This window comes from Ranitomeya variabilis, chromosome 2 (genome assembly GCF_051348905.1).
Source record: "Ranitomeya variabilis isolate aRanVar5 chromosome 2, aRanVar5.hap1, whole genome shotgun sequence".
In the NCBI taxonomy this organism is placed as follows: domain Eukaryota; kingdom Metazoa; phylum Chordata; class Amphibia; order Anura; family Dendrobatidae; genus Ranitomeya; species Ranitomeya variabilis.
In genome coordinates, this window is record NC_135233.1 from 824,942,914 (window position 1) to 825,087,092 (window position 144,179).

At 44.6% G+C, this 144,179-nt stretch overlaps 1 protein-coding gene across 5 annotated transcripts; it reads left to right on the plus strand.

Moving 5' to 3' along the window:
• The first annotated feature begins 11,102 nt into the window (after positions 1-11,102).
• Positions 11,103-109,934, plus strand: GCLC (glutamate-cysteine ligase catalytic subunit). 5 transcript variants are annotated; one of them, XM_077290027.1, is made up of 17 exons: positions 11,474-11,630; positions 20,385-20,491; positions 51,075-51,187; positions 66,679-66,861; positions 85,290-85,403; positions 85,569-85,627; positions 85,708-85,844; positions 86,047-86,121; positions 90,988-91,104; positions 91,200-91,338; positions 94,476-94,588; positions 94,756-94,848; positions 103,168-103,272; positions 105,085-105,166; positions 106,905-107,008; positions 107,112-107,232; positions 107,765-109,137. In XM_077290027.1, exons 3-17 carry the CDS (start codon positions 51,084-51,086, stop codon positions 107,965-107,967), a joined length of 1,749 nt encoding a protein of 582 aa, XP_077146142.1. In that variant the 5' UTR covers positions 11,474-11,630; positions 20,385-20,491; positions 51,075-51,083; the 3' UTR covers positions 107,968-109,137. The 5 variants fall into 5 exon arrangements, with proteins under 5 accessions (XP_077146140.1, XP_077146143.1, XP_077146142.1 ...); XM_077290025.1 differs by lacking the exon at positions 20,385-20,491 and having other exon boundaries at positions 11,103-11,491; positions 107,765-109,934; XM_077290028.1 differs by lacking the exon at positions 20,385-20,491 and having other exon boundaries at positions 11,106-11,491; positions 51,075-51,168.
• Positions 109,935-144,179: the final 34,245 nt, after the last annotated feature.

The following is a 144,179-nucleotide window of genomic DNA, read 5'->3' on the forward strand; positions in this document are numbered from 1 at the left end:
AAAACAAAGTTAAAATAAAAAACAACAGTATCCCATACCTTTCGTCATTCAGTCATGTCCCACGATGTAAATCCATCTGAAGGGGTTAATTTACAAGCAGGAGCTCTGCTAATGCAGCTGTGCTCCTGCCTGTAAACGTTGGGGAATGAATGGAAGCAGGGGAACGTAGTTACCTAGACTTGCGGTGCTGCGCCCCCTGCTTGCATAAACTCATATGAACTCGAGCGTGGGAATTTTTCTGAATCTTTTCTCCAGATGAAAAATTCTTCCAGATGTGCCTTTTCTGGGGTGGCTGGGGCAGATGTTTTTAGTCAGGGGGGGGTCCAATAACCATGGTATCTCTCTAGGCTATTAATATCTGCCCTCAGTCACTGGCTTTATCACTCTGGCGGAGAAAATTGCACGGGAGCCCACGCCAGTTTTTTTCCGCGATTAGCTGTTAAAATAAAGGGTTAAGAGTCCCCAAATTTTGCACACATACACTTCTAACATTAGTAGTCCGGAATATGTAATAAAATAAGGGATATGAAATGGTTTACTGTATGTAAACCATGTCTCATATCATGTCGGGTTTGGGAAGGAGATAGCAAAAGCCGGCAATTGAATTACCGGCTTTTCTGCTATCTAGCGCTATATGAACTATAAATATATGTATATATATATGTCTCACAGAGATAGAGATAATGTGTAGACATTCATTTTCTCTATTCTATTCTGTCAGTGTGACACTGCGCTGAATTGCCAGCTTTTCTATAGAACACCGGTGCGTATTTCTCGCAAGTCACACTGATGGTCCGTGTGCAATCCGATTTTTTTTCTCACCCCCATAGACTTTCATTGGCGATTCTCGGCCGAGATACGCTGACAATCGCAGCATGCTGCGATTTCACTCTGATCCTGAATACGGCTGAGAAAACAACGGATAATAGGAGCTGCCCCATAGCTTAACATTGGGCCGAGTGCTATGTGATTTTTTTATCGCATTGCACTCGGCTGTATTATGGTCTAGTGTGACTCCGGCCTTAAGAGGAGACTTTGTGCAGCAGGCCTTCATGGTAAAATAGCTGCTAGGAAACCACTGCTAAGGATAGGCAACAAGCAGAAGAGACTTGTTTGGGCTAAAGAACACAATGAATGGACATTAGACCAGTGGAAATCTGTGCTTTGGTCTGGAGTCCAAATTTGAGATCTTTGGTTCCAACCACCGTGTCTTTGTGCGACGCAGAAAAGGTGAATGGATGGATTCTACATGCCTGGTTCCCACCGTGAAGCATGAAGGAGGAGGTGTGATGGTGTGGGGGTGCTTTGCTGGTGACACTGTTGGGGATTTATTCAAAATTGAAGGCATACTGAACCAGCATGGCTACCACAGCATCTTGCAGTGGCATGCTATTCCATCCGGTTTGCGTTTAGTTGGACCATCATTTATTTGTCAACAGGACAATGACCCCAAAACACCTTCAGGCTTTGTAAGGGCTATTTGACCAAGAGGGAGAGTGATGGGGTGCTACGCCAGATGACCTGGCCTCCACAGTCACCAGACCTGAACCCAATCGAGATGGTTTGGGGTGAGCTGGACCGCAGAGTGAAGGGAAAAAGGCCAACAAGTGCTACGCATCTCTGGGAACTCCTTCAAGATTGTTGGAAGAACATTTCCGGTGACTACCTCTTGAAGCTCATCAAGAGAATGCCAAAAGTGTGCAAGAAAGAACTATATCTTGGTACCGTGTTAGCCAGTAGATAGAAAAATATTTAAAATTGAGAGTCCTCAGTGGTTGATACCTTTTAATGGCTAACTGAAAAGATGGTAACAAATTGCAAGCTTTCGAGACAACATACGTCTCTTCATCAGGCAAAGACTAATACAAATTCTGAAGAATCACATATTTATGCACAACATAGTATAGAAAAAAAAAAAAGAGGGGAAAAAAACCATGGCTAAGCCAGATGACATGAAGCAGAATTACCATGGGTGATAAACAGTTATGTCCATAAATATTGGGCCAATTCTTAGATAAGGATTGTTTTATTGTCCTGTGATTAGGGTCTCTGTTGTGATGACCCCACATGGTCTGATGGGCAAGTTCATTAGTTGATGTAAAAAGACATAAATCCATGTGACACATTCATTCCTGCAGTTAGAGTGTCAAAGGTCGTCATCAGTTTATATTCCCAGACTCTCCTGTCTTTCTGCGATTTGAAGTTACCTTTTAGTACAAGTAATTTCATGTCCATAATGTTATGATTTGGGAGACAGAAATGTATTGCCACAGGTATATCCATTCTTTTTTCTCTTATTGCATGGCGGTGAGAGTTCATCCTTGTTCTCAGTTTCTGCCCTGTCTCCCCCAGGTGTCTCCCTCAGAATGGTAATTCTGCTTCATGTCACCTGGCTTATCCATGGTTTTTTTTCCCTTTTTTTTTTTTTTTTCTATACTATGTTGTGCATAAATATGTGATTCTTCAGAATTTGTTTTAGTCTTTGCCTAATGAAGATACGTATGTTGTCTCGAAAGCTTGCAATTTGTTACCATCTTTTCAGTTAGCCATTAAAAGGTATTAACCACTGAGGACTCTCAATTCTAAAAGTGTGCAAAGCAGTCAACAAAGCAAAAGGTGGCTACTTTGAAGAACCTAGAATATAAGACATATTTTCAGTTGTTGCGTACTTTTTTGTTAAGTGTATAACTCCACATGTGTTAATTCATAGTTTTGATACCTTCAGTGTGAATTTACAATTTTCATAGTCATGAAAATACAGAAAAATCTTTAAATGAGGTGTGTCCAAACTTTTGCTCTGTACTGTATATTATATAGTAATTACAAATAGAGTGATCCATTTCAAGTGTTGATTTCTGTTAGTGTTGATGATTATGGCTTACAGCTAATGAAAACACAAAAGTCACTCAGTAAATTAGAATAAGTAACAAACACGTGCAAAGGCTTCCAAAGCATTTAAAAAGGTCCCTTAGTCTGTTTCAGTAGGCTCCACAATCATGGGGAAGACTTGACACACTCCACAAGGAGGGTAAGCCACAAAAGGTCATTGCTTAAGAAGCCGGCTGTTCACAGAGTGCTGTATCCAGGCATATTAATGGAAAATTGAGAGGAAGGAAAAGGTGTGGTACAAAAAGGTGCACAAGCAACCGGGATAACAGCAGCTTTGAAAGGATTTTTAAGAAAAGGCCATTAAAAAATGTGAGGGAGATTCACAAGGAGTGGACTGCTGCCGGAGTCATTTCTTCAAGAGCCACCACACACAGACGTATCCAGGACATGGGCTACAAAAGTCACATTCCTTGTTTAAAGCCACTCATGACCAATAGACAGCGCCAGAAGCATCTTACCTGGACCAAGGAGAAAATTAACTGGACAGTTGCGCATTGGTCCAAGGTGTTGTTTTCAGATGGAAGTAAATTTTGCATTTCATTTGGAAATCAAGGTCCCAGAGTCTGGAGGAAGAATGTAGAGGCACACAATCCAAGCTGCTTGAGGTCTAGTGTGAAGTTTCCACAATCAGTGATGGTTTGGGGAGCCATGTCATCTGCTGGTGTAAGTCCTCTGTGTTTCATCAAGACCATAGTGAGCACAGCCATCTACCAGGAAATTTTAGAGCATTTCATGCTTTCTACTGCTTACAAGTTTTTTGGAGATGGAAATTTCATTCTCCAGCAGGACTTGGCACCTGTCCACACTGCCAAAAGTACCAATACCTGGTTTAAAAACAACAGTATGACTGTGCTTAATTGTCCAACAAACTGACTTTATTCCATAAAGAATCTATGGGGTATTGTCAAGAGGAAGATGAGAGACACCAGACCCAAAAACGCAGACGAGCTGAAGGCTGCTATCAAAGCAACCTGGGCTTCCATAACACCTCAGCAGTACCACAGACTGATCGCCTCCATGCCATGACACATTGATGCAATAACTGATGCAAAAGGAGCCCCGACCAAGCATTGAGTGCATCTAATGAACATACATTTCAGTAGGCCAACATTTGGGATTTTAAAATCATTTTCCAAGCTGCTGTTACAAAGTATTCTAATGTACTGAGGAAATGACTTTTGGGTTTTCATTGGCTGTAAGCCACAATCATCAACATTAACACGAATAAACACTTGAAATAGATCACTGTTTGTAATGACTCCATAATAATATGAGTTTCACTTTTTGTATTGAAGAACTGAAATATATTAACTTTTTTTTATGATATTCTAATTTTGTGAGAAGCACCTGTATCTGCACTCGGCCCTGTTGCCTTCCGGCCATAATGCTAGGTGTCCTCTCCCAGGACCTATCTCCGATCAATCACTCTTTTTTCTGTTACTTCTCTCCTTCCTTTCACTAGGATCTCGCTATCCTCTCTGACGGTCTCCTCTCACGTTAGGGACACCCACGACAGGCGGCACTGCTTTCTACGCACACTGGGCACTATCCACTATCTCACTCTGTCCCTTCTCCATAGCCCCCCCACACTGGGCTAGTCCCAATCGCTAACTCTCACTACCGTTGTCAACGCACAGAACAATCCACATTAAACATTATATAATACTAGCTATTGAACCCGTTCTACGCCCGGGTGGCGAGCATTTATATTGGTATATGGTCTCCATCCTGGTATGTGCTGCTCCCATCTTGCTCTCCCATCCTGTCATGTGCTGCTCCATCCTGCGCCCCCATCCTGTCATGTGCTGCTCCACCGTGTCATGTGCTGCTCCATCCTGCATCCCCATCCTGTCATGTGCTGCTCCACCGTGTCATGTGCTGCTCCATCCTGCGCCCCATCCTGTCATGTGCTGCTCCACCGTGTCATGTGCTGCTCCATCCTGCATCCCCATCCTGTCATGTGCTCCCATCCTGCGCCCCCATCCTATCACGTGCTGCTCCATCCTGCGCCCCCATCATTGTGGGCGGCTGTGCGGAGTGCAGGCGGCTGTGCGGAGTGCGGGCGGCTGTGCTGAGTGCGGGCGGCTGTGCTGAGTGCGGGCGGCTGTGCTGAGTGCGGGCGGCTGTGCTGAGTGCGGGCGGCTGTGCTGAGTGCGGGCGGCTGTGCTGAGTGCGGGCGGCTGTGCGTGGCGCTGCTGGGTGCGGGCGGCTGTGGGTGGCTGTGCTGGGTGCAGCGGCTGTGTGTGGCTGTGGGCGGCGGCTGTGGGCGGCTGTGCTGGGTGCGGCGGCTGCGCTGGGTGCGGCGGCTGTGCGTGGCTGTGCTGGGTGCGGCGGCTGTGGGTGGCTGTGCGTGGCTGTGCTGGGTGCAGCGGCTGTGCGTGGCTCTAGGCGGCTGTGCGTGGCTGTGGGCGGCTGTGCGTGGCTGTGCTGGGTGCGGCGGCTGTGGACGGCTGTGCTGGGTGCGGCGGCTGTGCTGGGTGCGGCGGCTGTGCTGGGTGCGGCGGCTGTGGGTGGCTGTGTGTGGCTGTGCTGGGTGCAGCGGCTGTGCGTGGCTCTAGGCGGCTGTGGGCGGCTGTGCGTGGCTGTGCTGGGTGCGGCGGCTGTGGACGGCTGTGCTGGGTGCGGTGGCTGTGCTGGGTGCGGCGGCTGTGCTGGGTGCGGCGGCTGTGCTGGGTGCGGCGGCTGTGCGTGGCTGTAGGCGGCTGTGCGTGGCTGTGGGCGGCTGTGCTGGGTGCGGTGGCTGTGCTGAGTGCGGCGGCTGTGCTGAATGCGGGCGGCTGTATGTGGCGCGGCTGTGCTGGGTGCGGGCTGCTGTGGGTGGCTGTGCTGGGTGCGGCGGCTGTGGACGGCTGTGCTGGGTGCGGCGGCTGTGCTGGGTGCGGCGGCTGTGGACGGCTGTGCTGGGTGCGGTGGCTGTGCTGTGTGCGGCGGCTGTGTGTGGCTGTGCGTAGCTGTGGGCGGCTGTGCGTGGCTGTGCTGGGTGCGGTGGCTGTGCTGGGTGCGGCGGCTGTGCTGGGTGCGGCGGCTGTGCTGGGTGCGGCGGCTGTGCTGGGTGCGGTGGCTGTGGTGGGTGCGGCGGCTGTGGGTGGCTGTGCTGGGTGCGGCGGCTGTGGGCGGCTGTGCTGGGTGCGGCGGCTGTGCTGGGTGCGGCGGCTGTGCGTGGCTGTGCTGGGTGCGGTGGCTGTGGTGGGTGCGGCGGCTGTGGGTGGCTGTGCTGGGTGCGGCGGCTGTGTGTGGCTGTGGGCGGCTGTGCGTGGCTGTGCTGGGTGCGGCGGCTGTGCTGAGTGCGGCGGCTGTGCTGGGTGCAGCGGCTGTGCGTGGCTGTGCTGGGTGCGGCGGCTGTGCTGGGTGCGGCGGCTGTGCGTTGCTGTGGGCGGCTGTGCGTGGCTGTGGGCGGCTGTGCGTGGCTGTGCTGGGTGCGGTGGCTGTGCTGGGTGCGGCGGCTGTGCTGGGTGCGGCGGCTGTGCTGGGTGCGGCGGCTGCGCTGGGTGCGGCGGCTGTGCGTGGCTGTGCTGGGTGCGGCGGCTGTGGGTGGCTGTGCGTGGCTGTGCTGGGTGCAGCGGCTGTGCGTGGCTCTAGGCGGCTGTGCGTGGCTGTGGGCGGCTGTGCGTGGCTGTGCTGGGTGCGGCGGCTGTGGACGGCTGTGCTGGGTGCGGCGGCTGTGCTGGGTGCGGCGGCTGTGCTGGGTGCGGCGGCTGTGGGTGGCTGTGCTGGGTGCAGCGGCTGTGCGTGGCTCTAGGCGGCTGTGCGTGGCTGTGCTGGGTGCGGCGGCTGTGGACGGCTGTGCTGGGTGCGGTGGCTGTGCTGGGTGCAGCGGCTGTGCTGGGTGCGGCGGCTGTGCGTGGCTGTGGGCGGCTGTGCGTGGCTGTGGGCGGCTGTGCGTGGCTGTGCTGGGTGCGGTGGCTGTGCTGGGTGCGGCGGCTGTGCTGGGTGCGGCGGCTGTGCGTGGCTGTGCTGGGTGCGGCGGCTGCGCTGGGTGCGGCGGCTGTGCGTGGCTGTGCTGGGTGCGGCGGCTGTGGGTGGCTGTGCGTGGCTGTGCTGGGTGCAGCGGCTGTGCGTGGCTCTAGGCGGCTGTGCGTGGCTGTGGGCGGCTGTGCGTGGCTGTGCTGGGTGCGGCGGCTGTGCGTTGCTGTGGGCGGCTGTGCGTGGCTGTGCTGGGTGCGGTGGCTGTGCTGGGTGCGGCGGCTGTGCTGGGTGCGGCGGCTGTGCGTGGCTGTGCTGGGTGCGGCGGCTGCGCTGGGTGCGGCGGCTGTGCGTGGCTGTGCTGGGTGCGGCGGCTGTGGGTGGCTGTGTGTGGCTGTGCTGGGTGCAGCGGCTGTGCGTGGCTCTAGGCGGCTGTGCGTGGCTGTGGGCGGCTGTGCGTGGCTGTGCTGGGTGCGGCGGCTGTGGACGGCTGTGCTGGGTGCGGTGGCTGTGCTGGGTGCAGCGGCTGTGCTGGGTGCGGCGGCTGTGCTGGGTGCGGCGGCTGTGCTGGGTGCGGCGGCTGTGCGTGGCTGTAGGCGGCTGTGCGTGGCTGTGGGCGGCTGTGCTGGGTGCGGTGGCTGTGCTGAGTGCGGCGGCTGTGCTGAGTGCGGGCGGCTGTATGTGGCGCGGCTGTGCTGGGTGCGGGCTGCTGTGGGTGGCTGTGCTGGGTGCGGCGGCTGTGGACGGCTGTGCTGGGTGCGACGGCTGTGCTGGGTGCGGCGGCTGTGCTGGGTGCGGCGGCTGTGGACGGCTGTGCTGGGTGCGGTGGCTGTGCTGGGTGCGGCGGCTGTGGGCGGCTGTGCGTAGCTGTGGGCGGCTGTGCGTGGCTGTGCTGGGTGCGGTGGCTGTGCTGGGTGCAGCGGCTGTGCTGGGTGCGGCGGCTGTGCTGGGTGCAGCGGCTGTGCTGGGTGCGGCGGCTGTGCTGGGTGCGGCGGCTGTGCTGGGTGCGGTGGCTGTGGTGGGTGCGGCGGCTGTGGGTGGCTGTGCTGGGTGCGGCGGCTGTGGGCGGCTGTGTGTGGCTGTGCTGGGTGCGGCGGCTGTGCTGGGTGCGGCGGCTGTGCGTGGCTGTGCTGGGTGCGGTGGCTGTGGTGGGTGCGGCGGCTGTGGGTGGCTGTGCTGGGTGCGGCGGCTGTGTGTGGCTGTGGGCGGCTGTGCGTGGCTGTGCTGGGTGCGGCGGCTGTGCTGAGTGCGGCGGCTGTGCTGGGTGCAGCGGCTGTGCGTTACTGTGCTGGGTGCGGCGGCTGTGCTGGGTGCTGCGGCTGTGCGTTGCTGTGGGCGGCTGTGCGTGGCTGTGGGCGGCTGTGCGTGGCTGTACTGGGTGCGGTGGCTGTGCTGGGTGCGGCGGCTGTGCGTGGCTGTGCTGGGTGCGGCGGCTGTGCTGGGTGCGGCGGCTGTGCGTGGCTGTGGTGGGTGTGGACGTAAGTGGCGTAGGTAACAAATAGCTGTGGCATGAAGTGCCACAGCCTCATGGCACAGCAATTTGTTACTTGCGGAGGGTGAGTATACTTACCTGTCCCGTTCCACCGACGCCATTCCGGGCCATGAATATCCCCCTGCTCCCGGAATCGGCGCCTGCGCAGTCCGCGCTTTCCGGCGCCATTTTCTTGAAGACACATTGCAGTGTGTCTTCAAGAAAATGGCGCTGGAAAGCGCGGACTGCGCAGGCGCCTTTTCCGGCACCAGGAGGACAGATTTTCTGTGTCCTCCTGGTGCCGGAAAAGGTGCCTGCGCAGTCCGCGCTTTCTGGCGCCATCTTCTTGAAGACACACTGCAATGTGTCTTCAAGAAAATGGCGCCGGAAAGCGCGGACTGCGCAGGCGCCGATTCCGGGAGCAGGGGGATATTCATGGCCCGGAATGGCGTCGGTGGAACGGGACAGGTAAGTATACTCACCCTCCGCCTCCTGGCTCGTCCCTGTTTCTCTGTTGGAGATCGCGGTGTGCGTTCAGCGCTTACGCATACCGCGATCTCCTGGGAGCGTCGCTCTGTGGGGTCCAGACTGCGCCGGCGCTTGCGCAGTCTATAAAGGCTTCGGACAGAGTGACGCTCCCAGCGTTATATTATAGATTATTATAGTCCATCTCCCTACAGCGACAGTGTCGTGTCCATGCAGATAAGGCTACTTTCACACTAGTCCGTCAGTATGGGCTGTCGCAAACCGTCAGCCCGACAGATAGTGTGTTAATGTAGCTCAACGTGGGCAGCGGATACAGTTTTACAACGCATCCGCTGCCCATTGTGAGGTCCGGGGAGGAGAGGGCGGAGTTTCGGCAGCACTTCCGCAGTCGAAAATGGCAGACTCGCTGCACAAAAAGTTACATGGAACTTTTTTTGTGCCGACGGTCCGCTAAAACACGACGCATCCGTCAAATGATGGATGCGACGTGTGGCACTAATGAAAGTCTAAGGAGAAAAAATGCATCCTGCTGGCAACTTTGCAGGATGCTTTTTTTCTCCAAAACGACGCATTGCAACGTGCGTCGAACGACGCTAATGTGAAAGTAGCCTAAGGCTTCTTTCACACTAGCGTCGGGCTCGGTCCGTCGCAGTGCGTCGGGCTGAGGTCCCCGACGCTAGCGCTGTCTCCGCTGCACAACGGGGGCAGCGGATGCATTTTTCCAGCGCATCCGCTGCCCCATTGTGAGGTGCGGGGAAGTGTGGGGAGGTGGGGGCGGAGTTCCGGCCGCGCATGCGCGGTCGGAAAAAGCGGACCGTCGGGAGCAAAAAACGTTACATGTAACGTTTTTTTGGTCCCGACGGTCCGCCACAACACGGCGCAACTGTCGCACGACGGTTGCGACGTGTGGCAATGCGTCGCTGTTGTGACGCCCGGGAGACCGAGGTACCCAGCACCAGATCAATGAGGTCCGTCTCTTGAGGGCGATGTCACTAGTGGCTTGACCAGGTGCTGTGGCCTCAGGCGATGTACAGTATAAGGGATATCATGAAGGAACAGACACTTACTTGATCAGCAGCAGGTCCTCTCAGCTGTGATGACCCCGATCCTGGATTGATGGCTATTGTTCAAAATGAAAGACTGAGGCGCTGAAATGTTTAACCAGTTTACTTCAACAAAAAGGGATTTGTGACCAACACTGTCACCGGAGTCTGTATAAGAACTCTGAAATTACTTTGACCCTGTCAGGATTTCCACCTCTTATTATGCGCAGCTTCTGTATGGCCCTGCTGCTGTATGTGAACTGGCTGCCGGCCCAATCTGTCTCTTCTATGCTCTGGTTCGACGGACAACCCAAGTCCTTTTTTGTCGGCTTACCTCCTCTGGGAGTACCGCTGAACTCTGTGTCTGTTGCTGCGTCTTACCCTGGTGAAGCTGATATCACCTCACGTCCTTCCGGTTGCTGTATTATATATAATAAATATAGCCACGGATCCGGTATCCGTCTCTGCGCCTATTCTGGGTAGTGATTATTGCTACCCGGTTCTCACAATGTCCTTTTTCTCTACTCCTCTTTTCCTACTATGGGTTTTACGGGCCTATAATCCGTCATAGGGCTGTTAGGAGTTCAGTTATACAACCTCTCACTTTCAGCTCCTCAGCCCAACTGCCAGTCCTTTTCTCAGACCAGACTAGATCAAGGGGAGTCTCTGGAGCTCCCCCTTCTGGCCGGAGATGGTAGTGCAGTCTTGCTATTCTAGTATTTGTATTTGGTGTCAATAACTATTTTTGTGGCAAATACCCCTAGGGGCGCCACACTAATGTTAGTCAATGCTCAAAAAACGCATCCTGCAAGAACTTTTGCAGGATGCGTTTTTTTCGGCAAAACGACGCATTTGCGACGTATTGCAGTTAACGCTAGTGTGAAAGTCGCCTAAGCCACCACCTGTGGGGAGCAGTGGAGCGCTCAGGTGCGTGGCGGAGAGGACCGTTATACATCGTGCCTGTGGCGTCTCCTCGGCTGTGCGCAGTAGGCCGGTATGTGAGGACAGATCCCGGAGGGCCGACCCGGGGTCCCCATAGTGCAGAAGGGCCACTCTAGACAAGAAACAGTTTCACGCTGAGCCCGCGTTGTGGCGTGGACAACTCCGGTTCCTGGGGCGCCAGACTGGCTCTCCACTAGCCTCTGACTAGTAACCAATGACTCCTCTGCATGCACCTGACTGCCATGGCGAGAACTAGGCCCACAGAGGAGATGAACTGCACAGTCATCACACCCACAGCAGGACACAGCCGTGCGGCAGCGGCGGGGTTAACCTGCCCTCAGTAAAACTGCCAAGTCACGGCGGGGAGTGACGCAAGGTCCCGCCCACGTGACGCGGCGCTGCCGGAGAACTAGAGCCTCAGCCTGTGGCGCGCAGTCAGGCAGCGCGAGTCACGTGGTCTGTCAGCCGCCTCCTAATAACAAGACTGCGGTGGGAGGAGCGGCGTGACAGACCGGCGTGCGAGCGCGGGGAACACTTCGTTCACGGTGTCCGCTCTGCGCACGGTCTCCGGGGGTCTTTATTGTCGGCACGTACGGGAGCTGCAGGTATGGGGTTACTGTCTCACGGCTCCCCGCTCAGCTGGGAAGAAACCAAGAAGTACGCGGCTCACGTGCGGCAGCACGGCATCACCCAGTTCCTACACATCTACCATAAAGTGAAGGAGCGCCAGAAGGACGTGCTCAAGTGGGGCGACGAGGTGAGAGCTCCTGATAGGGCGCCCGTGGTCATGTGACTCGGTGTAGTAGTCATGGCTGCAGGAGAGCGGCGTGTGTGAGAATTCCGTGCTGTCACCAGTGTCCTCCGAGCGGCTGCCACAAGGCTCCTCCACGTGTGTGGTAGGTGTAACAGGGAGCCGTGTGCAGGCAGGAAGGAGGGGGCGACCGGGAGATGCACGGAGAATGCGCCTCTGAAAGTAGCAAAATAGCAAGTGATCACCTCTCTCCTCCCCCCCGTAATGTTATATCGCTCCGGAGCCTGTGTATAGCGTGACCGCGGCTGTACTAATAATAATAATAATAATCTTTATTTTTATATAGTGCTAACATATTACGCAGCGCTTTACAGTTTGCACACATTATCATCGCTGTCCCCAATGGGGCTCACAATCTAAATTCCCTATCAGTATGTCTTTGGAATGTGGGAGGAAACCGGAGTGCCCGGAGGAAACCCACGCAAACACGGAGAGAACATACAAACTCTTTGCAGATGTTGTCCAAGGTGGGATTAGAACCCAGGACTCCAGCGCTGCAAGGCTGCTGTGCTAACCACTGCGCCACCGTGCTGCTGTACTGATATAACGCTATCATATCCCCCCACTGTAATGTTATATCGCTCCGGAGCCTGCATATAGTGTGACCACGGCTGTACTGATATAACGTTATCATATCCCCCCACTGTAATGTTATATCGCTCCGGAGCCTGCATATAGTGTGACCACGGCTGTACCGATATAACGTTATCACCTCTCTCCTCCTTCCCCCCCCCCGTAATGTGTTATCGCTCCGGAGCCTGTGTATAGTGTGACTGCGGCTGTACCGATATAACGTTACCACCTCTCCCCCGTAATGTTATATCGCCCCAGAGCCTGCGTATAGTGTGACCACGGCTGTACCGATATAACGCTATCACCTCTTCTTCCCCCCCCCCCCCCGTAATGTTATATCACTCCAGAGCCTGCGTATAGTGTGACCACGGCTGTACCGGTATAACGCTATCACCTCTTCTCCCCCCCCCCGTAATGTTATATCGCTCCAGAGCCTGCGTATAGTGTGACCACGGCTGTACCGATATAACGCTATCACCTCTTCTCCCCCCCCCCCCCGTAATGTTATATCACTCCAGAGCCTGCGTATAGTGTGACCACGGCTGTACCGATATAACGCTATCACCTCTTCTCTCCCCCCCCCCGTAATGTTATATCGCTCCAGAGCCTGCGTATAGTGTGACCACGGCTGTACCGATATAACGCTGTCACCTCTTCTCTCCCCCCCCCGTAATGTTATATCGCTCCAGAGCCTGCGTATAGTGTGACCACGGCTGTACCGATATAACGCTATCACCTCTTCTCCCCCCCCGTAATGTTATATCGCTCCAGAGCCTGCGTATAGTGTGACCACGGCTGTACCGATATAACGCTATCACCTCTTCTCCCCCCCCCCCCCCCGTAATGTTATATCGCTCCAGAGCCTGCGTATAGTGTGACCACGGCTGTACCGATATAACGCTATCACCTCTTCTCTCCCCCCCGTAATGTTTTATCGCTCCGGAGCTGCATATAGTGTGAAAATATATACGGGCACACACCCCCCTACCCCTTTTGCAGGCAGGTGCCTGCGCTGCAGCATGATCACATATTTAATGTGTATGTAATTCATTTTTTTTCATGTTATCCTTAAATTCATCAAAAAATCAGTTTAAAAATGGCGCCTGCCGCACAGGTAGCTACTATTGCACATACGCCGGCGGCGCCATCTTGCTAGAGGGGAAAGAGTTTACTCCTCCATGATAGCCATCTTGGAGGAGTATTTATTTTTTTTCTTTAGCAAGAAGGCTCGGCCTGTTCCGTGGCAGCTATCGCATCACCGAAGGCTGCTACTGCGAAGGCGTAGGTGACCCCAGAGCACGGGCATATCATTAACTCAAAACTGAAAATAAAGATTACACAACCACAAGACGGATTTCATCACCAGGTATCATTGTAATCATTACAACGGCACCGACCTGACACTGTCTGTAGGTTACTGTGCACAATCCTGCTGACAGGTTCCCTTTAAACTTTTAATAAGCAGTAGATTGCTAAGGTCCTTAAGGCCCCGTCTCACATAGCGAGATCGCTAGCGAGATCGCTGCTGAGTCACAAGTTTTGTGACGCAACAGCGACCTCCATAGCGATCTCGCTATGTGTGACACGTACCAGCGATCAGGCCCCTGCTGTGAGATCGCTGGTCGTGTCAGAATGGCCTGGACCTTTTTTTGGTCGTTGAGGCCCCGCTGACATCGCTGAATCGGTGTGTGTGACACCGATCCAGCGATGTCTTCACTGGTAACCAGGGTAAACATCGGGTTACTAAGCGCAGGGCCGCGCTTAGTAACCCGATGTTTACCCTGGTTACCAGCGTAAATGTAAAAAAAAAACAAACAATACATACTCGCCTTCTGATGTCCGTCAGGTCCCTTGCCGTCTGCTTCCTGCTCTCACTGACTGCCGGCCGTACAGTGAGAAGTGAGAGCACAGCAGTGACGTCACCGCTGCGCTCTGCTCTCAGTGTACGGCGGCTCAGTCAGTCAGAGCAGGAAGCAGACGGCAAGGGACCTGGACACCGAAAGGCGAGTATGTACTGTTTGTTTTTTTTGGTAACCAGGGTAAACATCGGGTTACTAAGCGCGGCCCTGCACTTAGTAACCCGATGTTTACCCTGGTTACCCGGGTGCTGCAGGGGGACTTCGGCATCGTTGAAGACAGTTTCAACGATGCCGAACTCGTTCCCCTGATCGTTGGTCGCTGGGGAGAGCGGTCTGTGTGACAGCTCCCCAGCGACCACACAGCGACTTACCAACGATCACGGCCAGGTCATATCGCTGGTCGTGATCGTTGGTAAATCGCTAAGTGAGACGGGGCCTTTAGTCTTTCTTTTGTTTTTACAAGCACTACCTGACCATATCATTACCATTTAACCCCTTACTGACATCGGACGGGATAGTACGTCCGATGTCAGTATCCTGCGCCTTGAGGTGGGCTCTGGCCGTGAGCTCACCTCAAAGCCAGGACATGTCTGCTGTTTTGAACAGCTGACATGTGCCCGCAATATCCGTGGGCGGAATCGCGATCTGCCTGCGGCTATTAACTAGTTAAATGCCGTTGTCAATTTCTGACAGCAGCATCTAACAAGCGCATCGGGCCGGAAATGCGTGCACCAGTGACCCCCATCACATGATCGGGGGGGTCATCGGTGCATCGGCATGAAAACCAGAGGTCTCTTTGAGACCTCTATGGTTGTTGATGCCGGATTGCAGTGAGTGCCACCCTGTGGTCGGTGCTCACAGCAAGTCTGTAATTCTGTTACATAGAGACAATCTGACCATCGCCTCTATGTAGCAGAGCCGATCAAGTTGTGGCAGCTTCTAGCCTCCCATGGAGGCTATTGAAGCATGCCAAAAGTTTAAAAGTTTTTAACCCCTTTCTGCCATGCAACGTATTGTTCCATCTGTGACCTGGGACTTAATTCCCATGGACGGAATAGTAAGTCATAGGCCATTAGCCGTGCTCATGGGGGGATCGCGGCCAGGTGTCAGCGAATTCTCACAGCTAACACCCGCCACTAACTGCCAGGAGTAATAATAATAATAATTTTTATTTATATAGCGCCAACATATTCCGCAGCACTTTACAATTAAGCGGGGACATGTACAAACAATAAATTCAATACAGGTTAAGACAATTTAAACAGTGACATTAGGGGTGAGGTCCCTGCTCGCAAGCTTACAATCTACAAGGAAATGGGGGGACACAATAGGTGAAAAGTGCTTGTTATTTCAGGTCTGGCAATTATAATACATAGGGATTTTCATACAAAGCTGCATGATCTGGTCATCAGCCCGTGTGTTTAAGTGCAATAGTCAAGTATCAAGTGCAGTTATCATGAGCATGGTGGGTGTGGAGACAGATGAATAGTAGAGTGCAGATTCAGAGTAATATTTGGAAGGAGGGAACAGGGCAAAGTAAGTTTACTGAGTAGTTGGTGTGGTAGGCTTGTTTGAATAGATGGGTTTTTAAAGCTCGCTTGAATAGGTCGGGGCTAGGTATCAGTCTGATTGTCTGGGGAAGTGCATTCCAGAGAGCTGGCGCAGCACGAGAGAAGTCTTGGAGACGGAGGTGTGAGGTTCGGATTATGGGGGATGCTAGTCTTAGGTCGTTTGTAGAACGGAGGGTACGTGTAGGGCGATAGACAGAGATGAGAGGAGATATAAGGCGGTGCAGAACTGTGGAGAGCTTTGTGGGTGAGAGAGATGAGTTTATACTGGACCCTGTAGCGAATGGGTAGCCAGTGTAATGACTGGCACAAGATGGAGGCATCGGTGAAGCGGCTGGACAGAAATATGACTGGCTGCAGCATTCAAGATGGATTGGAGAGGAGAAAGTTTGGTAAGAGGGAGACCGATCAGAAGAAAGTTGCAGTAGTCCAGACGAGAATGAATAAGAGCGACAGTAAGAGTCTTAGCAGTTTCAACGGTGAGAAAAGGTCGGATTCTGGAGATGTTTTTAAGATGCAGGTGACAAGAGCGAGTGAGTGATCGGATGTAGGGAGTAAAGGAAAGTTCGGAGTCGAATATGACCCCAAGACAGCGGGCATGCTGCTTGGGAGTTATGGTTGAACCCTCCAGGGTAATTTCAATGTTTGGTAGAGTGAGGTTAGTAGAAGGGAGAAACACAAGAAGTTCCGTTTTGGAGAGCTTTAGTTTCAGGTAGAGGGAGGACATGATGTTAGAGACGGCAGACAGACAATCCTTGGTATTTTGAATTAGGGTAGGGGTGATGACAGGGGAAGAAGTGTATAATTGGGTGTCATCAGCATAGAGATGATACTGGAACCCAAATCTGCTGATTGTTTGTCCAATAGGGGCCGTGTAAAGAGAGAAGAGGAGGGGGCCTAGGACTGAGCCTTGCGGAACCCCGATAGTAAGGGGACGAGGAGAGGAAGAGGAGCTGGCAAAAGATACAGTGAAGGAGCGGTCAGATAGGTAGGAGGAGAACCAGGAGAGGGCTGTGTCCTTGAGGCCTATGGAGCGGAGCATAGTGAGAAGGAGCTGGTGATCCAGTGTCGAATGCGGCAGATAGATCCAGGAGAAACAGCAGAGAGCAATGACCTTTGGATTTAGCTGTTATTAGATCATTAGAGACTTTAGTGAGGGCAGTTTCAGTGGAGTGTAAAGAGCGGAAACCAGATAGTAAAGGGTCGAGAAGAGTTATCCGAGAGATAGCGGATTAGACGGGAGTGGACCAAGCGTTCCAGGAGTTTAGAGATGAAGGAAAGGTTAGAGACAGGTCTGTAGTTAGCAGTGCAGTTCTGGTCCAGGGATGGCTTTTTAAGTAAAGGGGTTATGATGGCATGTTTAAATGAGGAGGGAAAGATACCTGAAGAAAGAGAGAGGTTAAATATTTTAGTCAGGGGAGTGGTGACCACTGGTGAGAGAGACTGCAGGAGAGGTGAAGGAATGGGGTCACTGTTGCAGGTTGGAGGCCGAGCAGAAGCGAGGAGCTTGGAGACTTCTTCTGAAACAGGCTCGAAGATGTCTAGTGAGCTTGAGGTGCGGCAGGGAAGGGGATCCAGGCACTGAGGAGATTGCGCTGAGATATCCTGATGGATGAGGTTGATTTTTTCTAAGAAATAAGTGGCCAGAGCCTCACCGCTGAGGTTGGTGATGGGGGGCCTGCTCTTTAGGTTTCAGGAGGGAGTTTAAGGTTTCAAAAAGTCGTTTTGGGTTGTTGAATAGTGAGGTGATGAGGGTGGTGAAGTTGGATTGTTTGGCCAGATAAAGTGGTCACAGACCGCTCCTAGCAGTTTAATCCTCGGAACACTGCGATCAAACAAGATCAGTGTTCCGGTGGCATAGAGAAGCATCGTGCAGGGAGGGGGCTCCCTGCGTGCTTCCCTCAGAACTTCGTGATGTGATCGTGGTGTTCTATGGTTCTCCCTGCCTGCAGACACCTGGATCCAAGATGGCCATGGGGTCCTTCCAGATCCTGCAGGGAGATGAATTCTCAGTGCCTGCTGACAGGGCTGTGGAGTCGGTAAGCCACAGTTGCGACTCTGACTCCTGGATTTTATCAGGCTCCGACTCCTTCATAAATGTCCAATTCGTAACAATTTACTGTTGTAAAATATTAACATCGTGCTTGTTCAGTTTCTCACCATCATATAAGTAATCAGACCACTTAGAGCAAAAACTATATTTCTTAGAATACAATTAGAATATAGCAAATAACTTTTAAAAAATTTTCTAAACTCTTGTAAGTAAATATGCAATAAACACTGTTATGCAGTTAATAAGAAGAAATCTATAAATTTGTCCTCAGAAAAAGTATTGCCTCTGTCAGATCCTCCTTCATGGATGCCCTCAAATCTCATCTAATTATTTTGAGAGCAGAGAACAACCTCTCTACACTAACTTGGGTTGGTGGCAAAGCCGTAACCACTCGGGCAACATCTCTGACAATGTCAGGATACAGAGGAATCGTTTGTTGCACTGTTATTTTTGATCAACGGTCAAATTTCTCAATTTCTTTTAGTGCACATGAAAAATTCTGCTGAAATGTACTGGCTGTGTTCTTTGATGGGGATGACTGTTCTTCTATGCGGGAACGCTTTGCACGGTCCTTGTGATCCAAATATTTTTCGAAATTAAATTCTTCATCAGTTGATGAGGGTGAAGATGTGGCAGGACGACCAAATTCTTCTTGTTCCTCCTGACTGTTCTGCAACCTTTTCATCCTTACTGCTATTTAAAACAGAGCTTCTTTTCCTTTAGTTAGCTGTTGATCATCTAGAAGAATCCGATGCATTGGGTCTACATAAACAGCTGCCAAAAGAATGTTATTTTGTAATAGTAGCTCCTCTCTCCGTTTCATTGATGTAGCAATGCCACTTGCAATTAACCCTCCTCTTTGGGACAGGCGAAACATCAGTTTCTTCCACTCCTTTAAGAAAATACCTGGAGATAAGTCCTCTGCTTGTAATTTTTTAGTAACTGTAAATGGGTGCTCTAGCAATTTTTCCAGCTCAGTCACCTGATTCCACTGACTTTCATTTAGCGTCAGTTGAGGGTTAGCCATGTCTACAAGAAAGGTTTTCAGTTCAACCAAGCGCTGAATCATTAAGTAAGTACTGTCCCATCGTGTGGCTTGCTCAATAATTGCCCCTTTTCCAGCACGTCTCTTCAAAATTGAGTCAACTTTAGGGGTTCTGGCAACAGCCAATTTTCTCACCTTGCCAATCAGTGCAGCAGCATGTCCTTCTTGCAGACTGTCTCTTATAGCCAGCTGTGGCGTATGCACAACACAGCGCATGTGATGAATGAAAGAACGTATTGACACAGTTTCAACAAGATCATCTAAACTATCATGTTGCTGTTTGTCTGAAGCAACTTCAGTTTGCTCCTCGGTTACAATACTGTGTTCCTCTATTTCAAACATTTCTGTGTCTGTGGACCCAGAATGTTCTTCTAGCTGCTGGTCACCATCATTACTCTCATTCATTAGCTTAATAGTACTTATCACATTTGAAGCATTGTCAGTTACGACAGAAAGAACTTGCTCTTTTTTAAGTTCATAGTCTTGCAGAACCTTTTCCACCAAGACCTGGAGAAACTCACTGGTGTGATGAGCTTTGGTGTCTTTTACTGCCAATGTCTTGGTAACTATTTCATTTTTGTCACAAACAAATCGGACATTGATGGCAAAATAGTTCACTCTGTGACGTGTGCAGGCATCCATTTTAAGAAACAGAAAGCGTCCCTTGAGAGTTTTTTTAAGTTCTTCCTTTTGTTTAAAAGCTTCTTCGATTACTAATTTTCTAATACTCTCTCTCTCCAGAGAAACACCAAGCTTGCGGGCCATTTCCCCATTCAGACACACAAAAGCTGGTCGTGAAAATAATGAAATAGAGCTTGTTGTAAAGGATAGTATGCCTATGATCTGTTTTTTAAATGTATCTACTGTCATTGTCACAGTAACTTAGTCACTCACAAAATATCTTGCAACTGATGGCTGCAAAGTTCTCTGCTCCTTTGTTTGGCTGGAAGAGCTTGGGCACTGGTTCATTGGTTTGGATGCAGTCTTTCTCATTCACTGCTTTCAGTACTTCTGAATGAAAGCGCTGTAAATGTCTCTTTAGATTAGAAGCTCTGGTAGGAGCATTTTTATCTTTGCCTGAATATGCGCTGATCTTGGCTTCACAGCATTTGTTTTCGTCTGGATCATTTGTCATACACTGACAGACATAATGTTTTCTATCTTGAGTAATGGTGAAATGTTCAAATACAGCTGATTTAATGTGACGCTTCTTTGACATTCTCAGGTTTTTAATTCTGCATGCATTCACAATCCAAATGACAATTGCTTTTCCTAAAAACAATTGCACAAAATTATTGCCAGGTCGTACAACTGATATAGTGGGCAGTAATACTGTTATTCCTCATGTACTCAGTTAACTGATGCAAAGTTTGTTGAAAGGATAATACTACTTACAGTCTTCCTCTTCTGAGGAGCAGCTGTGAGATGCTTGGAAGATGCAGCCTAGTAAACATTTAGTCTAGAGGAGGAGCTTTACTACTAAAAATTTGCAACATTTTCAGTTTCATACATTGTAAGTAGGGGGGTTGGGGCAGAATGAAGTTAACCAAGTATAAGATTAGATAAGGGCTGTGAGTGGAGAACAGTGACACACAAGAAGTAAGAAATGTCTCTATCTCCAGCAGAACTGCTTATCACTTGTTCATAGTTTGATAGAACATATATATTTGAGTAACATTTATAAAATTCATATGAAAGTTCAATTATGAAATATTAATACATTTTTTTTTTTCTTTTAAAGCTGGAGTCGGTACATTTCTTCCAACTCCGGCTCCAACCAAAACTAACTCTGACTCCACGACTCTGACACCACAGCCCTGGTAATGACCTGGAGAATCATATTGGCAGGTCAGTTTTAGCATTTAGTGAACCTAGCAAAAAAGCCAAACAAAAAACAAGTGTGGGACTGCACTTTTTTTGCAATTTCACCGCGCTTGGAATTTTTTTCCCGTTTTCTAGTACACGACATGCTAAAACCAATGATGTCGTTCAAAAGTACAACTTGTTTCGCAAAAAATAAGCCCTCACATGGCCATAGTGACGGAAAAATAAAAAAGTTATGGCTCTGGGAAAGAGGGGAGAGAAAAAACGAACACGGAAAAACGGAAAATCCCAAGGTCATGAAGGGGTTAAGGGCATAAAAATTCAAAGTTGGAAAATTGCGAAATTTTCAAAATTTGCCAAATTTCCATTTTTTTTCACACATAAACGCAGGTAATATCAAAGATATTTTACCACTATCATGAAGCCCAATATGTCACGAGAAAACAATGTCAGAATCACCGGGATCCGTTGAAGCATTCCAGAGTTATAACCTCATAAAGGGACAGTTGTCAGAATTGTAAAAATTGGCCCTGTCATTAACGTGCAAACCACCCTTGGGGGGGGTAAAGGGGTTAAAAGGAGTCTGTCACTAGGTTTTTGCTCACCCATCTGAGAGCAGCATGCAGTAAGGACACACTGATTCCAGTGAGGTCACTTAGGCCTCTTTCACACTTCCTTCGTTTGGCCAACGTCGCAATGTGTCGTTTTGGAGAAAAAAACGCATCCTGCAAAGTTGCCCACAGGATGCGTATTTTTTTTCTCCATAGACTTGCATTAGCGACGCATTGCGTGCAACGGATGCGTCGTGTTTTTGAGGTCCGTCGTGACGAAAAAAACGTTCGCGGCCCGAACTCCGCATCTGCGTGCAGTCTGCAAAGCTTCTCCTATACTTTGCAATGTGAAATCATGGACAGCATACAATTTTATTTTTATTTTTTTATTTTTTTTACTGGAAACTAACTCTGATAGTACAAACTGACACTAATGAAAATTGGATGGAAAAACGCTATGTTTCATGTTTTTACGTACAATACAAATCACGGATGTCTCAATGATGTCTTGGCATACACACACACACACACACACACACACACACACACACACACACACACACACACACACACACACACACACACACACACACACACACACACACACACACACACACACACACTCTTATTTGCAGCAGATTTTTCCTGCCAAAAAGTTTGGAATAACGTGTATTTTATGTGGTACTGTAAGACATGTTTTTTGCGTTTTAAAAACCGCTGCAAACATCCATGTGATCAAACTGTTAAAGCTCATGCAAGTCTTGGCTCAAACTTACCAACCCAAGTCTATGGGTCCACAAAAAAAACAAACTGCCTGCACTTAGATGCCTTCTTTATGTCTGTTTTTTTTCTTTGATTAAAAGAAGCTGTAGAAACTTTTTTTTTTTTTTTCTCAATGGGCGCACAACCCTGCAGTTTGTCACTGTATAAGGCCTTTTTCACGCGTCCTGATAAACCGGTACCGGAGATGTCCATGTGTCACAGCCATGTGCTATCCGTGTGTACCATCCGTGTGTGATCTGTGTGCTGTCCGTGTGGATACATACCAGAGCTAAAGGTTTGTATGTGAAAATGAAGGGTTAATATGGTAATTAAATGGTTAAAGATGTCAAAGGTGTGATCTATTAGTGATTACGTATTTAAAGCGTGTCAAATATTTGTGTCAATGACATCTCAGCTTTGGCTTGTGTGCTAGTAGTCCTTTGGCATAACAAATATGTCAAGGTCTAGACACCTGGCTGTTAAAGAAACAATTTGTTTCCGAGTTCCCTATAATTTTAAAAATGCACACGGCATCCATGTGCAGTACGTGTTTACACGGACCAATTGACTTGCATGGGTCTGTGTGATCCGTGCAGCTGCAAGAAAACGGACATGTCGACGTGTGGGATACGGTCCATGAGAAAACAGAGATGTGCACAGACCCATTAATTTGAATGGGTCTACGTGGGTCAGTGTCTCTGATACGCATGAAAACTGTCACCACACGTACCAGAGATGCTGTTGTGTGAATCCAGTCTTTGAATGCCAACAAATTTCAGGACTGACAGAGGATTTCTAGACCCAAGCTAACATTCTTATCTATGCTTATGAGGCGGTTGGCTCAAGTCGTTGTGGTTGTGCCTGTATTTGCAATCCAGGGAGGGACCATATAATACAGATATCTAATTTGGCCTCAGTAAAATATGTATTATTAGGTCAGTGATAAGTTAAGCCTGGAAGGTGACAGGGTCTATTTAAGGGGGATGAGCCGTCTCTTGTGTCCAAAGGTAAGGTATGATAAACCAAAAGTAGCTGACACTGTAATCACTTAAAACTTTAATACCTTAGCTGGCCGGTCTTTAAAATCTGTCACCACGTTTGACCTATCTAAACTATTAATATGGTCATACAGGTTATAGAATACTGAAAAAAGTCCTCCCTCTAAGGCCAGGGTCACACTTGCATGTGCAATGTGAGAAACTCGCACGAGTCTCTCCCATCAATTCTTAATTTGCTTTCAAACCTATTAATTTAATACGATCATAAGTCTGAACATTTGGACAATAGTGACACATGATGGAGGTTCCTTGGAAGTTTGGAGCTGCATTTCAGCGAAATGGAGTTGGGTGATTGGTTATGGTTAGGGATGAGTGAATGGCATTTGATAACTCCTTTTTATCCAAATAGCTATAGCGCTTACTGAATAGCTGTTTCGTTAACAGATGCCTGGAACGCTCCTGTTAATCAGCTGTTCAGCGCCGCAGCTAAATACAGTACATCGCGGCTATGTGACAATCGCGACACATGCATGGATAGTCCAATAAACAACACGGCTGTGACACATGCAACTGTGGCGCCGAACAGCTGATTATCAGGAGCGCTCCAGGTATCCGGGTTACTGAAGCAGCTATTCGGTAAGCACTAACTTTTTATCCAAACAGCTATCCAAAGCTATTCGCTTATCCCTAGTTAGGATTAATGAAATAAAGGAAGATGCATAACCATCATGTCATACCATCAGTGTAGTGTCTGGCTCCTTATTCCGCAGTAGGACAGACTCCAAATATACAGCCAATGTTAAGGCTTTTTACACGTTTGTGGCCACTGCTTGACGCATCTTGACTGTATGCACCCAACAGTGGCCACCATCATGATGGATGCCAGGGTAATTATCCAATAGGGACCTGTCGAGGATAACTACTGGGGGTCACGCCAATCCCACCGCTGCCACCAGGTGTTAAGTGCGCAATTGACTGACGTCTGATGGCAGCGACAGCTTCCACTACTAGGCTGGCAATTCAAAAGCAATAAAAAAAGAATTTGGCTGATATGTCAAAAGTTAAAAAAAAAGTCTAAAGATGCTTTGGAAATGGTGAAGTGTTAAAAATTGATGTTGAGAAGACTGAGAGAAAACATGCAAATTAGGAATTAAGTTCAAAGTAAAGGTAACATCAACTGATCTTCGCTTGTACTCTTAGTGTGGATTCATTTATCTATAAACAGAGAGATGAAGGAATCTCAATGAATTAGTCTTCAGGTCCAGGAAATTATTGAACCACTCTCTATAATCTATGGAAATTCTTGGACAAAAGATGAAGACAACCTTTATTTTTCTTTAATCTTCACAAAGGGGAATATGGTGGACCCAGGTAACTATATAGGCCTGTGAGCGTGACTTCTATACTAGGAAAGATCTTTGAACAAATGATTAAACATGTATGTATATGAGAATGAAGTGATTAACCAGAGCCAGCATGGGTTTGTAATTAGTAAGTCATGGCAGATTAACAAATTTTCTTCTATGACAGAATCGCTGACTGGGTGGATCAGGGAAACGCAGTAGATAATATATATATCTTCAGCAAAGGTTTTGACAAAGTATATCATACCATCCTTATTAAAAAAAAAAAAAAATGACCAACTATGGAATGGACATGGCAACAGTTAGGTGGTTTCATAACTGGCTTGGTGATCATACCCAAAGAGTCTTCCTAAATGGCTGCACATCCAGTTGGAAGAATGTCTCGAGTGGGGTACCACAGGGCTCTGTTTTGGGCCCTGTGTTTGACATCTGGGTCATTTCATGTCAAGTGGACCAGTGGTCCCCACTCGACCTTCTCACGATTTTGCTGAAAATGTATAAGGATGTACATGCATGTTTGAAAAGAGGTTCTGTAAATTTTTAGGGCCAGATCTCAAATACATTGGGCACTGTTGACCTTTCACCGGAGGTTCCACCAAACCTGCGGCTTCAGCTAAGAGGATTTTGCAAACTTTGGCACATAGCCATTAGAGTTCTAAACTGGCTATGATGCTGAAATTTGGCATACTAGCTCAATGTTTGCTGCTAAACACGATAAAATTATTACCGGCTATGACAAAACAATATTTTGGCCGCAATTTTGTGTCAAAGTAGCTTGAAAAACGTGTCGCATAAAATTTATGCCAAACTTTGCCCATATATAACTCAAGACCAAAAAACAATAGTAACTCGTGCTTTGCCCTGTACACCAAACATCTACATGACTTTGCATTGCTGCAATATCACGGTCAAAGCATATGTATTTGTGGAAATATTCACACCCACATATGATGAAAAACTAAAAAAACCCTAAATCTTACCTATTTTTAGGTCAAATTTCTCAAAAAGGTACCCCTAAAATATATTAATTCTGATATCATTAGAAAGAGCACATTTTTCTCTACAAGGATCGTAGGTTTTTTTTTTTTTTTGGAGTCTCTCAGTTTAAGAAATGAAAAATGCCACTGAACATGGTGTTATTTATTAATGAAAAAAGTAGATACAGAATGGAAGTAATAAGGCTAAGCAACAGCACATGTGAAAGACTTGGGTATACTAATACATCACAGACTGAGTCAATAGTGTGATGCAGCAACAATAAAGGCAAACGCCAATTCTCGATTGCAGTAACAGAAGCATACAGTCTAGATCACATGAAGTAATTAATTATCCCCCTCTACACCTCTTTAGGCTATGTGCACACATTGCTCATTGGTGTGTGGATTTTTCCACACTGTTTTTGCAAAATCTGCAGGTAAACCGCACTGCGGATTTATTGTGGTTTTTGTGTGGACTCTACTTGCAGTTTTACTCTTGCGGATTCCTATTGAGGAGCAGGTGTAAACAGCTGCGGAATTCGCACAAGGAATTGACATGCTGCGGGGAAAAAATGCTGTATTTCTGCGCTTTTTTCCGCAGCATGTGCACTGTGGATTTTGTTTTCCATATGTTTACATGGTACTGTACAACGCATGGATAACATCTGCAGATCCGCATCGTCAAATCTGCTGCGGATCTGCAGAAAAATCCGCAACGTGTACTCATAGCCTTGGTCAGATCTCATCTGGAAGACTGTGCTCAGTTCTGGGCACCACATTTTTTAAGAAGATATGGAAAAACTGAGGCAAGTTCAAAGAAGAACGGCCACGATGGTGAGCAGACTGCAATGTATGTCCTGTGAAGAGCGGTTAGAGGATTTGGGCATGTTTAGCTTACAAAAAAGACATAGAGGAACTGTCTTCATATATCTCAAGGGCTGTTGTGCTGTAGAGGGATCAGTTTTGTGATTTGCACAAGGAAAGACTAGAAGCAGTGGGATGAAACACGAAGTGGGAGGAGACACAGATTAGTTATTAGAAAAAAAATTGACAGTGTGGGTGATCAATGGGTGAAACTCCCTGCCAGGAGAGGTGGTGAATTCTTCAATAGAAGTCTTCAAACTGAGGCGGGACAGACACTTGTGTGAGATGATTTGGTGAATCCTGCATTGAGCAAGGGGTTGGACATGATTACCCTTGGACGTCCCTTCCAACTTTTCCATTCTGATTCTATTGGCGAACTCGGTGAGCAGATGATGTATAACATCTCCAATTACAATTCATGCAATGTATAATTTTTTTTTGTGAAGCTGGCAGTGACCATTTGTGTGTCTTTTGTAGCGTTTCCCTTCGGGTCTTGGGGGACACTTGCTTTGCACGGGAATAGCGCATACAGGCACGATATCTCACACAAATTAAGTCCATTCCGGTTTATTAAAGCGTCAATAACCGCACCGTAAGTCAGGTTGTACATCACCAGCTTACACATAATCTGTTACTTTAACACGTGTGGCTTTACAAAGCATTCAATAGTCACGCCTTATCTTTTCAGTCACCAGGTGACTGCACAGCTCATTACAGTTCATTGTATGCATCAACGGAACATATTAACCACCAGCAGTCTGTTCCAATGGCAGATACAGCTCTGCCGTATATTACAGGTTTTTTTCCATACCAGGGGTTACCTCTCAGGAGCTCCGGCTCCACACACTGACTCCTGCCAGTGCTGGTTTACAGGGAAACTGCCTCACTGGGATCACCGTCCTTGTGAACAGGGCACCTCGGATAGTCCAGACCCACAGTAGGAACTGTAGCTTCCCCAACACAAACCGTCTCAGGCTCTGTAGATGCAGCCTTTCCATGTTCTTCCAGGAAGTCCAAACACAGGCACTTCCAACACACAGGCCATCAGTCCATGATCTTACCAGATGCTTGCAGGACTCCAGTCCATCCCAGGACACCTCGAGCATTCAGTCCATAGCCTCAGCAGTGCTTCCAGGGACTCCAGCCCACTTCAGGACAATCCAACACACAGGCTGTTTCAGGACTCACACTCTTCAGTGCTTCCAGGACTTCTCCATACCAGGAGACTCCAACACTGACCGTCCACTAGGTCCACGGTCTCAGTGCTTCCAGGACGTCTCCACTGCCAGGAGACTCCCAACACTGACCGTCTAGGTCGACGGTCTCTCAGTGCTTCCAAGACATCTCCATACCAGGAGACTCCAACACTGACCGTCCAGGACCTTGCACATGGACCAAACGGATCCATACACTCTAAACATGTGACCCACACCCTGGTCATATTATCTAGGTGTAACCACTCCCCTGGGTGGGAGTGTGGGTGTGTGTGGCTAGTTTGACCCTCCCATCTCTCATAACTAGCCCTGCCAGTCTCCCTTTAGCATTACACAATTACTTGTGGGACTACAGGTCCCAGCACACCAACCTAACTTCAGACTGACAGCGCAGAGTGTCTTCCTCTGCAACACACACACCGGCCATTTACACTCCTGCTGGACTTTCTCATCACATTTATGCCTCCAAGCGCATCTTGAACCACACAAACAGCGCCCCCTGGCTGTAACGTGGGTCACTGCACCACAGTCTTATACAGTTGTGTTAAGTGTTTGCCCGCTTCCTGATATCCTATTCTTTTGCATGTTTGTCACACTTAAATGTTTCACATCAAACTAATTTAAACATTAGACATAGATAACACAAGCACAAAATGCAGTTTTTAAATGAAGGTTTTTATTAAGGCTTCTTTCACACTTCTGTTCTTACAATCTGCACAGGATCCGTCAAAATGTTGAAAAGACGGATCCTGTGCAGATTGTAAAAAACAGGTGCACTGGGCCCGTCTTTCTGACGGACCCTTCGAGGCTATGTGCACCTGTTGTGTATGCGTCTTCGCAGCGGTTTTTGGCTACGAAAACGCATACACAACACAAACCTGGTTAAAAAATTGCAGTATTCTCACCTACCGGTGTCCCGCCACGGGACACCGGTATGTGAGAATACTGCAATTAACATGTTACTATTGATGCTGCATAGGCAGCATCAATAGTAAGAGAAAGCGAGAGAATTTCCCTGATGGGAAATTCTTCCACGCATGCTCAGCTCAGTTTGAAAAGACTGGACCCGTCGCTGGATTCCTGCTTTTCACAGCGATGCATCCTGCGCCCATAAGCTTCCATTGTAGCTAGTGACGGGCAGCGCAGGATGCGTCGCTGACCAATTTTCCGACGTTCAGAAAAAAATGTTCCTCTGAATGTTTTTTTTTCTGCCCGATGGACCGTTTTTTTACGCAGGATCCAGTGCACGACGGATGAAACAGATGGCCATCCGTCACAATCTGTCGCCAATACAAGTCTATGAAAAAATGTAGGATCCTGCAAATTTTTTTTCCCAGGATCCTGCATTCTCAAAAATCGACGAATTAAGACGGAAGTGTGAAAGGGGCCTAAGGGGGGTGGGGGGGAGGTGGGAATCCAAACCTGCAGGGCCCTCTGTGAAAAAGTTATTGCCACATCACCTCGCCCACTTTTAAAACCTAAATTAACTGTTGTTTATCTTGGATTTTAGAAGCTGAGTTCAAATTCCCTGGCCCACGAAGGCCTGATTACTGCCACACCTGTTCTCAATCAATAAAACTCTTAAATAGGACCTGCCTGACAAAGTGAAGTAGACCAAACGATCTGCAATAGCTAGACGTCATACGACTATACAAAGAAATTCTGGAACAAATGAGAAGCCAAGTAATTGAGATCCATCAGTCTGGACAGGTTATAAAGCCATTTCTAAAGCTTTGGGACCACAGTGAGAGCCATTATCTAGAGATGGTGAAAATGTGGCACAATGGTGAACCTTCGTAGGAGTGGCCGGTTGGCTGACCAATATTGCCCCAATATTCCCTTTTTGACAAGGCTAACGTGAAACGGCTCCTCGGCATACTTACATCCACATCATGGGTAAGCACTTTGACATGTAAGTGTACCACTTATTCAGACTTGCTTTTGTCATGATACTTGAAACTGATACTTGGAGGTAGATGGCCTGATGTCCAGCTTTATGTACATCATGGTAGCATAAGTCACGCCTAAGGTTCACTTCTCCTGAAATGCCTTCCATACTTAACTACATGGGGAAATAAAAATGTTTGAAGTTGGTACGCTCCCATTCATGTGATACCCATGCAGTTTCTGTGAATTTTTGTTACCCCAAGAGCACAGCAACGACTCATCCAAGAGTCCAAAAAAGACCTCACAACAACATCCAAAGAACTGCAGCCCTCAGTTAAGGTTGGTGTTCATGACTCCACCATAAAGAGACTGCAAAAATGGCTTGCATGGCAAAGTTGCAAGATAATCACTACTGAGTAATAACAACATAAAGTCTCATCTCAGTTTTGCCAGAAAACATCTTGATGATACCCAAGACTTTTGGGAAAATACTCTGGATTCACGAGCCAAAAATTGAACGTTTTGCAAGGTGTATGTTCCATTACATCTGGCATACAAGTAACATCATTTCAGAAAAGGAACATCATGCCAACTGTAAAATATGGAGATTGCATTGTGATTGTCTGGGGCTGTTTTGCTGCTTCAGTACCTGGAAGACTTGCTGTGGTAAATGGAACCATGATTTCCAGGACGTCCCTTTAGACAGTACCATAGAGGTCGTCGTCCTTCTCCTTACAGGATGCATGAGGAAGCCGTAGCTTACCGGATGGGCTCGGGGGGGGGGGGGATCGTGCGGCACAGCCAATCATTTCTCCCTGTCAAGAGGCCTGAGGCCGACACTCCGGTGGGGAGTCCCTCAGTCAGAGACCAGTTGAGCGGAGCTCCTGGGTTGAGCTGCTTCCTCCTGATGGGGGGGGCTCTCTGCTCCGTCAACCAGCCAGCAACGCGCTGCATCTTCCGGAAGACGCACAGTGTGCAGGTCCATTGCACTTCCAGTGAGGTCAGAAAGGCGCCGGGTTACGAAGTTAGAAGTGATGTGGAGACAGCTAATAAAACCATTACCTGGGTCTCGGTAGGCACTCTGCACGCATGGGGTCCCCATGGAGGGAGTGGGCAGAGTAGACCAGAACTGCATGGTAAGTGTGCTTTGCGCAGTCCCACCTTTGCAGCAGCCTGATTATCCCTTCTCTCTATACTAAATAGGATAAGGGAACCTCAGCTATGTCCCTCCCTACACCTAAGAGGTCTGGCAAGGCCTCTGTGAAGTCCAGGCGATGACCTATTATGCAATATAAAATTGCCGGAGACATGGCAGAGTGCTCTGTGAGGGCTGCACCACCAAAGTTGTGAGGGAAGAGCAACCGTCCCTGCTGTCTGAAATGAGGTCCCTACTTCGTGAAGAGGTCCAGGCCTATACAGGTCCTTCTCAAAAAATTAGCATATAGTGTTAAATTTCATTATTTACCATAATGTAATGATTACAATTAAACTTTCATATATTATAGATTCATTATCCACCAACTGAAATTTGTCAGGTCTTTTATTGTTTTAATACTGATGATTTTGGCATACAACTCCTGATAACCCAAAAAACCTGTCTCAATAAATTAGCATATCAAGAAAAGGTCCTCTAAACGACCTATTACCCTAATCTTCTGAATCAACTAATTAACTCTAAACACATGCAAAAGATACCTGAGGCTTTTAAAAACTCCCTGCCTGGTTCATTACTCAAAACCCCCATCATGGGTAAGACTAGCGACCTGACAGATGTCAAGAAGGCCATCATTGACACCCTCAAGCAAGAGGGTAAGACCCAGAAAGAAATTTCTCAACAAATAGGCTGTTCCCAGAGTGCTGTATCAAGGCACCTCAATGGTAAGTCTGTTGGAAGGAAACAATGTGGCAGAAAACGCTGTACAACGAGAAGAGGTGACCGGACCCTGAGGAAGATTGTGGAGAAGGACCGATTCCAGACCTTGGGGAACCTGAGGAAGCAGTGGACTGAGTCTGGTGTGGAAACATCCAGAGCCACCGTGCATTCCCCAGGTAAAGCCACTTTTGAACCATAAACAGCAGCAGAAGCGCCTGACCTGGGCTACAGAGAAGCAGCACTGGACTGTTGCTAAGTGGTCCCAAGTACTTTTTTCTGATGAAAGCAAATTTTGCATGTCATTCGGAAATCAAGGTGCCAGAGTCTGGAGGAAGACTGGGGAGAAGGAAATGCCAAAATGCCTGAAGTCCAGTGTCCAGTACCCACAGTCAGTGATGGTGTGGGGTGCCATGTCAGCTGCTGGTGTTGGTCCACTGTGTTTCATCAAGGGCAGGGTCAATGCAGCTAGCTATCAGGAGATTTTGGAGCACTTCATGCTTCCATCGGCTGAAATGCTTTATGGAGATGAAGATTTCATTTTTCAGCACAACCTGGCACCTGCTCACAGTGCCAAAACCACTGGTAAATGGTTTACTGACCATGGTATTACTGTGCTCAATTGGCCTGCCAACTCTCCTGACCTGAACCCCATAGAGAATCTGTGGGATATTGTGAAGAGAAAGTTGAGAGACGCCAGACCCAACACTCTGGATGAGCTTAAGGCCGCTATTGAAGCATCCTGGGCCTCCATAACATCTCAGCAGTGTCACAGGCTGATTGCCTCCATGCCACGCCGCATTGAAGCAGTCATTTCTGCCAAAGGATTCCCGACCAAGTATTGAGTGCATAACTGAACATTATTATTTGATGGTTTTTTTGTTTGTTATTAAAAAACACTTTTATTTGATTGGACGGGTGAAATATGCTAATTTATTGAGACAGGTTTTTTGGGTTATCAGGAGTTGTATGCCAAAATCATCAGTATTAAAACAATAAAAGACCTGACAAATTTCAGTTGGTGGATAATGAATCTATAATATATGAAAGTTTAATTGTAATCATTACATTATGGTAAATAATGAAAATTAACACTATATGCTAATTTTTTGAGAAGGACCTGTATATCTAGTCTCACCCTGCCTCAACCGCCCAATTCAGCTAAGAGACCTCGATGGGAGATGGAGCTAAGCTCGGATGAGGAGTCCCAGTTTCTGGGTTCAGACCAGGAAGAAAAGGGTGAATTAGTGATGGAAAATCCAGAACAGGGCAGAAGATATTTATTTGCCTCTGAGGATACAGATGACCTAGTCCAGGCAGTCAGGAATATGATGCAGGTGGAGGAAGTCCCAAAACCGCAGTCCATACAAGATGAGATGTTTGGGGGTCTCAGACCACTGAAAGCAATGGGTGTTTCCTGTGAATGATCCTATCCGGACTATGGTCCTGGAGGAATGGGAGGATGTGGAGAAACGCTTGGTGGTACGATTCTTTAAAAATTGTTTACCCTTTGATCCTGAGGACATTAAGATCTGGAAGGAGGTCCCCAAGATAGAAGTACTGGTGGCTAAAGTATATAGGAAGTCGTCTATACTCTTTGAAGACTTGTCTGAAGGACCGTATGGACAGAAAGGCAGATAATCTCCTGAAGCTGCCTTGGGGAAACATCCACAGCATTGATCAAGACTGATGTAGCCACCACTTCAGTTGCAAGGTCTATGTTTCTATGGATGGGGCAACTGGAGGAGCACTTGAATAGTAACTCCTAGGGAAGATATCATGGCCTCCCTCCCACTGATGAAATAGTCTACAGCCTTTTTGGTGGATACATTCGCCAAATCAGTAAGGTTCTCAGCTAGGAATAGCTCATTGCCTAACGTGGCAAGTAGGACCATCTGGCTGAAGACTCGGTCTGGGGACAACTCCTCTAAAAATAAATTATGCTCCATTCCCTTCTCAGGGTCAATGGTGTTGGGGCCGACCTTTAATAGTATTCTAACGCATCGGGTATTCTAGAATATGTATGTAGTTTATTTATGAAGATTTCAGCATAATGCAATGAATACACAGGATTCGGCAGTCCGGGCGCTACCAATTAGCGAAGCGTGGTTCAAATCCCGTGCCAGTTCGCGGCCGGACTGCGTTTGTCGCTGATTTGGTCGCGGCCGGCTGTGAACATCAGTGAATCCAGGGCGAGCTCCAGGTTTTTGATGGCCCCGGGCAAGAGTCTCACAGCCCACGCAGTATATAGCACAGCCCACGCAGTATATAGCACAGCCCACGCAGTATATAGCACAGCCCACGCAGTATATAGCACAGCTCACGCAGTATATAGCAATGTGGGCACCATATCCCTGTTAATAAAATAAAAAAAGTTAAATACTCACCTTCAGGTGGCCCCCTGGATCCAGGCCAGGACTTTAGCGATGCTCCGTTCCCAGTAATGCCTTGCGGCAACAACCCGTAATGATGTAGCGGGCTCGCGAGACCGCTCCGTCATCTGGGGTCATTGCCGCAATGCATTCTTGGGACCTGAGCGTCACGAGGAGCGGGAAAGGCTGCCGCGGATGCCGGAAGGTAAGAATATAATATTTATTTTTTTTATTATTTTTAACATGTTTTTACTATTGATGCTGCATAGGCAGTATCAATAGTAAAAAGTTGGTCACACAGGGTTAACTGACTGCTAAAACGCTATGTGGGCGCTGACTGAAGTATGGAGGGGACACTGACTGGAGGGGAGCAGAGGGGCCAATTCGCGGCCGGACTGTGCCTGTTGCTGATTGGTCGCGCCCAGCCGGCCTTGACCAATTAGCGACGCGGGATTTCCGCGACAGACAGACGGAAGTGAACCTTAGACATATCCTGCAAGGCTGCAGTGCTGGAGTCCTGGGTTCAAATCCCACCATGGAGTTTGTGTGTTCTCCCTGTGTTTGTGTGGGTTTCCTCCGGGTACTCCTGTTTCTTCCCACATTCCTAAGACCTACTGATAGAGAATTTAGATTGTCATCTCTGTCCCCGATGGGGCTCACAATGTGTGCAAACTGTAAAGCGCTGCAAAATGTTAGCGCTATATAAAAATAAAGATTATAAAGCTATCAGGCGAATTCCGCACTATAATAAATCTAAATCCTTTAAACTTCTATCTATCTATCTCTCCATATCCTCAGGTTTTTACCAAATTGGTGTCAGAGATTGTAGCCTTCTTAAGGAACAGGGGGATAATTATAGTGCCATATCTGGATGATTTCCTCCTGGTGGTGAGTTTGGTCAAGGGGCTCCGGTTTCACATGGAGAAGACCATATCCACATTGGGACACCTTGGATGGATCCTCAATCGGCAGAAGTCTGACTTGATGCCGGGAAACGGAAAGATTTTTCCTTTGAGTGCTGTTTGGATTTGAGACGCAGAGCATCATTCCTAACAGAAGGAAAACAGGAGACTGCGGGAAACAGAATCTGAGGCTTCCTGAGAAGTCTGGCTTCAATCAGGTAGACGATGAAGATTCTAGGTTTCCTGACAGCTTGCATTCCCTGTGTCCAGTGGGCTCCGTTCCACTCAAGAGCCTTGCAGAGGGAAATTCTGTCTGTCTGGGACCGGCGTGAGACATCGCTCGACAGAGGAATGTCCTCATTCCCTGCGGTGAGAAAATCACTACTGTGGTGGACTTGGCTGGAAAATCTGCAATTGGGCATTCCTTGGATCTCCTTATCTTGCGTAATAATCACTACGGATGCCAGCAAGGTGGGTTGGGGAGCGCACTCGGATGGAAGGATTCTTCAGGGCAGATGGCCATCAGAAATCCAGTCAAAGTCGTCCAACTCGGGGAGCTCTACCCTGTGTGGAAAGCTCTAATTCGAAATCAGTCGTACCTAAAGGGACCACACGTCAAAATCTTATCGGACAGTGTAACGACTGTCTTTCTTGCGACACCAATGGGGCCCCAGACACCGTGCTCTCCAGTATCTGGTGTTCAGGATCTTCTCCTGGGCAGAGAAGACTGTCCTTTTCGGTACATCCTTCTTTTTTTTTTTTTTTTTTTCTCATTGTGTGGCGATGAGAATTCATCCTTGTTCTCAGCTTTTGCCCTGTCTCCACTACATACAGACCCCCAGTTGGACATTTAGTACAAATAATTAGGTACACCACATTAGATGTGATGCAGCTGAAAGTACTTGGGATCTTGTAGTCCTGATGTGAATTGGGGATCTTTATCTTGTTCGTGGTCATTATAAATGGACAGGTTTTACACTTTTTTTTTTTTTTTTTTTTTTCTGGTTGCAAGGAAAGGTTCCTGCAGCCGTTTGAGAGGACTGGAAGCTTCTGACAATACTTCTTAGATTTGGGGGCTGCCTAAAACAGTAGTGAGGGGTCTGGAAAAATGGATTGTAAGCGGGCATCTTTTTGTAGTAAAGGTTGTCATTTCTGTGCAGCTCCCCCTTAGCACCTCCAGATTTGGATTGTAGGTGACTACTAGAGGCACGCGGTTATTTTCTTCTGTAGCTTTGTAATGTAGCAGGCGATTCCTTGATATTCTAGTTGCTCTTGTAATTTGGTTTTGAATTGTTCTTGGATGGTAGCCCTGATTCAAAAAGGTCTTTCTGAGGCGACCAAGGTGTTCATCTCTAACATGTACATGGAACATATACGATTGTATCTGATAGCTTGGCTGTAGACAATAGTTTTGTGTTTTGGATGGAAACTGTCCCATTTAAGGTATGTTGGACTGTCGATTGGCTTCTGATACAGGGATGTTTCTATTTCATTGTTCTGCAGCTTAATGATGGTGTCCAAAAAGTTAATTTCAGTGCAGCAGTAGTTGAGTATTAAGTTGATGGTGCGATGAAATTGATTAAACTGTTCATGGAACGTCTTTAGCTGTGACTCCGTCCAGATGCTTAAAATATCATTAATGTAGTGGTAGTAGGCCAGAGGCCTGATTGGACATGAGGACAAAAGTCGCTTTCAAGCTTGGATATGGAAAAATTTGCATACTGTGAGGCCATTTTACTTCCCATTGCTGTGCCAGTCTCTTGTAGATATATCTTGTTGTCAAATTTAAAAGTAACATTTTCACACATTGGTTGTCGGGGGCGCAGGCAATTTCAGGAAAATCAAGCTGGTCAAATGTAAATGTATTTAATGAGATGATGAACACAGAGGTATGTGTCTCACTGATATATTCAATTCAGCTTTATTGGCAGGACCAAATAAACATTAGTTTTGCCAAAGTGTGTGTACAGTAGGGACTGTAGGGATAATGGGTGGGGACGATGGATGGGGTACAGGGTGGGGGCTAAGGAAGTCCATGGCACATCATGGTCGTCTTTCTCGCAGTCTATGGCACGCGCTCACATACTGCGCTCTCTTCTTTCCCTAGCAGGATATGTTTTCTCTTCCTCCTTCATGGAGCTGAAATCCGGGAAGAGGTCGGAGAGTCTCCTGAAGTGAGTGTCCCTCACTGCTGAGTATTTGGGGCAGTGTAGCAGTAAGTGGGTCTCCTCTATAATCCTCATCTACAATATCTATCTATCACGAATATTTGAGCCCATTGATCCATTAAATGTCCATTTTGCAAGCCGGCGAGAGAATCTCGCCATACGGATGTAACACGGGTGCTTACATGCAAGAAAATCGCATCTTCGCACGGATGGCATACAGATCACTGTTCAGGGAACATTTCTGCAATTCTCGTCGGTGTAAAACGGACCGGTTTATTTATTTTTTAAATACGTTGTGTGTGATTCCAGCCTAAAGGAGATTCTCCCCCCCCCCCCCCCTTATCATTAAACAATGGTATTTTACTTACTGATCAGAAGGGGTCTGATTGTCAGGACCTTGCAAAAGAACAGGGTCAGCAGCATTTTTTTTTCTCTCCACAGCAGCACTGCCATCTATCTGCAGTATAGGGAAGTGCAACACAGCCCTATGTATGTGAACGGAGCAGCTCCCTGTACAGCAGTGCCACTTTGACAGTAAAAATGATGGAGAATTGACCCCATAACTGAGCATATTTACGCGATTTTATAATAAATGGCCCCATAGACGCTCCATATAGCATCGTGCCACATGTAATGCTGCTGCTGCAATAAATAAAGACATACTCGCCTCTCGTCGCTGCCTGCTGCTCCTCAACGTCCAGTCTCCGCACTGACTGTTCAGGCAGAGGGAGGCGCACACTCTCATATGTCATTGCGCCCTCTGACCTGCACAGTCACAGCAAGAAGACGGAGCGGTGCCCAGCGGATGGAACTCGGACAGGTGAATATGAAATACTCACCTGCTCCTGACGCTGTCCCTACCTGTCCCACGGTACTGCAGCTTCCTGTAATGAGCGGTCACTGGTACCGCTCATTACAGTAATGAATATGCGGCTCCGCCCCTGTGGGAGTGGAGTCCATATTCATTACTTTAATGAGCAGTACCATGTGACCGCTGAATAGAGGAAGAGCTGCAGCTCAGGAGACCATGGGACAACGTTAGGAGCGCCAGGTGCAGGTGAGTATGTGACAGTCCTCTCTCCCCCTCACCCGCCGACCCCCGCCGCTGGCCATGACTCTAGTATAAGCCGAGAGGGGCACTTTCAGCCCAAAAATTTGGGCTGAAAATCTCAGCTTATACGGTAGTCTTCTCCTTCCACCTTCTATAAAAATTATCAACTTGATTTTGTCTTCATTTGCTGATCTATCTTTTAGGAGAAAGGTGTTTACAAGCGGTGATCCCTCCCAAAGGTTCTTGTTCTGTATAAATCGCTCAGGTAGTACTGTCATGGTAGAAGGGGAAAAATCTTAGTTACTTTCCAGTAGCAGGATTTTACAGAGCTCATGACTTCACCCTTATATTCCCCCTTCCCCTTTTTTTCACTGGTTGGCGTGTACTATTCAATTGGGTGTATACTTAGAATTAATGGTGTCTGGTTTACAAATCACTGGAGATCCTCTTGTGCTCTGAAACCAACATATGCGGAGGAGAGTTACTGCATTCAATAGGTTTCCTGTCCTTGATGGGCAGATGGCCTCTCTCAGGTGGTGCTTTTATGGGCTTTGTAAAATAGTTACCGGTAAGTAACTTAAGATTTTTCCCAGCAAATCTCCCTGATGTAATTACATGGTTACTGCAGGGGGCCCATACTTCAATGGAGATGGATGTTGGCTCTCTAACTTCCTAGCTATTAGTTCTCTCTCTTTCCCCAGCTAGAATTTAGTTTCTCTCAGCCACAAATACTGTATGTTCAGTGTAATGGGGGGTGATGTGTCCCCTCTCTGTAGTTGTCTTATGAATTTTTACATTTTCCTCTGACGACCCATCATAAAGAAATGTATGTGTTTCTTTGCAGTGATCCACTAAGTCAGATGGTATACTGGGGCATACCTGCGAGGAGGAGGGTGGGGAAAAAAATGTCTTGCCCCATCCCCATCTGGTGAATTATAGTAAACATTAAAAAAGCTATCGGCGAGCACTGCCCCCCGAAACACCCCACCCCACCCCTGATCTCAACATCGAGTCTCTTTGGGATTTGATGAATAGACGGAAGGATTTGATCAAGCATACATCCACAGAAGATCTGTATATAAATCTTGTATATAAATCTTGTAGTTCTTCAAGATGTAATCTACTGAGCTGTAAAAATCTAGGACTAATGCATGCTTTTTTTTTTTTTTTTTTTTTTCTTCCCCTTCCATGTAACGTGCACGGACACCTGGTGCATGGTTTCTTTTGAGAGTACCCTAAAGCTTCTTTCCCACTTCTGTTTTTACAATCTGCACAGGATCCGTCAAAATGTTGAAAAGACGGATCCTGTGCAGATTGTAAAAAAAAAAACGTGTGCACTGGGCCCGTCTTTCTGACGGACCCGTCGAGGCTATGTGCACCTGTTGTGTATGCGTCTAAACAGCGGTTTTCCGCTGCGAAAACGCGTACACAACACAAACCAGGTTTAAAAAAAACAAACAAAAAAAACTGCAGTATTCTCACCTCCTGGCGTCCCGCCCAGCGATGCTCCCGGCAGCTAGCGTTCCTAGTAATACATTGCGAAATCTCGCGAGAAGTCGTGGTCTGTAGGTGAGAATACTGTGATTTTTATTTATTTATTTTTTTTAATATTATATCTTGTTACGATTGATGCTGCATAGGCAGCATCAATAGTAAAAAGAGAAAGAGAGTGAGAGAGAATTTCCCTGACGGGAAATTCTTCCACGCATGCTCAGTTTGAAAAGACGGGACCCGGCGCTGGATTCCTGCTTTTCAGTCAGCGACGCATCCTGCGCCCATAGGCTTCCACTGTAGCCAGTGACGGGCAGCGCAGGATGCGTCGCTGACCGATTTTTCCCGACGTGCAGAAGAAAACGTTCCTCTGAACGTTTTCTCTGCCCGATGGACCGTTTTTTATTTTATGCAGGATCCAGTGCACGACGGATGAAACGGATGGCCATCCGTCACAATCCGTCGCTAATACAAGTCTGAGAAAATGCAAATTTTTTTGCAGGATCCTGCATTTTCAAAAATCGACGGATTGTGATGGGAGCTGAAAGACGGAAGTGTGAAAGAGGCCTAACTTAACTTCTATGTGCAGATTTTCCCATAAAATTGAATTGCATACAGAAAATCCCCTGGTAGAAAGCAGATTTGCGTTTCATATGTTTCTGCTATGTAAACTAACAGCTCATGATTGTAGCAAAGTTTGGTCAAAGCCAAATACTTGGAAATGTAAAAAAAACCCAACCCCTTTATTTAACCCCTTTCTGCCATTAGACGTACTATTCCGTCCATGTGGGGTGGGCCCTACTTCCCAAGGACAGAATAGTACGTCCAGAGCGATCGGCCGCGTGTCAGCTGACTATCGCAGCTGACATCCGGCACTGTGCCAGAAGCGGTCACGGACTGCCCCCGGCACATTAACCCCCGGCACACTGCGATCAAACCTGATCGCAGTGTTCCGGCAGTATAGGGAAGCATCGCGCAGGGAGGGGGCTTCCTGCGTGCTTCCCTGAGACCCTCGGAGCAACTCGATGTGATCGCGTTGCTGCGAGGGTCTCTTTCCTCCTCCCTGCAGGCCCGGATCCAAAATGGCCACGGGGCTGCATCCGGGTCCTGCAGGGAGGTGGCCTCCCTGCTGTGCATGTCAGATCGCTGATCTGACAGTGCACAGCAAAGTGTCAGATCAGCGATCTGTCACTATACAGTGATGTCCCCCCTGGGACAAAGTAAAGTAAAATAAAAAAAAAAAAATAAATTGCGTGTGTGAAAGAAGAAAAAAAACCTAAATAAATAATAAAAAAATATTGTTCCAATAAATACATTTCTTTATCTAAAAAAACAAAACGATTAAAGTACACATTTAGTATTGCCGCGTCCGTAACGACCCGACCTATAAAACTATCCCACTAGTTAACCCCTTCAGTGAACAGTTAATGTAAAAAAAAAAAAAAGGCCAAAACCAAAGCTTTATTATCATACTGCCGAACAAAAAGTGGAATAACATGCGATCAAAAAGACAGATACAAATAACCATGGTACCGCTGAAAACATCATCTTGTCCCGCAAAATAAGAGCTGCCATACAGCATCATTAGCAAAAAAATAGGTTATAGTCCTCAGAATAAAGCGATGCAACAATAAACATTTTTTCTATAAAACCGTTTTTATCGTATAAAAGCGCCAAAACCTAAAAACATGATATAAATAAGGTATCGCTGTAATCGTACTGACCCGAAGAATAAAATTGCTTTATCCATTTTACAAAACGTGGAACCCCCCTCCCCAAAAAAGAAAAAAAAAATTCATGAATAGCTGGTTTTTGGTCATTTAGCCTCACAAAAATCTGAATAAAAAGCGATCAAAAAATGTCACGTGCCCAAAAATGTTACCAATGAAAACGTCAACTCGTCCCGCAAAAAACAAGACCTCACATGACTCTGTGGACCAAAATATGGAAAAATTATAGCGCTCAAAATGTGGTAACGCAAAAAAGGTTTTTTTTTGCAAAAAAAAGCATCTTTTAGTGTGACAGCTGCCAATCAAAAAAATCTCAAAAAAACCTTAGCACATTAATACCTCAATTAATTAACATAACACCAACACCACAAAAAGCATGGCATCACACCGCAAGGGGATTGTCCCTACCACTTTAACCGAGATAAGTACCCTGGTTTTCATTTTCTCCTGATGAACCTCTGCAGAGGGGAAACGCGTCGAGAAAGACATTGATCTCAACCTGGTACAGGCACTAATGAGATATGTGTCTTGGTAGATAAATTCGATCAGGTCAAATGTGACTAATACATGGCCAATTGGCTATATATATTGTGAGTTGCCATTTGTCCATGATACATTTGATTTGTTTTTTGGGGTGGTGGTTTTTTGGTTTTCTGTTGTCATATTTTTCTGGCCTATGTGTGTGAAGTTGTCTTCTTGCCACCTGAATTGTGTGCTCTGCAGCCATCTATGCGTGCACAAAATCATGATAAACATGTGGCATTGTATCGTGTGTGGATCCACAGGCATATACTATACACACTAGATGAAGATATCTCTACAGCTTCTCTATATAGGAGAATAGCTATATGTGCAGTGTATCCTCTCTGTTGCATTATCTAAACCCAAGAATTCTCTTTTGCACTACCCAAATCCAATAATTGTGAGGGCATAGAAAGAAATTATTCTGCAAAAAGAGCATTAGGCTATTTAGTATAATTGGTCTTAATCAAAGATATATCTAATCTGTTATACTAGTGATATTTACATAATCCAAGACACTCTGAATCATTATCTTTGCTGGCAGAACACAATATTTGCCTAGCTGACGTAGCCAAGAAGAAATTATCTCAGTACGCATACGACATTACGCACACACACACATCTTTCTTTCTCACCTGCCTATTCACCATCTTCCTCACCCCCTGCCACTACAGGGCCCAGTAGGGTTAGCAGGGTGAGCCATCGAGGAGCGGGGGCGCCACTGCGCAGGGTTAGGGTGCCAACCTCCGCAAGTAGGCAGGTTGAGATAGGCCAGTATAGGGATAGGCACCCCCCTGGTTGTTTTTCTTTTTGTGGTGTTGGTGTTATGTTAATTAATTGAGGTATTAATGTGCTAAGGTTTTATTGAGATTTAATAAAGATATAAAGTTTTAATAATAAGGGGGGACCTCTGTGAGACAAATAGTAACAATCCCTCTGCTTCAATTACGTATATACTACAATCAAAAAAATCTGCTAAAAAACCCGCTATAAATTTAAAAAATTTATTTCCATTTTCCCGTTAGGGCTAGGGTTAGGGCTACAGTTAGGGTTGGGGCTAGGGTTAGGGCTTCAGTTAGGGTTGGGGCTAAAGTTAAGGTTAGGGTTTGGATTACATTTACGGTTGGAATAGGGTTGGGATTAGGGGTGTGTCAGGGTTAGGGGTGTGGTTAGGGTTACCGTTGAGATTAGGGTTAGTGCTGTGTTTGGATTAGGGTTTCAATTATAATTGGGGATTTCCACTGTTTAAGCACATCAGGGGCTCTCCAAACGCGACATGGCGTCTGATCTCAATTCCAGCCAATTCTGCGTTGAAAAAGTAATACAGTGCTCCTTCCCTTCCGAGCTCTCCCGTGTGCCCAAACAGGGGTTTACACCAACATATGGGGGTATCAGTGTACTCAGGACACATTGGACAACAACTTTTGGGGTCCAATTTCTCCGGTTACCCTTGGGAAAATACAAAACTGGGGGCTAAAAAATAATTTTTGTGGGAAAAAAAAAAAGATTACAGTTTATAACGCAGAGCCGTGAAAATAGTGAAACATTTGGGGGTTCAAAGTTCTCTAGATAAGTTCCTTGGGGGGTCTAGTTTCCTATATGGGGTCACTTGTGGGGGTTTCTACTGTTTAGTTGTATTAGGGGCTCTGCAAATGCACCGTGACACCTGCAGACCAATCCATCTAAGTCTGCATTCCAAATGGCTCTCCTTCCCTTCCGAGCTCTTCCTTACGCCCAAACTGTGGTTCTCCCCACATATGGGGTATCAGCGTACTCAGGACAAATTGGACAACAACTTTTGGGTTTCAATTTCAACTGTTACCTTTGGAAAAATACAAAACTGGGGGCAAAAATTTTTTTTTTTGTGGACAAAAAAAAAGATTTTATTTTCACGGCTCTGCGTTATAAGCTGTAGTGAAACACTTGGGGGTTCAAAGTGCTCACCACACATCTTGATAAGTTCCTTAGGGGGTCTACTTTCCAAAATGGTGTCATTTGGGGGTTTCCATGTTTAGGCACATCAGGGGCTCTCCAAATACATGGCGTCCCATCTCAATTCCAGTCAATTTTGCATTGAAAAGTCAAATGGCGCTCCTCCCTTCCGGGCTCTCCCTTGCGCCCAAACAGTGGTTTACCCCCACATATGGGTATCGGCATACTCAGGACAAATTGTACAACAACTTTTGGGGTCCATTTTCTCCTGTTATCCTTGGTAAAATAAAACAAATTGGAGCTGAAGTAAATTTTTTGTGAAAAAAAAGTTAAATGTTCATTTTTATTTAAACATTCCAAAAATTCCTGTGAAACACCTGAAGGGTTAATAAACTTCTTGAATGTGGTTTTGAGCACCTTGAGGAGTGCAGTTTTTAGAATGGTGTCACACTTGGGTATTTTCTATCATATAGACCCCTAGAAATGACTTCAAATGAGATGTGGTTCCAAAAAAAAAAAAGGTGTTGTAAAAATGAGAAATTGCTGGTCAACTCTTAACCACCCTTATAACTCCCTAACAAAAAAAATGTTGGTTCCAAAATTGTGCTGATGTAAAGTAGACATGTGGGAAATGTTACTTATTAAGTATTTTGTGTGACATCTCTGTGATTTAATTGCATAAAAATTCAGTTGGAAAATTGCGAAATTTTCACCAAATTTCCGTGTTTTTTTTTTCACAAACGCAGGTAATATCAAAGAAATTTTACCACTATCATGAAGTACAATATGTCATGAGAAAACTGTGTCAGAATCACCGGGATCCGTTTGAGCATTCCAGAGTTATAACCTCATAAAGGGACAGTGGTCAGAATTGTAAAAATTCGCCCGGTCATTAATGTGCAAACCACCCTCGGGGGTAAAGGGGTTAAAACATGACACACGCTTTTAAAAATAAAAAACACTAATAGCCAAGTTTACCTAATAGGTAGAAATTACCTAATAGGTGCAGAAATTCCTGGAATATATATTTAAAAAAAAAAAAAAAAAAAAAATAGCAAAAGTTTATTGTGGGAACTTAGTCTGAAATTGGGGCAAATTCTAGATGTTGTTGGGGTCCGTGCACAGTTCTATGCATTTGTCAGTGTTGAACCGATGCAGGAGTTGCCTGCTATGACATGGACTATTCTAGAGTAATACTGCCCAGAACCGTGCGTGCAGCTGCTGTTGCCTTCATGGAACGCACGCTGACATTATATGCCTTTCTGGACCCGGCCTTGGGTGACTCGGAGCCTGTTGCAGATGGCGTATGGTTGCTTGCTTTCAAATTGAAAGTTGAAAAGCCAGTGACTGTTACGCTAGTTTTTTTTTTTTTTTGTGTGTGTACACTATAAGATGCTCTGGCACCAATGCGATTAATGGAACACTCTAGGGTACTGTCACACAGTGCAATTACGATCTCTACGACGGTACGATTCGTGACGTTCTAGCGATATCGTTACGATATCGCAGTGTCTGACACGCAGCAGCGATCAGGGACCCTGCTGAGAATCGTACGTCGTAGCAGATCGTTTGAAACTTTCTTTCGTCGTTGGATCTCCCGCTGTCATCGCTGGATCGTTGTGTGTGACAGCGATCCAGCGATGCGTTCGCTGGTAACCAGGGTAAACATCGGGTTACTAAGCGCAGGGCCGCGCTTAGTAACCCGATGTTTACCGTGGTTACCAGCGTAAAAGTAAAAAAAAAACAAACCGTACATACTCACCATCTGATGTCTGTCAGGTCCCTTGCAGTCTGCTTCCCGCTCTGACTGAGCGCCGGCCGGAAAGTGAGAGCAGATCACAGCGGTGACGTCACCGCTGCGCTCTGCTCTCACTGTACGGCTGCACTCAGTCAGAGTGGGAAGCAGACTGCAAGGGACCTGACGGACATCAGATGGTGAGTATGTACGGGTGTTTTTTTTTACTTTTACGCTGGTAACCACGGTAAACATCGGGTTACTAAGCGCGGCCCTGCGCTTAGTAACCCGATGTTTACCCTGGTTACCAGCGAACCTCGGCATCGCTCCAGCGCCGTGATTGCAAAGTGTGACCGCAGTCTACGACGCTGGAGCGATACTCATACGACGCTGCGACGTCACGGATCGTGCCGTCGTAGCGACGAAAATTGCACGGTGTGACGGTACCCATAGGATCCTAGGTTTTGTGGGAGGCATGTTTGTTTTTACCCCCACCGCTCTTCTCTGAAAGATCAGGATTCCTCTTTGACCATGTATCATGCTTTCTGAGTCTCGGTGGAATTTTCATTAAAAGGAGATTTTAGAAACTACTGGTGCTTTCTGGATTCCAGGCTTCCATTATATTGGCTCTTGGTATCTTGGACACAGTAGGTTTTAATTTTAATCCCTTCGGTATAAGACTTGTTTCCAGAGATTCATATTCGTACAAAAAACTTCAGTCTACAAGAAAAACTGTCCTTAACAAATTCCATGCACTTGGCTGCTTTCTGTATTTTTCTCTTCTTGGAATGTATTTGAGGAGAAACTAGTTTTTCTTATCAATATTGTAGCCATTGTGCAATACATGCCAACACTAGAAATTTATGGCCGTAAATGTAAGAAATTTGGAGATTTCCTTCTGTGACATAGAAACAGTTGCAAAAAACAATATCTAGCACCACCTTTCCCTGACCAGGACCTGGATTATGCTGCCAAGCTGGTCAGTACTGTTTTTTGTTTTTTTCCTTTAAACCACTAAAATATAATAAATCTTACGATCACCACAATCCTAGTGACCTTGAAGATAATTGCTGTAAAAATAGAACATGTTTTTTCTCTAACTTTTTATATGGTGAAATGAATGGTGCAGTGCCAACTACAACTTGTCCCACAAGAAAAACGAGCCAAATTATGACTGCGTTGATGGAAAAAATTCTAGAGAAGTTATGGCTCTTAAGGGGGTAAATAAAAAGAAAAAGAAAAAAAAGCCAGGTCATGAGGTGTGTGTATATGAACTTAGAAAAAAGGGGCGCATATGTGCTCTTTAGTTTCCACCAATATGTCTCTCCCCCTGATGGACTGTACTTGCGGGACAGATTTGGCGTGCACTAACTTACTGTGTCACTGTGCATGATTGTATTCGCTTACTTCCTCTGCAGTGCCTTTTTACTTTGGTGTAAAACAAGTATCACCTTGCAAAATTACGTAAAGCACTTGGCGTCATTCAATTGGCACTCACCTGCCAGAGCTTGTAACCAATTATAACCTGTATTGTAAAGCTCTAGATATGCCATGATACTGATGACTGCATATCTTAATACTCCTGCTGTGACTTACGACTAGAGATGAGCGAACATCGTCGGCTTCCTCATTATTCGGCAAGCTAAAGTGCTTAAAGAAGCTGCAGCGGGAACCCAGTTACCTGGAGTGCACCTGATAATCAGGTGTCCGGTGCTGCAGCTCCATGTGTTGTGGTTGTGTGACAGTCACAAAAAACAGGCCCTCCATGCATGTGTTGTGACTGTCACACAACCGCGACACATGGAGCTAGACACCAGAGCGCTTTAGGTGTCCGAGTTCCTGCTGCAGCTTCGTCAGTAAGCGCTATAGCTTGCCGAATAAGGAGGGAGCTGACAATATTTACTTGCCTCTATGACACTACAATGTCTTAAGGGCACATGAGGCTGGCTTTGGGTCAGGAGATCTGTGGCCAGTTCATACTCAGACCATGACTGTTGGATGTGTGAAATTTGGCCTTACTAAAGGCAATTCCTAGTGCTAGGGATTAAAGGGGTAGTCCACTAGTAGGACAACTCCTTCATGATCAAAATGTTTGGCCCCCATAAAAATAAAGCTATACTCTCCTCCTCCCGTGCCAGCACCTTTCCCACGGTGTCGGCACTCGCTGTCTCGGGCTCTTGTGCTGTAGTTGTGATAGCGGCACCCAGTCAGCGCTGCCGTCACTGTCTCCGCCTTCAGATAAGTCGAACATGAAGAGGAAGTCCTGCTGCAGCTGATCTTGGACTTCCTTTTCTTGCTTAATTCGACAGGAAGCGAGGAAAGTGACTCCAGCGCTGATTGGGTGCCGATGTCACAGCAACTGTAGAGGAGGCCTGGGAGAATGAGCGTCATCAGCATGGGAGGAAAATATCGCTTTATTATTTTATGGGGAGACAAGCTAGGGGTAGGAGTAGAAATTGTCCAAGTGTAGTTCAACTTCTTTTAAACCAATTCATTTAGCTGCAGAGAAGTCGATGCAGCAATAGCGTTTAACAAAACTACTTTTTCGGTATCATTTCTCACAGGGCTGGACAGTGTTGTTGGTATTGCATGTCAAGTCTTGTGGAAAGTTTATTTTAGAGTTAATCTAGGATTTTGATAGTGTCCAGTGTTCATTGTACAAGTCTATATAACTTTGAAATTACATCACGGTATGTTTCTTCTTCTGCCTTATGGTGGTTTGAGGCACATACATAAACTTTAGTGCTCCAAATCTTGTATTTTTTTTTTTTTGTTGTTGTTTTTTTTCATTGATTGAAAATGTTTTCTTTAACAGGAATCTGTCGCCAGGTTTTTGCCACCTAACTTGAGAGCAGCATAATGTAGGATCACAGAACCTGATTCCAGCTATGTTGTTTACTGGGCTGCTTGCTGTAGCTTTGATACAACCACTGTTTTATCAGCAGAAAATTATCACTAGAGTACTAGTAAACCTACTGCCAGGTAGTCCTCCATTTTCATGAACTTCTGGCTATGCAGTGTAAACAGCTGTCACTCAGTGGTGTGGTAATTATGAACAGAACTGGTAGATTAGCAGATAAAATGGTGATATATATTTATTTTTTTATTTATTTATTTTTTTTATCAAATGTTCCTTAAGCAGCCCAGCATGTGATACATCGTTGGAGTCCCTACATCATACTTCTCTCATGGGAGTAGCAAAAACCTGGTGGCAGATTCACTTGAAATCCTAAACCTGCTCTTTTTTTAAAGAAGTTATTAATCTGAAATAAGTTTGTGTCAAACTAATGAGAAAATCCATGTCTGTATCATGCCCAGACTTTTTTTTTTTTCTCCTTTTTAAACATTTTACTGGTCCTGCCTCAATGTACAGAAGTCAGAGCTGTGGTATCATAAACCCATTTCCCTTCTTTTTCTTGTAGCCAAATGCCTGATACTAGGAAATGAAGATTGTACACTGCAGAGTAAGGCTGTGTGCACACGTTGCTGATTTTTCGGGGGTTTTTCGCGATAAAAACGCTCTAAAACCGCAAAAAAACATACAATATGCATCCCATCATTTAGAATGAATTCCGCAATTTTTGTGCACATGATGCGTTTTTTTTCCACGAAAAAAACGCATCGCGGTAAACGCAGCATGTTCATTAATTTTGCGGCGGGGTATTTTTGCGGATTTCCCACTATAAGATGCATTGGGAAATGTCCAGAAAAAAACGTGGCAAAACGCATGCAGATTTCTTGCAGAAAATTTCAGGTTTTTCTCAGGAATTTTCTGCAAGAAATCCTGAATGTGTGCACATAGCCTAAAAGTATCAGTCTTCAAGACTGTCATGTATATACCGGAAAGATATATATCTTGGTACCGTGTTGGCCAGTAGATAGAAAAATGTTTAGAATTGAGAGTCCTCAGTGGTTGATACCTTTTAATGGCTAACTGAAAAGATGGTAACAAATTGCAAGCTTTCGAGACTACTCAGGCCTCTTCATCAGGCATAGACTAATACAAATTCTGAAGAATCACATACAGGTCCTTCTCAAAAAATTAGCATATAGTGTTAAATTTCATTATTTACCATAATGTAATGATTACAATTAAACTTTCATATATTATAGATTCATTATCCACCAACTGAAATTTGTCAGGTCTTTTATTGTTTTAATACTGATGATTTTGGCATACAACTCCTGATAACCCAAAAAACCTGTCTCAATAAATTAGCATATTTCACCCGTCCAATCAAATAAAAGTGTTTAATAACAAACAAAAAAACCATCAAATAATAATGTTCAGTTATGCACTCAATACTTGGTCGGGAATCCTTTGGCAGAAATGACTGCTTCAATGCGGCGTGGCATGGAGGCAATCAGCCTGTGACACTGCTGAGATGTTATGGAGGCCCAGGATGCTTCAATAGCGGCCTTAAGCTCATCCAGAGTGTTGGGTCTTGCGTCTCTCAACTTTCTCTTCACAATATCCCACAGATTCTCTATGGGGTTCAGGTCAGGAGAGTTGGCAGGCCAATTGAGCACAGTAATACCATGGTCAGTAAACCATTTACCAGTGGTTTTGGCACTGTGAGCAGGTGCCAGGTCGTGCTGAAAAATGAAATCTTCATCTCCATAAAGCATTTCAGCCGATGGAAGCATGAAGTGCTCCAAAATCTCCTGATAGCTAGCTGCATTGACCCTGCCCTTGATGAAACACAGTGGACCAACACCAGCAGCTGACATGGCACCCCACACCATCACTGACTGGGTACTTGACACTGGACTTCAGGCATTTTGGCATTTCCTTCTCCCCAGTCTTCCTCCAGACTCTGGCACCTTGATTTCCGAATGACATGCAAAATTTGCTTTCATCAGAAAAAAGTACTTGGGACCACTTAGCAACAGTCCAGTGCTGCTTCTCTGTAGCCCAGGTCAGGCGCTTCTGCCGCTGTTTATGGTTCAAAAGTGGCTTTACCTGGGGAATGCGGCACCTGTAGCCCATTTCCTGCACACGCCTGTGCACGGTGGCTCTGGATGTTTCCACACCAGACTCAGTCCACTGCTTCCTCAGGTTCCCCAAGGTCTGGAATCGGTCCTTCTCCACAATCTTCCTCAGGGTCCGGTCACCTCTTCTCGTTGTACAGTGTTTTCTGCCACATTGTTTCCTTCCAACAGACTTACCATTGAGGTGCCTTGATACAGCACTCTGGGAACAGCCTATTTGTTGAGAAATTTCTTTCTGGGTCTTACCCTCTTGCTTGAGGGTGTCAATGATGGCCTTCTTGACATCTGTCAGGTCGCTAGTCTTACCCATGATGGGGGTTTTGAGTAATGAACCAGGCAGGGAGTTTTTAAAAGCCTCAGGTATCTTTTGCATGTGTTTAGAGTTAATTAGTTGATTCAGTAGATTAGGGTAATAGGTCATTTAGAGAACCTTTTCTTGATATGCTATTTTATTGAGACAGGTTTTCTGGGTTATCAGGAGTTGTATGCCAAAATCATCAGTATTAAAACAATAAAAGACCTGACAAATTTCAGTTGGTGGATAATGAATCTATAATATATGAAAGTTTAATTGTAATCATTACATTATGGTAAATAATGAAATTTAACACTATATGCTAATTTTTTGAGAAGGACCTGTATATTTATGCACAACATAGCACAGAACAAAAAAAAATGCTTCATGCCACCTGTCTTATCCATGGTTTTTTTTTTTTTGTTCTGTGCTATGTTGTGCATAAATATGTGATTCTTCAGAATTTGTATTAGTCTTTGCCTGATGAAGAGACCTGTGTAGTCTCGAAAGCTTGCAATTTGTTACCATCTTTTCAGTTAGCCATTAAAAGGTATCAACCACTGAGGACTCTCAATTCTAAACATGTATATACTGTACATCTTGTGATGTAAAGGGTTAATCACATGAAATGTCTCTTTGCATACTCTATGGGGAGGGGAAATCATACACTCCTCAGCATCATAGTCTGTCAGTGCAGAAGAAATGAATTCCCTTTTAGGAGAATGTTGTACAAAAATGACCCTGTACTGATCCAGAGGAGCTGGTGAAAGCAGAGCTCACGGACTATGAAAGACTCGCTTCCATGGGACTTCTGTAGCTTTCAAAGTCTGAAAGTTTAAATGGGATTTATTGGTAAAACCTGAAGATGTATTATGTTCATGGTAAAATTCATATTTTCAAACACTTATTTCACAATTTTTTTTTCTTCAGGTGGAGTATATGTTGGTTGCCTTTGATCATGAAAATCGCAAGGTGCGATTAGTACTACAAGGAGAAGAAATGCTTGATACACTTCAAGGCAGAGGTGAAAAAATAAATCCAAAGTATGTTATCTTAGTTTTTTTTGTTTTTGTTTGTTTTGATTTCCTTTATGCTGTTCTGTTACTGCTTATATGCCTCATTTCTCCTGCAGATGGCAGCTGACGGATAATATTAGCTAGTGCCTACAGTGAGAAGAGCTACTCAATCTTTGTGGAAATAAAATGTTGGGCCAGATTTGGGGTGTTTCTCTACTTCAGAACTCCATAGTGATAGGTTTCCTTTCATTAAATGCTGACGTAATCCTTACCGTTGGTGTACTGCAGTCTATAGTTTGACTCTTAACCGTGTGGAAAAAGTGTCGTTTGAGAACTTTTAATTCAAATATACTAAAAAATAGTTTGATTATGGCATGAAATGATGAAAATGAAGTTGTATTTCGGACCACTGCATCAACACCTTCACGACCTTTGACGTGAAAGTTGTGTCCCTGCCTATGGTCTGTGAGCCCGCGTTCCCTTCCCCCCCCCCCCCCTGCACATAACTGATATAATAAGCCATCATGTACCTTTTAACAGCTGTGGGTGCAGTGGTGCTCCGCCTGCGATTGTTAACCTGTTAAATCCCACTGTATGTAGCTTATAGCGGCATTAAAAACTTGGGCAGGAGGGGGTGCATCATTACATTGACATGGTGCTGATGGGTTGTTTTGACAAAACATGTATATATGTATATGTGTGTGTGTATGTGTATATGTGTGTGTGTGTGTGTGTGTGCACGCACACACACACTTTTTTCTCTTTTTAAGGACTATGAAAATTGTAAATTCACACTGAAGGCATCAAAACTATGAATTAACACGTGGAATTATATACATAATTTCAATTGTTTCACACTTTTTTGTTAAGTCTTATATTCTAGGTTCTTCAAAGTAGCCACCTTTTGCTTTGATGACAGCTTTGCACACTCTTGGCATTCTCTTGATGAGCTTCAAGAGGTAGTCACCGGGAATGGTCTTCCAGCAATCTTGAAGGAGTTCCCAGAGATGCTTAGCACTTGTTGGCCCTTTTGCCTTCACTCTGCGGTCCAGCTCACCCCAAACCATCTCGATTGGGTTCAGGTCTGGTGACTGTGGAGGCCAGGTCATCTGGCATAGCACCCCATCACTCTCCTTCTTGGTCAAATAGCCCTTACACAGCCTGTTTGGGGTCATTGTCCTGTTAAAATATAAATGATGGTCCAACTAAACGCAAAATGGATGGAATAGCATGCCGCTGCAAAATGCTGTGGTAGCCATGCTGGTTCAGTATGCCTTCAATTTGAATAAATCCCCAACAGTGTCACCAGCAAAGCACCCCCACACCATCACACCTCCTCCTCCATGCTTCACGGTAGGAACGAGGCATGTAGAGTCCATCCGCTCACCTTTTCTGTGTCCCACAGACGGTGGTTGGAACCAAAGATCTCAAATTTGGACTCATCAGACCAAAGCACAGATTTCCTCTGGTCTAATGTCCATTCCTTGTGTTCTTTTAGCCCAAACAAGTCTCTTCTGCTTGTTGCCTGTCCTTAGCAGTGGTTTCCTAGCAGCTATTTTACCATGAAGTCCTGCTGCACAAAGTCTCCTCTTAACAGTTGTTTCTCTTACCCCATGACGGCACCACGGAGAGAGAGGGATCCGCCCTCAGGGACAGGAAACCTACAGGTGAAAAAGGCGGCACCTCTCTCCCACATCAGTTTGGTTTCCTGTCCCTGACGGGGAACCTGCAGCGTGGATGTCGTAGGATGCCGGGGGTCCATCGATTCGGTTATTGGCAGCGGGGGGCCCTGCTTCGGATACCGTGGCTAATCCTCCCCCGAAGAACACATTTCCTGGGTCGGCGGGCCCATGCGTGGCGGGGCAGAAGCAGTGAAGAAAGGCCAGTCTGCTTCTCCCCCATAAAAACATAGATACAGCCGGTAATAGGTGACGGCAGTCACCTGGTGTCTTACCGCCGGTTCTCCCGCTGGATAGCGTGCTCGTCCGAGGGTCCCTCTGTTGGCGCCGGTGGGCGCTTGGGATCCTGGGGCTGGAGCGGGCACTTCCTCCGGCGTGGTCTGCAGGCGTGCCGGGCAGTACTCCTTGTAGGGAAAGATGGCGGCGGCAGAATGCGCGCGGGCCAGGCGCGGAGCATTCTGGTACTCCCAGAATGCTCGGCACAGGGGTCACTTCCGGGGCGGCGCACAGCATCTCTGGGTAATAGCCCAGCGGTGCGCCGCCCCACTTATATATAAAAAAGGACAGAAAACTAATGGCCGGTGCTCAGAAGGGTCTCACTATGAGTGAGGTAGAGCAACCGGCAGAAGAAACTCTGCAGACCCCGCCGAAAAAGCGCCAGACCCAACAGCAGCAGCAGCACCATCACCAGCAGCGGCGTCAGCACGATGCTTCTTCCCAGCGTCGCAGTTCCGGATCTCAACGTAGCAGAGGCTCGGGCGGATCCAGCAGACCAGTAACGGTTCAAGCCAAGGAAGCTACTCCTACGCCAGAACCGGTATGCCCCTTAAATTAGGAGGGTAAGTGATCTTCGTGAATGCTCAGTTTCTAAAAGGGGTTTTATTGTATTTTTCTTAGGGGAAGAAATGTACAGCGAAAACCAGGCACAGAGTTTGCCCGATCTGCTCCGTAGAACTACCCACTACATGGGTAAAGAAACTCTGTGCCATATGCATAGAAAACACCATTTCCGAGGAGTCCCCAAGATTCGCATCCGATTTAAAACAATTAAATCACAGGTAGAGGATGCGTTAAAAAGTGCCAAAGGATTGAGAAAGAATCATAGATCTAAACATAGGTCCCCGGAGCCAAGTTCTAGTGAAGAAGATAGTGATATATCTGATTCAGATAGTTCGCTTTCCTCGCTATCATCCTCTTCTTCCTCGGAGGGGGGGGTCGCAATTGTTTTCCCATTGAAGAGACAGACGCTTTGGTAAAATCGGTAAGAAATACCATGGGGCTAGTGGAGACTAAATCCAAAAAAACCACACAAGACTTTGTTTAGCGTTTCCAATAAATGATAAAATACATGCCCTAATAAAAAAAGAGTGGAAAAGACCAGACAAAAAAGTCCTCTTAACCCCGAAAAGGAAATATCCTTTTGATGACCCAGCCTGTTCTTCCTGGAGTAAAGCACCAAAACTGGACGTCGCAATAGCAAAAGTATTTGAAGATATGGGGACCCTAAAGGACCCTATGGATAAGAAGGCTGAGGTACTTCTAAAAGGTGCTTGGGAAGCCGCGGGGGGGACTAAAACCGCCTATAGCCTCCACATGTACTGCCAGAGCATTAATGCTGTGGTTGGACCATCTACAGTCACAACTTAAGGATAGATCCCCGAGAGAATCAGTATTAGATTCAATCTCGATAATGAAAGGAGCAGCGGCGTTCCTAGCGGACGCATCTATAGACTCTGCAAGACTAGCGGCAAGAGCTGCTTCTTTTTCAAATGCAGCTAGAAGGGCTTTATGGCTCAAATGCTGGCCGGGGGACCTACAAAGTCCAAATTATGTTCCATACCCTGTGAGGGGGAATTTCTATTCAGCCCTACCTTAGATGATATCCTGGAGAAAGCGGGGGATAAGAAGAAAGCCTTCCCGGGGTTCCCTAACCAATTATATAAACTGTCCTTTCGGAACAGGAAATTCATGCGTAGAAGGCCTCCAAAAAATCAGAAAGAAGGATGGGACGATAAAAAAATTTAAGGGGAAATGCTACCTGTTCAACAAGCCTGACACCAAAAAGCAACCACAATGAAGGTGGTCCCCAGGTGGGAGGAAGACTGGCACACTTTCTTCCAGCCTGGGAAAAATATCAGGGAGCCTATGGATCCTAAATATAATAAAAACGGGGCTGCAACTAATTTTTCATACAAGGCCGTCTCGTCACTTTATCATAACACCTCAGAGGAAAGCAGAAGCCGAACAGCTCAGCCTTCAAAAGGAGGTACAAATGCTTCTAGCAAAGAATGTCCTACAGGAGGTCCCAAACCATGAGAGGCATGGGATTCTACTCTCCTCAGTTTCTTCGGATGAAACCGGATGAACTTACAGGACAATAATAAATTTAAAAAAATTGAATCAGTACCTAGTGACAGAGAGTTTCAAGATGGAAACAATAAAGACGTGTGAGAACGCTTCATCCGTCTTGTTTTATGACCGTCATCGATCTAAAGGACGCATACTACCATGTGCCCATACACCCAGACTACCAAAGATTTCTCAGAGTGGCGGTATTAGTACAGGGAGAGCTAAAGCACTACCAATACAGGGCCCTTCCCTTCGGTCTAGCCATAGCCCTGAGGGTATTTACGAAATTGATGGCAGAGGTCATGGCTCACATAAGGGAGCAAAACATACTAATAGTTCCTTATTTGGACGACCTCCTGGTAGTTGGCAAAACTCCCCTCCACTGCACTCAACAATTAAACAAAGTAATGACATCCCTAACAAATCTAGGGTGGATGCTAAACCTAACAAAATCAAGAATCATTCCAACTCAAGTACAACAATACTTGGGGTTAATAATAGACTCAAACCGGCAAGAATGCCATTTTCCAGGGGAAAAAGTTTCGAATATGGTCCAACTGATAGAACAACTCAGGAAATCTCCAGTAGTAACTCTACGCAAAGCAATGTCCATATTGGGATCAATTGCAGCCTGTCTACCAGCAGTCCAATGGGCCCAGAGTCACACCAGAGACCTCCAGTGGGAGATATTAGAAGCAGATTCTGTGTTAAAAGGGGCTTTGGAAAAGCACTTAAAAATCTCCTTGCAAACAATACATTCCCTAGCTTGGTGGGTGGATCCACACAACCTAACCAGGGGCGTTCCATGGGGTATGGCCAACATCTATAACCCTAACCACCGATGTGAGTCCTTGGGGTTGGGGGGGCTCATGTGGACAGCCAGGTGGCTCAAGGGCCATGGTCGGAAGAGGGAAAAACAGGGTTCTTCCAACATGAAAGAACTTCTAGCGGTAAAATATGCTCTCACCCACTTCCTACACTCCCTCCATTCCCATCACCTCAGGATATTATCGGACAACAAGTAGTGGCCTACTTGAATCACCAGGGGGGCACGAGATCTCGTACACTGATGGAAATAACATAATCCATCCTATTAGCAGAGGCCAATCTGTTATCACTGACAGCCCTTTACATCAAAGGGACGGAGAACCAAACAGCAGATTTTCTAAGCCGAACACAACTCAAATAGGGAGAGTGGAAGTTGAATCAGACAGTCTTCAACCACATAGTACAATTGTGGGGTCTTCCAGAAATAGATTTATTTGCGAACTACCAGAATCGGAAGACTCAGGCTTTTTGTTCAATAGACCCACGCGGGAACCCAGTAGCCCTAGACGCCTTTTTAATTCCATGGAACTTTCATCTAGCCTATGTTTTTCCCCCAATAGCACTGATTCCTTTAGTGTTGAAAGAAATCAGAGAGGACGGAGCGAGAGTCATCATGATAGCTCCTTTCTGGCCAAAGAGGGCATGGTTTTCATGGTTAAGGATAATGTCTGTAACAGATCCCTGGGTCCTTCCAGAAATTCCGAACCTGCTGTATCAGGGACCGGTAAATCACCTGCAAGTAAAGAACTTGCATATGATGGCTTGGAATTTGAAAGGAGCCTTCTAATCAAGAGAGGGTTCTCTTCAAATCTAGTCTCCACTCTCCTACTAAGCAGGAAACCAGTGACTACTAGAGCATATGGGAAGGTTTTGCGAAGATTTTTATCAGCATCAGGTGCCAATTTATCGGAGGAAATCCCAATTAAAAAGGCGCTAGAATTCCTTCAGAATGGGCTAGAAAAAGGCTTAGCGACAAGCACACTTAAAGTCCAGGTAGCAGCTTTGGGCGCCCTTTACAACAGTGATTTAGCTGGAAACCACTGGATAAAAAGATTCATTAAGGCCTCAACCAGATCTAGACCTGTGGAACACCATACTACACCTCCCTGGGATTTAAATTTGGTCCTCTCTCACTGACTAAAGCACAGTTTGAGCCACTGTCAAAAGCATCTTTAAAAATATTATCGCTTAAAACCTCCCTTCTGGTGGCGCTAACGTCAGCACGGAGGATTAGTGACATGCAGGCCCTATCAGCGTATCCACCCCTGACACGCATACTAGACAACAGAGTAGTCCTTAAAATCGATCCATCCTACCTTCCTAAAGTGGCATCACATTTTCATAGATCTCAGGAGCTCTCGCTACCCTCATTCTGTCCAAACCCCAGAAATGAGAAAGAGGAACATCTACACACACTAGACGTTAAGAGATGTTTAGTTCAATACCTAGCGGCCACAAGAGACTATAGGAAAGATAGGGCTCTGTTTGTGTGTTTCCAGGGTCCAAATAAAGGGCATAAAGCATCGAAAGCCACTCTTACGAGATGGATAAGGGACGCCATCATCCTCTCGTATTCATCAAGCAATGAGGACATTCCAGAGGAAGTCAGGGCTCACTCAACCAGATCGGTGGCAGCCTCCTGGGCGGAGAGAGCAGGAGCATCAATTGAACAGATATGTAGGGCGGCCACTTGGTCATCTCCTTCCACTTTCTTTAAACACTACCAACTGGACCTGACTCCCTCTTCAGACCTCACCTTTGGCAGAAGGGTTCTGGAGGCGGTGGTCCCTCCCTAATGTACATCTATGAAATTCTCTCCGTGGTGCCGTCATGGGGTAAGAGAATATCGTAGTTACTTACCGATAACGGTATTTCTCTGATCCCATGATGGCACCCGTACATTCCCTCCCTTCACGTGTGAGTGTGAACACTAGAATTAATCTTAATATTTAGTCACGGGGTGCCTCTGATAAGTTAAAAATTAAAAGGTTTTGTTTGATAACATTTAAGTTACAGCTGAAGTTCTGTTAAGTCTCTGTAAACCAACTGATGTGGGAGAGAGGTACCGCCTTTTTCACCTGTAGGTTTCCTGTCCCTGAGGGCGGATCCTTCTCTCTCCGTGGTGCCGTCATGGGATCAGAGAAATACCGTTAAGTAACTACGATATTTAGAGATGTCTGCTGCTAGAACTCTGTGTGGCATTGACCTGGTCTCTAATCTGAGCTGCTGTTAACCTACGATTTCTGAGGCTGGTGACTCGGATAAAATTATCCTCAGAAGCAGAGGTGACTCTTGGTCTTCCTTTCCTGGGGCGGTCCTCATGTGATCCAGTTTCTTTGTAGCGATTGATGGTTTTTGCCACTGCACTTGGGGACACTTTCAAAGTTTTCCCAATTTTTCAAACTGACTGACCTTCATTTCTTAAAGTGATGATGGCCACTCGTTTTTCTTTACTTAGCTGCTTTTTTTTCTTGCGATAATACATATTCTAACAGTCTATTCAGTAGGACTATCAGCTGTGTATCCACCAGACTTCTGCACAACACAACTGATGGTCCCAACACCATTTATAAGGCAAGAAATCCCATTTATTAAACCTGACAGGGCACACCTGTGAAATGAAAACCATTCCCGGTGACTACCTCTTGAAGCTCATAAAGAGAATGCCAAGAGTGTGCAAAGCAGACTTCAAAGCAAAAGGTGGCTACTTTGAAGAACCTAGAATGTAAGACATAATTTCAGTTGTTTCACACTTTTTTTTGTTAAGTATACAATTCCACATGTGTTAATTCATAGTTTTGATGCCTTCAGTATGAATGTACAATTTTTCGTAGTCATGAAAATACAGAATAATCTTTAAATGAGAAGGTGTGGCCAAACTTTAGATATATATATCTATCAGAATTCCAACCAGAGTCCACCTCATTGTACTTAATGTGCTTCTGATTAGGTGATCACCTGAGCCAAATCTTACTTAAAGGGAAGGTGCCATCAAAAGAACATTTTTTTTTCCAGCGATTGAAAAAAATTTAAAGAATTAATGTTTAAATTGTCTTAAAAAATATTATCATTTGTTTATAATTTAGTAAAATATGAAAAATAATGTTAAAAGGTTTTGCATTTCCACTTTTAAACACTAGGGGGAGCAGCTGCCGAAATTTCAGAAAAACCTAGTGTACAACTAGCTCACATTACTGCACTGCAGTAATTATGGGCGGAGTCTGCTGACGTGTGTGATGTCTCCTCTCCTCCCCTTCTGGGTGTTTGCTAATTGATAAGAGAAGATGATATTCGGAACCCAGTGAGCAGCCATTTTGTTGGTAACTGTAGAGTTATACTGACAAGTAGACAGTCACCGAGGATGGCAGGCAGCAAGGATTCTGGGAGATATGTGGTGGAGGGAGGAGAGCAGTGTGCTGGTCTATGGGGGGGGCACCATGTTCAGTGCACGGAGCAGCCAGGGATTTACATAGAGCGCTGTCTTTTATACACATGGATAGACCGTCTGCTTGTCTGCTCCACAGAAGTCCAGGAAACATTTCTGCGGATTGATGACCTGTTCTGATCCAGACTTTGCATGCAGACCCCATTCCCCTCCTCAGATCCTGTCTTCTCCATCCTGTCCTGGCGATGTGTGAAAGCGAGGTGACAGGCGAATTACGGTGTGACGCTGGGAAGGAAATGTAGCCATATAGTAACGATAAAAATGAGACCCCTCTCTTCAGCTGCCTCACCAGCCCTCCCCTGACTGCACCTAACTGGAGGTCATGCTGCCCCCTCTATCACCCCAGACCCGTGTGCAGGTGCTCAGCCAGAACCACCATAGAATGGGTCCGCTTTCTGAAGATAATACTGCCATAGTGTTCTCATAATACCGCCATATATATCACACATAATACTGTCCTATAGTTCTCACATAATACCATCATATAGATTGCAAATAACGACGCCATAGTGTTCTCACATAATACCGACATATAGATCTCACATAATACTGCCATATAGAGCACACATATCGCCATATAGATCTCACATAATACCGCCAGTGTTCTCACATAATGTAGTGATAGATATAGCGTGCACTCTGTCAAGTAGATGAGGTGCTGGTATAATGGACCAAATGGTCACAACTACAGGTACAGACCAAATTCACCGCACTCTCTTAGGGAATATTATGCAAAATACTTTAAGTTTATTATAATATGTTGGTTGTTATAATAAAGTATTTTGCATAATATTCCCTAAGAGAGTGCGGTGAATTTGGTCTGTACCAGTGTTCTCACATAATACCGCCATACAGAGCACACATAATACCGCCATAGAGCACACACAATACCGCCATACAGAGCACACATAATACCACCATATAGAGCACACAATACCGCCATATACTTCACACATAATACCGCCATATAGATCACACATAATACCGCCATACACTTCTCACATAACGATGCTATATAGATCTCGTATAATACCGCCATATAGATCACACATAACTGGGGAGAGGAGTGCATAGGAGAGGATTAGATGCACAGCTCAGCAGTCAGTATCACACAGGACAGTATTAGATGCACAGCTCAGCAGTCAGTATCACACAGGACAGTATTAGATACACAGCTCAGTCAGTATCATACAGGATAGGATTAGATGCATGGCTCAGCAGACCGCATCACACAGGAGAGGATTAGATACTCGGCTCAGCAGACAGTATCACACAGGACAGGATTAGATACATGGCTTAGCAGACAGTATCACACAGGATAGGATTAGATACACGGCTCAGCAGACTGTATCACACAGGATAGGATTAGATACACCGCTCAGTCAGTATCACACAGGATAGGATTAGATGCATGGCTCAGCAGACAGTATCAAACAGGAGAGGATTAAGGTACCGTCACACTAAACGATATCGCTAGCGATCCGTGACGTTGCAGCGTCCTGGCTAGCGATATCGTTTAGTTTGACACGCAGCAGCGATCAGGATCCTGCTGTGATGTCGCTGGTCGCTGAATAAAGTTCAGAACTTTATTTGGTCGTCAGATCGCCGTGTATCGTTGTGTTTGACAGCAAAAGCAACGATACCAGCGATATTTTACACTGGTAACCAGGGTAAACATCGGGTTACTAAGCGCAGGGCCGCGCTTAGTAACCCGATGTTTACCCTGGTTACCAGCGTAAAATGTAAAAAAAACAAACAGTACATACTTACATGCGTCCCCCGCCGTCTGCTTCCCACACTGACTGAGCACCGCAAAGTGAAAGTGAAAGCATAGCACAGCGGTGACGTCACCGCTGTGCCCTGCTACTGCCGGCGCTCAGTCATTGCAGGAAGTGGACGCCGGGGGACGCATGTAAGTATGTACTGTTTGTTTTTTTTACATTTTACGCTGGTAACCAGGGTAAACATCGGGTTACTAAGCGCGGCCCTGCGCTTAGCAACCCGATGTTTACCCTGGTTACCCGGGGACCTCGGCATCGTTGGTCGCTGGAGAGCGGTCTGTGTGACAGCTGTCCAGCGATCAAACAGCGACGCTGCAGCGATCGGCATCGTTGTCGCTATCGCTGCAGCGTCGCTTAGTGTGACGGTACCTTCTGATACACCGCTCAGCACAGTAACACACATGGGAGGAGATAACTGCTCAGTCGGCACCACAAAGGATAGGATTAGATTGCCTCTCCCCCACCCCACTGATACTTACTTCACTGCTCCCTGCGGAGTCCTTTCTCCCTCCCGTCCTTGGTCTCCTCCTTCTCCTCCTCCTATAACCGCAGGGCTCCTGCGATTATACTGGGAAACTGGAGCTCACAGATGCACTGTGAGCTCCAGGAAGATGGCGCCGATCTCCTGCCTCTGCTGTGATGTGGACGGCTCGGGGTGTGGCCAGAACACAGCAGAGAGCAGCTCAATGTAAACTATACGGTCGGACGCCGACTGCAGATGTCTATGCCCAGGGCTGCCGTATTTGCAGAGTGTAAGTGTCGTGCAACTACACTTACACTCCTGCAAAACAAAATGGCGGCGCCCAGTGGCTGAACAGAGAAAATTAATAATAAAAAAAATGTTAAAGTTAAAAAATGAAAATTTGTATTAAAAATAATTGTTTATATAAACAATCATTTTTAATACAAAAAATAAAATGCGGCACCTTCCCTTAAACGAAGGAAAGAATTAAAAAACCCTGCTGTGGTGTTCACAATCCCCTTGCAATAGGACAAGCTGGATGGCAAAACAAGTGCTAGTAATATCCGAAAAGTAATAGGAATGAAAAAATAACTTTTAACAATGCCAAAGGAGTTGAAAGGAAAAGTCTTGAGTGAGGACAAGGTCTCAATTCTCGCTTTACTAGCAAAGGGACACAGTGATCATTATGTTGCCTCCATCCTTAAAATTTCTAAGACAGCAGTCCATTACAGCAAGGTCAAGCAGCAGACATTGGGGACAACAAAGCCACAGACCGGCAAAGGGTGAAAACGACTCTCCACTGACCGGGATGACCGTCATCTTATTTGAAGGTCGCTCAGCAACTGCAGGATGACCTCAAGTGACCTACAAAAGAAATGTCAGCTGGGGTGAAGTGCACGGCAAGAACAGTTTGTAACAGGCTCCTAGAGGCAGGACTCAAGTCATGTAAAGCTAGGAATAAGCTTTTCAGGCTGAAGTTTGCCAAAGACCATAAGGATTGGACCATAGGGGACTGAAGTAAGATAATCTTCTGAGTCTAATTTTCAGCTTTGCCCAACACCTGGTCATCTAATAGTTAGACGGAGACCTGGAGAGGTGTACAAGCCACAGTGTCTTGCACCCACTGTGAAATTTGGTGGAGGATCGGTGATGAACTGGGGATGCTTCAGCAATGCTGGAATTGGGCAGGTTGTTCTTTGCAGAGAACGTATGAATCAAGCCGCATACAAGGTTATCCTGGAAAAACAGTTGATTCCTTCTGCTCAGGCAATGTTCCCAAACTCTGGGGACCGGTTTTTCCAGCAGGACAATGCGCCATGCCACACAGCTAGGGCAATTAAGGTGTGGCTGAAGGACCACCACCTCAAATCCCTGTCATGGCCAGCCCAATCTCCAGACCAGCACCCCATTGAAAACCTCTAAAATGTAATCAAAAGGAAGATGGAGTCACAAGCCATCAAACAAAGAAGAACTGCTTACATTTTTGTACCAGGAGTGGCATAAGGTCACCCAAAAACAGTGTGAAAGACTGGTGGAAAGCATGCCAAGACGCATGAAAGCTGTAATTAAAAATCATGGTTATTCCACAAAATATTGATTTCTGATCTCTTCCGGAGTTAAAACATTAGTATTGTTGTTTCTAAATGATTATGAACTTGTATTCTTTGCATTATTTGAGGTCTGTAAGCAATGCATTTTTTTGTTATTGTGACCATTTCTCATTTTCAGAAAATAAATACAAAACGTAATGCTTGGAACTTTGGAGACATGTTGTCAGTAGTTTATAGAATAAAAGAACAATTTACATTTTACTCAAAAATGTACCTATAAAAAGATAAATCGGACAAACTGAACATTTTGCAGTGGTCTCTTAATTTTTGTCAGAGCTGTATAAGTGACTATTTGTGGTTATTATAGAGATGTAACAGATTATGCATGTACATCAAATTGATAGAACATAAACCTAAAGTAGGTTATGAAAAGGAGCAGTAAACCACCAAGTGCAAAAGGCTAACCTTTTAATAGAAAATCAATTGTTCATTATTGGAGGAGTGAAGAATACAACCTATCCCCTATAACGTGAAGAGGAAAAAACCCAGCTGGGGCATGTATAAACCTGTCATACTGGTGATATACTGTGTGTACACACGGGTCAGCTAATGTTTGAGGAATCGTTGGCAAATAGGGAAGCTGAGAAGGATTTTACCAGCCTTTTGTTATAAGTGATCTCCAACCCGATGTACAATTTTTGTCTTATTACAATGTGGCACTGAATCCCGTATTGAAGTTATTGTCTGAGGTATCATTACCCTGGGATTTAATCCTTATTTGCTTTTGCAGTTGCTGCCTGACTCTGAGTACTCCTGCTTGGCTTGTAACCAGAATCCCCAAGTCTTTTTCTTGTTCTGTAATGCCTCTTATATTTTTTGCAGCCATTTCATCACTGCGGCCTAAGTGCACTGCATTACATTTATCACCATCAAAATTCATCTGCCGTGCTCTTGTTGATGAGGGCACTGTATGTTGATTCTTTTTGTAATAATATACAATGAAGCCGAGCATTAGTTATCCTACATGGTTACTCTGGTCAACAGTAGCTAAACAGCCAATTCATCAAAAGCTGTGAAAAGCTGCAAAACGTTTAGCGGCTTTTGGAATTTTTCAAACCACCTTGTATGAGCACTGCCTAAATGGGCAGTGGTGTGGCTCTGCCCCCTGTCAGATTAATCACATCTGCCAGTGTTTTCTGGTGCAGGTCACGCCACTTACTAAAGGCGCTGAATTAAGTGGTGTGCGCCTCTTCATGACTGTCGCCATATAGACAGAATTGGCGTAGCACAAGCCTTGATGAATCCGCCCCTATGACTTTACCCTTAATGCCATTCACAAGGTACTTGGAGGATCTTTCACCAGTTTGAGCTTGATGTACTCGAGGTATCATTAAGAGCTGAGTAAAACCGTTTTTGTTTCTTAATATTTCCTTTCATTTGCGCAGATATGGTCTTGAAAAGTTTAGGTTATTTGTAAAAGTTCATCTGGGCATTAGCTGCAATTCTTCTATTAGATGGCGAACATTGATTGGTCTCAATTACACAGGCCAACAAAAAACAACTTTTTTTATGTTTCTTTGATGAAAATAGGCAAATATTACTAATTTTGGGTCGAGAAACTCAAATATACCCACAGAATTGTTTAATTAGCTCTCGTTTTTTAGATACACGCCATGGAAGTATGTGCTGTAGGTAGCGAGAAGAATTCATTACAAGAGTATAAATTGCACAGTACAGTACACATATTTAGTATCGCCGCGTCCGTAACGACCCAACCTATAAAACTGTCCCACTAGTTAACCCCTTCAGTAAACACCGTAAGAAAAAAAAAAAAAAACGAGGCAAAAAACAACGCTTTATTACCATACCGCCGAACAAAAAGTGGAATAACACGCGATCAAAAAGATGGATATAAATAACCATGGTACCGCTGAAAACGTCATCTTGTCCCGCAAAAAACAAGCCGCCATACAGCATCATCAGCAAAAAAATAAAAAAGTTATAGTCCTCAGAATAAAGCGATGCCAAAATAATTATTTTTTCTATAAAATAGTTTTTATCGTATAAAAGCGCCAAAACATTAAAAAATGATATAAATGAGGTATCGCTGTAATCGTACTGACCCGACGAATAAAACTGCTTTATCAATTTTACCAAACGCAGAACGGTATAAAGAAATTCATGAATAGCTGGTTTTTGGTTATTCTGCCTCACAAAAAACGGAATAAAAAGTGATAAAAAATGGTCACGTGTCCGAAAATGTTACCAATAAAAACGTCAACTCGTCCCGCAAAAAACAAGACCTCACATGACTCTGTGGACCAAAATGTGGAAAAATTATAGGTCTCAAAATGCCACGTATATAAGTGCCACGTATTTAAGTGCCACGTATAAGTGCCACGTATTTAAGTGCCACGTATAAGCAAAGTAATGATGGTAAGCAGTCTTCACAAGTGGAGTAATTGGTCTTCTTTGGTTGGCAAATGTCACATAACCACACACGTAACAAAAATTGTTAACAATATTTGCACATTTACGAGGCATTTTCAAAGTGTAAATTCTCTCCACAAAATTACTGCAACAAGAGAAAGAGACTTCAATTAGTACAAACTATGCAGACACAATTTATAAAATGGCTGACATTGGTTCAACAGGTCTGTAATCAGGTTTACCAATACACATTTGTTGAAAATTCAAAATTTCCCTATTTTCCTGCATAATAATCTTAAATGACCTGTATCTCAGCAACAAGAGCTAATAATGATTTTTAAGTAACATATTCGTTTTTAGGATGCTAAAATTATTACAAACCAGCTATTTTCATTTCAGAAACATTTTCACTGTTGGCCAGTGTTACAGATATCTGGCACTAATAACTTGCAGATGAAAAGTGCAGGATTCATATCTCAGGCTTACATTTGTCCTCTTTCCTTTATTGTTAGAATTTAGAATCTTTTATTAGCATACCCTATTTTTGTTGCATTTGAATTGTTTTTCGATACCTGCAGCCTCCAATGTTTTTTTTTACTTGTTTTTATTTAGTACTCCTCATTCAGCCATAGTAGTGTCCTTTTCAGTCTCAAATCTTTTGTTACCAGAAGTTATAAACTTACTGTATTCATATAGTACAGACTTTGAAATTGCTTATTATGCAAGTTGGCTCTTCTCCAAGACAAGCAAAACTCCCTGGATCAGTCAAACCTGGCTCCCATCTCCAGATGGCTGTTTTTTAGGGGTCTTGTCCTGAGCCCTCCCACTCTCCCATCAGCACTGAGCAGACTACTGTTTCTCTGGCTTAGAAGCCTTTATACAGCTCAGACGGGCAGAGGATTGCAGACATTACGAATTCCATGCATATTCATCACTTATTTGTGAGAACTTTTAATGGGGAAAATGACAATATTTTCTGTATCCCAAATTCAGCCATCCAACCCTTTGGAGACCAGAGTATGGCAGCTATATGATTGAGGGAACTCCTGGGCAGCCCTATGGAGGAACAATGGCCGAGTTTAATACGGTAGAAGATAACATGAAGAAACGACGCCAAGAAGCCTCTTCACTGCTGTCAGACAATGTTTCTATTTGTACTATAACTTCCTTTCCAAGGTAAAACGTGCTGTTTACATTTGTTTTTCCTTCACAATAGTGACTTATAATTTAAAAAAAAAAAAAAAAGCGTGCTGAAATTTCAAAATTACATAATGGTAAAGTGTAATATATTGTGTGATTGTATTATTTACAGTTGAAGCTAGAAGTTGACATAAAAAAAATATATATGTACACACGTTTTTCTCAATATCTGACATAAAATCAGAGTATGCCTTTCCCGTTTTAGGTCGATTAGGATTACCATAGTTATTAATATTTGTCAAATGCCAGAAAGAGAGATAATGTTTTAAAGGCATTTTTCTCTATCGCTTTTTTTTTTTTTTTATTTTTTTTTTTTTTTTTTTTAATTTGGTAGTATTCATTCATTTTTTTTAATTTTTTTTTTAAAGATGCAAAGGTATAGTAAATTAACAGACTAACGTGAACTAATACCTAAAAACAATTATTTTTATTTTCAACCATTTAAGAGACAAAATACCAAAAATTGCCTGCAACCTGCAGACCCAGTAATCTGATTGTTTCTGAAAATGCAATGAACCTCTAAATGGCCCTACCGGACCCTGATGTACCCTTTCTACCAGCGGAGGTTGGCACCCTAGCTCGATCACAATGTGGTGCCCCGCTCACCGTCCGGGTCATGTCACCCCCCCAAACCAGCACTAGTCTGCTCAAAAATTTATGCACTTTGTACCCCTCCAAAGACTCTCACTTTTTAGGTCTCAGAGCCTAACAAATTGTCTTTTTAAATGGTTGAAAATAAAAATAATTGTTTTTTAGGTATTAGTTTACATGTTATAATTATACCATGTTATGAAGGCGAATGTAAATTCTGTCATGTCATTACTAAATACACGTTGGGGTTTTTATTCTGGTGTATGTTCTAATTTTGCTTATTTCAACATCAGACTATTGCATGTGTTGTTTTTTATTATTAGTTTGATGTGTGACTTTATATATAATTTTTTCACCTGCACTGTTGAAAATTTAATGGATATTAATAATTTGCAGTTTTGTAATGTCATTCTAGTATTTTCTACATTGCTTGCTGTATGTAACACCCAATTGTTAAAGTGAATTAAGAACCTCTGTGTTATACCTTGTAAAAGAATATATAAAGGACTGCATGTTATTTGACCATTAGTCATGAGTAAGACTGCCTAGTGCAGTCGAAATGAGTCGACTGGGTCATGTCGACCATGTATTTAAAAAAAAAAAAAAATAGAAAATTACTTTTGTATGCACCATAATATCCTGTAGCAGGGTCCCAGAGGAGTAGTGTGGCCCTTTTGGCACAGGGCTTTTTTCGTGGCATTTTTAGGCTCCGTGATAAACCCCCCCCCCCCCATCCATCTCGCAGGCGCTATAATTATATTATAAAGCCAGCCATAGTGCGCCCCACTCAACCTTAGATTTATTGCAGCAAATAGCAGGACAAAACCACTCTGTTCGTCTAAAGGTCGAAAATATCAAAAATAAAAGATTTAGATTTGCTCTAAAAATCAGGTTTAGACTAATAAAAATATATGGGAAGCGAAGTCTACACCATATTACATGTATCATAGGTACTGAAAATTTAGTTACCTTTGTATCTGAAGAGAACTGTATTCCATTGTAAGTCCCACATCCAAAAAGGTCCTGATAATGGATAGGAATACTTCAGCATCCAGTAGAAGCTGGCATGTTGGTTTTTCAGAGGACGCCGTCCCGGCCGGTGACTGGCATATCCCTTGAAAAGTATAAATCTGCCGCGCGCAGGCAGTGATGACCTAATTCCAGATTAGAGCCAACAAGGCGCAGAGAAACTGCAAGACCTTGCGTGACGTCACTGTCACATGATGCCTCACGTGACTGGCTACGGAGCGCACACAGGACCAAGAATCCTACGCGTTTCGGAATACACTGATTCCTTCTTCAGGGATGGTCCGGTGCGCATAGTGTGCGATATATATATATATAATCTCTATCATGCCACGGTTGTTACTGCTTCATTACCTATTAAAGGCAATTCTATTTCGCTATTTAAGCCATTAGGTATCAAGGTGTTCATCTCAAAAATCCACCTACTTTCTTCGCGGGACATCTGGTGGATAAAATTACCCCTATGCCAGTCCTTTTTTACGATTTTAATTCCAGTAACTTTAATACCTTTCAGTGAGCCCCCATGATGCTTTGCTTTCCCTATATACTATCATCCAACATGGAAAAGGATGTGAAGCAGTCAAATATTTTATGTCTAGTAATAGTTCAATACCAGAAGACCAGACTTCCTTCGTTATAGATTGCATAGATTTTATATTAACTCATTATTTTAAATTCGGGACACACTACTACTCCCATCAGTGTAGTACTGCCATGGGTACAAGGTTCACCCCCTGTTATGCCAACTTGTATGTTGGTAAATGGGGAAAAAGAAAAAATCTACCGTGATGGCGCTATACGGGCGAACCTGGTCCTATGGCAGCGTTTTATTAATGACAGTGTTTATATGGTCTGGTGGTCCCATTTCATTGTGATTTTATTAATGAATTAAATAAAAATGATTATTTTTTACACTTTACAGCAACCACTAATAATAAAGAAATTTTTTTTAGAGTTGAAAATTTTTGTAGAAGATAATAGAATTCAAACTCAGATATATCACAAACCCACTGACTCCAATAACTATATCTCTTTAGATAGTTGCCACCTTCCTAGTTGGATTTTAAATATTCCTAAGAGCCAATTTATAAGGGCCCATAGGAATTATTCCGAGCCAGAAGATTATAATATAGAAGCAGACCTTTTGGTTGAAAGATTTCAACATAAAGGATATAAGAAATAATTTCTGATGGAAACAAAAAAGCAGGTGGGAGAACTCTCACGAGAAAAATTTTTGAAACCGAGATAAAAATGATAATAAGAATAAAGATTGGAAAAATTATGAAGTTCCAATCATAACGCAATATAACTCCAATACTAAAATTTTAAACAAGATTGTGAGCAGACATTAGAACATTCTAAAGGAGGACAAGACAATTGGAGAGTTATTACCAGCACGCCTGAGATTTGTTTACGAAAATACAAATTATCTTGGAAATATAATAGCCCCCACGATCGGTAGACCTCTCAATGTGGTAACTTCTCATTCACAACATTTTCCTAATGGTTTTTTCCTTGTAAGAAATGTCTGCCATGTAAAAAAAAAAAAAAAAACAAACAAAAAAACTAGGTACTAAAAAACAAGTCTCCATTTCTAATCAATCAATAGAAGTCAACATCAAAGGTTTTATAACTTGGCCCACTCAAGGCATAATATATGGCTTAACTTGTCCTTGCGGAAAATTGTACATAGGTCGAACTATACATCCAATGAATGTCAGGATTGGAGAACACTTGTGCAATATCAGTAACAAATTTATGGGTCATCCCTTATCTCAGCATTTTGCAAAGCATCATGGGGGCTCACTGAAAGGTATTAAAGTTACTGGAATTAAAATAGTAAAAAAGGACTGGCGTAGAGGTAATTTTATCCACCAGATGTCCCGCAAAGAAAGTAGGTGGATTTTTGATCCTATATATATACCATGATTCTTTTGACTGTTCACTGTACCATCCTAGAGGCCTTTGAGATATCTCAATACCCAAGCTCCCCACTTGTTTGTCAGTACCGTATTTTCCGGCGTATAAGAAGACCCCCCCCCCCCAACTTTTCTAGTTAAAATATAAAATCTTCTTAAGTCGTCTTATACGCCGTATGTCGGCTTATAGGGCGGGTGACTAATGTGCATACGGTGGGGTGGAGTGGTCCCGATGACGGAGAGGGGGTGTCTCACAGGGAAGGTGTAAGTGGAGTATCCCCCTATTACCTCATTGTGGCACCGATGCTCTCTGTGCTGGGGGGGGCGGCGGCTCCTTTTTGTGCAGCGTGGGGGCTCCCCACCCACCATATGCACGTTGGTCCGCACCCTCCCTATAAGACTACACCTGGCGTATAAGACGACCCCCGAATTTAAGAAGATTTTCATGGTCGTCTTATACGCTGGAAAATACGGTACTTAACTCTTCTTTCTTACAGACATCGGATAAAGCCTTGAGCACACGAGTCTTATCAACTCCAGGACTTGATTTCCAAACGTTGCAGGAACAGGTTCCCCCCATTACCCCCCCCCCCAACAGGAATTGGATCTCACTCTGGGCAAACTTCAACCAGAATACAAAGGCAGCTCCAGGCCTGGATCCGATAAGGAACATTGCGATAACAGATTTCTTCCTTTGGCAAGAATCGTATCCTTATCTGTATTTTGACAATTATATTGTCACGTTATCTTTGGTTGTGTTGTGACTCGTACCTAGGTAAGCAGGTCCATACACGAGAATCCTTGCCCCGTCCCAGATGGTCCAGGACCGATAAGGTCGCCCATGACGTCATAGTGAAGGTCATGGGCGACCTTCACTATAGTGAAGGTTTATCCTTTCGTCAGTCAAGTTTTTCTTCTGGATGCTGTGTGCTCCTTCCCATAGCTAATTTTCCATGGAATTGGCTGATCTCCCACGTGTGACGTGGCATACTACAGTTCTTCAGGGACTTTTCCTCCTAATTTCTCCCTGTTCAGAGTTATGTGGTATCCATCTTTCTGTTCAGGTTCGACTGCTTATTTACTACTGTACCTTCCAATGCCCATCTAGACAGTTTCCATAGTCCCATATTACCATCCTCATGGACTTTATCCTTAAGCCCTTTTGTTACCATTTTACAGTATGCTTCTTGTCATTGTCCATTTGGAAGACCCATTTCCACTGAAGCTTTAACTTCCTGGCTGATGTCTTGAGATGTTACTTCAGTATTGTCACATGATGAGGGCATCAGTCCCTCTTGCAGCAAAACAACCCCAAAACCTGATGCTGCCACCCCCATGTTTCACAGTTGGGATGGTGTTCTTAGGCTTCCAAGCTTCTCCCTTTTTCCTCTGAACGTAACGATGTAAAAATGTAAATTTTATTTTCATCAGACTACAGGACGCGTCTCCAAAAATGAAGGTCTGTGTGCATTTGCAAACATTAATCTGTTTTTTTTTTTTTTTTTTTGTTTGTTTGTTTTTTTTGTTTCCTTTGGAGTTTCCTTTGGAGTAATGGCTTCTATCTGGCAGGGTGCCCTTTTCAGCCCATGTTGATACAGTACTGGTTTCACTGTGGATATTGATACTATCTTACCAGCTTCTGCCATCATCTTTACAAGGTCTTTTGTTTTTGTCCTTGGGTTCATATGCACATGTCAGACCAAAGCGCGTTCTTTTCTGGGACACATAATCCGTCTCCTTCCTGAGCAGTATGATGGCTGGATATTCCCATCTTGTTTGTACTTGCTTATAATTGTTTGTACAGATGAACGAGGCACCTTCAGGTATCTTGAAATTATACCCAAGAATGAGCCAGTCCAAAATTCTCTTAATGATATCTTGGCTGATTTCTTTAGACTTTCCCATGATACTACAGGGTCATTCCATGTCAAGTGATGCAAATATGAATATTTTTTTTACCTCACGTCTTTAGATTTTTATTTGTTTTTATGAAGTACAACTTTAGTTAATTACAAACTAAAAGTTTTGAATTTTTTCTTTATCAGTTCATTTTTTACAGATTTCTAAAGTTTCAAAAAAGCTCAGATTTTTGGCCTGGTATGGCTTTATCATATCTCAGGCTAGAATTAAGATAGAGGTGGGAGTGGCATCATTTTTCTCAGAATAGTACCGGCTTTCGTTTGATATGTCACAAGACTATGTTTGCTTATATTTTGTTTTGGAGAAATCAAATTCAAAATTTTGATACGCAATTGTGAAAAAAACTTATGTTTTAAAATTGTGAAAACATGCATGTGTGTTACTTGTGTTCTTGGTTATATTTGTACAGGGATTCAACTTGGGACCTATCAAATATTATATTTTTTTTTTATTTTATTTTTTTTTAAAGCCTTGAATCATCTGATTTTATGTTTGTGTGAGTTTCTTCTTTTTTCTTTTCAAATTACAACTTATTGAATTCAACATTTATATGCAACAATAAAGAAACAAGAAACAAATAACAAAGTGCCAGAACAAATACATCTTCATCATCATGAGGCAACTTGTTCAATCTAGTCAGGTTGAAAATGCTGAGCAAGCCAAAAGAGAAAAGGTGATCATATCCTCAAGTGTGATTTTCTAAATACAGTCTCATCCTAATTATATGTTAAAAACCAGATTAAAAGAACCAATATTTTTACCACTTATTTATACATGGAACAATTTTTTTTCTTCTATTATATCACTAAACATGTCATCTATGAACTGTTTAAGAAGAATAGTACAGTAGTTAAATCCTCGTTTTATAAAATATGAACTAATCAAACAATTAATAGTAGGTTTTTACACTGGCCTGTTATCATCAATGTGTCCCTTCTAGTGGGTGAAATGTAACCTTGTCCATAAGCGCTCACTAGCAGTGGCCGTTTCCTTATGTGTCAGCGTATGTGCGGCCGGTCATGGTGCTTGGCTCCACCTGAGTCAATATCTGATTTTTGTTCACTTTTAAAATGTCTGTTTTTTTGGGATACACAAAGGACGGCGCTGGACCAGAAGATGCAGAAAAGTCAATTCTACTTATAAATTTTCACAATCTTTGGAGAGTTCAGTAGACGCCACCAGCGCCAATCATATTCACAGGTCACATCACCACTTATGCCATCCATTGCCAATCTTGTGCTGCCTTCTACCATTTCATGGACTTCACTGTCTTTGTTTTTATTTCTATGTCACTACATGGGATGACAGTCCGGTATTGCAGAGTCCCTGTGATGGGTTCTGCTTCCTGTAACCGCTGTTTTCACAAACTCTCCTCCTCCTATTTAGTCCTGGTTTGTACAATACATGAACTGGATGTTAAGAATATTTTTCTCCCCCAATTTGAGGAGTTGCCTGGGTGTTAAGATTTGGTGTGAATACGGCCTCTGGAGGCCCGAGCTGCCGGCCTGTCATCTGCTCTGCAGTCACTGTCCACCCCTGGTCATTCTCAGGCTGAGCCCTAACAAAGCTTTCTCCTCTGTCCTCTCCTGCTTGTAAGACTCTGTAACATAATAAAATAATACAGTAATATCTTAAAATCATGGATTATTTGGTAAATATGGACCCCACACTTCTACACCACAGGCTGAACAGATCTGAATTCAAGATTTTCGAACTGACACTGTAATAGTTTTATTTTTTAAAATCTGATCCCATCACGATCCCAACTTGTATTTTGGTACAGATGTGGCTAGGAGCATAGCAGGCACATGTGCAGTTTTTGACATTTTGAAATTAAATGTTTTTTTTGGAAATGCTTTTTAAAATTTTGCGTTTCCATTCACATGGGTAAAATATTAACCCCTTAGTGACAGAGCCAATTTGGTACTTAATGACCGAGCCAATTTTTACAATTCTGACCAGTGTCACTTTAAGAGGTTATAACTCTGGAACGCTTTATCGGATCCCGCTGATTCTGAGATTGTTTTTTCGTGACATGTTGTACTTCAAGTTAGTGGTAACATTTCTTCGATATTACTTGCGATTATTTATGAAAAAAATGGAAATATGGCGCAAATTTTTAAAATTTTGCAATTTTCAAACTTTGTATTTTTATGCCCTTAAATCAGAGAGATATGTCACAAAAAATAGTTAATAAATAACATTTCCCACATGTCTACTTTACATCAGCACAATTTTGGAAACTATTTTTTTTTTTGTTAGGGAGTTATAAGGGTTAAAAGTTGACCAGCAATTTCTCATTTTTACAACACCATGTTTTTTTTAGGGACCACATCACCTTTGAAGTGATTTTGAGGGGTCTATATGATAGAAAATAACCAAGTGTGACACCATTCTAAAAACTGCACCCCTCAAGCTGCTCAAAACCACAATCAAGAAGTTTATTAACCCTTTACGTACTTCACAGGAACTAAAACAATGTGGAAGAAAAAAATGAACATTTAACTTTTTTTTGCAAACATTTTACTTCAGAACCATTTTTTTTAATTTTCACAAGTGTAAAAACAGAAATTTAACCACAAATTTTGTTGTGCAATTTTTCCTGAGTACGCCGATACCCCATATGTGGAGGTAAACCACTGTTTGGGCGCACCGCAGAGCTTGGAAGTGAAGGAGCACCGTTTGACTTTTTCAATGCAGAATTGGCTGGAATTGAGATCGGATGCCATGTCGCGTTTGGAGAGTCCCTGATGTGCCTAAACAGTGGAAAACCCCACAAGTGATACCATTTTGGAAACTAGACCCCTTAAGGAACTTATCTAGATGTGTGGTGAACACTTTGAACCCCCAAGTGCTTCACAGAAGTTTATAACGTAGAGCCGTGAAAATAAAAAATCTCATTTTTTCTACAAAAATGATCTTTTTGCCCCCAAATTTTTATTTTCACAAGGGTAACAGGAGAAATTAGACCACAAAAGTTGTTGTGCAATTTCTTCTGAGTACGTCGATACCCCATATATGGGGGTAAACCACTGTTTGGGCGCACCGCAGAGCTTGGAAGAGAAGGAGTGTCGTTTTACTTTTTCAATGTAGAATTGGCTGGAATTGAGATCGGACGCCATGTCACGTTTGGAGAGCCGCTGATGTGCCTAAACAGTAGAGACCCCCCACATATGACACCATTTTGGAAACTAGACCCCTTAAGGAACTTATCTAGATGTGTGGTGAGCACTTTAAACCCCCAAGTGCTTCACAGAAGTTTATAACGTAGAGCCGTGAAAATAAAAAAATCGCATTTTTTCTACAAAAATGATCTTTTTGCCTCCAAATTTTTATTTTACCAAGGGTAACAGGAGAAAATGGACCCCAGAAGCTGTTGTACAATTTGTCTCGAGTACGCCGACACCCCATATGTGGGGGTAAACCACTGTTTGGGCACATGGCTGAGCTCGGAAGCAAAGGAGCGCCATTTGACTTTTCAATGCAAAATTGACTGGAATTGAGATCGGACGCCATGTCGAGTTTGGAGAGCCCCTGATGTGCCTAAACAGTAGAAACCCCCCCAAAAGTGACCCCATTTTGGAAACTAGACCCCCCATGGAACTTATCTAGATGTGTAGTGAGAACTTTGAATGCCCAAGTGCATCACAGAAGTTTATAATGCAGAGTCGTGAAAATAAAAAATATATATTTTTTAACAATAAAGATTTTCCAGGTCACCACCTGACAGCACCATGGAGGACGTCCTTCTCATCCGCAGTGGGACAGGAAACCACGAGAGTTCAAAAGGACCCTCCCACCTCCACCCTTCAGTGTTTTTTCCTGTCCCACTGTGGATGGGAACGACGAGAGATCGCCTAGTCCCTACAGAGAGTGTGGATCGGGGGGGCTCGGCCTCTTCCTTCCCGCTGGGAACTCTGTTAGCTGACACCCAAGTGATCGGGTCCCTCAGCTTGTACCAGTGCAGCGCTGCTCCTGGTAAGAGGTCGCTTCCCCCTGGCGGGGGCTCTCTACCTCGGAGGATGCCACCACAGATGTACCTGATCGCTCCTGCGAGGCGCACCCTCTGCATGCGATCCGAAGCCGGGCGGTACGCTGTGCTTAGGACGCTGAGAGCGCTGGAAACGTGGCGGAGTAACTTCCGGTTCACCGCGCCGTGCATCACTTCCGGGTCACGGCCGGGAGCAATGGCGGCATCCTCGTTGCTCCTGTTGAGAAGGGGACTAGAAGTATATAAGGTAAGATAGCGCAGCGGCGGCGCGGCGTCGGTTATGGAGAATCCAGATCCTATAGCTGCGGCGAGCGCTGAAGCGCCGGCTTCCCAGGCTCATGTGAGTGCACCCAGTGGTGAGGGTTGTTTCTACATCAGTTAGAATATCCATTAGCGAGATTCTTGTTTATTTTAGGGACAGTCTTCTTCAGGAGAAAAAAGAAGAAATAAGAAATGTCCCTTATGTGCCTCAAAGCTTGGCGCCTCCTGGCTGAAACCCCTCTGTGAGCCCTGCACTGCCCGTATTGTGGGGGAGGAGCAGGCCTCCTTAATAACGAACATGAGAACTATGGTTAGAGAAGAGGTGCAGGCCTCTATATCTAGCCTTTCCACTCCCCTGATGTCCCAGTCTGATTACCAGGATCTTCCTAGGTCCAGGAAAAGGCAGAGGGAGTCTGACCTGTCATCTGAGGACAGTCCCTCAAACTCTGAGATGGAGGAAGAGGAAGTATGCAGAGACCCTCCTCAGAGGGGAAAGAAATATTTGTTCTCTTCTAATGACATAGAAGAACTACTAGGAGCTGTGAGACAGACCATGCAGGTTGAGGAACCCTCAACCTCTAAATCCGTCCAGGACGAGATGTTCGGGGGCTTACGTTCACAAACATCAATGGTCTTCCCGGTTAATGCCCATATTCGGTGAGTCCGAGCCGGCTAGTCTCTAATCTTGTCTCGGTAAACAGCCATTAACCTCTTCATCACCTATTCCCACAGTTCAATGATTTTGGAAGAATGGGAAGAGGCGGAAAAAAGAATCTCCATTCCAAAAGACTTTAGACTGCGTCTCCCGTTTGATCATGAAGAGGTCAAAGATTGGGAGGATGTACCAAAGATTGACATCCCACTGGCAAAAGTATCAAAGCGGACTGCCATACCATTTGAGGACTCCTCAAACTTGAAGGAGCCTATGGACAGAAAGGCAGATGGTCTCCTCAAAAGAGCGTGGGAGAGTTCTGCCGCAGTGATCCGCACAAATATCGCGGCGACATCTGTGGCGAGATCATTGCATTTATGGGTCGACGACTTGAAGGACCAGTTGTCGGCAAAGACCTCGAGGGAATCTATTATTAAAGCTATCCCTTTGTTAAAACTTGCAACAGGTTTTCTCGCGGACGCCACGGCAGAATCTGTGAGATTCACTGCCAGAGGCCAGTCCCTATCAAATGCTGCCCGTAGGGCTATTTGGTTAAAAAATTGGTCGCGGGATGTTCATTCGAAGAACAAATTATGTTCTATTCCCTTTTCAGGGGGCAGAGTCTTTGGTCCCATATTAGATGACATACTGGAAAAAGCTTCTGATGATAAGAAAGGGTTTCCAGAGGAGAAAAAGAAAAAATACCAGCCCTTTCGTAGGCCCTTTTACAGTCAGAGATCAGACTATAGGGGTAAGGGGAAGCAAGGTAGGTGGAGCTACCAGAAAGGAGGAGAGAATAGGAACCGAAACAGAGATCCGGGTCCCTCAAACCCTAGATCAGAGTTCAGGAGAAAATGACGCCACCAGGATAGGGGGACGGTTGCTAAACTACCTAGAGGAGTGGGAGAAAATTACATCAAGCCCATGGGTCCTTCAGGTTATATCTCAGGGGTACAGGATAGAGTTCAACTCCCTTCCCCGAGAAAGATATTTTGTTTCCAACACCCGTCTCTCTTCAGTCTCTCCAGTGTGGTCGGACGTACAGGACCTCCTCCGGATGGGGGCGATATCTCCTGTCCCTCCTCACCAGATAGGAACGGGTCATTACTCGGGTCTTTTTTCTATAAAAAAACCCTCAGGAGAATCTCGCACCATCATAAATCTCAGGCCTCTAAACAGATGGCTAAAATACAAGAGGTTCAAGATGGAATCCATCCGCTCCACAATTCCCCTTCTAGGGAAAGACGTGGTAATGTGCACTTTAGACTTAAAAAGTGCATATTACCACGTACCAATATATTCGCATCATCAGAGATACCTGAGATTCGCAATAGAGAGGGAAGGAGAAACATTCCATTATCAGTTTCGTTGCCTTCCATTTGGACTAGCGTCGGCTCCAAGAGTTTTCACAAAACTCATCGTAGAGATCGTGTCTTACCTCAGGAAACGAGATATCACGATAGTACCATATCTCGACGATTTCCTGTTGGTAGCAGACTCGGTAGAGCAACTCAAGATCGATTCTCAGTTGGTGATCTCCACACTGCAGAAGTTAGGATGGGTCCTGAACTGGGAAAAGTCGCACCTAACGCCAAGATCAAGAAGACAGTTCCTAGGAATAGTGCTGGACTCGAAGTTGAGAAAATCATTCCTTCCGGACATAAAACGGTCCGACCTGATAAAAAAGGTTCGACAGTTTGCAAAAAATCGAGGGACAATAAGAGATGCTATGAAGATCTTGGGCATCATGACATCCTGTATCCCTTGTGTCAGCTGGAGTCAATTCCACTCTCGCCAGTTGCAAAAGGCGGTTCTGTCATCATGGGACAGAAGACAGTCTTCTTTGGACAGGAAGTTTCTCCTGTCTTATCGGGTCAAACAGTCCCTTCGCTGGTGGACGGTGTCAGAAAATCTCCGGAAGGGTGTCCCTTGGATCCAGGCCCCGGCAGTCACGGTAACAACGGATGCAAGTCAGCAGGGCTGGGGCGGCCAGGTTCTCGGAAGATTCTTCCAGGGCCAATGGAATCTGGAAGACGGCAGCAATTCCTCAAACCACAGAGAGCTACATGCGGTTTGGAAGGTGTTGAGTTCAGCCCGATCGTTGCTAAAAAACAAGCACCTGAAGATCTTTTCGGACAACATGACGACGGTGTCCTTTCTTCGTCACCAAGGGGGGCCAAGGCATCCGAAGCTACAACATCTGGCCGATCAAATTTTTACCTGGGCAGAAAAGTCAGTACTTTCGGTCTCAGCGGTTCACTTAGAAGGCTCAAGAAACCAGGTTGCGGATTACCTGAGCAGAGAAGAGCTGTCACCCACAGAGTGGGAATTGAACAACAGAGTCTTCGATACCCTATGTCGACGCTGGGGGACTCCGACAGTGGATCTCTTTGCGACCAGAAGGAATGCGAAGGTAAATGCTTTCTATTCCCTGAACCCTCAGGAAAACCCGACAGGAGTGGATGCTCTCTCCCAGTCATGGAGCAGGAGTCTGCTTTATGCCTTTCCCCCTCTAGCTCTGGTACCGAGGGTCCTCAGAAAGATATTCGAAGACAAAGCTCAGGTGATCGTGGTGGTTCTCTTCTGGCCCGGGAGAAGCTGGTTCCCTCTCCTAAGGAAACTGGCAATAGACGATCCGTACCATCTCCCAGAATTAAAGAACTTACTTTCTCAGGGTCCGGTTCTTCACCAAAACCCGGGAAATCTTCAGTTAGCGGCTTGGATCCTGAGCGGCAGATCCTAAGAACAAGAGGCCTATCTGAGGAAGTAATTTCCATTCTACTAGCAAGTAGGAAACCAGTGACCTCAAAAATTTACCTTAAGATTTGGAAGAAATTCTGCAGCTTTTGTGGAGATGCAACAATCGATGTTGATTGCCCTAACATTCCTAAAATTCTGGACTTTTTACAGCAGGGATTCAGGAAAGGTCTTAAACCAAGTACCTTAAGAGTCCAGATATCAGCCCTCAGTGTATTCTATGATACTTCCCTGGCCGCTCATCCTTGGATCACGCGGTTTTCCAAGGCGGTTACAAGGTTAAGGCCCCCAATCAGAAACACCGTCCCTCCTTGGGACCTTAACCTAGTCCTTAATGAGTTATGTAGGGAGCCTTTTGATATTAAGAAAGACATTAATATTGCTAATCTCTCCCTTAAAACTGTTTTCTTGGTAGCCGTTACTTCGGCCAAAAGATTAGGGGAACTCCAAGCCCTGTCCATCCAGAACCCTTATCTTCAGGTATTCGAGGATAGGCTAGTTTTAAGACTTGACCCAGGGTTCCTTCCCAAGGTTGCCTCAGTTTCCAATATAAACCAGGAGGTAGTACTTCCATCTTTCTGCCAGTTTCCTAGGAACCAGAAAGAGTCCTTTTTTCATAACCTAGATGTCAGGGAAACAGTACTAAAATATCTAGATATGACTAGGGCCTGGAGGCAGGATAATAATCTATTCGTCCTGTACGGGGGTCCTAATAAAGGGAAGAAGGCCTCAAAATCCACCATAGCCAGATGGATTAGATCCGCCATTAGCGTTGCCTATCAGGCGCAGGGAAAGAACCCCCCAGAGGTCCTGAAAGCTCACTCTTCTAGGGCTATGGCCGCTTCCTGGGCAGAAAAAGGTGGGGCTTCAATTGATCAGATTTGCAGAGCAGCATCTTGGGCTAACATTAGCACCTTTTCAAAACACTACAAATTAGATGTAGTTTCTTCTAAATTAGCGTTTGGCAGGAAGGTGCTTCAAGCGGTAGTCCCACCCTAGAACAGGAAGTTTCCTTTGGTACTTCTCCATGGTGCTGTCAGGTGGTGACCTGGAAAACTGTAATTAGTCTTACCGATAATTGTATTTCCAGGAATCCATCCTGACAGCACGGATAGTTCCCTCCCTAATATCTGTTATACTTATGTGAAGTAACATTTGTACTAATCTTGTTATGTTCAAAATAAATTTGTTTTGTTTGCATCCATCCAGACGTGTTACTTTGAAAAATCACTGAAGGGTGGAGGTGGGAGGGTCCTTTTGAACTCTCGTGGTTTCCTGTCCCACTGCGGATGAGAAGGACGTCCTCCATGGTGCTGTCAGGATGGATTCCTGGAAATACAATTATCGGTAAGACTAATTACCGTTTTTTAGCCCCCAAGTTTTTATTTTCACAAGGGTAACAAGAGAAATTGGACCCCAAAAGTTGTTGTCCAATTTGTCCTGAGAATGCTGGTACCCCATATGTGGGGGTAAACCACTGTTTGGGCGCACAGCAGAGCTCGGAAGGGAAGGAGTGCCATTTTGGAATGCAGACTTTGATAGAATTGTCTGCGGGCGTTATGTTGCGTTTGCAGACCCCTAATGTACCTAAACAGTAGAAACCCCCACAAGTGACCAAATTTTGGAAACTAGACCCCCTAAGGAACTTATCTAGATATGTGGTGAGAACTTTGAAAGCTCAAGTGCTTCACAGAAATTTATAATGCAGAGTAGTGAAAATAAAAAAATATATTTTTTTCCAACAAAAAAGATTTTTAGCCCCCAAGTTTTTATTTTCACAAGGGTAACAGGAGAAATTGGACCCCAAAAGTTGTTGTCCAATTTATCCCGAGTACGCTGATGCCCCATATGTGGGGGTAAACCACTGTTTGGGCGCACGGCAGAGCTCGGAAGGGAGGGAGTACCATTTGACTTTTTTAGCGCAAAATTGGCTGTCGTGTTTGGAGACCCCCTGATGTACCTAAACAGTGGAAACCCCCCCAATTCTAACTCCAACCCTAACCCCAACACACCCCTAACCCTAATCTCAACCTGATCCATAATCCTAATCACAACCCTAACGATAATCACAACCCTAACCCCAAAACAGCCCTAAACTCAACCCTAACCATAACCCTAATCAAAACCCTAAATCCAACATACCCCTAACCCTAATCCCAACCCTAATCCCAAACGTAACACTAATCCCAACCCTAATCCAAACCCTAACCCTAATCCCAACCCTAACCATAACTTTAGCCCCCGTCGTCACAAAAAAAGTTCAATGTAACCTTTTTTTTTGTACGTCGCGTCCGCCATTTCCACGGATGCGTGGCCGTAACTCTGCCCCCTCCTCCCCAGGACATAGACTGGGCAGCGGATGCGTTGAAAAACTGCATCCGCTGCCCACGTTGTGCACAATTTTCACAACGTGCGTCGGTACATCGGGCCGACGCATTGCGACCGCCCCGTACCGACGCAAGTGTGAAAGAAGCCTAAGGCTACTTTCACACTAGCGTCGTACTCGGCCCATCGCAGTGTGTCGGGCCGACGTACCGACGCTAGCGTTGTAAGCGCCGCACAACGGGTGCAGCGGATGCTGTTTTTTCAACGCATCCGCTGCCCCATTGTGAGGTGCGGGGAGGCGGGGGCGGAGTTCCGGCCACGCATGCGCGGTCGGAAATGGCGGACACGTCGCACAAAAAAGTTACATGTAGTTTTTTTTGTGTCGACGGTCCGCCGAAGCACGTCGCATCCGTCGCACGACGGATGCGACATGTGGCAATGCGTCGCTAATGCAAGCCAATGGAGAAAAACGCATCCTGCAAGCACTTTTGCAGGATGCGTTTTTTCTCCAACGACGCATTGCGACGGAAGCCAAAAAACGCTAGTGTGAAAGTAGCCTAACTCTAACCCTAACTCTAACCCTAACTCTAACCCTAACCCTAACTCTAACTCTAACCCTAACTCTAACCCTAACTCTAACCCTAACTCTAACCCTAACTCTAACCCTAACTCTAACCCTAACTCTAACCCTAACTCTAACCCTAACTCTAACCCTAACTCTAACCCTAACTCTAACCCTAACTCTAACCCTAACTCTAACCCTAACTCTAACCCTAACTCTAACCCTAACTCTAACCCTAACTCTAACCCTAACTCTAACCCTAACTCTAACCCTAACTCTAACCCTAACTCTAACCCTAACTCTAACCCTAACTCTAACCCTAACTCTAACCCTAACTCTAACCCTAACTCTAACCCTAACTCTAACCCTAACTCTAACCCTAACTCTAACCCTAACTCTAACCCTAACTCTAACCCTAACTCTAACCCTAACTCTAACCCTAACTCTAACCCTAACTCTAACCCTAACTCTAACCCTAACTCTAACCCTAACTCTAACCCTAACTCTAACCCTAACTCTAACCCTAACTCTAACCCTAACTCTAACCCTAACTCTAACCCTAACTCTAACCCTAACTCTAACCCTAACTCTAACCCTAACTCTAACCCTAACTCTAACCCTAACTCTAACCCTAACTCTAACCCTAACTCTAACCCTAACTCTAACCCTAACTCTAACCCTAACTCTAACCCTAACTCTAACCCTAACTCTAACCCTAACTCTAACCCTAACTCTAACCCTAACTCTAACCCTAACTCTAACCCTAACTCTAACCCTAACTCTAACCCTAACTCTAACCCTAACTCTAACCCTAACTCTAACCCTAACTCTAACCCTAACTCTAACCCTAACTCTAGCCCCAACTCGTCTTCTCCTGCCGGCCGGCAGATGGCAGCAGATGGCGGGCGCACTGCGCATGCGCCCGCCATGATGAAAAAGCCGGCTGGCAGGAGAAGACAGAAGAGGACCCAGGGACCCCGGGTGAGTATGATAGGGTCCCCGAATCCCCCTATTTCTCTGTCCTCTGATGTGCGATCACATCAGAGGACAGAGAAATAACTGATCGCTTTTTTTTTTTTTTTTGCGGTCGCCGGTAAACTGTTAATTACCGGCGATCGCAAAGCAGGGGTCGGTGCAAACCGACCCCGATCATGTTCTTTGGGGTCTCGGCTACCCCCGGCAGCCGAGACCCCAAAGATCTTCCGGGCGGCGGGCGCACTGCGCGTGCGCCCGCCATTTTTTCCCAGAAAGAAGATGGTGGCGCCCAGGGGGAGACACGAGGAGCACCGGGGGAGGTAGGTAAGTATTGGGGGGCTATTGGGGGCCATCGGTGGACCACATTTCTCTGTCCTCCGATGTGCGATCACATCGGAGGACTGAGAAATTAAACGGCAAATCGCTTTTTTTTTTTTTTTTTTTTGTTGCGACTGCCGGTAAACGGTTAATTACCGGCGATCGCAACTCGGGGGTCGGTAAAAACCCCCCGAATCATGTTCTCTGGGGTCTCGGCTACCCTCGGCAACCGAGACCCCAGAGAAAATCCGACTCTGGGGGGCGCTATTCACTTTTTCCACAGCGCCGTTAATTAACGGCGCTGTGGATTAAGTACCCTTAGCGGCCGCCGTTAAAAGGCGTATCGGCGGTCGTTAAGGGGTTAACAAAGATACTCTTGTGACATATCTGGTGAAAGCCTGTACAGTTCTGAGTAGAATGGTGTTTATTTTGTTTCCCTATCTTTTTTTCTAGCCTGAGTTATGGGGAGAAATGTAAAGGCAGGCAACACCGAAATTCACACTTTTTCCGAACTTTGAAAATCAATTAAAAAAAATATATTTAGAATTTTTTTTCTTCGCATTTTGCATTCTCTGACACACTATTACCAAATAACAAAATCTCAAAAGAATAAAAAATATAGAGGTAAAAATCATTGCTTTACTTGACATGGAATGACCCTACACAAAGCAGCAGTGTGTTTCAGATGTGCATTAACATACCTCCCACAGGTGTGTCTCTAACTCAGATGTTGTAAAAAAAAAAAAAAAAAAAAAATGAAACCGAGAAAATCAGAAGCTTCCAAACATGACATATGGGCAGTCCAGAATTGTTTAAAGGCATAGTAATCTTAGTGTATGTAAACTTTTGACTTTGCAGTAAGTAATCAGTAAGTAATAAAAATGCCTTAGAAGATTCTCTCATTATTCTGGCATTTGGCAAATATTAATAATTATGGTTATCCTAATTGACCTAAAATGGGAAAGTTTTATTCTGACTTCAGGTCAGACATTGAGAATAACATGCACGTGTCTATAATGTATTCCTTACATAAATGTGTGTATAGAATCATGGATGTCTACAGGTATGGCTGACATGTAACTAATCCTAGCAATTGTATGCTCTTAGACTGGGATGTCCAGGATTCACAATGCCAGAATTTCAACCAACTCCAGTGGAACAAGGAGCCTCCAAGTCTCTGTTCTTTCCAGATGAAGCGATTAACAAACATCCTCGCTTTAGGTACACTTTGGGTTTCATCTGTAATGGGATATTTTATGGGTTTAATTCCCTTATTTGAATATTAATAACTGTATAAAATGAGTGACTGCTTGGTTCAGGTTACTTTAGTGTAATACCCATTGTCACTGGCATTCAAATAGGCCTTATGCTTTTTGTTTTACACAGTACTTTAACCAGAAATATTCGACACAGGCGTGGTGAAAAAGTAGCCATTAATGTTCCAAGTGAGTATTCTTTTTGGTTATATTGTGATTGTTAGTCATCCTTAGCTTGTTACAGTGCCTTTTTTGTTTTGCTCATGTAGTTTTTAAAGACCGAAATACTCCGTCTCCATTTATTGAAAGATTTGCTAATGATCCTGGTGATGGAGCTACAGCAGCTTTGCCTGATCACGTGTACATGGATGCCATGGGCTTTGGGATGGGCAACTGCTGTCTTCAGGTATGGTCTGTCACGCTTGGCTCAGGCACGAAACCAGCAGTTTGGATTTAGATTTTTTTTTTTTTTTTTGCTTCTAAACTTTACCTGTCTGTAACTTTCTTGCTCAGTTAATGCTGGTTGTTTTTTTTCTATTCTCCATTTCTACTCTTTTGTTCAGTTGCGCTATTGTTGTTAACACTATTTTTTTTGCTTCTTGCGGCAGGTAACTTTTCAGGCTTGCAGCATTTTAGAAGCCAGGTATCTTTATGACCAACTAGCAACAATATGTCCAATTGTGGTAAGCTTGTAGTTGTCTTTTTAGTTTTTCATACATCTTGCAATGTTTATCCCCCTTGGAGACATATTGGTTCCTTTTCATGAAGACTATTCTTTTTGCACTGTGTAATGCATCTATAACAGGTGAATAGTGGTCTATTGAGGCGCCGAGTTTACACCCTATTTCTATCTATATCTCCAACATAATTCTCCACTATGACAACACACTTGCTTACAGACATGCACACACCTCCATGAGCTGAATTAGGACATCCCCCCCGTTCCAGTCCTTATACATCCCTCAATACCTGGACCAACATGTCTCCTGACCTGATCTAACCAATTCACAATTAAAGGGGTTGTGCCATGACTCACACTTTTGATGTTAAAAGCTTCTAAACAGGTATAAATGTTCACAAAAAATGGTTAACGTGAATAACTTTAATAAACACTTTTTTTTCTATGTTTTGTGGTTCTTGTGTCCCCCTTCATGTCGTAGTGGATAGGAGAGATTGTGGGAGGGATTACAAGAAGACCCATGTGGCAGCAGCTGTCTCTCCTTCATTGGCTCAGCGGCCACATCACTGCCATTCTAGTCCCCTTCCCCACTAGATGAAATAGATGAAAAACTTGCAATGTAATGAGCTTTGTCATCTCTTCCCTTCCCTGTGCAGGAAGCATCAAGTGATAAAAACTCCTCACAACTGTTGCTGTATGCAGGGGCAGCAGTGATTGAGAAGGTAGAGCACTTACTGACTGCTCCACTGATTCTGCTAGTCCGGGGGAAAGCCGAAAATGTGAGAGGAGAGATCAGCAATGAAGGAGCGGCAGGGGAGTATTATAATATACTAGATGGTGGTCCGATTCTAACACATCGGGTATTCTAGAATATGTATGACACAACTTGTTCAGTAAACGTAGCATATAACAGCCGACGTAGCATATAAGCGCAGCCAACGTAGCATATAAGCGCAGCCCACGTAGCATATAAGCGCAGCCCACGTAGCATATAAGCGCAGCCCACGTAGCATATAGCAGTGTGGGCACCATATCCCTGTTAAAAAAAAATAAAAAAAATAAAATAGTTATATACTCATCTTCTGGCGGCCCCCGGAACCAGAGAGCGATGCTCTCGCCAGGTCCTATCCCAATGATGCTTTGTGGCAATAACACGTGATGACTTAGCGGTCTCGTGTGATCCTACGTCATCTGGGGTTATTTCGCAAAGCGTTACTGGGAACTGAGCTGCCGAGAGAATCGCGAGGATGGGGAAGGCTTCGTGGGTCGCCAGAATAGCACAATTTTTTTATTTTTAACATATCTTTTTACTATTGATGCTGCATAGGCAGCATCAATAGTGAAGCCTGTCGCTGGCGCGACCAATCAGCGATATTGGCGTGGGATTTAAATCCCGCTTCGCTGATTGTTTGTGCCCAGCCAATCAGCGAAGCATGGTTCAAATCCCGTGCCAGTTCGCCTGTCGCTGATTGGTTGCTGGCATCTGGCGCGACAAATCAGCGACGCGGATTTCCATTACAGACTAACAGATGGAAATGGACCTTAGACGATTACCGTATATACTCGAGTATAAGCCGAGACCCCTAATTTTGGCACAAAAAACTGGGAAAACTTAATGACTCGAGTATAAGCCTAGGGTGGAAAATGTAGCAGCTACCGGTAAATTATAAAAATGGATACCAATAAAAGTAAAATTAATTGAGACATCAGTAGGTTAAGTGTTTTTGAATATCCATATTGAATCAGGAGCCCTATATAATGCTCCATACAGTTCATGATGGCCCCATAAGATGCTCCATATTAAAATATGCCCCATATAATGCTGCACAAATGTTGATTATGGCCCCGTAAGATGCTCCATACAGATATTTGCCCCATATAATGCTGCACGTGGCCCCATAAGATGCCCCATACAGATATTTGCCCCATATAACGCTGCTCATGGCCCCATAAGATGCTCCACATAAGATGCTCCACATAAGATGCTCCACATAAGATGCTCCACATAAGATGCTCCACATAAGATGCTCCACATAAGATGCTCCACATAAGATGCTCCACATAAGATGCTCCACATAAGATGCTCCACATAAGATGCTCCACATAAGATGCTCCGCGTTCCACCGACGGCGCCGCTGTGTCTTCCCCGTTCTCTGCACTGACGTTCAGGCAGAGGGCGGCGCGCACACTAATCGCGTCATCGCGCCCTCTGACCTGAGCGTTACTGCAGAGGACAGGGAAGATGCAGCGGCGCCGACGGTGGAACGAGGAAAAGTGAATATTGCGCACTGCGTTATACTCACCTGCTCCTGGCGTGGTCCCTGGTTCTCCGGCGCTGACAGCTTCTAACTGTGTTGAGCGGGCACATGGTACCGCTCATTACAGTAATGAATATGAGCGAGAGAGAGATACTTCCTTTGGTTATCTGGTACATCTTTTGCATAAGATGAGACATCAGTGTAATCACCAGTACTTTTTAATACAAATATAAGGATTTCATCCTGTATTTTCCTTTTCAGGTTCTGAGAAATTGTCTTCAGAATTATTGCTTTCTTCATCCACAGGCAAATGACAGTAAATGTTATTTGAGTGAAACTCACTATATGATTGGTCAGGTGATATGGATTCCTTCATCATAAATGGAGGTATAGGACTCCTCTTACACTGGTCCTCTGTATTGCACTCCTAGCTAATGTAATCCTGTGTTTGTCTGCAATCACTAGTTACTGGATGAGCAGGCTTAGGACTTGGATTTAATGTAAAGATGTGTACTATTGTTATCCGTGTCCCAGAGACTATTGTCCTCTGCCTGTGTGACATTCTGTCCTTAGCCAGGCCACCAGGCAGCTTAGGAATATTCACTTCACACCTTAGAGAACCTGTCAGCAGGATTGTGCACAGTAACCTACAGACAGTGTCAGGTCGGCGCCGTTATACTGAATAAATTGATACCTTGGTTGATGAAATCCGTCTTTTGGTTGTTGTTTAATCTTTATTTTCATTTGTGTTAATGATATGCTCGTGCTCTGGAGTAGCCTGTGGGGGTCTTCATGTAGCACTCTGCTTAGATATTCATAATGCAGACTGCTCACGGGTCACTGATCCCCTCACTGATCTGCCCCCTAGTTTACATAATTATCATCCAGGTATCATTTAATCAGTATAACTGTTCCGACCTGACACTGTCGGTAGGTCACTGTGCACAATCCTGCCTACAGGTTCCCTTTAAGTATGTTTTATAGTAACCACAATAAAATTCATTGTGTTGCCCCAACACACCTATGCCATGTAATCTTGTTGCTGACAATCCTGTTCAGTTAGCAATACCCAGGATCTGTCCATCCATCATACCATTCTAATATGCAGACTGGGTTTTAGCATCACTTCAGGAAGAAAGGCTTGTAATACCTCTCAATCTTCTGTATGGCATTCATTGTCCGAATTTTAGATGTGCCCATCCAATCTCTCAAAGAAAACCTAAAAACTATCATTAAAGTAGTTTGTAACCCAAATGGTGGCAATGAAAACCTCAGTTCATCCTGCAGGACGCCAGCCTTTTGCACAGCTACATTATTGATGAATAAAACTTGAGTCTCGGAATGTGGCAGCAAGCAAATAATTAAATATTTTGTGTAAATGTACTAAATAAAAAAATATTGCCTCTCAGTTTGCATAATTTCTACAAGACTTTTTTTCAGGAACCTGAAGGAAATCCTGCAGACCTGTACACAACACATTTGTTTTTTTCAGAAGGCTGGAGAGGACCACAAGTGCATACTTGTCTAGCCATCACCCTGATGCTTCCTGTTCAGTGCTGCCCCCGCCTGTTGCTCTGCTTCCTCCTCCATTACCGCTGCAGTGGTCACGTCTTTAGAATTTGAAACCGGTCTTTAAACCCAGTGTCCTGTGCGTAATGGCAAGTGACTGGCTGCATCGGTCACATGCACGTTCATGCGCATAACTTCATCTAAAGAGTTAATACACATACTTTACAGATTCTGCAGCAACCCTCTACATCTGTGTGTCTCAACTCCAGCCCTCCAACTGGTCATGTTTTCAGGATATTCTTAGTATTGCACAGGTGATAAATTCATAATCTGCTCAAGCATTAATTCCATCACCTTTAATACAATGCTAAGGATATCCTGAAAGCATCACCTGTTGGGTCTTGAGGACCGGAGTTGAGAAACACTTCTCTACATAGACTGTTGTAGATTTTACCCCTGCTGCTCCATCTTACACATGCATTGCTTTTTATGTAGCATGAAGTAAGATAGCAAATCGTGGTGAGCAAAAGTGCTTGGGTAAGGCGTTATCTGAGTATGCTCGTGTGCTAAATGAGTGTCTTCAGCGTGATCGAAAAATATGGTATATTCGAATCCCTGCGCCTGCATATCTCGCTGCTATGTAACAGCCGCAATACATGCAGGGATTTCGGGTTTGTTGGGCAATCCTTAATATGTTGCGGCTGACAAAAAGCAGCGAGATGTTCAAATCCTTGCACCTGCGTATTATTCGAGCACGCTAAAGACACTCGGTTAGCGCACAAGCATGCTCTGATAACACCTTATCCGAGCACGTTCGCTCATCACTAATAACACAGTACAAAGGTATCTTTTCATTCAGAAGAAAGAAGTCTGACAGATGTTGCATGTAAGTGAAAGTGACAGAAGGCTCTCTCAAAAGGCGTTCCATTACAGAGGAATATATATATTGAATGCATGCTATACTGCATCTTTTACAGTCAATCTGATCAGCTCCTAGGATGTCTTGCCTGCAGGTCATCTACCCGTTTTAACATGACAGATCACTTTTAAAACACACGTTGGCCTTTTGTTGAAGTAATTATTAAAAATAAATTTCTTTGCAGATGGCTTTAAGTGCGGCAGCACCATTTTACAGAGGCTATATGTCTGATATAGACTGCAGGTGGGGAGTTATATCTGCCTCAGTAGACGATCGCACCAAAGAAGAAAGAGGCCTGGAGGTACTAATGCTGCTTTCTGTGTTTTGGGTTTTATTTTTTTCCCCTTTTCAGTTTTATGGCAGATGTAGAATTTACATATTTTCTTTTTTCCGTAGCCTCTGAAGAATGACAAATATCGAATCAGTAAATCTCGATATGATTCAATAGACAGTTACCTGTCTACGTGCGGTGAAAAGTACAATGACATTGATTTAACTATTGATAAAGAAATCTATGGCCAGCTAACAAGAGAGGGTAAGATTTACATTTTTAAACCCATACCAATAATTGTTTTATAATTCTGTAGTTTAACAACATCCCAGTCAGTCCCCTGTTTTTTATTTTATTTTATTTTATTTGAGTCCTAATCATCGTGCTTTTTATTAGGACTATTGATGAGCGAGTGTGCTGGTTACATGGTCCCCACATGTATTCAGGCTGTCTAGCAGCCGCAAATCATACAGCTGTGGCAACTCAAACATAATCTCCGAGCACACCCAAAATATTCGGAACACCCGAGCATACTCGTAAATCTCGGGAAATGGGCCCCCACCCACAGCATAGCTTTCTGTGTACCTTGTATAGTGACAAATGCTAGTAAGTGCCCGAGGTGTGGTTGGACTAGGATGCACAAGGCCAGTTGTCCTATAGAAATCACCTCCTGCTGATAAAACACTGCACTCATTGTATTGACACAGCAAAAACAGTCCAGTAAGTGACATTGCCTTAATTGGTTTCTCGTCTACATTATGAATCTCTCAAATGCAGTAGACTTTTGCTATGTACAGATTCTTTTTAAAGGGGCTCTATCAGCACAGAATGACTGTTTGAACAAAGTCCCACTGCTTGGTTCTGCCATAAAGCACCGATCGTTTATATACACTTTCCCACTATACAATGTACACAGAAAGCAATAGTGTGGGTGGGGCCATACAAAACTCGGTGAACTCTGCTAGAACGGCAGCAAAAAAAACTTAAAGGGGTTTTCCCACGAACAAAAGTTCATTTTAGTCAATAGATCTTGGAATAATTTCCACAATTGGATGTGTTTTTAAATCAAACCTGTCAGCAGGATTTTGCTAAGTAAACTACAGACACTGTCAGGTTGGCGCCATTATACGAATTAAAATGTTACCTGGGGTGATGAAATCAGTCTTGTGGTTGTTGTGTATTCAGTGTTAGAAGTTTGCAGCTAATGAGATGCTCGTGCTCCGGGGCAGGACTGTAGGCAGAGTTTTTATCTTCCTGCTCTAAGTCAGAGAAACCAAGGAAAGACCTGGCCACAGGCCGCCCGAAGCACAAACATGTTCCTCATCATACAGAGACTTTTTGCTTTGGGGCGGCCTGTGGCCAGGTCTTTTCTTGGTTTCTCTGGCTTAGAGCAGGAAGATAAGACTCGGCCCACCGGCTGCCCTGGAGCACGGGCATCTCATTAGCTGCAAACCTCTAACATTGAGTGTACAGGAACAGCAAAACGGGTAACCTGACAGTGTCTGTACGTTACTTGGCAAAATCCCTCTGATAGGTTCACTTCAAATAAAATTCCCTGTGCTGAGATTATCTTATAAATGTGCCCCTGCTGTGTACTGTGTAATGGCTGTGTCTGACCGTGCAGGGATATTATCTGATCATACTACAGCTCTGTGTGTGTAATAGAAAAGAAAAACTATACAAACCTTACAGCACGGGGATCACAAGTGATTCTTTCTTTGAAGTAAAACATTGTTTAAAAACAGGCAGAGAAATGTTTTACTCACAAAAAGATTCAGCTGCTATCCCACGCTGTAATGTCTGTATACTTGCATTCTCCCCTACCCAGGAGCTGTGGTACATGTTACTGCCCGGTCAGACACAGCCATTACACAGTACACAGCAGGGGCACATTTATAAGATTATCTCAACGCAGGGACATTTTATTTAAACACATCCATTTATGGAAGTTGTTGTTTATTCAAAGATCTATTGATTAAAATTCACTTTTGTTCGTGGGAAAACCACTTTAGGTGATGCCTCTTGCAGTCAGAGTCTCTGTCCCTACCACATGTTGCTGTCAGATTACATAGCTAAAAGCTGTTGACCGATTCCCTTTAACTAAAACTTTACATGTCACAGTCCATAGTGACTTCTGGATTTAAAGAGTGACAAAAAATCGCTTTCACTTCATCCGCTTCCTGCAGCACCATTGCGGGAAGCCGATGGTTGCTATGGCGCCTAGAGGCCTAACATTGTGTGCTATAGATAGAGTCCTAAAAGAATCTGCAAGACCTAAATCAACTAGGCTGTCAGTCTTACACAAAAAAACATGATGATGCTCTGTTTTACATAAGCAGTGCAGGGTATTATCTATTTAAAGGCTCATGTTCCAATTTCAAAAACCATCTGATACTATCATGTCCATAATGACAGGGTAAAATATCTGTATTTTTCCGGCACTGAACACCGCAAAAAAAAAAACCCAATGCCAGAATTGCCAACTCATTCATTTCACTTCACATAAATTTAAAGGGAACCTGTCACCCCCACCCCCCAGGCGTTAGTAACTAAAAGAGCCATCTTGTGATCCCACCCCGCAGTCTGTTATGACTTATTCACACTGCGGGGCGGAATTTCAGGCCGTGCGTGCGCGCAGGCGCAGTAAGCAAAACATTAAGTGATGTCAGTGGTCGGGCAGCGCGAACTGCGCATGCCCAAGGCAGAATGACAGCGCAGGCGCCTGGAGAATTGAATAACGCTGAGGAGGCGGCGCCCGGCTCGCAGAGTGACGGATGTGGTGCGTCTGGATTAGGGGGGAAAGACCTGCCCCGTGGCGACTTGAAGGTATGAGGGACAAATTTAAAAAGCGATTTATTTCTGCAGTGCAATGAACAATAACTAAAAGAGCCACCTTGTCAGAATGCAGCATTAGTGCTGCACAAGATGGCTCTTGCACAAACAAAAATTGACAAGTTGTTTATTACTGTAATTGTATTGACCCATACTATGAAAGCATTTAGCCCAATGAACGCAAGAAATCTTGTCATAACTGCAGGGTTTTGTTCACCATGCCCAGCCCTCCCTTCATATTCATGCAAAAAATGAGCCTTCAAATGGAAACTTATGGCCCACAATATGGTGATACAAATGTGTTGGTGTGTTTTTTTTTGTTTGTTTGTTTTTTTGTTTTCTGCCTTGCTCATCCTCAATGGATCCAGAGCTGAAACAAGAAAACCCATCTTAAGGGGTTTAAAGATGGCATGTATTTTTATCTCAAAATTTTAAATTGGGTTTAGTGAGTTTCTTAATAAAATGGGGATACTTTACTAACCACGTCATCTACTACACAACCAGCCTTAACTATCATTCTTTTTAATCAGACTAATTTTAGTCCTGTACTCCTTTATATTTTTAAACAGGAATTGATCATCTCCTGGCTCAACACATCGCACATCTCTTTATAAGAGACCCTCTGACGTTGTTTGAAGAGAAGATACACCTGGACGACGCCAATGAATCTGACCATTTTGAGGTATGTTGGTATAGTGGTCAAAAAGTCAGATAAAAAAAAATTAAGCAAGTCAAAAACTTAGTTGCACAAATACCTGTAGTCACTGATGGCACACTATGAAAACAAGGGGAGACTTGATAGTCTGTTTCTATTTATGTATCTTTTCAATTTTCTTTTTTGCTTCCCAGAATATTCAGTCGACAAATTGGCAGACGATGAGGTTTAAGCCTCCTCCACCCAACTCTGATATAGGTTGGAGAGTAGAGTTTCGTCCAATGGAGGTTAGTTTGTGATGTGTCTTTTTAAAACCTTCATTTGGGCAATTATTGGTTAATGGATTACTTCCATCATTGGTGTTTTTATTCTCCACATTTAATATTTTGCACCTTTTCACGGGATGTAGCAGTTGTCATCACAGTAACTACAGCAATAACGTGTCTACTCTTTGCATGTAGTGCAGTCCGTTACAATTTAATGGTGTTGTCCGGTCTACTTAATTGTGTAAATGGCAAAGCACACTACATTATTAACCCCTTCCCGACATTTGACGTACTATCCCGTCGAGGTGGGGTGGGCCCGTATGACCGCCGACGGGATAGTACGTCATAGCCGATCGGCCGCGCTCACGGGGGGAGCGCGGCCGATCGCGGCCGGGTGTCGGCTGCATATCGCAGCTGACATCCGGCACTATGTGCCAGGAGCGGTCACGGACCGCCCCCGGCACATTAACCCCCGGCACACCGCGATCAAACATGATCGCGATGTGCCGGCGATGCAGGGAAGCATCGCGCAGGGAGAGGGCTCCCTGCGGGCTTCCCTGAGCCCCCCGCAGCAACGCGATGTGATCGCGTTGCTGCGAGGGTCTTACCTCCCTCCCTGCCTGCTCCAGACCCGGATCCAAGATGGCCGCGGATCCGGGTCCTGCAGGGAGGGAGGTGGCTTCACAGACGCCTGCTCAGAGCAGGCACTGTGAAGCAGCCTGCACTTCTCTCAGATCGGTGATCTGTCAGAGTGCTATGCAAACTGGCAGATCACCGATCTGTATTGTCCCCCCCTGGGGCAAAGTAAAAAAGTAAAAAAAAAAAATTTCCAAATGTGTAAAAAAAAATAAAAAAAAATATTCCAAAATAATGAAAAAAAAAAAAAAATATTATTCCCATAAATACATTTCTTTATCTAAATTAAAAAAAAAAAACAATAAAAGTACACATATTTAGTATCGCCGCGTCCGTAACGACCCAACCTATAAAACTGCCACACTAGTTAACCCCTTCAGTAAACACCGTAAGAAAAAAAAAAAAAAAACGAGGCAAAAAACAACGCTTTATTACCATACCGCCGAACAAAAAGTGGAATAACACGCGATCAAAAAGACTGATATAAATATCCATGGTACCGCTGAAAACGTCATCTTGTCCCGCAAAAAACAAGCCGCCATACAGCATCATCAGCAAAAAAATAAAAAAGTTATAGTCCTGAGAATAAAGCGATACCAAAATAATTATTTTTTCTATAAAATAGTTTTTATCGTATAAAAGCGCCAAAACATAAAAAAATGATATAAATGAGGTATCGCTGTAATCGTACTGACCCGACGAATAAAACTGCTTTATCAATTTTACCAAACCCGGAACGGTATAAACGCCTCTCCCAAAAGAAATTCATGAATAGCAGGTTTTTGGTCATTCTGCCTCACAAAAATCGGAATAAAAAGCGATCAAAAACGGTCACGTGTCCGAAAATTTTACCAATAAAAACGTCAACTCGTCCCGCAAAAAACAAGACCTCACATGACTCTGTGGAGCAAATGTGGAAAAATTATAGGTCTCAAAATGTGGAGACGCAAAAACTTTTTTGCTATAAAAAGCGTCGCTGGTTTCACACTTGCGTTTTTGTCTGCAGCGTTTTTTGCACAAAAAAACGCATGCGTTTTTTCCCTATATTTAACATTGAAAACGCATGCGGTTTTTTTGTACGCGTTTGGTCGCGTTTTCAAACGCATGCGGTTTTTTTCTGCATGCGTTCATTTTCAGAAATACAACCTGCAGTATTTTCTTGCGTTTTTAAGCACATGCGTTTGTTTGCGTTAAAAACGCATGCATTTTTATCGAAAAAAACAGAAAACACTGAAAAGCCACCCACCACCATCAAGGTGATAAAGGGATCCAAACCCTAACTCTACCCCTAACCTCACCCCTAACCGTTTAATGAACATTTTCTGACAGTCATAGTGCCACGTATTTCAGTGCCACGTATTTCAGTGCCACGTATTTCAGTGCCACGTATTTCAGTGCCACGTATTTCAGTGCCACGTATTTCAGTGCCACGTATCACGTATTTCAGTGCCACATATTTTAGTACCACGTATTTCAGTTGCACGTATTTCAGTGCCACGTATTTCAGTGCCACGTATTTCAGTGCCACGTGTTTCAGTGCCATGTATTTAAGTGCCACGTATCACGTATTTCAGTGCCACGTATTTCAGTGCCACGTATTTCAGTGCCACGTATTTCAGTGCCACGTATTTCAGTGCCACGTATTTCAGTGCCACGTATTTCAGTGCCACGTATTTCAGTGCCACGTATTTCAGTGCCACATATCACATATTTCAGTGCCACGTATTTCAGTGCCACGTATTTCAGTGCCACGTATTTAAGTGCCACGTATCACGTATTTCAGTGCCACGTATTTCAGTGCCACGTATTTCAGTGCCACGTATTTCAGTGCCACGTATTTCAGTGCCACGTATTTCAGTGCCACGTATTTCAGTCACGTTTAGGGTTAGGGGTAGGGTTAGGGTTAGGGCTAGGGTTGGAGGTAAAGTTAGGGTTAGGGTTTGGATTACATTTACGTTTGGATTAGGGTTGGGATTAGAATTATGGGTGTGTCAGGGCTAGGGGTGTGGTTAGGGTTACCGTTGGGATTAGGGTTAGGGGTGTGTTTGGGTTAGGGTTTCAGGTAGAATTGGGGGGTTTCCACTGTCCAGGCACATCAGGGGCTCTCCAAGCGCGACATGGCGTCCAATCTCAATTCCAGCCAATTCTGCGTTGAAAAAGTAAAACAGTGCTCCTTCCCTTCCGAGCTCTCCCGTGCGCCCAAAAAGGGGTTTACCCCAACATATGTGTTATCAGCGTACTCGGGACAAATTGAACAACAACTTCTGGGGTCCAAGTTCTCTTGTTATCCTTAGGAAAATAAAAATTTGGGGGGCTAAAAATCATTTTTGTGGGAAAAAAAAGATGTTTTATTTTCACGGCTCTGCATTATAAACTTTAGTGAAACACTTGAGGGTTCAAAGTTCTCAAAACACATCTAGATAAGTTCCTTGGGAGGTCTAGTTTCCAATATGGGGTCACTTGTGGGGGGTTTGTACTGTTTGGGTACATCAGGGGCTCTGCAAATGCAACGTGACGGCTGCTGACCAATCCATTTAAGTCTGCATTCCAAATGGCGCTCCTTCCCTTCCGAGCTCTGTCATGCGCCCAAACAGTGGTTCCCCCCCACATATGGGGTATCAGCGTACTCAGGACAAATTGGAAAACAAATTTTGGGGTCCAATTTATTCTGTTACCCTTGTAAAAATACAAAGCTGGGGGCTAAAAAACCATTTTTGAGAAAAAAAAAAAAAATTATTTTCACGGCTCTGCGTTATAATCTGTAGTGAAACACTTGGGGGTTCAAAGCTCTCAAAACACATCTAGATAAGTTCCTTAGGGGGTCTACTTTCCAAAATGGTGTCACTTGTAGGGAGTTTCAATGTTTAGGCACATCAGGGGCTCTCCAAACGCAACATGGCGTCCCATCTCAATTCCAGTCAATTTTGCATTGAAAAGTCAAATGGCGCTCCTTCCCTTCCAAGCTCTGCCATGCGCCCAAACAATGGTTTACACCCACATATGGGGTATCAGCGTACTCAGGACAAATTGCACAACATTTTTTGGGGTCCAATTTCTTCTCTTACCCTTGGGAAAATAAAAAATTGGGGGCAAAAAGATCATTTTTGTGAAAAAATATGATTTTTTATTTTTACGGCTCTGCATTATAAACTTCTGTGAAGCACTTGGTGGGTCAAAGTGCTCACCACACATCTAGATAAGTTCCTTAGGGGGTCTACTTTCCAAAATGGTGTCACTTGTAGGGAGTTTCAATGTTTAGGCACATCAGGGGCTCTCCAAACGCAACATGGCGTCCCATCTCAATTCCAGTCAATTTTGCATTGAAAAGTCAAATGGCGCTCCTTCCCTTCCAAGCTCTGCCATGCGCCTAAACAATGGTTTACACCCACATATGGGGTATCATCGTACTCAGGACAAATTGTACAACAACTTTGGGGGTCCATTTTCTCCTTTTACCCTTGGTAAAATAAAACAAATTGGAGCTGAAATAAATTTTGTGTGAAAAAAAGTTAAATGTTCATTTTTATTTAAACATTCCAAAAATTCCTGTGAAACACCTGAAGGGTTAATAAACTTCTTGAATGTGGTTTTGAGCACCTTGAGGGGTGTAGTTTTTAGAATGGTGTCACACTTGAGTATTTTCTATCATATAGACCCCTCAAAATGACTTCAAATGAGATGTGGTGCCTAAAAAAAAATTGTGTTGTAAAAATGAGAAATTGCTGGTCAACTTTTAACCCTTATAACTCCGTCACAAAAAAAAATTTTGGTTCCAAAATTGTACTGATGTAAAGTAGACATGTGGGAAATGTTACTTATTAAGTATTTTGCGTGACATATGTCTGTGATTTAAGGGCACAAAAATTCAAAGTTGGAAAATTGCAAAATTTTCAAAATTTTCGCCAAATTTCCATTTTTTTCACAAATAAACGCAAGTTATATCGAATAAATTTTACCTTTAACATGAAGTACAATATGTCACGAGAAAACAATGTCAGAATCGCCAAGATCCGTCAAAGCGTTCCAGAGTTATAGCCTCATAAAGGGACAGTGGTCAGAATTGTAAAAATTGGCCCGGTCATTAACGTGCAAACCACCCTTGGGGGTGAAGGGGTTAATGGCACTGGGCTCATCAAGGTGACGAATCCTACTTCTGTGCTTCAGATGTGAAGGAAAGACGCATCTGTGTGTACAGCTGGCACTTTCTCTACCATAACTACCTATACAGTTTCTTGAATGAGGGGAAAAAAAATGCCACCCAACTATGTAATCTACACTGTCCACATAGACAATCCTTGTACATTTTCTTTGTGACCTCAGCCCTTCCCGGCCTTGGATGTACTCACTACGTCATGGTCAGTTGGTATTTGCCAACCTTGGATATACGGAGTATGTCCAGGCGATTTTGCGGGCACAGGAGCTGTGTGTGCACGATTGCCGCCAGTTAATCATCTGATGTGACAGACCGCACTGCTCTTTGACCATGTCACCAAGCTACGTCGTGCCCCTCAAACCATGCACAGAGCACGATCTCAGGGGCTCGTGACCAGGCTGCTGAAAGTGCAAGTCCCATAGTGGGACAAAAAAATAAATAAAAAATTATGGGGAAAAAATCAGAACTATAAAAAAATATATGTAATTATACTGTTACATTTTTATGTCCTACTAGATAACCCCACGTGCTGGTCACTACGACAGGAGGTTGCAATTTACTCGCATCCACTGTTGCTTGTTTCTGTAAAATATCACTTGAGTCAAAATCGTCACTACACCTGTAGATAAATTCCCAAAGGGGTATAATTTCAAAATTGGGGTCACTTGAGGGCGGATTCTGCTCTTCTAGCATTTGGGGCACTTTATATGGAGTCCGCTAAATATTCTAAGAAAATATTCTCCCAACAAGGCAAATAGCGCTTCGTCCCTCCCATGTCTCGCCATATGGCTAAGCAGTACTGTACAGCCACATGTGGGGTATTTCTACTTTCAGCAGAAACTGTGGGACAAATTTGGGTGTATTTTTTTACACATTTCTTTAAAGTAAAATCTGGGGCTGAAACAATTCTGATGGTAAAAATGTAGTTATTCTTTCTTCACTGCCCAATGGTATAAAATTGTGATCCACCTGTGGTGTGAATATGATCACTGCACCCCTAGATGAATTCATTGAGAGGTGTAGTTTATAAAATGGGGTCACTTATTGGGGTTGTTCTGCTGTTCTCGCAACTCAGGGGCTCTTCCAGTGGGTCATGGCAGCCGCAAACCAGAACAGTAAAATCTGCACTATATGGCGCACCCTCGCTTCCCACAGCACTTTGCACTGTGCCTTAAAAGTATTTCCCATTTACATGTAGGATATTGGCACACTCGGGCAAGATTTTTGCAAAAAATCAGTCAATTTGTACTTATTAGCCCTTAGAAAAATTAAAACTTGGGGCCAAAACAACTTTTTAGTGGTAAAAATGTAGTTACTCGTTTTTCACCACCCGAGAGTATAAAAATCTGTGAGGCACATGTGGTGTCAATATGATCACTGCACCCCTAGATTAATTCATTGGTGAGTGTAGTTTGTACAGTGAGGTCATATATTGGGAGTCTGCCAGTGTGACATGGAACCCTTAAACCATTTCTGCAAAATCTCAACCCTAATATGGCGCTCCTTCCCTTCTGAACTTTGCACTGTGCCTCATAACTAGTGTTCCCCACATATGGGGTATCTGTGTACACCAAAGAAATTGCACAACAAATTTAGGGGTCCATTTTCTCCTGCTATCCTTGTGAAAATGAAAACATTGGGGTCAAAACTGCATTGTTGGGATTTTTTTTCTCTCCATTTTCACAGATCAACATTGTAAAATACCGTGATGCACCTGTGGGTTCTAGGTGCTCACCACATATCTAGATAAATTCTTTGGTGGTCTATTTTTCAAAATGGGGTCACTTGTGGTGGTTTTCCACTGTTTGGGCAAACCAGGGGCTCTCTAAATATGACACCCGCACAAAATTCCATCAACGTCTGCATTCCAAAGCGTTATTCTTAACTTTCTGACCCCTGCCATGTGTGCAAACAGTAGTCTTCCCCCACATATGAGACTGTCTGCATACTCAGGAGAAATTGCACAACAATATGTATGGTTCAATTTCTTCTGCAACTTTGTGAAAACAAAAATTTGGAGCTGAAAAAATGAAATATTTTTATTTTCACAGGTTAGGCTTCTTTCACACTAGCGTCGGGCCGAGGTTACCGACGCTAGCGTTGTATACGCCGCACAACGGGGGCAGCGGATGCATTTTTCCAGCGCATCCGCTGCCCCATTGTGAGGTGCGGGGAGGTGGGGGCGGAGTTCCGGCCGCGCATGTGCGGTCGGAAAAAGCGGATCGTCGGCAGCAAAAAAACTTTACATGTAGCGTTTTTTTGTGCCGCCGGTCCGCCACAACACGGCGCAACCGTCGCACGACGGTTGCGACGTGTGTCAATCCGTCGCAATACGTCGCTTAATGTTAGTCTATGGGGAAAAAACGCATCCTGCAAGCACTTTTGCAGGATGCGTTTTTTCGGCCAAACGACGCATTGCGACGGATTGCAAAAAACGCTAGTGTGAAAGTAGCCTTAAAGGTAAAAACATCTGTGACACACATGGGGATTCAAGATGCTCACCACACATCTAGATGCATACCTAGAGGGGCATCTAGTTTCCATAATGTTGCCACTTGTGGGGGGGTTTCCACTGTTTAAGCACATCAAGGGCTCTCCAGATGGGACATCGCGTCCACTCATGATTCCTGCCAATTTTCCGTTCAAAAAGTCATGCTGCTCTTCTCTTCTGAGCCCTGCCATGCACCCAAACAGCACTTTTCCCCCTTATATGGGGTATCGGCGTGCTCAGGAGAAATTGCTCAACAGATTTGGGGATTCACTTTCTTTTGTTTCCCTTGTGATAATAAAGAAATTTGGGTTTAAAGTTAAATTTAGGTGGCAAAAGGTTAAATGTTCATGTGTTTCACAGGAATTTTTGCAATATTGAAGGAAAAATGAAGGGTTAATAAACTTCTTGAATGTGGTTTTGAGCACCTTAAGGGGTGCAGTTTTTAGAATGGTGTCACTTTTGGGTATTTTCTGTCATATAGGCCCTCAAATTCACTTCAAATGTGATGTCCCTAATAATAAAATGAATTTTAAAATTTGGATGGAAAAATCAAAAATCGCTGGTCAACTTTTAACCCTTTTAACTTCCTAAGGAAAAAAAGGTTTAAAAAATTGTGCTGATGTAAAGTAGATATGTGTGAAATGTTATTTGTTATTTATTAACTATTTTGTGTGACATCTCTCTGACTTTGAAAAGCATAGAAATCAAGTTTGAAAAGTGCACAATTTTCCAAATTCTCTACTAAATTTCTGACAGATTTTTTTCACAAATAAACTTATGTCCTATTGTACTTCATGATAGTGGTAAAAGTTCTTTGCTATATCATGAAAAACAGTCTTCTCAGAATAAGTGGGATCTATTGAAGCGTTCCAGAGTTATTATCTCACAAAATGACAGTGGTCAGAATAGTAAAATGTGGCCTGCTCATTTACATGCTAACAGACTTGAGGGCTAGAGGGTTTAAACATTTACTGCGAAAGCAAGACAAGAGTAAATATATTAATTATATCTGATAATGTTAGCCCTACAATAGATATTTATTTTTATTTATTTTTTTAAGGTCCAGTTAACAGATTTTGAGAACTCTGCATATGTGGTGTTTGTCGTTTTACTCACAAGAGTAATTCTTTCATACAAGCTGGATTTTCTCATTCCGTTGTCAAAGGTAAGATTATTGCTTTAGCTGAAATCTGTAAGTGAGCATTCTTGTTTGAAAACCCCTTTTGTACAGCTTTTTGTAACCAGGCATTATAAGGTGAATTGGCTGGTGAGAGGGAATAGTCTTTAAAGAAGCACTCCAACTAGTACAGGTATATACAAAGACCTTTGTTATTTAAATTAGCAGACGGAAAAAAATGGCTGCTCTGCCATTTCTGCTTTGTCTGCCGGTTGATTCCTTCATGCTGATATACAGTTATATGAAAAAGTTTGGGCACCCCTATTAATCTTAAGCTTAATGTTTTATAAAAATAGTTTTTTTTGCAACAGCTATTTCAGTTTCATATATCTAATAACTGTTGGACACAGTAATGTTTCTGCCTTGAAGTGAGGTTTATTGTACTAACAGAAAATGTGCAATCTGCATTCAAACAAAATTTGACAGGTGCATAAGTATGGGCACCCTTATCATTTTCTTGTTTAAAATACTCCTACCTACTTTTTACTGACTTACTAAAGCACTTTTTTTGGTTTTGTATCCTCATTGAGCTTTGAACTTCATAGCCAGGTGTATGCAATCATGAGAAAAGCTACTTAAAGTGGCCACTTGCAAGTTGTTCCCCTGTTTGAATCTCCTCTTAGAGTTGCATCATGGGCTCCTCATATCTGTCAAATGATCTGAAAACAAAGATTATTCAACATAGTTGTTCAGGGGAAGGATACAAAAAGCTGTCTCAGAGATTTAACCTGTCAATTTCCACTGTGAGGAACATAGTAAGGAAATGGAAGAACACAGGTACAGTTCTTGTTAAGGCCAGAAGTGGCAGGCCAAGAAAAACATCAGAAAGGCAGAGAAGAAGAATGGTGAGATCAGTCAAGGACAATCCTCAGACCACCTCCAGAGAGCTGCAGCATCAGCTTGCTGCAGATAGTGTCACTGTGCCACTGAGGCGCCCATGATGCCACTCTTCAGATGAGATTCAAACAGGAGAACAACTTACAAGTGGCCACTTTAAGTAGTTTTTCTCATGATTGCATACACCTGGCTATGAAGTTCCTAGCTCAATGAGGTTACAAAACCAAAAAACGTGCTTTAGTAAGTCAGTAAAAAGTAGGTAGGAGTATTTAAAACAAGAAAATAAGTACAATAAACCTCATTTCAAGGCAGAAACATTACTGTGTCCAACAGTTTAGATATATGAAACTGAAATAGCTGTTGCAAAAAAAAACCATTTTTTATAAAACATTAAGCCTAAGATTAATAGGGGTACCCAAACTTTTTCATATAACTGTAGATCGATTAATGCAAACTAAATTTCCCATCATGACAGTCTCATTATACTTCTCTTGCTTCTATCTAATGGTGCCAGTAATACTAAGTGACTGTCTCCTTTTAGATGAGATTTATGAAACTATATAAAGGAAAAGGCAATCTGAGTTCATTGTTCAAGGGCAAATGCAAACTGTAATCTACCCTGGCAGCTATGGGTGGTATAGACAGAGTTTGTGTGTGTCTGAGGGCTGTAGTTTACAGGATGTCAGAAACAGACTTCCATCTATATGCTAGCACATGCACTAGACTGGTGTCGGGCTACATGACCCAATTTTTTATAATTGTGTGGAGTGTTGGTTGAGTTACAGATGTATAACCGAGATGGGTTGACTTAAATTACTGTAAACAGATAATGTGGATGGAGAGCAAGCAAAAAAACTTTATTAAATTTGACAGATTAAGAAAATGAGCAAAAGAATACAGGTCAATAACTGCTCAATACATATATATATATATATATATATATATTTTTTTTTTTTCCCTTAGGTTGATGAAAATATGAAAGTGGCCCAAAAAAGAGATGCTGTTCGAGAAGGAATGTTTTACTTCAAGAAGGATATTTGTAAAGGTACGGTAAATCCTCTTATTTGCACTTCTGACAAGATAGATTGGATTGTTGAGATGCTGATTGCGGAGGATTTGCTGATGGGCCAATCTTCAGAAAGGAGGCTTCAACTTCATTAGTTATGTCTCTGTGCTGTGGAGGGAGTACCCTTCACTGTATCCTTCATGACCACTGTTACAGAGGTACTTTCAAAAGGTTATTTCCAAAATCACAATGTACTTTTAAATAATTTGTACACATATTGGCTCAAAAAATCAGTATACTGTATATACTCGAGTATAAGATTACCGGAGTATAAGTTGAGGCACCCAGTTTCACCACAAAAAAACTATGAAAACTTTTTGACTCGAATATAATATCAGCCGGGTATGCATTCTCACCTAATCCCTATCCTGGTCTGCACGGCTCTTCATCCCAATCCTGGTCTGCTCGGCTTCTCATCCCAATCCTTGTCTGCAGGGCTCCTCATCCCCAATCCTTGTCTGCAGGGCTCCTCATCCCCAGGGCTCCTCATCCCCTATCCTTGTCTGCAGGGCTCCTCATCCCCTATCCTTGTCTGCAGGGCTCCTCATCCCCTATCCTTGTCTGCAGGGCTCCTCATCCCCTATCCTTGTCTGCAGGGCTCCTCATCCCCTATCCTTGTCTGCAGGGCTCCTCATCCCCTATCCTTGTCTGCAGGGCTCCTCATCCCCTATCCTTGTCTGCAGGGCTCCTCATCCCCTATCCTTGTCTGCAGGGCTCCTCATCCCCTATCCTTGTCTGCAGGGCTCCTCATCCCCTATCCTTGTCTGCAGGGCTCCTCATCCCCTATTCTTGTCTGCATGGCCTCCATCAAAAAACATTAAAAAAAATAAACTACTATACTTGCCTTTCTGAGCTTCCTTGCAGCGCTTTGTTCCGGTGCCAGCAGCTGCTTTATGCTTGTAAGCACCGCATGGCAGAGATGTCATGCGCTGCTCACAAGCAGAGCACAGCCGCCGGAATACTCGCTGCTCTCCACGCTGGGACTATGTGTGCGGAGGTCAGTGAGTATTCATTGCTGTTAAGTAGCGTGCACAGTGGCAGCCACAGTGGCTAGGTGGTCACGTGTGCCCCCTACTTAAAGAAACGAATATTCACATGGGAGTGGAGAGGTGAATATTAATTTCTCTTAAGTAGCAGGCACACATGACCGACCGGCTGACCCTGTGCGCACTATTATATAGAAATGAATATTCACTGCCAGCTCAGTGAATATTAATTTCTCTTTAGCAGTGGGCACAGGAGTTGGCCTCAGCAGCCGACTCCTGCCTCCTGTGACCCTCTGCTCTGCTCGCTCCCCCTCCATCTTCTGGACCCTCACTCGAGTATAAGCAGAGGGGGGCGTTTTCAGCACAGAAAATGTGCTGAAGAACTCTGCTCATACTCGAGTGTATACAGTAATTTCTCCTACGCCTCATTGGGGGACACAGGACCATGGTCCTGTGTCCCCCAATGAGTGGCTCGGAGAAAAAGATTTTACGGTGAGTACACAAAAATCTCCTTTTTGAGATTGCCCCATTTTGCATATATCACACCTCCTAAATATGCTCCTCCTAGGCTTTTTACCCTCCAAAGTGCAAGAAACCTTCTGTTGGGCTTAGTCTGTATATTAGCAATACCTAACTTACTGTGTTTTGTGAAAAATAATGCTATGGTGGGAATAACTTTAATTTCATTGTGTAGAATTGGTTCAATGTCTGATTTCTCTTTTTGAAAATAGCTGGTATTGCAGCTGTTGATGGCTGTTATACTGCAGTTAATGGTACAGATGCTGAAACTGAAGAGTACACTCTGATGAGCATTGACACAATCATCAATGGAAAGGTATTGTGTTTTATGTTATACAAATATATTTTTTCATCTAAATGACTCTGAAAGGGAATGTCTCTTTACTTGGTACAATTAATTTCTACTTTGTTCCTCACAGGAAGGTGTGTTTCCAGGTTTACTTCCAATTCTCAATTCCTACCTCGAAAATATGGAGGTTGATGTAGACACTCGCTGCACGATTTTAAACTACCTTAAACTTATCAAGAAAAGAGCATCTGGTGAGACGTTGATAGTCTTTATCTTACTTGTTAGTGGTATTGTCCTATATTGGTGTTGGAGGTACCCTCTCCTCCCCCTCCCTGCTCCAATTTTGTGTTCAAAAAGTCAAACTGTTCTCCCTCACTTCTGAGCCCTGCCATGCACCCAGACAGTGGCTGGTCCCCTCTGGAAGACATTTGAGTGTAGAACCCCTATGAATGTGTACATTTTATTAATGGAAACCTAAAAACCTAGGTGGAAGAAGGGTGATTTCTATAATAGGTTGGTGTACTGAGGGGCATAAAATGCATGCAATGGTAGGATCCACATCAGTTTCATACCAAAATCTTTGCTTTCTGACATATTACAAATTTAAAGACAAGTGGCACAATACTGATTTGGCTCCAAATACTCATCTCAGGGATATAATGGTGCACATCTGGCAAATGTAAGGATGATGTCCATTGTGGTCACTTGTCAAAATAACCAATTGGTATGTTAGATAAAATACCATCTATCTAAATGGTATTTACACAATTTATTTTTTTGTAGGAGAGCTGATGACTGTGGCCCGGTGGATGAGAGAATTTGTGTCAAATCATCCAGACTACAAGCAAGACAGCGCTATCAGTGACCAAATAAACTACGACCTGCTGGCGAAATGCAATCAAATTGCTAATGATCAGGCTGGCTGTCCTGAGCTGCTAGGGTTCTCTAAGGTCAAGCAGAGTGGGAACAAAAACGTGTCTCTATGATGTGACGCGTCGCCCATAAAGTGTTATCTGGTTGGTGACCAAGAGACACTGCCTAAAAAATTCATGGGCCAATCTGATTTTCTGCAGTGCTTGCTTCATAATTAAATATGATTAACCTTTTATACAGTGAACATGTAAATAGAAAAATATTTTTCTGACTAACAGTGTATTTGGTTAAAGTTGTATCAAGTTACTGTGAAATCAACTCACAATTGTTATGTACACTATGGGGAATACAGTTCTCTGTTAACAGTAAAGTACCAGTACTTCTATATAATAAAGGAAGAGAGTGTAGATGATGGCATCCCTTTAGTAAGCAATGTTTAGTCTTACACATGCAAAAAATAGGCAAGTAATATAGTTGTGTGTCAACTTCCTAGCTCTAATTGGTTCCCAAAATGAAGACACGTTTAGCTGAAAAGTTTTTCTGCTAAAGCAAGCCCACTTATTTTGCCCAGTAGAGTGGCATTTCCCCGGGGGAGACCTGCATTCCACGACTTGTTAAAGCGTTTTATTTCCACAGTACAGATCTGCCGCTTTCATACTTGGACTTTCCCCACCTTCTTTTAGGTCTCAATCTGACTTATTTCTGTCAGTGTGCTGGATCAAAAATTGATCAGCTTTTGGTCAGTGTGTTAATTTTTGCTATCAGTGTTTCATTAGTTTTTCTTGCATGCAAAGAAAAAGCAGAAGCCTGAGAAACCTCCACCAGTCACCTCATGGATGCAGTCAATAGGCTGCAGAATTTTTCACGGACCCATAGATTTGAACGTATTTTTTTTATGAGCAGCCACATACTCATATCCATGTTCAAACATGTATGTAAAACAATAACATCTGAATGAGGCCTTCAATTGACTTCAAGAATCTACTTTGGCTGCATTGCTTTCTAATGTAGGATTTCCTCATAGTACTGACCAGAGCATGTCTAGGTGACAACCTCGCCAGCCTTAAATCTTGTGTGTTATGTACAAACCCAATGTCAGCCTGATGTTATGTAATATTTAACAATTGCTTGTAATGCTGCTCGTCTGGTAAAGAATTATAACCAACTGTATATATGTGAACGGAGCATATTTGAATGTTAATACAAGTCTAATATGAAGTGGGTTACAGCAGTTTATAAATAAATATTGCAAATACGATGAATAAACTTTTTCCCAGTAGCTGAATCTTCTGAATTTGTCGCTTGGTTATAGGTATGCTTTGTGTGCCGAAGAAGTGTTAAATGTTTTACAATTTGAGAGTCTTCAGTGATTAATATTTAATTTCTCACTGAAAAGATGGTAACGAATTGCAATTTTTGAGACTACTCACTGTGCATAAATATGTGATTCTTCGTATTTTGTTATTTTCTGCCTGATGAGACCTGAGTTGTCTTTGATAGCTTGCAATTTGTTACTATCTTTTCAGTTGTCCATTAAAAAGTTTCAACCACTGAGGACTCTCAATGTTAAATTAAATATTTTTCTATCTACTGGCTATCAGAGTACAAAGATATACAGCTCTAGCAAAAATTAAGGGACCACCATATTAAAACCCTGTCATGGGCAGCCCAATCTCCAGACCTGAACCCCATTGAAAACCTCTGGAATGTAATCAAGAGGATGATGGATAGTCACAAGCAATCAAACAAAGAAGAACTGCTTAAATGTTCGCACCAGAAGCAGTGTGAAAGACTGGTGGAAAGCATGCCAAGACGCATGAAAGTTCTGATTAAAAATCATGGTTATTCCACAAAATCTTGATTTCTGAACTCTTCCGGAGTTAAAACATTAGTATTGTTTCTAAATGATTATGAACTTGTTTTCTTTGCATTATTTGAGGTCTGAAAGCAATGTTTTTTTTTTTAATTTTGACCATTTCTCCTTTTCAGAAAAAAAAAATTATTGCTTGGAAATTCGGAGACATGTTAGAAGTTTATAGAATAAAAGAACAATTTACATTTTACTCAAAAATATACCTATAAAGAGAAAAATCAAACAAACTGAACATTTTGCAGTGGTCTCTTAATTTTTGCCAGAGCTGTATATACAGCAATACTGTAGTGGGGCATAGGCCACTAAAAGGATGCATTGAATACATTAGGCAGCATGTGCCTTGTAATGAATTTGGCGCATCTTATTCCTGCACGCCCCTCATTAAGGCTGGCATATGAAAAGCCAGTCTTAATGACTCAGGGACTTGGATGTCTATTCTAATTCTGAAGTGAATGCAGAAGTGAGGTCTGTATTGTTTTATTCCATAGGCATTGCACATTCAAAGATTATTAGACCCTAAATGCACTCTCTACCATTATGCACTTGCATTAAATTAATGAAAATTGGCTTTAAGTGTCTTACAGTTGGTTTGAGCAGAAAAAGGCATAAAGAAGGTTTCTGTCAGACAAATTCATCAGATATTGAGTTTTTGACTGCCCAGAACAGGGGAGGGCAAATCATTTTCCCAAGGGGCCACATGAAAGACCATGATTAAGTGCCGAACCAATAGGATGAAATTAATTCTGCTCTAAATTGATTAATTGATAATGGTTTAGTGAATCTTGCTTTGAGCAGGGGGTTGGACACGATGCCCCTGGAGGTCCCTTCCAACTTAACATTCTATGATTCTAATATTAACACATTCCTTATTGTTTTATTTTAATATTGTATCACTTAATATTCAGCAAAATTCAGTATGCTGACAGCCCCTTCTATATAATGTATGAACCCACACACAGCCCCCTATATACACGAAGAGCCTCCTGTATACAGCATGAACCAGAAAAAGCTTTCCTGTATACGGCATGAGCACAACATATCCTCCCCATATCCAGCATGGGCTCTCCATGTCCAGCATGAGACCCCCCTATAGCCTGCCCATGTCCAGCCGAATATCCCATACACATGAAATAAAAAAGAACATCACATGTAGACCTCACTCCTATTCCCCCTGGCTCTCTGCTCCTGTCTCCGGTTTTCTGATTCTCTGCAATGTGCAGCTGACATGATGAAATGATGCGATTGTGTCAGCTGTATCACACACTGGTGGAAGAAGGCCGGCAGCCTCGTCTTCCACCAATTCATTCAGCACTAACTGCATCCTGGGGACATGGTGTGGCCTGTGGGTCACTGTTTTAAGCCCCTCGGCTGTCTCGGTCCCCTGGCTGAACAGGAACAGCCAGAGGGTTGGATGTGGCCTATGGGCTGCAATCTGCCCACGTCTGACCCAGAAGAACCATGCCATCTGTAGCGAATTCTTCATGCATAGTCTCATGCTGCAAAAAATATCCAAGTCATTGGCTGCTATAGGCATTAAAAGAGAGAATCTCCATAGTGTGGCCACCAGCCTCCCTTAACCTCAACTCCATTGGGAACGTGTGGAGTATCCTCAAGCAAAAGATTTATGAAGATAGGCTAATCCGACATCCTGCAAAGAAATTCCAGCAGAAACTACCCAAAAGTTCAATGGATGCAAGAATTGTGAAGATGATCAGGGCTGCCACCAGGAATTTTTCCATCATACATGACTGCACCACGAGAGAGGGGATCCGCCCATCAAGGACAGGAAACCTTCAAGATAAAAGGGGCGGCTCCTCTCTCCACATCAGTTGGTTTCCTGTCCTTGACGGGGAACCCTCAAGATGGAAGAACATCTCATGAAGATTGAAGAGGATGCCTGGGTCGGGTGGATTTGGGCAGGCGCTGGTCTGCTGCACCCGTCACCAGGTACCCGTAGTCGCCTCGGGGGCCATGTATACCATGCCCCCCCTGAGCGAAGCATGGCCACAGCCTGCGATGCAAACGCCCGGGTGAAAATTATCCACGGGGACCGCAGGTGGCGCTCTCCCCCTGTCGATTTAAAAATACTGCCCACGGGGGTCACCTTTTGGTGCCCCCCCTGTTGACCAAAGGTGGCCATGCAGCCCGTAAGGCACATCGGTGCCCGGGCTTAGTAAGTCTCCTCGGAGGTTGGGGCCCTCCCTGTTGAGTTTCAAAAAGCAGGTTTCCCCCTCCCTGGCGATACCTGAGGCTACACAGAGTGGTGTCCGGAGAGGTGTGAAGAGGCTGCGCTGTCTGCATCTGTGGCGTGGACACTCCCGGAAGCCTCCCTCCAGCCGGCACCAGGTATCCGGGAATGGAGGTACGTGCGTGTGCTCACTCGGCGGCAGCTCGCGGAACGTTTAATGCGGGCAGGGGGGCCAGAATCTTCGGCGCGCACCGGAAGTAAAGGCCGGGTGCGCGCCCAGAAGTGAAGGAGCGTGCACCGGAAATAATAGCCGTGTGCACGCGCAGGACCCGGGCGGCAGCACTCGGAGGCAGGATCAACCAGGTGTATGGTGGATCTAATAGATTGCCGGGTGCGCGCTCAGGAATCATTTTACCATGCAAGCGTCGCTGGCGGCCAGCAATGGCAGGATCAGCCAGGTAAATGGTGGCTCTAATAGTGCGCACCGGAAGTGGTTACCGGGTGCGCGCTCTGACATGATTACAGCGCAGGCGTTGCGCTAGCGGCCGGCAGATGCAGGATCAACCAGGTGATTGATGGCATCTATGAGCACCGGAAGTGGTGCAGGCACGATCAGCCAGGTAATCATTCATGACAGGTGCGATTAGACACCTGATTACTGAAGCGACCAGTAAAGGCAGGATCAACCAGGTGATCCATTAGAAAAAAAAAGGGGAATCTATTTAAACGAGCCAGAAATGCTGCCCTGTGTCACTAAACCAGGCCAGGTTGAAGGTGACTACTCTTGTTGCGTGTTGGTGTTTATAATGGAGAGCTTTTCACCAGAGCATTTGATGCCACAGCAAGAGGTGCAGGAGAGGCGGTCTCGCTCAAGCGAAAAGAGCCAGATCCGCCATGGCAGCAGCAGAAGCCGCTCGGACAGCATACGGACGGATCAGCATACCAAGGAGGGGTCCCTAGTCTCATTGGGAGACACGGAGAAAGCCAATCAACCTCCGGATCCGGTACCCGTACTTTGAAAGCGTCCGAGTGGTGAGTGAACTGCGAGAAAGTCCAGCACGCTAATGTCTGTTTTTTTTCTCTTATCTCCTCTCTCCCCTCTTTTCTTATATACATTGCGAGGTGGAGTATAGGAGGTCCCCAAAAAGTATAAGGCGAAGACTAAAAATAAAGAATGTCCCTTATGTAAAAAGCCTTTAGAGACATCTTGGGGTAAAAGACTGTCAGGAGTGTATCAACCAGACTGTGGCAGAGGAAACGCCCTCCTTTACGGACAGCCTAAGATCTCTGATTCAGTCCAAAGTCTCTAGGTCCGTAAAAGCATTACAGACAGCTGACACAGATGCCAGATCTAGGGACAGATCCAGCCCCTCAGTAGGATCCCAAAGAGATTCCTCGGAGTCAGACAAGGATTCAGATACAGCCCGCTGCTCAGATAGTAGCTCAGAGGAGGAAGACACATTTCCAGCGGAGGCTACGGATAAGCTTATAAAAGCTGTTCGTTCTACCATGGGGCTGGGAGACGAGAAGGCCAAAAAGACGGCCCAAGAACTTATGTTCAGTGGTCTACAAAAGAAAAAACGGAGGTCATTCCCTATTAATGAACAGCTACAAGAACTGATTAAAAGGGAATAGCAAAAACCAGAAAAAAGGTCCCAAATAACCACCTCCCTAAAAAGAAGGTATCCATTTGAGGAAGAGGCGTCATCTTGGGATAGAGCCCCAAAGATTGATGTGGCAGTCTCAAAAGTTGCCAGGAAATCCTCACTGCCATTCGAGGATCTAGGTTCTCTAAAAGAACCTCTGGATAGGAAGGTGGACAGTTCCCTGAAGACAGCATGGGAAGCCTCAGCAGGAGCACTAAGACCAGCTATCGCGGCCACTTGTGTAGCCAGATCCCTTAAAATCTGGATAGACAACCTGGAGGAACAGGTAGAGCAAAAAGTTCCCAGGGAAGCTATTGTAGAGGCAATACCAACCATGAGAGCAGCAGCTGTGTTTCTAGCTGAAGCATCAGCAGACTCTGCTAGGCTGGCATCGAAATCGGCAGCTTTAGCCAACACAGGACGCCGTGCCGTATGGCTTAAATGCTGGCCAGGAGATACTCAGGCAAACATGAAGCTTTGCTCTTTGCCTTGTGAGGGGAACTTCCTGTTTGGACCGGCGTTAGACGAGGTATTGGAGAAAGCCGATGACAAAGAACTTCCCAAAACAACCATTTCAGCCCTTTCGGAGAGGCCAAAAATTCCGAAGGCAGCAGTACAGGGACCGAGACAGGAGCAACCTGGACAAGCGACCCAGGGGAGGAAAGGGCTTCTATTTTGGCAAGTCCCCCAGAGACACCAAAAAACCCTCCCAGTGACGGTCCTTCTCAGGTGGGAGGGAGGCTCTCTCACTTCCTTCCAGCCTGGGAGAGGATCTCATCCAGCATATGGATCCGGCAGTTCGTAGGATCAGGCCTAAAGCTAAAATTCCACCACTGGCCTCCAAAATGATATATGCAGACTCCGGTACAGTCCTCCCAAGAGAAACAAGACAATCTGGAGGGGCAAGTAACATCACTCCTAGACAAGCACGTCTTGGAAGAGGTTCCTATAGAGGAAAGGAGGGAAGGATTTTATTCCCCTCTTTTTCTCATAAAAAAACCAGACAATTCCTGGAGGACGATAATAAATTTAAAAGGCCTCAACAAATTTCTTGTAATACCATCATTCAAGATGGAAACCATAAATCAGCGGTGAAGCTTCTATATCCCCAGTGTTACATGTCCGTCCTCGATCCCTCAAGGACGCTTATCACGTCCCAATCAGACAACAAGATCGTCAGTTTCTCAGAGTGGCAGTTCAGATGGGGTCCCAGTTGCGTCACTTTCAGTACAGGGCTCTGCCCTTTGGGATAGCAACAGCCCCACGGGTATTTACAAAGCTGATTGCAGAGGTCACAGCACATCTCAGAGAAAAAGACACTCTGATAATACCCTACTTGGATGACTTCCTGATAGTGGGGAAGAACTTTTCTCCCTGTCAGGTGCAGGTCAGGATAGTGATGGACACTCTACAGACACTGGGATGGCAACTAAACCTCAAGAAGTCCAAACTAGACCCAGCAATGGTCCAGAATTTCCTGGGGATAACGGTAGACTCCATGGCACAGGAGTGTCGCCTCCCAGAAGAAAAAGAGGACAAAATCAAACAGATGGTTATGACCACATTAAAAAAGCCAGAGATGACTTTAAGAAGAGCCATGTCGGTGTTAGGATCCCTAACCTCCTGCATACCGGCAGTAAAATGGGCCCAGTTCCATGCAAGAGAACTGCAATGGTGTCTGCTGCAGAACGACCTGGAACTTCAGGGGCAGCTAGAGCAGAAGCTCATTCTCCCACTCTCTGTACTCCAATCACTGAGATGGTGGTTACAGATAGTCATCTCCGAGAGGAGTCCCCTGGACATACACAGCCTCCAAAGTGATCACAACGGACGCCAATCCATGGGGGTGGGGCGCTCACTCAGACACACTGGGTCCAAGATCCCTGGGCTCAAGAGGAGAAAAATCTATCCTCAAACGAGTGGGAACTCCTAGCAATAGAAAAGGCGCTAGAGAGATTACTTCCACACTTGACAGGGCATCATGTGAGGGTCCTATCGGACAACCGGACAGCGGTCGCATACGTGAACCACCAAGGGGCACCCGTTCTCGGTCACTGATGCACGTAACCAGAAGACTCATGTCTCTAGCCGAAAGGCATTTCCTGTCATTATCGGCCCTGCATATTCGAGGTGTGGACAATATAAAGGCAGACTTTAAGCAGGAACCACTTGAGGCAAGGGGAATGGTCCCTAAAAAAAGTCCGTTTTTCAACAAATAGTACACATGTGGGGAAGACCCAGGGTAGACCTCTTTGCCTCAAGAGCCAACAAGAAAGTTCAAAGATTCTGCTCCCTGAACCCAGCAGACAAGCAGTTGGCAGTAGACGCCTTCAGTATAGAATGGACGTCAGGGAGGACAAGGCCAGGGTAATTGTCATAGCTCCCTTCTGGCCAAAAAGACCATGGTTTTACTGTCTGAGAGTGATGTCAGTGACGGACCCATGGGTTCTCCCGGAAGACAGGACCTTCTAACGCAGGGTCCCTTCAAACACCCGCAGAACTCCGGGCTTCATTTGACAGCCTGGCATTTGAGCGGTCGTTACTAGAGAAAGAAGGGTTCTCAGCTGGGTTAGTATCCACCTTGCTCAGCAGCAGAAAACCAGTAACGACCAAGATCTATGGGAGAATATGGAAGAAATTCCTCTCCAGCTCAGGGCCAATACGGGAAGGGGAGGTCCCGATAGTGGCAATTCTGGAGTTCCTGCAAAAGGGCTTGGATCTGGGGTTAGCTGTTAGTACCCTCAAAGTACACATTTCAGCCTTAGCAGCCTTATTCAACTGTGACCTGGCAAGCAATAGATGGGTGATGAGGTTTATCCGAGCCTGTAGTAGAGCTGACTCTGTTCCATCCCCTACTCCTCCACCATGGGATCTAAACTTAGTGTTGACAGCTTTAACAGAAAGCCCCTTTGAGCCGTTAAATACAACCTCAGATAAAGTACTAACATTAAAAACAGCTTTGTTAGTGGCACTTACATCGGCCCGTAGGGTGGGGGATTTACAAGCACTGTCAGCTGACCCCCCTTACACACAAATTATGGACGATAGGGTTGTATTAAAATTAGATCCGGCATATCTCCCCAAAGTGGTATCGAGATTCCATAGGGCTCAGGATATAACCCTACCCTCTTTCTGTCCTAATCCTAGTATCAAGAAAGAGGAGAGACTCCATTGCCTAGATGTCAGGAGATGTATCCTACAGTATCTAGAGATGACAAAATCCTGGAGGAAACAGAGGGCTTTATTTGTTTCGTTCCAGGGGTCATGGAAGGGCCTTAAAGCCTCAAAACAGACTATAGCTAGATGGGTGAGATAGGCCATTATTCTAGCGTATAGTAGTGCAGGCAGGGTTATTCCACAGGGTCTGAAAGCCCATTCCACGAGGGCCATGGCAACGTCGTGGGCGGAGAGAGCAGATGCTACCATCGACCAAATCTGTAAGGTGGCCACTTGGTCCTCTCCGTCAACATTTTTTAAACATTATAGGCTAGACCTATCTGCTACCTCTGATCTCACATTTGGGAGAAGTGTTACAAGCAGTGATCCCTCCCTAAAAGAGAATACAATCTCTGTAACTCTCGTGGTGCCGTCATGTATGATGATGGAAAGACACGGGTATTACATACCTGGTAATGTGTTTTTTCATGAGACATGACGGCACCCTTATATTCCCACCCTTTTGATCACGTCATTAGTTGGGTGCATTATTAGCATTATTTGTATTATACACTCCCTGGGGTATCGGTGAATAGAACCGTATAGGATGTATTATTTGTGTACACTAACCAGCGGAGTTCCTCTCGTACTCTGTAAAACAACTGATGTGGAGAGAGGAGCCGCCCCTTTTATCTTGAAGATTTCCTATCCTTGATGGGCAAACCCCCTCTCTCGTGGTGCCATCATGTCTCATGAAAAAACACATTACCAGGTATGTAATACCAGTGTTTCATGGCCCTATTGAGACTCCCCCTAGGCTAAACCTCAACTCTGCCTCACCCGTCAAACCTTTCACAGTCCCACTGCCCACTCTTGGAAAAACTCCACTTCTGCACTACGTCTTCACCAATCACACATTCAGGCCAGCGTCACACTAGAGAGTTTTACGGACTTATAAGAGGCGCAAAAACTATGCATTTCACACCGACCAATGATTCTCTATGGGGCAGCTCCTATCTGCCGTATATTTCTCTGCCGTATTTTACAGGCGAAGAAAATCACAGCATGCTGCGTTTGTCAGCGTATTGTGCAAAAAATCCACCAATGAAAGTATGGGGGCGAGAAAAATACGGATTACACACAGACCATCAGTGTGACTTGCGAGAAATACGCATTGGTGTTCTAGGGAAAAGGTGGCAATTCAGTGCGCTGTACAGTAAAATCACACTGACAGGTTGGAATAGAACAGATCAAATGTCTACACAGTATAGGTAGGTATATATAGATAGATATAGATTATATATATATATATGTCAGTGAGACACATATATGTAATCCGCAGGCAGGGTGTGGCAGCGTATTTTACGCATGTTAACCTCCATATGTAATCCGTATGGCATCCGTACTGCGGTTTGTTTCTCGCAACCTTGCAAAATGGACATATAATGGATCCATGGGCTCAAATATTCGTGAAAACATATATAGATATATTTCATACAGCGCTAGATAGCCGAAAAGCCGGTAATTCAATTGCCGGCTTTTGCTATCTCCTTATCAAACCCGACAGGATATGAGACATGGTTTACATACAGTAAACCATTTCATATCCCTTTTTTTTTTTTTTTTATACATAATCCTCACTAATAATGTTAGTAGTCTGTTTGCAAAATATGGGGGCTCTATCTGTTAAAACAAAGGGTTAAATCACGGAAAAAACTGGTGTGGGCTCCCGCGCAATTTTCTCCGCCAGAGTGGGAAAGCCAGTGACTGAGGGCAGATATTATTAGCCTAGAAAGGGACCATGGTTATTGGTCCCCCCTGGCTAAAAACATCTGCCCCCAGCCACCCCAGAAAAGGCACATCTGTAAGATGCGCCTATTCTGGCACTTAGCCACTCTCTTCCCACTCCCTTGTAGCGGTGGGATATGGGATAATAAAGGGTTAATGTCACCTTGCTATTGTAAGGTGACATTAAGCCTGGTTAATAATGGAGAGGTGTCAATGAGACACCTATCCATTATTAATCCAATAATATTAAAGGGTAATACTTTATTCTTAATGTGTGTGTGTATTTTATTGAAATAAAAACACATGGGGTTGTAAAATCTTTATTATACACTTAATCCACCTGAAGACCCTCGTTCTGTAAAAACAAACAAAAAAAACACAACAATATCCCATATCTTTCCGGCGCTCAGACACGTCCCACGCTGTAAATCCATCTGAAGGGGATAAATAATTTTACAGCCAGGAGCCTGCTAATGCAGCTGTGCTCCTGACTGTAAAATCTGGGGAATGAATTGAAAGCAGGGGAACGTAGCATCGTAGATTTGCGGAGCTGCGCCCTCTGCTGGCATAAACTCATACGTGAGAAAATAGAAAAATCCCCACGCTAGAGTTCATATGAGTTTATACCATCAGGGGGCGCAGCACCGCAAGTCTGCGATGCTATGTTCCCCTGCTTTCAATTCATTCCCCAGCAGTGTACAAGTAATACAGGCATCACCAGTGACATTATACACAGGAGCTCTGTATATAGTGTCAGTGTACAGATAATACAAAGATCACCAGTGACATTATACAGAGGAGCTCAGTATATAATGTCCGTGTACAGATAATACAGTGATCACTAGTGACATTATACAGAGGAGCTTTGTATATAGTGTCAGTGTACAGGTAATACAGTGATCACCAGTGACATACACAGGAGCTCTGATGCCTGTACATTGACACTATATACAGAGACATTATACAGAGGAGCTCAGTATATAATGTCCGTGTACATATAATACAGTGATCACTAGTGACATTATACACAGGAAATCGGTATATAGTGTCATTGAACAGGTAATACAGGGATCACATTTGATCCGGCGGTGTCCATCTTTTTAGGATTGCATAAAAGTGCTGTCGGCCACAGTTTTGCGCACTTCTGAAAAGGACACCGCTGAACAGTGGCCAGATTAACTCTGCTACCTCATTATAGTGAGTGGATCCATTGGGGTTTTCATCCACTGCTGCCTGTTTCTGGAAAAGACCCATAGAGTCAAAATCGTCACTACATCTGTAGATAAATTCCCCAAGGGGTATAAATGCCAAAATGGGGTCACTTAAGGGGTGATTCTGCTTTTGTAGCACTTAGGGGCTCTGTATATGGCGTTCACAAACTATTCTGGGAAAATCTGCGTTCTAGGAGGCAAATAGCACTCCTTCCCTCCTGAGTCACTCCTTATGGCTAAGCAGTACTGTACAGCCTCATATGGGATATTTCTATTTTCAGCAGAAATTGAGGGACAAATTTTGGTGCCATTTTTACAGTTTTCCTAGTATGACGATAAAAAATTTGGGGCTAACACAATTTTGGTGGTAAAAATGTAAATAATTTCTTCTTCACTGCCCAATGGTATAAAATTCTGTGACACACATGTATAATTAATGCACCCCTAGATAAATTTATTGATTTAGTTTGTTAAATGGAGTCACTTATGGGGGATTCTGCTGTTCTGCACCTCTGGGGCTTTGCCAATGTGACATGGCACCCTCAAACCAGTGAAGCAAAATCTGCTTTTTAATATGGAGCTACTTCCCTTCTGAGCTTGGCACTTTGCTTCAAAAGTAGTTTTCGGCCACATATAGGGTATCTGTGAACTAAGGAGAAATTGCAAAACAATTTTTGGGGTCCATTTCCTCCTGTTACCCTTGTGAAAATACAAAATTTGGAGCTAAAAAAGATTTTTAAGGGAAAAATTATGTACATTTTTGTACATTGGCTTGGAATCATTGCGTTACCAATGTAGACCACTAGAGGGCAGTTCAGGTTCATAAAAGCATAATAACAAGCTGGACTGAGCACAGCTCCATTTATCAAAACAATAGGTTCTTCCTGTCAGGATTGTTTTTTTTTTTAATTAATTTAACTTTTTTGCTAAATATAACAGAGTCTGATATTAAACATGTTATCTGTATTTTTGCATTATTTTTGTCATAGTGTAAACAGTATTAAATATTTTTCGGGCTTTGAAAGATAAATGCATAAAATTGAAGCTGTTTTACAGTCAAGTTTAATACATTTTAACTCCTTCATGACCCCAGCTTTTTTCAGTTTTGCGTTTTCGTTTTTCGCGCCCATCCTTCCCAGAGCCATAACTTTTTTATTTTTCCGTCAATTTGGCCATGTGAGGGCTTATTTTTTGCGGGACGAGTTGTACTTTTGAACGACACCATTGGTTCATGTTGTGTACTAGAAAAAGGGCAAAAAATTCCAAGTGCGGGGAAATTGCACAAAAAGTGCAATCCCACACATGTTTTTGTTTGGCTTTTTTTCTAGGTTCACTAAATGCTAAAACTGACCTGCCATTATGATTCTCCATGTCATTACGAGTTCATAGACACGAGTTCTTTTTTATCTAAGTGGTAAAAATTTTTCCAAACTTTGCTAAAAAAAAAAACTGCGCCATTTTCCAATACCCGTAGTGTCTCCATTTTTTGTGATCTGAGGTTGGGTGAGGGCTTATTTTTTGTGCGCCGAGCTGACGTTTTTACTTATACCATTTTGGTGCAGATACGTTCTTTTGATCGCCCATTATTGCATTTTAATGCAATGTCGCGGCGACCAAAAAATGTAATTCTGGCGTTTCAAATTTTTTTCTTGCTACGCTGTTTAGCGATCAGGTTAATCCTTTTTTTTTATTGATAGATCGGGCGATTCTGAATTCGGCGATACCAAATATGTGTTTATTTGATTTTTTTAAATTGTTTTATTTTGAATAGGGCGAAAGGGGGGTGATTTAAACTTTTTATATTTTTTTTATTTTTTCATATTTTTTAAAACTTTTTTTTTACTTTTGCCATGCTTCAATAGCCTCCATAGGAGACTAGAAGCTGGCATAGCCTGATCGGCTCTGCTACATAGGAGCGATCATCAGATCGCTCCTATGTAGTAGAATTGCTGCATTGCTATGAGCGCAGACCACAGGGTGGCGCTCACAGCAATCCGGCATCAACCACCATAGAGGTCTTCAATAGACCTCTGGTTGTCATGCCGATGCATCGCTGACCCTGATCACGTGATGGGGGTCAACGATGTGCGCATTTCCGGCCTGATGGCCGGAAGCACTAGTTAAATGCCGCTGTCGGCATATGACAGCGGCATTTAACTAATTAATAGCGGTGGGTGGATCACGATTCCACCTGTCGCTATTGCGGGCACATGTCAGCTGTACAAAACAGCTGACATGTCCCGGCTTTGATGCGGGCTCACCGCTGGAGCCCTCATCAAAGCTGGAGTTCTGACCTCGGACGTACTATCCCATCTGAGGTCAGAAAGGGGTTAAAGAATGTTCATACATGACACTGATAGCACCACTCCAGCATTTAAATTTATTTTATTTTACCACTGGAGCGGTGTCCCTAATATCAGTTATTTGCACAGCTCCAGGCGTCTTTTGCAGGTTGTGAGCAGCCTGATTGCTCCAGTGTTTGCAGGGTGAGCCAGAAGTCCCTGCTCAATGTAAGTCTATGAGATCCAGAACAAGGACAGAACGAGAGTCTTACTGACTGACATTGAGAGCTTGTGGCCGTCACCTCTGACCCAGTCTATCAGAAGTTACGGTCACAAGATGACGGCGTGGTACAGGAGCGGCATCGAGAAGAGCTGAAGATGGCAGCTGGCGAATATAATACTAAGGGAAAGGAACTTATATTAGTGTCACCACTCCAAAGATTAAATTAAAAGAAAATATGGAGCGGTGCTGCAGTGATAAGACCTATGCTTTATTTTAGCCAGAGTGGGTGTTGGAGAAGAGAGTGATACAAAATTCAGGAACTTCTCCAAAGCATTTTGAAACAATTCTGTAGGTGTGCGAAACTCCAGTAACACTCTCAAGAAGATTTTTTTTGTAAATTTTGATAATTGGATAAAATGTTTGATAGACTTATATCATCGAAATGTGAGCAATGCTGAAATGTGTGTGCCTGAGTCTCCTGAACCTTTTCTAGGTGATCACTATTAGAAATAGTTACAATTATAATTAAAATTGCATCGATATTGGAAATAGTTATAATTAAAACTGGTGTAATTCTGTTCACCTCTACTGAAGCCAGCACCAAGCACTATGTCCTCCTCCTGCTGCTGGAGATCTTTTTGCTCTTGGGCGCATTGGGTTTGCTATGGTAACCTGCAGCCCTTTTCTGACATTATGCCCCAGGCCTCATGTTAGCACCACGCCGGATCCCTGCTCTGACAGGCAGGGTCTCCAGCGTGTCTCTTCACTCACTCATGCTGCAGACAGTTCTTACCTTCCCCATGCTCTGCATGGTTCAAGCTGCTCCTCTATCCATGTCCTTAGGGCATGCGCACGTGCGCTCCCGCCCTCTTAAAGGGCCAGTGCGTGCACTTGCCATTTCCTCCCCAGCCAATGGCTGTGGCACATTATGTATATATTGCTTCCTCCCCACTGGGGAGGTGCCTGAGCAACCTTCCTGTTTCACAGTCTAAGTTGTGTAAGTTTTCATACCAGTCCCCACTGCACTCAACTGCAGACCCTGCTTGCTGCACTCTAATGCAGATCCTGCTTGCTGCACTCTAATGCAGATCCTGCCTGCTGCACTCTAATGCAGATCCTGCCTGCTGCACTCTAATGCAGATCCTGCCTGCTGCACTCTAATGCAGACCCTGCCTGCCGCACTCTGATACAAACACTGCCTGCTGCACTCTGATACAAACTCTGCTGCACTCGGATGCGAATTGTCTGCTGCATTCTAATACAAACTCTGCCAGCTGCTCCCTCCAGTCTGTCCTCTGGGTCCAGCTGCTGCACGTCCGTTGGTCTGGAGTGGTACCTGGTGTTCATTGGGAGCTAAGTCTAACCTCACCATCAGAGGTTCTAGTGAACATTCAGGTGTTTGCTTAGTCACGCCCCTCCAGGCTCTCCACGGTCCGTGGCACAGTGGTTCCATAAACCACGTCCGTGACACCTTATAGACTGGCTCAAGTGGTGAAATGCTGCCTAAATATTAAATTATTTTTCATCCTCACTACTGCTATGAACTGTGCTTCTCTGTTTCTGGATTCACCTGACAAACCCAGCTCTGCTACTTCTCTAGGTTCTCTATACTACTGTTCAGTTCTGCTACATCATTTGGTACTCTATTATTCTGCTAATCCATTCTGCCACAGGCTTGTGGCAAACTCAGCTCTTCTACATTGCTGATCAGTTCTACTTTGGCTTCCTGAAAAAAACCCTAGCTTTACTAGCTGAACTACACCACTTACCAGCCCTGCTATGTTGGACTCTGTGACAAACTCAGCTCTGTTAAATCACTGAGCTTATTTTGCTGTATCACTAAGCTCCACCTAGGACTTTGTGACAAAATCAGTTCTGCTATTCTGCCGCCAGCTCTGCATTGAACTTTTGAAAACTAAGTTGTCCTTCCTTACGGAGTTAACGTTGCTTCACCGCTGATGCAGTCCTTCCTCATAACCTATTGTGTAACTCAACTCTGTCATCCAGGTTATTCATAACTGAGTTCCCCCTGGTTTCTGCAGAACCACAACTGTCACTACAGCTGCCGTTTCTTCAACTTTCCATGATAAGATCTCATGATTCCCATTTGTTTCTCGTGTTGCCCTGCAGCCACCACTACATCCCTTGTTCCAACAGGACCTCCCTGCTGCACCAACATTATCTGTAAATGCTTCAGCACAAATACAGTGGCATGTTAAAGTATGGGCACCCCTAATCAAAATTACTGTTAATTATGAACAGTTAAGCAAGTTGAAAATTAAATGATCTATAAATGGCCTAAAGTTAAACATGACACATTTACTTTGTATTTTACTGTGTATTTTTGGTAAAAGAAAACATACATTTTCATTTTTTACATTTTAAAAAGTACAAAAAGGAAAATGGTCCTATGCAAAAGTTTGGGCAACCTTGGAGATATGTGTGTGAGTCGCCCACCATGGCAGGGTACTCGGTACCGGGTCCGGTCGGCTATTAAAGGGGATGTCACGGGGCGCATGCGCGGACTCTGATGGAGCAGGAAGTGCTCGGCTGAGCTCCGCATCCCGAGGCTTGATTCCCCCCCGTTTAGATACCGGAATCGGGACTTTTTCACGGCGGTCTGCTTCCCCTCGCCTCCGAGAGCGCCGAGGTCCGCAATGCCCAGGAAAGCTGGCGCGGGACAGCCGGCTGGCCGCCCGATATCAGAACTCTTGGCGGGCGGCGGTGCAGGTAAAATGGCCGCCGCACCTGTCCTCACTCTCTCTCACATCCCGGCGCTGCAGCTCAGTGAAGGGGCAGATGATGAGGATCTGAATAATGGAGGGGACGCTGTTATTTCAACTGCTGCACTCACCAAATCCCTCCAGGAGACCTTCCGCACAGAACTTTCTGCAGCCATGACTGCGGTCACCGCCCAGCTACAAGATATCTCCCAGCGCACAGCATGCTTAGAGGAGAAAATGGAGGCCACAGCAGAGGCCCTTAGTGAAGATCAAGAGACCCTCACACTCCATGCTGATCGCATCATGGATTTAGAGCTGCGCAGTGAGGACCTAGAGAATAGGTCCAGAAGAGGTAATATTAGAGTGCGTGGCTTACCAGAATCCTATGTGACATTAAAAGAGACAGTCACTGCTCTATTTATTGCGCTCCTGCCGCAGGCAGATCCATCCTCATTACATATCACAAGAATCCATAGGGCTCTAGGCAGAACACGTTCCGCAGACATTCCCAGAGACGTGGTCCTCAAAATGCAATATGAGGAATCTAGAGATTTAATTCTTAATGCTGCAAGATCTCTATCTACACTTCCTGGACTTCCAGATTCTGTGAAATTGTTTGCGGACATAGCACCTGCCACGCTGTTTCGTAGGAGAGCCCTTAAACCAATCACCATGGCACTACAGTCAGTACAAGTGAAATATCGCTGGGGCTTCCCATTCTCTTTATCTTTTACACATAAGAATGAGCAGTATATTTGTCGTACACTGGATGAAGGCAAAAAGGTTCTAGAACAAGCTGGAATTCCGCTTCCTGATGTTATGCCTCCACTTCCGCAAAGAAGACCCAGACCAGCTAAAGAATGGCAGCAGGTTCCTGCGACCAGAAGCCAACGTTCACGAATTACTTGACTGTTTCCTGGATTCTCTGGATTTAATTTTTGAGACGTGGCTTTACATAGACCCCATCGGTTGACTGCATTGAGTTATCTTCAGTTATCTGTTAATGATCATTAGACTGATCTATATTTTCCTGATTTCGAACTTTTCTGCATATGCCCATACCAATTTACTCTCCCTATTTAACGTGTTTATTATTTTTCTACCAGTTTTCCCATCCTCTTCCTCTTTCCCCCCCTTTCCTACCTCCCTTCTTCTCCCCTCCCCTTTCCTCCCCCCTACCCCCCTCTTCCCCCTTTTGACTGGGCTAGTAATCATAACGGGTAAGGCCTCGGGTTTACTACATGTTACCCTATTTTGGCGATTCTCGGTCTACTTTTAATATGGTATTCCGGATCTCCATCTTTTGTGAGGCTAGAACTCACATTATTGTTCTATTAATGTTATATGTGTATGTTTTCCCTTGTTTTGTTTCTCTCCCTTTGTTTTCTAGTAGATTTACCACACATTGTTCACTTCGCAGTTTCCAACGGTGGAGATTTGGCAGGACTGGTCGAGTGTCTGAGTCTGTAAGCATTACTTGTATCTTTACTAATGTGTAGGGTTATTTCACACAACGTAAAGGGTCTTAATTCGCCCATTAAACGGAGGAGAGCGTTCATAGATTACCATAAACACAAGCCAGATATCTTGTGTTTACAAGAAACCCATTTCTCCTCTTCATCTTCTCCTAAATTTTTTGACTCGAGCTATTCCCGCTACTTCCTTGCCTCTTGGGACAGAAAAACCAGAGGTGTTGCTATATTACTAAAAAATTCCTTTCCCTTCCATTTGACTGAATCATACTCAGACCCGGAAGGGAGGTTTTTAATACTACAGGGAACCCTACAGGGAAAAACAATCTGTATTATCAATAGTTATCTCCCTGCAAACACCCAGATCCGGGTTTTTAAATTAATTTTATCAAAGCTCTCTCAAGTCTCATACCACCACCTGATTTGGAGTGGGGATTTCAACATGGTCCTTGATCCAACTCAGGACAGTAGTGCAGTACAGAGGTCTGATGTTTCCAAGAGAGATAGGAAACAAATCTTGCACTTGATGAGGGAGAATAGATTGGTGGATGTCTGGCGGGAGATTAACGGGCAGGCAAGGGGCTTCACATTTTACTCACCAGTACACAAATCGTACTCGCGCATTGACTTACAGTTAACGACTGCAAATACTCTAGTATCAGCTTTGTACTCACGACATGTCCCATCAGCTTGGTCGGATCATGATTTTGTTCTGTCGGTCTTTAAATTTGATATTACCACGTCTGGCCTTTTTAAGTGGCGCTTAAATGAATCCCTGCTTACAGACCCCACTATATCTTCTCAACTTAAAGAAGATCTTAAACTTTTCTTTCAAACTAATGTAACTAATGACTCCTCACCTGGTAACATCTGGATGGCTCATAAAAAATTCATAACTGGCTCTATAATCAAGATAGCTTCCACCAGGAAAAAAAACAGGTCAGCCCTTCAAAATAGACTGGAAACCAAGCTGTTCAAGCTCGAACAGGCTAATCAGCTATCAACGTCTCGCTATCTAATAAAACAAATCTCAGATGTCAAAAAACAGCTGACCTCATTGCTCACTGTTAAAACGGAGAAAGCCCTCGCCTGGACCAGAGCCTCCTTTTACAAGCAGGCAAACAAACCTTCCAGAATGTTAGCACGCCAACTACGCGCAAGAGAGTACCTAAACTCTATACCCTCCATAAGGGATGGCTCTGGACGTATATCAGCCCATCCAGAGGGTATTTATAAAGTCTTTTATGAATACTATCAAAAATTGTACTCTTCCCCTCAAAACACTCCCTTGAAATCTCTGAACTCTTTTTTACAAGGTGTTTCCCTTCCAAAAATTTCTGAACCTGCCATACAGCAACTTCAGTCGGAAATCCTTCCTGAGGAAATTACTATGATAATCAAAAAATTAAAGTCGGGCAAGGCTCCGGGTCCTGATGGCCTGTCAGCCCTTTATTACAAAAAATTTGGAGATCTCCTAATGCCCCACATTAAAAATTTCTGCAATGCCCTTCTTTCTGGCTCCCAAATGCCCCCTGAGTTTTATTTTGCTCACGTAACTGTCATTCCTAAACCAAAACGAGATCACTTATTAGTTAAAAACTACCGTCCTATTTCTTTATTAAACGTTGATTTAAAAATTTTCACTTCACTCATCACTGATCGACTGAACAAAATACTGCCTTCGCTTATACATAAGGATCAGGTGGGTTTTATCCCGATGAGACAAGGACCTGACAACATACGTAGAAATCTCAACATTATCCACTCAGCGAACCGTACACAGAAGCCTTTGATGGTACTGGCTCTAGATATAGAAAAGGCTTTTGATACAGTTCTTTGGCCTTATCTTTTCTCAGTGTTAGATAAATTTAATTTCCCTCAAAAGCTGATTTCCTGTCTTCAACTAATATATGACAATCCATCAGCATACCTCAAACTCCCTTCCACTAAACCGTTATCTATAAATATACAGAGAGGTACTCGTCAGGGGTGTCCCTTGTCCCCAGCATTATTTGCTTTAGCAATGGAGCCGTTGGCCGCAGCCATAAGAGAAAATCCAAACATATTAGGACCCTCAGACATGGGTGAAAAATACAAACTGAGCCTTTTTGCAGATGATCTTCTACTCACACTGTCCAACCCCTACTCTACTCTACCCAACCTATTTTCGCTTCTGCGTACATTTGAAAAAATATCAGGTCTCAGGATAAATGTTGATAAGTCAGAGGCCCTATTCATCAACACTCCTAAGGCTGATCAAGATAATTTAATTTCACAATTCGGCTTTACGAGAAAGGAACATTCCCTATCCTACTTAGGAATTAACCTTACGACTCATAAATCTTCCCTTTTCAAGTGGAACTATTCCCCTTTAATTGCAAAATTTAGGACTGACATAGCAAAATGGTCTCGTTTAAAAATTTCATGGCTTGGCCGGTTACACACTATAAAGATGGTTACTTTGCCGAGATTCCTATACCTATTTAGATCTCTCCCTATCGCGGTCCCTTTGAAGTGTCTCCGAGAGATTCAGTCAATTATTTCCAAATTTATATGGAATGGAAAGAGACCCCGTGTCAAACAAAACATAATGTGTTTACACAGAAAGTATGGAGGCATGTCGATGCCTAGTCTCTTGACATATTTCAAAGCAGCCCAAATAGCTCAATTGTCCAAACTATCCCCTAACAGTAATACTCCTAGGTGGGTGCAATTAGAATCTTACTTCCTGCAGCCTTATTCACTTTGTGGCCTCTTGTGGTCCACGGTGAGACTCCCGCCGGACATTCAGGTCATAGCTCCCTTTTCCGCTCTCTCTCTGATCATATGGAGAAAGGAGAGATTCAAGCACAATCTTCAATCTAAATTTTCACCCCTTACATCATTGTTTCGTAATCCTATGTTTCAACCGGGGCTAGAGCCTGCATTGTTCTCCTGGTGGATCGGGAAGGGGATTACCATGCTAAAACACCTTTGCTCCCCTTTCAATATTTTACTCACTAAGCAAGAATTTATACAATGTCATAGTCCCCCAACTGGAGAGGCTATGCGTATCAATCAAGTTTTTCATTTTGCCAGTCAGCATCTGTCATGTGGGACCCCTTTTCGGCTCACTGGTTTTGAACAAAGGTATTCTGGAAACCCTATGGGTAATGGGATAATCTCACTAATATATTCCACGATGAATGCCGCTCATACATCAGAGAAACTAAATTATATGCTGCAATGGGAGAATGACTTGGAGCTCGTCCTGCCCCTGGAGACGTGGCATAAATGCAGTGAAACCCTGTCTAGAGGTAGTCATCAAACGTCTCTGACTGAAACATCACTTAAGGTGTTACATAGGGCATATTATGTACCAACCAAATTACATGCCATTTGTCCGCACATCTCTAAAGACTGCTTTAGGGGTTGTAATATCCCTGGGGATATGCTCCACATTTGGTGGAAATGTCCGATCGTTGAGAAATTATGGCAAGAAGTTAATTCAATTATTATCCAATTATTTGGTAAACCAATTATAATGGACCCCACAGTATTCCTATTGGGAAAGATGCCACATGGATTCTCGAAGAGTCTTTGGAGATTAGCGAATACATTGTGCATGGCAGCTAAAATTCATATAGCTTCTAAATGGAGAACTCAGACACTGTCCATTTCAATGGTGAGAGACAGAATGAATGAAATTTTAATGTGCGAGAGAATCCAAGCAACTAGATGTGATGACATGGATGCCTTTTTTCGAATCTGGAGCCCTTGGCTCGATCTCGACTCTAGCACCCCCCTGACTCGAACCCTCCTATTGTCTCCATGAATTTCTTACATCTTATATCTGTAAAAGCTTATTAACATTATTAGTATATTGCGACAAATCAGCACTCACCTAATTATCAACATCTGATGACATGACATGTTGGATTTCCCCCATAATTGGTAAAACGAACTGATGTTATCTCCCTTGTTGTTCCTATCCCTAGTCTGTCTTGTCCTGTCTTTCTAGTTTGGTTTATATGATCGACCTTTATTGATATGGTTACTTTTACATTTTTGTCACGATGCTCTACAAATAACTATATCTTTTTTTACATGGAAGGTCGTTTTTGTTATATATTGTTATGAAAACTTTAAATAAACATATTGAAACAAAAAAAAAGGGGATGTCACGGTGGCTGCGACCCGGTCTGTGGCCCTGGGACTCACTGTAAAAGGGAACGGTCTTTTAAGGGAAAAGTGTTTATAAGTCTGTCGTAACGCCACCTGTGGTGTTCGGGCAATAGTGGGACCGACGCTGCGTTAAAGGGATCTTCTGGTGGATGTTATTGCAGCACTGATGGTACACTTCCCACAGGTGAAGCGCGAGGTCCCCAGGGGGGTCTTAAGGTGTATGGCGGTGATGACGGTTGTGGGTAAATGAGTAAAGGACACAAGTTATAAGTCTTTACCTGGTTTACTGTAGTTGGCAGGCCACAGTCCAGGGCACCGGCAACAGGTACATAGGAGTCCAGGCAGCTCAGAAACAAGTGATCCCCTTGGCAAGTCAGGTTAGGAGCCTTCCACTCTGCGCTTGCTAAAGTCCCTTGCTGCCTGAAGTGTTCCAAACAAGGTCCTAATTCTTTCAGTTCTTTCTCCTGTCCTGGACAGGTAGCTGTATGGTAGGCAACTTGAGCCGGTCCTTCTGGGGTATCTGCACAGTGGCTCCAGGGTGCTGCTGTACCACAGGCTTAATTTGGGCAGTATACATGTAGTCCTGTGACCTCCGGTTCTGCTAGGTGTCCTACAGCTCCACTCTAGCCTCGGGCTCCCGGTACCTGGTTTCTGCGCTTTGGCTCCTCAGAGGCCCACTTGTAGCCTCCTTGAGCCCTAAAATCTCTCCTCTGCTCCTTTCCTGTCTGCTCTCCAAACTGTCTGATCCAGACTCAACTAGCCCCTCCTCCAAACCAGGATCTTTATCCAGGGAAGCTGCCCTAAAACGGTTTTGAGCTCCCCATCCTGGCCTGGGTTCAGAAGGTGTTGTGTGTGGGATTTACCTGCCAAAGAGAAGATCCCTCTTGTTTCCAGTCATAGCACTACCCTCCCCGAGAGGAAAGCAGCACTACTGTGGTACCCAAACTCCTGGGGTGCCACACGTGCTCAGATAACTTTGACCAATGTTTCAGACCTTAATTAGCGTGTTAGGGTTTTGGCTTGTTCACTATCATCGCTGGGAAAGTCCAGGTGATGCAAATTTCCCAGTGTTATAAAAACCAAGCCTCCTCTAACCTTCTGCCAAAAAACAGCTTCCATGGGTTCTTCTACGTCGCTGCCTAGCACTCTGAAAATGTGAAGGCCCACAAAGCAGGAGAAGACTATAAGAAGATAGCAAAGCGTTTTCAAGTTGCACTTTCCTCAGTTCAAAATGTAATTAAGAAATGGCCATTAAGAGGAATAGTGGAGGTCAAGAAAAGGTAATGAAGACCAAACAAAATTTCAGTGAGAGCTGCTCGTAGGATTACTAGATAGGTAAATCAAAACCCCAGGTTGACTGCAAAAGACCTTCAGAAAGATTTAGCAGACACTGGAGTTGTCACATTGTTCTACTGTTCAGAGACACCTGCACAAATATGGCCTTCATGAAAGAGTCATCAGTTGAAAATCTCACCATAAAATTTACCATCAGAAATATGTAAGGGATCATCTAAACAAGCCTGATGCATTTTGGAAACAAGTCCTGTGGACCGATGAGGTTAAAATAGAACTCCTTGGCCACAATGATCAAAGGTATGTGTGTAGAAAAAAGGGTACAGAATTACAGGAAAAGAACATCTTGACTATCATTAAGCATGGGGGTGAATCAATAATACTTTGGGGTTGTGTTGCAGCCAATGGTACGGGGAACATTTCATGGGTAGAGGGAAGAATAGATTCAATGAAATTTCAGCAAATTCTTTATACAAACATAACACTAGCTGTAGAAAAGCTGAAGTTGTAAAGAAGATGGCGTCTATAAATGGATAATGATCCTAAACAAACGTCAACATTCACAATAGACCACCTTAAAAAGCGTTCTTTCTGGATGTTTCTGGATCAAAGGCTGGGGGTGAGAAGACTCCACATATAACAGTGCATTGACTGCTCTATCTTAACGAAAGGTCTTTATTTGTAATAAATTATTTTAACCTTTAGGCTAAGTGCACACGTTGCAGAATTGTCGCAGAAATTTCAGTGGCAATTCCGCAACTCCTGCCGCGGGTATATCGCATGCGAAATTGGCATGCGTATTCCCGCTAAACACTAGCTTTTTGCAAGCGTAATTAGCTTGCAGAATGCTAGCGTTTTCCAAGCGATCTGTAGCTTGGAAAACTGATTGACAGGTTGGTCACACTTGTCAAACATAGTGTTTGATAAGTGTGACCAACTTTTTACTATTGATGCTGCCTATGCAGTATCAATAGTAAAAAGATAGAACGTTAAAAATAATAAAAAAAATAAAAAATCATGATATTCTCACCTTCCGGTGTCCCCGGCAGTCTTCCCGTTCCTCGAGATGCACCGGTCCCAATAATGCATTGCGGCAATGACCTCAGATGACGTAGCAGTCTCACAAGACCGCTACGTCATCACAGGTCATTTTTGCAATGCCTTATTTGGAACGGAAGCATCGCAAGGAGCAGGAATGCTGCGAGGGACGCCAGAAGGTGAGAATATCATAATTTTTATTTATTTTTTTTAACAATTATATGGTTCCCAGGGCCTGGAGGAGAGTCTCCTCTCCTCCACCCTGGATACCAATTGCACATGATCTGCTTACTTCATGCATGGTGGGCATAGCCACATGGGGAAAGTAAGTGGATCAATGCATGCCTATGTGTGCGGAATCTCCGCGATTCCGCACAAAGAATTAACATGTTGCGTTTTTTTCCGGAATGTGATTCCGCCGTGTAAAAAAACGCAACATGTGCACAAAAATTGCGGATTGCACTCTAATAATAGGATGCTTAATGTATGCGTTTTTTCGCGGTTTTATCAAGTTTTTATAGCGAAAAACCGTGAAAAAAAAGTGAAAAATCCTGAACGTGTGCACACAGCCTTATACATAGAAAGATCTAAGAAGTCTACACATACCTTGCTGGAATGGCAAGTCAGATGGATATTGAGATTATTTATGTTCAAGTTTTGTATAAAGTCTTGTATATCTTTTTCCATACCCTGCCAATGCATAAAGACATCATCAATATATCTTGTCCATAGCAAGACTTTCTCAATATGTGAAATAACCATTTTTGTTCTCTTTATATTATGACCAATAAGGATTTTCTTTGATATCATGGCACCTCATTTGCAAAAAAAAAGCGCCTTAATCCCCTGGACTAATATTCCTTACGCTTTCACACTATGAAGGCAATGACGTCCTCTTACTCCCGCCTCCTGTGACTTACCTCATCATAGCTCCCATGATGCGGGTAGGCATGTCGGCGTGTGTTCAGGACTCCGTTTCGGTGACTGGTAACGTGGGCTCACTGGCAGCGCGCTGCTCCAGCTGTCATTCCTATGCCTATACGCGGGTGGGCGTATCGATGTTGCTCTGGATGCCGTACCTGATGACTAGTGGCCTTGGCTCATTGAGTGCGTGCCGCTTCAGCTGTTCCGGACTTGTGATTAAAGAAACAATCTTGCTATTGGATACATCTAGGTATATATACATCCCATATAGACCCTAACCCATATACCCTTTATGAAGAAACGTATGTTAGAGGGTCCAGGATGGTAATTACATGTGAATATGCACTACTTGTTATAAAATATTTGTCTCCCCTGTGCTTGGGGAATGCTTACATGTTTATTGATTTCTGAATTTGCACCTTATAACAAATATATACCTTTTTCCAAAATGTTTGTTTGCCCTGTGCTTGGGGAATGCCAATATGCTAGTTGATCTATGCATTTGCACTTTATAATTTATTTGAATACTGGCATATTCCTGAACACATTGACACCTGACATAAAGATCTACATATAACTTAAGTGTTTGAATATATATGCCATACTCCCATTACTTTCATTGTGAATAACTCTCTACACCACTAGGTAGAACCTTTACACTAGCTAATCAGAGTGGGACTGCATTTGTACACACACACACACACACACACACACACACACACACGCGCATATATTTTTGTATGCAAAATATTTTTCCCCTTCCACTTGGATCAATTTACTCATCTTATAATGTATTAAACATTTTTGTAATGAATGCATGTATTTACACTGCTCAAAAAAATAAAGGGAACACTAAAATACCACATCCTAGATATCACTGAATGAAATATTTCAGTTGTAAATCTTTATTCATTACATAGTGGAATGTTTTAAGATCAATAAAACATAAATCAAAATGAATATCCCATGGAGGTCTAGATTTGGAATGATACTCAAAATCAAAGTGGAAATTAAAATTACAGGCTGATCCAACTTTAGTGGAAATGCCTCAAAACAAGGAAATGATGCTCAGTAGTGTGTGTGGCCTCCACGTGCCTGTATGACCTCTCTAGAACACTTGGGCATGCTCCTGATGAGGTGGCGGATGGTCTCCTGAGGGATCTCCTACCAGACCTGGACTAAAGCATCCACCAACTCCTGGACAGTCTGTGGTGCAACGTGACATGATGTCCCAGATGTGTTCAATCGGATTCAGGTCTGGGGAATGGGCAGGCCAGGCCATAGCTTCAATGCCTTCATCTTGCAAGAACTGCTGACACACTCCAGCCACATGAGGTCTGGCATTGTCCTGCATTAGGAGGAACCCAGGGCCAACCGCACCAGCATATGGTTTCACAAGGGGTCTGAGGATCTCATCTCGGTACCTAGTGGCAGTCAGGCTACCTCTGGTGAGCATATGGAGGGATGTGCGGCCCTCCAAAGAAATGCCACCCCACACCATTACTGACCCACTGCCAAACCTGTCATGCTGAAGAATGTTGCAGGCAGCAGATCACTCTCCACGACATCTCCAGACTGTCACGTCTGTCAAATGTGCTCAGTGTGAACCTGCTTTTATCTGTGAAGATCACAGGGCGCCAGTGGCGAATTTGCCAATACTGATGTTCTGTGGCAAATGCCAAGCATCCTGCACGGTGTTGGGCTGTGAGCACAAACCCCATCTGTGGACGTCGGGCACTCAGACTATACTCATGGAGTTGGTTTCTAACTGTTTGTGGAGACACATGCACATTTGTGGCCTGCTGGAGGTCATTTTGCAGGGCTCTGGCAGTGCTCCTCCTGTTCCTCCTTGCACAAAGGCTGAGGTAGCGGTCCTGCTGCTGGATTGTTGCCCTCCTACAGCCCCCTCCACGTCTCCTGGTGTACTGGCCTGTCTCCTGGTAGCGCCTCCAGCCTCTGAACACTATGCTGACAGACACAGCAAACCTTCTTGCCACAGCTCACATTGATGTGCCATCCTGTATGAGCTGCACTACCTGAGTCACTTGTGTGGGTTGTAGAGTCCATCTCATGCTACCACGAGTGTGAAAGCACAACCAACCTTCAAAAGTGACCAAAACATCAGCCAGAAAGCATTGGTACTGAGATGTGGTCTGTGGTCCCCACCTGCAGAACCACTCCTTTATTGAGTGTGTCTTGTTAATTGCCAATAATTTCCATCTGTTGTTTATTCCATTTGCACAACAGCATGTGAAATTGATCGTCAAATAGTGTTGCTTCCTAAGTGGACAGTTTGATTTCACAGAAGTTTAAATTACTTGGAGTTATATTCTGTTGTTTCACTTGAGTATTTATTTAAGTCACTGTAATTAATTTCCTCCCAAAGTGGCTTACGTCCTAAACTGGTATAAGTCAGTGAGTTTACCCATGACTATATGCTGCCATGATGTCACAGTACTGTGGCAGGATTTCTCGGGGCAAGGGACTCCTTCCCCATTCTTCACGCTGATAGGCACCCTAGTATTTCCCTGTCCCGGGATTACCCTGAAAGGTGAAGATGCCAGGGTCACATGCCTTGATATGCACTTGTTTTACCCTTACCTGTTCCTTCCCCCACACAGGAACGTGTAAGGCCAAAGTGTATAGGATTACACTAACCAGACAAAGAAGGAAAGACCGACATGGATAAATGTAAACTACAATTATGCAAAATAAACTCACCAAATAACAGAGTGCAAGAAAGGGAGGGTAACATAGGTGAAACCAAATATGAGAGAATGAAGATGAACACACCAACAAACTCTATGCAGAAATCTCCAGAACAACTCTCCATCCGCCAACTGCAAACACTGAACAACTCCTCCAACTCTAAACCAGGCAGAATGAACTATCGCTGGCAATTCCCAAATGTCAGTGGAAAGTATATATAATGTACCAAAGGGTAGTTTCCAACACAGAACAGTTGAGGCAATCCATGATGGAGAGCTCTAGTAGAACTACTGAACTGATTAACCCTAGCAATGCCAGAACAAAGAAAACCTGTACTATTTAGTATGATTGTCACGCTCACGCCCTGACTGGTGGGCATGAGCTCGGGAGGTGTTTGTGGCCCCACTGTGCCACGAACCAGACTACCCTGGAAGGGGCGTGACTATTACAGCTTCCTTGGTCTTCACTGGAGCCTCTGCTGATGAGGTCAGGCTTGTGCGGCAGGCAGCTGCCAGGTGCTACTCCAGGGTGGTGTCTGATCCCACTTGGGAAAGAGGAACACCAGGATTGGTGAGGGCATCAGGCAGGACTAGCAGATGAGCTCGGATGAAACTCAGACGAGTAGGCTGGCACGGCTGAGACACAGAGCTGGCAGAGACACAGGACTGACAGGAACGGCAGAGACACTTGGCTGGCAGGTACGGCAGAGACACAGGGCTGGCAGGTACGGCAGAGACACAGGGCAGGTTGGTGTGTATGAAGGAACAGGTAGGGACCTGTTCACAGTGGAGGTGCAGGTATGGATATGAAGTATGAAGGAACAGGTTGGGACCTGTTCACACAGGAGATGCAGGTACGGAAACAAGCCGGAAGGAAAAGAGTATGAAGGAACAGGTTGGGACCTGTTCACACAGGAAGAGAACCGCAAGGCTGGAGATAGGAATGGTAGAGCAGCAGGAGATGGAGCAACAACAGAAGCTAAGCAGAGCGGAACCGCAAGGAATGCGGAGAGGAGCTGCAGCAAGAGGTTTCTGCAGCAGTAAAAGCTAAGCAGAGCGGAACCGCAAGGAAAGCAAAGAGGAGCTGCAGCAAGAGGTCTCTGCAGCAGCAGAGCAGAGTAGAATGGAGCAGAACCGCAGGAGTGTGGAGCAGAGGCAAAGCTGCAAGAGAGCGGAGCCCAGGCAAAGTCACAAGGGTTCAGAGCAGGCAGAGCCACAAGAGTGCGGAGCATAAGCAGACTGAGAATGCAGCGCCCCAGGGTCCTGGTCGTTGCAGTAATATCATTCTCTTCTAGGGGGGAGTGATGTTAAGTTTGGAGGCAAAGAAGGACAACTGAATCCAGGTATCACAAACATGCAACACATTTTGCACTCCAGGCCACCAGGGGGAGCTCTGCTCCTATTTATTAGGGCACTCTTCACACTTAGGTAAAACTGGTTGCCTGGGGAGGAAGTTAGTGAGTTGCTGGCTGAGCTTCACTCAGTTAGTTGGTCCCTGACAGGGGTGGGATCCTGTCAGAGGTTGAGACAAAAGGACGTGGGGCTGTGCCTGCCCTAAGTGCGGCAGTTTCCAGAAAGAGACACTGAAGGAGAACTGTATTGTAGAGAGGATGAAGAAGTCATAGCAAAGGAGTGAATATCAGAGGAGTTCTGCCCTACACAAGCTGCCTCCTTCTGAGGCGCAGGATCCCGGTAGCCGGAACACCGAGGGAGCAACGATCCTTTATGCCTTGCTCCAGAGACCGGCAGGACAGCTAATTTCACATTACCTGTCCGCCCCTACACCCAGGAGGCAAGGTGGCACCCCTTAGAGGCTGGGGCATGATAGAGTCCCTGTAAAACACCTCAAGCCACCGGTCATACGGGTTTGTCCTATCCATCTGGGGGACAGAGAGAGAGACATAACATCTGTAACATCTTCAACAGTTGTGAGGACCTTATGAGAAGCTTAGCAGTAAGGTACTACAACACCATGGCTCTAGAGGAAGGCAACTGTTTTCTACCTGGACAAGGGGACTCGGCATTTGCCTCCAAACCGGCCAGACTGCCTACCCTGTGGTCTGGTGCCCTGGACTGTGGATGCTAAAGCCTTCAGTAAAAGGTAAAGGGACTGTAACCTTATGTCCTCGTTCTTCACTGCGCCTCTCACCATCCACCACCTACACACTGGGAAGCCCTGGGGACATACTTTACCTGTGGGAAGGTATACCATCCAGCTGCCATAACATCACCCCAGCGGACCCCCTTTAAGCAGCGTCGGTCACCCTGACCGAATACCACAGGTGGCGTCACGAACATTCCCCTTAAAGACCTTTCCCTTTAATACGGACGTCCCAGGGCCATGGACCGGTTCAGCCACCGTGACATCCCCCTGTGAACCGAAGGACCCGGTACCGAGTACCCCACGGCCCTGGCGGGCGATTTATCTTGGCGTCAGGAACAGGATCTACTTAAGCCTGAAAAATCAGGTCATGTGCGCCTAGAGACTGTGCCAGAATTGTGCTTGAACTGTGATTTATTGAAGGACTGTGTATCGCAAAAGACCGCCAAAATTCCCGCCAAAACTGCCGCCATTACAGTGCCACGAGGAGCGCTGGAGAAGAAAGGCGTGCCATCGTGGGCATGAACTGATTGAGAGCGCAAAAAATAATGGCCGCCCAGTCTAAATATTTCTGTACCTTGAGGACGTGTTCCTCAGCAGCCGAGATCCGCCTCCTGATCCTAAATGGCGGGAGGAGACAAAGAAAAAGAAACCGTGGAGAGAGCAGGAAAAAGACCAGGAAGGAGCCAGCCTTGAGGATGACGCCATGGCCAGCCGCCCAGAACCAGAGCGTGGGGTGGAAGCAGAGGACTCCCCCAGCCACCTGGAGAGACACCACGGCCAGGCATCACCCGTTGGCCCCGACTTCCTGCAGGACGGTGTGGAGGAGTTAATAGACCAGCTCCTGCAGATGCAGCTGAGCGCTAAGGCCACATGTCGGACGGCGCCTGCGGAGGATCCACCAGCACCGCTCCCAGCATCGCTTCCAGCATAACTTCCAGACCCGCTGCCAGCACCGCTGCAGACTCCGCCACCAATGGAACCGACCGGCACCGAAGACACCGATGCGACAGGTAAGGACACCGACCCTGCCCCGGTGACCGAGGGACTGATGATAGGCCCCGTGGCAGCGCCACCTCCCTGCGGTTCTAGCCGGCTCCAGCATCTTGAGCCTTGGGACCAGGCCACGGGAATGGAGCGGTTTATGAAGGCCCCAATTGCTGCCACCACCTTGCTGGGTGAGCTATATGCGGAAAGAACTGTCTACCGATGGGTCAACCCAGGGCCCGACCTCATGGGGTTCCCCGGGACCACTCAGCGGAAAGGAGACACTGTAGAGGTCTTAAGTTGGGAGGACCACCAGTCCCAGCTCGCCCGCAAGTGGGAGGAAAAAGAGGAAAGACACCAGGCTCAGCACAAAGCCTTTGACAAGCGGGATCTGCAGGTCAAAGCCCAGGCCCGCAAGGATCGTACCGCCAGCCAGGCCCCCGCATAAGCAGGGCACAGTGGTCACTTTCAAACTGCAAGGAGGATGGGGTTTCATAAAGGAGCAGGGGTTGTATGCGGAAATATTCGTCGACCGGAGGGACGTGGAATCCTATCTCTGGGAAGGACACCCGGATAGGGACCTGTATCCAGGAGATAGTGTCACCTACACCCTGCACCTTGGTGAAAAGGGGTGTTTGCTCTGAATGTAAACAAACGTAGAGACCCTATGACACCAAGCTCCAAAACACCAGCCATACCTCTTCATGTTGCAACAGCGCCACTTAGTGCTAAAGTAGCTGATACTACTACCACCTCTACTGTCACCCCTACCTGCACCTTAACAAAAACCACCATGTGCACCATCACCACCACGGAGACTGCGGTAACTACAGAACCGACTGTAACCTGTGCCAAGGAAATGCCAGAACAGAACTCAGTGGGCACTCAGACCCCTATATGGAGCGAAGGAGTCCCATATGTAGCACCTGGTAGCCGCCAGTACCCTAAAGGGCTACCTCCACCAGTGCTACCTCCAGAACTGCAATAGAACCCACCAAACTGGAACATTGATTGTATATAGTTCTTTAACTCTTTTGCTGCTTTAAACCCATCCAGGGTTATTCCTTAAAGGGGTCCCATGTTAAAGGGATCCTGTGTTTTGCACAAGTTACTCACTGCCTGTTGCCTTAAAGAACTGCAGAATCATGGACTGCATGATCGGAACTTATTTGTAAATAGTTTGCACCTTCTTAAAGGTGCTCCCTACTGATTTTACAACAGAGGCTTTTACAGAGACTGCCTCCAACGGAGACTGTTACTAATCTTGTTGTGAGAATTGCTTTGTTTTTGAGCAACCTGAAGAAAAACCCGTTAGTGTGGCCAAATTCCGGGTCAAGATACATGCCTTGTAGCCCGCCAAAGCCCAACATTGGGGGTTTGTAACGGGTCCCTCGCTCACGTCACTTTTGTTGCTAAACTGACTTGAATCTTGATGTGATCGATTATTTGCACTACCTCATTGAGTTGTTTGAACCCATAAAGGGTTCAATGTTTAATTGTTGCACTTTGCCAGGAAGTTAATATATTACGGAGTTAATCTGATAGATAGAATTGTGGTTTACATAGTCAATAGTATGTAGCTGAAAATATAGAGCTCTTCGAATAAAATTGAGATTGAGACAAATGATAGGAAATGTTTAATGATGCACTTTTGAATAAAATGAAGGGAAATGCAGTGAGCCCGTGGGGGTTGATAGACAGTCCTGCATGTGAAGAAGAGTAAGAGTAGTAAAATTTTGGTTAGCACTTTGAAGTTTTAAGATAGTATACCTGTAAGGGTACTTATGTTTCATAGCTAGTTTATAGCTATATTGTTTCATGACTAAGTCGCGCGCGCACAATGTAAATATGTTTTGTTATGCAATGTTTAAGTGTTCTCACCTCCCATAAAGGGAAGCAACAGTTTACATTAACTTGTTTTACAGCATTTCAAAAATGTGTATCTTTTTGCTATATATTGTTGTTTTATTTTCCCAGTCCGGGAGTACTGGATTTAACAGGGGGGGAGTGCAGCACCCCAGGGTCCTGGTCATTGCAGTAATATCATTCTAGGGGGGAGTGATGTTACGTTTGGAGGCAAAGAAGGACGACTGAATCCAGGTATCACAAACATGCAACACATTTCGCACTCCAGGCCACCAGGGGGAGCTCTGCTCCTATTTATTAGGGCACTCTTCACACTTAGGTAAAACTGGTTGCCTGGTGAGGAAGTTAGTGAGTTGCTGGCAGAGCTTCGCTCAGTTAGTTGGTCCCTGACAGGGGTGGGATCCTGTCAGAGGTCGAGACAGAAGGACACGGGGCTGTGCCTGCCCTAAGTGCGGCAGCTTCCAGAAAGAGACACTGAAGGAGAACTGTATTGTAGAGAGGGTGAAGAAGTCGTAGCAAAGGAGTGGATATCAGAGGAGTTCTGCCCTACACAGGCTGCCTCCTTCTGAGGCGCAGGATCCCGGTAGCCGGAACACCAAGGGAGCAACGATCCTTTATGCCTTGCTCCAGACACCGGCAGGACAGCTAATTTCACGTTACCTGTCCGCCCCTACACCCAGGAGGCAAGGTGGCACCCCTTAGAGGCTGGGGCATGACAGAGTCATAACATCACCCCAGCGGACCCTCTTTAAGCAGCGCCGGTCACCCTGACCAAATACCACAGGTGGAGTCACGAACATTCCCCTTAAAGACCTTTCCCTTTAATACGGACATCCCAGGGCCACGGACTGGGTCAGCCACCGTGACATCCCCCCGTAAACCAAAGGACCCGGTACCGAATACCCCACGGCCCTGGCAGGCGATCCAAGAACACAAGGAAAGACCCAGCAGGGAAGGAAGCCCCAGACAAGGAGACAGAGATAGGACTAAGTTCAGACAGGGTAATGGAACAAGAACAAAGAGACAGGGACTAGGATATACAGCCTCCTGGAGGGCAGACAAACAAGATCAAGGCAAGGAAAAAAGCCTCTAGAGAGGGAGTAACACAGAGCAAGGCCTGGCACCTCAGAAGCTAAACACAAACTGAGCAAACACTTTGCACAGGCCCAGCCCACTGGGTGGAGCTGCACTAAATACTGGAGGCTTCTTGGTAATTGGTCAGGAACAGATTAGACAGGTGCACCTGATTCCTATAAGTACCAGAGAGTTCAGGCGCCGCCCCCCTATGCACACAGCCAGGAAGCATGCAGAGAGCAGAGGCACAGAATATGGAGCTGGCAAGAAACAGAAACCACAACATGACCTGGAGCAGTGGGTAAGATAGTGTGAGAGATGAGAGGTCATGCCGTGATGCCAGCAGAGTTGTTACAATGATAGTGAAGCAGTTCTACCACTGCAGGAGTTCAGGTAACCAGATGCTGCGATCTTCCAGTCTCTCTCTGATGCAGTATCCCCATGACACAAGAACGACTTTTAAGCAAAATAATTTCACCCAATGAACGAGCGGTTTGCTCATTTGTCGAATGATTGATTGGTTTAGACAGTCCTGATAATTGGGAATGTGCATTCCTGATATTGACCTGTCCTTATCGGTTCACAAACTGCACAGATTCATAATTGAATGCCACCTTTTCTGTGCTGACACATGCTCTCTCATTCGCATGTTTACCTCGAGTATTAATATACCAAGTACAATGTTGCACTAATGCCGTCTATTTGCGCATCCAGTAGAAGTAAAGAATGTGGCCAGAAGAGTGTTCAGTCTGGTCAACAAATCAGAGATGTTGCACTTTGTAAATTTTCCTTAAATACATTGGTAAAAAACAAAAAGTGCCATAAAAAACAGGTTTTTATGAAAATGGTCACAGTAAAACAGAGCAAGAGTTACTTGTGCAGGATTGAATAAGTCACAAGCCTCAGAAATCAAGTATTAACAGCGCTTCAGATTAAAGAGCAAGAGTAAATAAATGCTTCAGTGGTTTCAAGAGCAGAAAACTCAATATCAACTGTTCAGATGCAGTTAAGTGGATTCAGCCTCCATTGTGGAAAAATTAGAAGAAAACTGAGGGAGACACTAAGGCCGGGGTCACACTTGCGTAGAATACGGAAGAGTGCTATGTGAGAAAACATCACATAGCACTCAGACCAGTGTTAATTTATGGGGCAGATCACATCTGTGATTATTTTCTCATGCCGAATCGGCATGGGAGAACAATCGCAGCATGCTGCCATTGACATCGAGACTCGGAGGAGTCTCGGCTCACTCGCATCCATATAAGTCTATGGGTGCGAGTGACACAATGCACATCACTTGGATATCATCCGAATGCGGTGCGATATACACCGATGCTGGCAGTGGAGGAGATGGAGAAATTACTTTCTCTGCCATCTCCGCAGCAGTGCTTCGATTCTCTCTGTACGAGAGGCTCGGAGCACAGTAGCATGACACTTGGCTCCCGCACACAGCAGAGCAGGAGCTGAGGGTCATTAGCATATGGCATCCGATGCTCTCGCATTAGATGCCATACGCTAGTGTGAGGAGCGTAAGGAATGATGGTGAGGGCTGCAGAACGATGCTAATATATTTGTATGTCAAATGCCTATTGTGTGATTTGTTTTTTC

Bases quoted from the DNA above. Each gene is read 5' to 3' on its own strand.
- GCLC (XM_077290025.1), top strand. From the start codon at position 11,342: ATGGGGTTACTGTCTCACGGCTCCCCGCTCAGCTGGGAAGAAACCAAG. The intron at 11,492-51,074 runs GTGAGAGCTCCT...TTTTTTCTTCAG, and splicing joins TGCTCAAGTGGGGCGACGAG to GTGGAGTATATGTTGGTTGC. The intron at 91,339-94,475 runs GTAAGATTTACA...ATTTTTAAACAG, and splicing joins TGGCCAGCTAACAAGAGAGG to GAATTGATCATCTCCTGGCT.